Genomic DNA, 112731 nt, shown 5'->3' with positions numbered 1-112731 from the left:
TACAGCCAAGGCTACATAGACTGTCCCAAGTAACAAAATCAAACAAACAAAAAACCCAAAGAAATTCAAATCAAATCTAAGGATAATGACCAGGGCTTGTAATACAATCGTGCTGTGCTGTGTTTTCATTTCAGAGCCTTCCACAGGCTAGGCATGCACTCCTCCACTGAGCTCTGGCCCCTCTTCCTGCACAATTATGACTATGTTAAAGAGTTATTTTTGTGGTCAGTCAGATAGGCTGTGTAGCACTGGCTGGCCTGGAACTCAATCTGTAGACCAGACTGTCTTCAAATTCACAGAGATCCCCCTGCCTATGTTTTCTGAGTACTGGGACTAACGCCGGCCTTAAATGAGTGTTGCCTGAAGAAGACTGAAGCATGTGACCAGACAGAGATACCTAAAGATTCAGTCTATACCAGAACCAGTCCAGACAGCTGCAAACATCAGGGCCTAAGTATTTAGGCTTGGCATACCAAAAAAAGACATAGCAGAGGACATGCCTTTACATTCATATAAATCGTGTTCCCTGAATGTTCTCATGCTGTTTTGTGTCACTGCTGTTGCAGGACTACTGCTGCCAGGAGGACAGAACATTCTGGGCTCAGAGAGAATGAACACAGCCCCTGTTCCACTGAAGCCCATAGTGCTTGATTTTTTTTCCCCCTCTCAAACAACCTTACCTCTAACAAACATCTCCTTATGCAGAAACTGTAGTGGCAGGATGAGGGCCTGCCTTCAGTTGGGTAAGAAAGGAGATAACCATGCTGAAAGTTCCAGAACAGGAGTAAGAATTGCACCTGGCCCCTCACCCCATTCCCGGGAAGGCTTTGGGAACAAAGGGACAGGTTGAAGAGTCTCAAGGAAAGCAAAGAAGGAACACAAAGAGGCAAAGAGGACAGCAGAGGGGTGAGGAAGAAGCTGGAGCCTACGGGCAGAGAAGAGGACTCACCGCTATAAAGACAACCAGACCACAAAAGGTCATCGCCAAGACAGCTCTCCCACCCCCATAGCCAGTGGATAACCTTCCCTGAACATCTGTTTCTAGGCTCCAAGAGTGTCCTGCTGACGGGACAAGTCTTCCCTCCAGACGATGACTCTCTAGGAGGGTGCCCACTGAGTCCCCACCCGTCCTTTGACACCCCCCCCCAGCCCACTCACCCCAGCAATGTACAGGTTTGTCTCAGAAAGGCCCTCTTAGCCTGGGTAGCTCCCGGTCTCATAGATGCTGGCTCCACCCCACCACCTGCCTTTCCTCCCAGACCTCTCCTAGCCCAGTTTCCTCCTGTGTTCTTTTATTGGGGAGGAGGGGTGAAAGAGAAGGCATGAGGGTCAGGAAGAAAGAAGACAAGACAGGGAGAAGGAAACTTGGTGCTGAAATGCTTCCTTTCCTATCCCTTCCTTTCTGAGCCCTTATGTACTAGAATACCAGTCCTCTCCCCAGAGTGGAGCCACTTTCATTAGCTTCCACGTTTCCTGTGGGCATCCTTGAGGTAGCCTCTCAGATGGCAATGCACCTGGTATTTCCCCCCTAGGGTGCAAGAGCCTTAGTCTGCAATTGAACTTTGCAAGTTAGCTCTGAGACACAGCTTTATTAGGACAAGCAAGCCTTCCTTCTTCTTTGTAGTAAACATTTTAGCTGTGAAAATACAGCGTACATATAGGAGTACTTAAGATATACATACAAGCCGGGCATTGGTGGCTCACGCCTTTAATCCCAGCACTCGGGAGGCAGAGGCAGGCGGATCTCTGTGAGTTCGAGGCCAGCCTGGTCTCCAGAGCGAGTACCAGGACAGGCTCCAAAGCTACACAGACAAACCCTATCTCAAAAAAAAAAAAAAAAAAAAAAAAAAAAAAAAAAACACATACAAGCCGGCGGTGGTACACACCTTTAATCCGAGTACTCTCCAGGCAGAGGCAAGCAGTTCTCTGTGAGTTCAAGACCAGCCTGGTCTACAGAGTGAGTTAATTCCAGGACAGCCAGACCTACACAGAGAAACCGTGTCTTGAAAAACAAAACAAACAAACAAAGGACACAAGTGCAGATATGTACATGTTTATAGCAAGGCTGTCCATTACTGCCCTAGTAAAAGCAAGATTTCTAACAGACTGAGAAAGGAAACTTCCTCAGCACAGTGATCACGGAGCTGATTGACAAGAGACAGTCCTCCTCTTCTCAGGGGCCCTTCCATTTAGGATTTTGTATAGAGATTTTTGCTTGGTTTTTGTTTGTTTTCTGAGACAATGTCTCACTCACTCTGTAGCCCAGACTGGACTCTGTAGGGGTCATGCCTGCTTGGGGGCTGGCACAGGTGACGCAGACCACGAACACTTGGTCAGACTGACATAGCAAGACTTTAAATATGAGGGTCGCACACACGCATGCGGCTCTCTCTGTTCCATGACCCACCTGGTTGTACTCGAGTGAGTACTTTCCTAATAAATGATCTGCTCCTCAAACTAGCTCTGACTCCATTGCAATCTGCATTAACTGCGTTTCACATTAGGACTTAAACTTACTATGATCCCCCTGCCTCAGCCTCCTGAATGATTGAAGTTTTCTGTCACTTTGCCAGGCCCACTTAGAGTATTCCTAATTATTTGCTGCCACAAAATGTATTGCCTGAGAGAACTCTCATCCTTTGCACACACACGCTACCTTGTGGGGAGGATAAAGTCCAAACAGTATGATTACTTCTCCAAGGTCGCAGGTGTCACAGTGTCCAGGAACACAGTCCAGTTGCCCTTGAGCTATTGCTCTTGAGCAAGCACGAATTACCCAAAAATGGCCTGGATTTTGATACTATGATTCCATCCTGCTGTGATGAAGGGTCTGAGGCCCCAGCCAGGGATTCCTTTATAATGACTCACGTCCACACCATTCTCCCCGATTGCCTGTCCTTCCCAAGCCAATCAGTGCCCGGAGCTCCTCAGACTCTAAGTAGACTTATCTCTCATAGTGCTGTGCAGTCCAGGGTGTCTTCTGTGCCATCCCTGAGTGTGTATTCAAGGACCTATATGACTACTGCACACTGACATCCCAATGTTCTCATACCTGTGGGTCTTTCCTCCCTAAACCAAGGCAGACCTGCTGTTTTCCAAAGTGGGTCATTGTTTCATTCATACTCAGTGATTCCTCAATAGTGTGATGTGCCTTCTTGTGGCCTCATTTGTCTCTTTCTGGGACTGAAGTTTTGTTATAGAGAAGACAAACCGAGTGGAGAAGAAACCCATCCTGAAAGTGGGCAGCACCATCCCATAGACTGACAGCTTGGGTGAAATAAAAAGAAAAGTGGAGAATACCCACCATAGCAGGTAGTCAAGGCGAGCAGCCCCCACCCCATGTGTGTGTGCTCCTGTGTGTGTGTGCTCAAGTGTGTGTGTGTGCTCATGTGTGTGTGCTCGTGTGGTATGCATGTGTGTGTGCTCATGTGTGCATTGTGCACATGTGTGTCATGTATGTGTGCTCGTGTGTGTGCTTGTGTGTATTTGTGTTTTGTGTGTTTGTGTGTCTTGGCTGTCATAGTGTGAGCTGCCCTGTTCTCACACACCCAGTCACTATGATGGAATGAAATTCCTGATACTGCAAGCAAATCTTTCTTCTCTGGAGTTGTTTCTCTCAGGTATTTTGCCACAGCAGTGAAAAGTCCAATTAAAGGTCATTCCTGCTGGGAGTGGAGAGACCTGCCCTTCACTTGTAAGGAAGAGTCACGGCTTAGCAGTCCAGTGTCCCCAGCTTACCAGGGTCTTTCTGCATGTTCCGATCTCAGGACAGGACCCCATTTTTTCACTCAAAGGCTGAGACTCTGAGTTTCACTTTTAGCAATGTCTTCCCTTGGCTACAGGAGGTAAGAATCTGCTCACAGCATATCTAGAAGCTCATAGATCATTCCTACAACTCTCTCTCTTTAAACAGGGTTTTAGCTCAAGCATGATGGCACATGCCTTTAATCCCAGCACTTAGGGAACAGAGTAAAGAGCATCTCTGTGAGATCGATGTCAGCCTAGTCTACAAATTGAGCTCCAGAACAGCTAGGACATAGACTCTATGTCTATGTCAAACAAAACAGAAACTACACACCAGTGTCCTACTAGGTAACTCATGTTGGGTTTGTTGGTATGATCCTCTTGCCTCTGCTTCCCAGTGTACACCTCTCTGTCTCTTACTTTTGATATTTAATTAGGGCTGGAGAGATGGCTAAGAGGTTAAGAGTACTGCCTGTTCTTCCAGAGGACCTAATTTAATTCAGTGACCACATGGTGGCTCACAACCATCTATAATGAGATCTGATGTGTTCTTCTGGTGTGCAGGCATAACATGAAGGCAGAACACTGTATACATAATAAATAAATATTATGGGCGGTGGTTGTGCATGCCTTTAATCCAAGCACTCGAGAGGCAGAGGCAGTCGGATCTCTCTGAGTTCGAGGCCAGCCTGGTCTCCAGAGCGAGTGCAAGGCTCCAAAAGCTACACAGAGAAACCCTGTCTCAAAAAAACAAAACAAAGATAGAGAATAAACAAACAAGCAAATAAATACAGTAGTCCCATTATCCTTACTGCCTCCCAAAGGCCCAACTCCTGGTATTATCATATTGAGAATTAGGATTTCAGCATATGAATTTGGGGGTGGGATACAAATATTCATTCCATAATAGAAGTTATATGAATTACATCTTTTAAAAAAATCTTTAAAATTTATTTTAAATTCATCTGTATGAGTGTTTTGCCTGCATGTATGTATTTGTACAATGTGGGTGCAGTACCTTTGCTGGCCAGAAGAATGTCCTATCCATCGAAACCCCTGGAGCTGGAGTAACAGATAGTTGTGAGCCACAATGTGGGTGCTGGGGACTGAATAACTGAATCCAGGTCCTCTTCAAGAGTACAGTTAACTGCTGACTCATCTCTCTATTCCCCTAGCCTTTTTGAGACAGTGTCTCATGTAGCCCAGGCTGACCTCAAATTCACTATGTAGCTGATGACCTTAATTTTCTTTTTATTCTTTTCTACCTCCTGAGTACTGGAGATATATATATATCGCCAGGGACTGAATCTAGGGTTCATGAATGTTAGGCAAACACTCTTCCAAATGAGCTACATCTTCAGCCCATTATATGAATTAATCTCAACAAAGCTATTAAACTGGAAACAGGCCCAATGTCCATCCATACACAGTGAATGGGTGAACAAATATGTATACAGTGGAACACAGCACAGCCATGTAGAGTAAGTACCTGTACACACAATGACATGGATGAAAGTCATAAGCAAGACTGTAGCAGGAATATAAAAGAATGCTCATACATTAGCCCATTCATGGACAAAGGAAACAAGGGATGGTGATGATAGGCCTGTGTAACTCTTATCTGGGAAGGACACAGGTTTATTTTGAGAAGCTCAAAAGGAGTTTTTAGGAAGCTTGAACTGTTTGTTGTCTGTCCCAGTCACGCATATGGTAATCTCATGGTGTGTAAATTAGTGAAATCAGTTTAGCTGAACCTTTGGAGAATTTGGCTGTTATCTGTCTGGGTTTGAAATTGTGAGCTGATTTCTTCTTGGGAAAATCTGAAAAGAAGGACCAGGGGCTGGAGCTTCCCGTTAAAGGACAGGCAAGGATAAGCGGATGCAAAGGTCAGTGTGTGCTTCATGGGTTTGTGTAATAATGACTCACTTACCACCTGTAAGAGACAAAGAGAATGGAGCCCCGGTGTTCCCCTTCAGCATAACGGGTCAAAACAGAATAAAAACCCAAACCAACCAAACAAACAAAAAAAAACAAAAACAAATATTCTGAAAAAATGGAAGAAGTTTTTTTTTTTTTTTTTTTTTTTTTTTTTTGTATACAAATCTCCAGGGCATTGGTTGTTGCGAGTAGTATTGTATGTAGGTAGTAAGATACTTTTGGGCTTCTTGAAGCTGTGTAATGCAACGGTGAGGCCAGGGAAGCGGTGGCTGGTGGCTGGTGGCTGGCGGTGTCCGGAGTTGGAAAAGTCTTCCTGGACATACTTTGTTAGAGCACTGAATACTTTGTACTGTACTACTACTTACCACAAGTGTAAAACTTACATAAACAGCATAAAAATGATTTCTAGGGTGGCAGAGAAAGCTGCCCTCTTGCGTTGTCAAAATACAGAGAAAGGGATGCTGCACTGCCCGCTTCCTGGCCAGTGTCTCCTCAGGGGAGAATTTTTCAAACAGGAAAACTGTCATATCAGGTCACTGTTAAATTCTACCTTAGTCCGCTCAAGAATGGCTTCTGTCCTGAACATTATTTACTTACTGCTTGCCTATGGGGGCGCTCTTCCCAGCCCCTCCCCCAAATGGGTCTGGTTGGGGGCGGGGCACCCTGCAGTCTTTTGCCCCAGGGCCCTGCAGCTCTAGGGTGGAGCCTCTTTGGAACTGCCCAAGTAGAGCCTGAGCCACTTTTTCTAGGGCTGCGTACAGACAGCGAGGCACAGCTCGCCGAGAAGGACTTTGTGGGTGAGTGGGGATTCCGAGGGGACACGGGAGGTGGGGCTAATGTCAGGGGCTGCTCCAGGATTCAGCAGAAGCATTTTTGTCAGTCCAGACAGGGCAGCTGTGTGGGAAGTCTGAAGGGAGGGTGTGGATGGGAACTGTCTCTCTGGTAGATGGGGCTTTTGGACACAGTTCCCACTAGTGCTTTGGGGCTTCTGGGAATGAGATAAGCAGCTCTCAAATCCACGAAGATGTTCACAATATGTCAAAACCACACGTCTGCTGTTGAGTGGCAGCCCTGCATACAAGTGGCCAAGAACTAGGAGCCAAGGCAGAATTCTGCCAAGCAATGGGCTACAGTCTCAAGGCCAGACAGATGCCACCACCAGCCCAAAACCAAAGCACAGAGATCTGTATGCTCAGAGAGAGGATAGGGACCTCCTTGATCAGAAGACAGGCAAGTCTGACCAAGGTTCTGAGATGGTCCAGCAGCCACCTGATGTGGACCGATCTCAACTTCTTAATGATGGAATGGCAGACTGGCTTGCAGCTGCTGGAAAGAGCTTGGGCCCTGAGTAACAGACTCCCTCACCTACAGCCTCACTCCCGCCAGCACCAGCATGAGTGAACGCATGAACACCACTGAAATCTTCGATGGCATCCGCTTCCCAGGGTTCATGCACACTCTGGAGTCCCTTAAAGCGGCTTGTGCTTTCCAGTTCCAGGACACAGACATCCTCTTGGTGACATTCCCCAAGTCAGGTGAGAAGCTGGGACTGGGACAAGGAGCCTGGACAATCCAGGGATGTCAGTGTTCCTATTCATCACAGGGCCTCATTCCCTGTCTTGGCACTGTAAAGTAGACCCCTGGGCCCTCTCCCTGTCACCTGTGACTCTGGTGTGAGCTGTAGGGCTGCCTGCCTGCCCGGCCCGAGTCTATACCAGATGGTAACCTACCAGCTCCATGAGCCCTAGTAGCCTAGTTGGCCAGTCATTCTTCTACCTAGTGACACAGAAGCTGTAGCACGTCCTTACCCTGGGCACCGCAGCCTCCCACATACTTTTGTCGGGTTCCCACTAACTTCTCTAATCTTGCTGAGCTTGCGTGAACATGTTTCGGAGCCTGTGGGAAGAATGCTGGCGGTGATGTGGGTTGTGTGCTCAGAATCGGGCTCCATCTGGGGTGCTCTTAGGCATGTGGTCTTTTGGGGACAAGCTTTGCCTGGTCCTGAGCCATGCTGAGGTGAATGGTGTATATCACCTCAGTGAAGTGTGTTTGTGTGGGGACAGGGGCCCTCTAATCCCATAGCACTGTCTGCTTTCCCTTCCTGCAGTGTGGTTGGGGTGCCAGCGTGGCTCTGCAGGGTCCTGCATGGCCATTCTCTCCATCTTGAATCCATAAGGATAGGCACCCAAGGTGAGTGTCCCAGTCAGGGCTAGGGCTTGTCTTTGTCTCTTGGGGACCATTAACAGTAAGATCTGCCTCCTGTGACTTGGCCACCAGGGTCTCCTGGGCTATCAGTGACCTAGATGTGCGAACAGTTCAGCAGATAGAGCCAGGTGCCCTTTCTACACTTCAGATTCCTGTCTCCTCTTCCTCTTACACCAGACCTGCTTCCCCTCCACCCACATAACCGCCCTCCTTCCCAGTCACCCTGCTCCCCTCCCCTGATCCTTTCTCCCCTCCCCCTGCTCCCCTCCCCCCTACTCCCTTCACAACTCAGCACATCTATCCGGGAGCCTGATCTGTCGGCTAGGCTTCCCACCAGAAGGAATGCAGTGGGTGGGCCTGGGCCTGGACCCGGACCCCTTAGGCTGTGCCTACAGCTCTCTCTCTCCTCTCTCTCCTCTCTCTCTCTCTCCTATTACAGGATAGGACAGCAGAGTTATGGGCCCTAAGTGCTGCCTGGGTCCTGGATCTAGGAGGTCAGTGTCCCTGCATGAGGCGGGTGGGGGGGGGGATCATCCCTCAATAACTGTGTGAGCAAATCCAGACAGAGCAGGCCCCAGCCTGTAGTTAGCAAGATACACTACTGACTTCTGACTTTTGTTACCGCTCAGTGAACTAGGTAGAGCCAGGATGGGAGGAAAGGGCCATATCTGCTCTGAAGAGCCTTTTCTGGCTTGCATTTGCTTAGGCTGGTTCTGTCTGACTTAGAAAAGGTGGTAACTTCCCTCCCCATCCTGAAAGCTAGAGAAGCTAAGGGAGGGTCCAGTGATCTACCATTCCGAAGCATCTAGGGCCCTAGTATTTGAGATCTCTGAAGGGGACCCAGGAAAGGGTGATTGCTTGAGGGGAAAAGACCCTGTACAGTTCCCCAGAGCACCTTCCTCTTTGCTCATGGCCAAAGCTCCTTTCAAACATCTAAAATAGAGAAATGGGCTGTGGCACAGCCCTGTGGAGTGTTTGCTTGGTGTAGGTAAGGACCTGGGTTACAATTTTTGTTGTTGTTTTTCAAGACAGGGTTTCTCTGTAGCTTTGGAGGCTATCCTGGAACTCGCTCAGTAGACCAGGCAGGCCTCAAACTCACACAGATCCACCTGTCTCTGCCTCCTGAATGCTGGGATTAAAGGCATGTGCCAGATAGGCTTTCTGCAAAGACCATCACCAAGGCTAGAATAGACATTCAAAGCTGGGTCTTGCTTTGCCAGAGCACAACGGCCCCCGGGGTGTCTCTCTCTCCCTTCTCAGAAAACCTGCTTTTGTGTCTACTTCTTACCAACATAGCTGCCACTTGTGTCCCTACACGACAAGCTCCCAGACACTAATTGGCTTTAAAGAATGGGACAACACCTACACCCCAGTAACTCTCACCCCTTCCTGCTCCAGAGGGCACAGAGACAGCTGCACCATTCTGCTTGTATTCATAAAAGCAATGAATGATGACTCAGATGTCCATAAGGCAGGAAGGTGGAAAGCCCTAGCCTTCTCTGGAAGCAATTCCCGCTCAGTTTCTGTATGATTTCAGAACCTTTCAGTGACACCTTTTATATCCATGTCTCTTATCTCCTTGATATCGTCAGGTCATTTCCCTGTTATTTGTGATCTCAGTTACTCATAATCAGTAGTGGTCTAAACACATTAAAGGGAAAATTCTAGAAATCACTAACTACTGTCTTAAATTGTGTGATGAAAAACCTCACACTGTCTGCTTCATCCAACCTAGAATGTGAATTGTCCAGTGTATCTATGCTGCATACAGAACTGACCCCATTAATCTCATGGCAAAGTTCCCAGTTATCAAATACATGGCCAAAGAATCCAGTGCTTGTGTTCAAGTGACCCTCAATCCCCAAGCAATGATGCTGCTCAATGCAGACAAAGGGGCCAAAGAATGCTTCCTTCCCGAAAACGTGGACATTTCCAACTTAATAAGGAAAAGACAAAATCATCTCAGGATGCCAAGGTCTGTGGAGAAAAACAAATCTATGAAATTGTGAGGAAGGTAGAAGAAACTCAAGCTAATTTTGCCATTACCACAGAGTGAGGTCAGCCTTCAGGCAACATGGAAAAAGCACTAAAGCTTTATAGGCCCTGCACTTGGCAGTGAGTGTCCCATAGGGAAGGTGTCAGGACGGTCTGTGCCCCCTCAAACTTTGCCTGCCCCAGATCCACTGCTCCCAGAACAAAGGAATAAAGCAGTCCTTGTGGGCCTGGGGAACAAGCAGCAGTACCCAGCCTAGGATGAGACAGAGAGAAAAAAGGTTCTAAATTATAGGTGGAAGAAATGGTTGATGACCGGGTGTGGTGGTGCATGCCTTTAACCCAGCACTTGGGAGGCAGAGGCACCCAATTTCTGAGTTGGACTACAGATCAAGTTCCAGGAAGCCAGGACTGTTACACAGAGAAACCTGTCTCTAACCTCATCCCCCCAAAGAAGAAAAAAGAAATGGTTGATGGCAGCATGTTGTGATTAATCTTGGTGTATGATGTTTTTATTTATTTAAGGATTTATTTACTTGTTTGTTTGTTTTGACGCATAGTCTCTCTGTAGCTCTCCTGGAATTCACTATGTAGACCAGGCTAGCCTAGAACTGAAGGATATCCACTGATTCTGCTAGGATTAAAGGATGTGCCACCATGTCTCAGTCTAAGACATTTTTATAAAATGTTTATAAAAGAAAAAAGGTAAGGCTAGGAGAATGTGTTCCCATAACAGCTGTACATAGCATTTTTACAGTTGCCCTCCTTTATTGTTAACCCACACTGAGCCAGCACTACTGAGGAGTTACTGCTTTACACTTTGCAATGAAAATGTGTCTTGTGGGTACACTGAAACTGGTTCTTTTCTTTTCCTCCTCTGTCCCGACCTGCAGGACATTAACCTGAGGCAAGAGAGTCAGGGATGGGGAATGGGGACAAGTGACACAGAAAGAACGACCACAATACAGGATTCTGATCAAGTGGCAAACTTTATTTTTCTCAGGTTAGCTTATATAGTCAGCAGAGCAGGATATGGGGAGAGGTAGAATGGGTTGTTTGTGAGCCAGGTGTAGTGTAGGCAGGATATTAGGAAACCACAAAGAGAGGATGTTTGGCAAGGTAAAGAGTTCATGAGTAAGAAAGAGGTCCAGGAAGGGTTGCCTAGGTGACTGAGCCTATGGGTGGAAGGTAGGGTGTAGGACTGGGTTGTTTCTTTTCTTGAACTGAGGTTCTAGGGAGCTGCTATGTAAAGGTTAATATATAAGTATGTGGCCGGCCAAGAATGAAAGCCCTGAGACTTTGGCTCCCAACATCCTCCTTTTTTTGAAACAGGGTCTTTGTATGTAGCCATGGCTGGCCTGGAACTTGCTTTGTAGACCAAACTAGCCTCATGGAGATCCTCCTGCCTCTGCCTCTTCAACTGCTTGGATTAAAGTCCCACCAGTAGGGACTCTCTAATTCTTCCCTCTGCACTGATCAGCTGGCTATTGATGAATGTGGGTCAGCTTTCCCTCACTCTGAACCTTTTTTTGTTTGTTTGTTTTTTGTTTTTTTCAAGATAAGGCTTCTCTGTGTAGCTTTGGAGCCTATCCTGGCACTCACTCTGTAGACCAGGCTGGCCTCGAACTCACAGAGATCCTCCTGCCTCTGCCTCCCAAGTGCTGGGATTAAAGGCATGCGCCACCAACACCCGGCTCCTCACTCTGAAACTTACCCACAGTAATCATATTAGAAACAGTTTAAGTTGGCTCACCGTTTTGGGATCCCAGTTCATGACCCATGGGTACCATTGCTTTGGCCTTGTGGCACATCATGGTAGAGAGGTCTTGGCAGAGCAAATTCACCCTTTTTATGGCTGAGAAGTGAAAAGAAGGAAGAGGAAGGAACCCATGAGGTGATTTAGTGACACAACACTTAACATGCACAAAGCCCTGGAATCCATCCAAAAAAAAAAAAAAAAAAAACAAGAGAAAGACCCAAGAGATATGGGTAAGTTGGAAGGGTAATTCCTAGCATGGGCAATGTCTAGGGCTTGAAGCCCAGAAACAAATAAAGCAGACATGGAAGCATATGTCTGTAATCCCAGCATGCAAGTGCTCAGTTGTGGAGGCAGGAGAATCACAAGTTTAACATGAGAACCCATCTCAAAGAAGAGGAGGACTAGGAGGAGGGGAAGAAGAAGGGAGAAGGAAGAGAAGAGAAGAAACTGGGGTAGTACTATCTCAGAAAACACACCCCTCACCCAAAGCCCTCCCACCAGTCCCCATCTCATCAGTCTCCCCCCTCTTTCTAACACATAGGCCTTTTGGAGACATTCTGGATTCAAGCCTTAGTGCTGGCTAGCAAAGTATTGTCAGACTTACCCTTGCTTGCCTCTGAGTTTGAGTGGGCTCAATAATATTTTGTGTTATACTTAGGAACAGTCACTGTATGAATGTTATAAAGGAATTTGCTACTGAGTGTGGTGGTACACATGGATCTTGTGAGTTTGAGGCAAGCCTGGTCTACGTAGTGAGTTCTACAACAGCTAGAGCTACATAATGAGACCCTATCTCAAATAACAACATCAAAAATCAAAGGAGGAATTTGTTCATTTGTTTGCAATGTTCACACTTGGTTTACTCCTGTGTGGTGTGAAGTCCAGATCTCCTGTTGCGTTTTGCCAAAGAGCTACTCTGTGGACCCAGAGGGGTTGAACTGGACCATAGCTCTGAACTTAACTTTACTGACCACTATGACTATCACTGGGCTTCCAGCCAGAGCCACTGTTGTTCCCCACTGAGCTCCATTTGTGTTCTGAGGCCTAGCTGCCATGTGTTTCTTTTCAGTGTAATTTCAGCACCAATTTGTCTGACTCTGTAGAAACCTAAGGGTATTTTTATTGGAATTGTGTTTGATTTACAGATTAACATGGAAGAACTGGTCTGTTTATTTTGTCAAGACATCCTGTCTAAGGACAGAGGATTCTCCATCTGCCCAGTCCACCCCCATGTCTTCACAGAGGCGGGAACACTCTTCCCACATAGCTTTTACACATTCCTTCCTGTTGGTCTCTGTCACTACTATAGTAGGGTTTTCTCTGCTGTTTTACCTCTAAGTTGCTACTGTGGGGTACACGAGGACAAGTGATTTTCTTCGTTTTTTTTTTTTTTTATTAAAAAAGTTTTATTTATGTATATGGGTACTTTGTCTGCATGTTTGTCTTTATGATGAATGCATGCCTGGTGCCTGCAGAAGCCAGAGAGGTTGTCATGCCCTTGGAACTGGAATTACAAACAGTTGTGAGTTGCCATGTGGGTTCTGGGAATCAAATCCACATCCCCTGGAAGAGCAGCCAGTGCTCTTAGCTACTGGGCCATTTCTCCACTTCCTGACTCTGATTTTTTTCCTTTTTTTTTTTTTTTTTTTTGTTTCTATGGGACAAGGACTAAAACCTAAGGCTTCATGATGCTAGGTGAGTGATCTACTATTAAGCCTCTAACCCCAGCCCAAAACATGTTTTGTAGTAACAAGTTAGGGCTGTAAGGTAGAATGTGTGGAAGAGGGGCTGGAGAGATGGCTCAGTGGTTAACAGCACTAACTGCTCTTGCAGAGAACCAAGGTTCAAATTCCAGCACCTACATGGTGGCTCCCAACTACCTCCAACTCCAGTTTCTGGGTACCGATGCCCTCTTCTGACCTTCCCAGGCACCAGGCACACATTTGGCAAACAGATATATATGCAGGCAAAACATCATAAACAAAAAATTAAAAATTATTTTAAAAAAGTGGGGATGGGAGCTGGGTGTTGGTGGTGCACATCTTTAATCCCAGCACTCAGGAGGCAGAGGCAGGCGGATCTCTGTGAGTTTGAAGCCAGCCTGGTCTACTGAGCAAGTTCCAGGACAGCCTCCAAAACAATATAGAGAAACCCTGTCTCAAAAAAAAAAAAAAATACAAAACAAAAAAATTAAATAAATTAAAAAAAAAAGAATGCATGGAAGAGATTTTAGGTGCTAAAAAAGAAAAGCAATAAATAAATAAATAAATAAAAGAACAAAAACCAAATCTACATTGGCTCAAGTAGGCAATTTTGTGGTGAAAGCATAGAAAGAAAAGAGGAAGGATCGGGAGTTTGGTGGTGGTAGAGTACTTGCTTAATTCATACATAGCCCTGGGTTCCACCTGTTAGACCCCAAGAAATGGAGGGAGGGAGAAGACAGAAGGGGGAGAAAGCCCAAGCTCTTTAGAAAACCCCTAAATTGATTTTATCTAGTTATGGCTGAGGAGAGGGACTAGAAAACTCCTAAGCACTCATGTACAGAATGTTAGCAGAAATACAGATGATAAAAGCTATACTGAAGGCCAGGTGTGGTGCACGCCTTTAGTCCCAGCACTCAGGAGGCAGAGGCAGGCAGATCTGTGAGGTGAAAGCCAGCCTGGTCTACATATCGAGTACCAGGACAGCTAGGGCTACGTAGAGAGACACTGTCTCAAAAAAGCAAATAACATATTGGTTAAGGTCTTAAATAGCAGTAAGGAACATATTACAGAGTGGCAGAGCACTCAGCTGGCCAGATTTGGGGTCTGTGGTCTGTGGAAGGTAGAACAGTGAAAGTAGGGGACTAGGCTCACTTCAGAACCCTCGACATCCTGGTTACACTGTTAATAATGCACCTAATTAATCTGTTACTCTGAGGGGAAAAAAAGAAAAAGTGTGCAGTGTCTTAGGCAGAAGTAGTCACATCCCCATCACCTGCCCCACCCCCTACTCATACCCCTTGTCCTGCAGGTACCACGTGGATGCAGCAGGTACTGAGTCTTATCTTCTGTAAGGGCCACTTGTGGCCTATTCACCACCTCCCCAACTGGGCCCGAATGCCTTGGATAGAGCAAACCTCCTTTAGCAGCCTCCTTCCCAAGCTTAACAGCTCCTGGCCTCGTTTGCTCACCTCCCACCTGTGTGCCAAAGTCCTGGCCCCAGCTCTGATGAAGTCCAAAGCCAAGGTAGGAAACAGGTGCCTTCACACTCCTCAGCATTTCACAAGAGCCAAGATGGAGTCAGGCTTTGGGGGTCAAAAGGGTCCAAAGGATACGGCTTCACTTTCAAGTCCTGGGGTGAAGACCGTGGAACATAGGAGGATAGAACTGCAGCAGCATCAGACCTAGGCTGGAGTCGAGGCAAGGTCTATACAGCAGGAAGCCTCTGCCAGGCCAGCAGTGTAGCCAAGCCAGAGGGAGGAGGATGGATGAACCTGTCCAGGTGTAGTGAATGTCAGGGTCATCCATCTTGACCAGTGGTGGGCTCTGGGGAAGAGAGATCTCTTCCTACCTTGGTAGAGAGGTGCCGGAGAAACTCAAGTAGGTCTTGCAGACACAGGTCCATGCCAGTGTCCTCCCAGCAGAATCCAGGTGACCTGGAGATTGATGGAACTTTGCTAGGCAAGGCCCACTTACCCTGTGGGGTGACGGTGGCCATCAGCTGCCTGGAACCTTAGGGAATGAATAACAAAAAAAAAAAAAAAGGAAAGAAAAATTAATGTAACAATACAGACACCAAAACCTGCTCCCAGGGGGTACCCATTCACTAGCCATACAAGACCTTACCTCTGGCTGCTCAGTGACCAGGTCTGGCACCCACTCACCACTACAGTTTTAGGGGCTCCAGGCCAGCATTGTGCTACTCTTCCAACCCACACTTTTATAATGGTGCAGGGGACCAGGGCTCGGCCACTTCAGGTCACAGCAGCTGGGGAAGTCTTGAATCTCAGAGAACTAAGATTTGGGACTCTGTCCACCAGGTGGTGTACATGGCCCGGAACCCCAAGGACGCTGTTGTTTCGTTCTACCACTTTCACCGAATAGCTGGCTTCCTGCCTGACCCTGGCTCCTTTGAAGATTTTGTGGATGAGTTTCTCCAGGGCACAGGTGGGTCTCAGGGGCTGAGGTCTCACAGAGCCCCCTTTCATGTAGCTGGTGGGCAAATTTGCTTCTTTGTTCTAGCCACCTTTAAGGTCACCCTGCTCCTCCTGGGTCCCCGCCACATGCAGCTGGGACTGCAGCACCTTCTCTGTTTCTTCCTTCCCCAGGCTTCTTCGGGTCCTGGTTTGACCATGTGAAGGGGTGGCTGGGCCTCCAGAACGACCTAAATTTGCTTTTTGTCACCTATGAGGAGCTGCACCAGGTGGGCATCCCTTCCATGTATCTAACAGGCCACCTACAGCCAAGTCTTCCTCAGTCAAAGCCCTGGTGTCCCCAGCTCTTCCAGAACATTCTGTGAAGCTTGTTTTCTTAAGACAGGACTGCCAATGATATTGGTGCTTTCCGCATCTCTAGCTCCTCTTGGTTCAGACATAATCTCCTGCCTCTAGCTTTTTGAAAGTAGCTGCTATTGTGAGTCTTGTTGGTAGGAGATTCAAGTAATTCTTTTTAAGATTTTTTTATTTATTATGTATACAACATTCTGCTTCCATGTATATCTGCACACCAGAAGAGGGCACCAGATCTCATAACGGATGGTTGTGAGCCATGATGTGATTGATGGGAATTGAACTCAGGACCTCTGGAAGAGCAGTCAGTGCTCTTAACCTCTGAGCCATCTCTCCAGCTCCTCTTTCTTTCTTTCTTTCTTTCTTTCTTTCTTTCTTTCTTTCTTTCTTTCTTCCTTTTTTTTTTTTTTTTTTTTTTTTTTTTTTTTGTTTTTGTTGTTTTTCGAGACAGGGTTTCTCTGTGGCTTTGGAGGCTGTCCTGGAACTAGCTCTTGTAGACCAGGCTGGTCTCAAACTCACAGAGATCCACCTGCCTCTGCCTCCTGAGTGCTGGGATTAAAGGCATGTGCCACCAACGCCCAGCTTATTTTTTGTTTTTCTTTTTTTAAAGGTTTTTATTTATTTATTATGTATACAACATTCTGCTTCCATGTATATCTGCACACCAGAAGGGGGCACCAGATTTCATAACAGAAGATTGGTTGTTAACCCCTGAGCCATCTCTCCAGCCCTTATTTTTCGTTTTTCAAGACAGGGTTTCTCTGTGTAACAGTCCTAGCTGTCCTGGAACTAGCTCTATAGACCAGATTGGCCTCAAATTCACTGAGCTCCTCCTGCTTCTGCCTCCCAAGTGCTGGGATTAAAGGCATGTACCACCACGGCCCAGTTTTTATTTTTATTTTATCTTATGTGTATAAGTGTTTGTATTCATGTATGTCTGTGTGCCATGTGTGTGTCTGGTGCCCAATGAGGTCAGAAGAGGACACTGGATCCCCTGGAACTGGTGTTATGAACAGTTGTAGCCACCATGTGGGTGCTGGGAATTGAACCCAACTCCTCTACAAGAGTAATAAGTGTTCTTAACTGCAGAGCTATCTCTCCAGCCTGAGTTTCAGGAAGTTGTAATGTACATTACAATTGTAAGATTCTGGGTCTGGGTCTGGGCGGTGGTGGCACACACCTTTAATCCCAGCACTCAAGAGGCAGAAGCAGGCTCTGTGAGTTCCAGGACAGCCAGGGCCACACAGAGAAACCCTATCTCAAAAAAAAAAAAAAAAAAAAAAAAACCAGAAAGAAAGAAACAAACAAAAAAAACAATAGATTATGGGGCTGGGAATAGCTAAATTGGTAAAGTGCTCCTGGAATGTGTATGAGGACCTGAGTTTGATCCCAAGAAGCCACATCAAAAAGCCAGGCAGATCCCTGAGGCTTACTTACTGGCCAGCTGGTCTAGTCTGTTTGATGAGTTGAAAGCCAGTGATAGACATTTTCTCAAATAATATGATGGATTTCTCTAAGGAATGGTACCTGAGATTTTCCTCTTGCCTCTGCACGCGACACACACACACACACACACACACACACACACACACACACACACACTGAATAAAAAAGAAGTTAGGGGCCAAAGAGATGACTCAGTGGATAAAGGCATTTGTTGACTTGATCCCTGGAGCCCATATGGTGGAAGGGAGAACTGACTCCTCTTTGGTCTCCCCATGTGCCTTAAGTTATACATTCAGCCTATTGATGTTATTTTTGTGTTTATTCATCAAAGTCATCTTTGATTCATATTTGACTGCATTTGAAAATTTAGATAAGCTCCTATAAGCAGTTTTGATGCATGAATACATTCACTCCATTTGCTCTTCCTTTCAGCCCCTGCACTTTCTAATGGAACAGACAGGCTTTCTGATTACTCAGCCCACCCTGGCACAGCCAGCAATTCGATGCGTGATGCTGGAGAACCTTAAGTTCTCTGAGCTGTTCCAATATTATGTGTAAACAGCAAGATTTTAGCTCAGAATAACAAGATGAAATCCACTTCTTCACAGTATGTTTTAAATGATATCCACAGGGCTGACCTTTCAGATGCCTGCAGCTCTGGCTCCAGCTGTTGAGGCTATTGTGTGCTTAGGGATTTTTGGGAATCCAAGGTCTGGTGGGTCTTAGAAACTGTACACATTCGCCCCCAGCAGACAACGTTGGTTTGGCCTCAAGACATTAAAGCAAGGAGAACAAAGATGATCATGAATAGATTCACATCAGTAGAGGTTTAGGCCTTTCCAACCAAATGAGTTGTGTTACAAACATTAAGCTCAATTTTCAAAGCTTTTTTTTTTAATAAAAATTCTTTAAAGATATGACATCTCTGAGTGCCAAATACATGTCCTAAACACAAAAATATATTAATACTTGAGGTTTCGGTTTTCAAGATTTGTATAACTGCTTCCAGTCCTTGGCAATTGATGGTGTGGATCTGGTTGGCCACTGGCTGTGATCTACACAGCCACAGCATCTGACAGGGGCTGAGACCAGACATCCTGGAGTCCCTCGTTGTGTCTCTGAGCTTTAATTTCTGTGTCCTACAGTGGCCTAGGATCTCCCATATCAGTCATTAATCAAGAAAATGCTCCTCTGTTTTTTCCTGAAGGCCAATCTTACGAAGGTATTTCCTCAAGATTCTCTCTTCCCAGATTTGTCTAGTTTTGCATCAAGTTAGCAGAAGCCACAAGGACAATAGACCCCTAGTTGACTTGACACACTAATACAACACTATTAAACAATAGTCATTTTTTTCTTCTGTATCCAAAAATACCTCATATTAATAGCAATATCACAGTATAAAACATTCCATTTATTTGTTTGTTTTGTTTTTTAAGACAGGGTTTCTCTGTGTAGCCCTGGCTGTCTTAGAACTCACTCTGGCCGGGCGTTGGTGGTGCACGCTTCTAATCCCAGCACTCGGAAGGCAGAGGCAGGCAGATCTCTTTGAGTTCGAGGCCAGCCTGGTCTCCAGAGAGAGTGCCAGGATAGGCTCCAAAGCTACAGAGAAACCCTGTCCCAAAAAAACACACACACACACAAAAGAACTCACTCTGTAGACCAGGCTGGCCTCAAACTCAGAAATCTGTCTGCCTCTGCCTCCTAAGCGCTGGAATTAAAGGCACCACCACCATCTGGCCATTTTTTTTAGTTTTTAAAGAGTAAATTTTTATGCTTTGAGATTATAATTACAACATGTCTCCCTTCCTTTTCTTCTCTTCAAACCCCACTCCTCTATAGCCTTCCCTTTGTTCTCCTTAAAATTCATGGCCTTTTCTTTCATTGTTATTGTGTGCATATATACTCCTAGATACAACCTTCTCACTCCATATAATGCTACTTGTCTGTATTCTTTTTTGTTTGTTTTTGTTTTTGTTTCTCGAGACAGGGTTTCTCTGTGTAGCTTTGGAGCCTATCCTGGCACTCGCTCTGGTGTATTCTTCTTATACCCACTGATAAATGTATTCTTCACCCCTCATCAAGGAAATTTCTCTTTGCAACAGCTGGACACCACTACAGAAAACCACAGCCAATCGAAATGCAGAGTGTGGAGCCCAGTCCCAATGGGTACATATACATTCCATCTCAAAGGCCCTACAGTCTTTAAAAATTCACTTTACAAGTTCAGTCTCTTTAAAACATCCAAAATCTCTTTCAAAGTTCAAAGCATCTCTAAGAGGGAGGAACCAAACCATAGTCACAAATCAAAGCAAAACAAAAATTCAACAGTATAACAAGTTCAGAGTTCTGATGGTGGGGACCCACCCACAATCCTCTGGGCTCCAGAACGGCCTTAGCAACTCCACCTCTCTAGCTCTGCCTTCTAAAGCATGCGCTCCCCCGTGCTCTCCAGCCCCCCCATCCTTGCATTCTTAATGACTACAAAACAGTCTGTGGTGTAGACATAGCTAAAATAAATTCCCATCATGGTTGGCTTTTATGCTGTTTCCAGCTACTTCCTTTACCAGATAACATTGAACTGAGTATGGTTGTTCACACTTCTAATTACTTGTACAATTTTTAATATATTTCAGGGGGTGTTGAGACAGGGTCTCTGTATGTAGCCCTGGCTGTCCTGGAACTCTCTGTAAACCAAGGCCGGCATCAAACTTACAGAGATCCACCTGCCTCTACCTCCAGAGTGCTGGGGTTAAAGGTGTAAGCCACTATGCCAGGCTTGTTACTTTTACTGTTTATGTATGTGTGTCTGTGTGGATATGTGTGCATTGGATCCCTTGGAGGTACAGTTACAGGCGGCGGTGAGCTGCTCGATGTGGGTGCCGGAAACTGAACTTGGGCCCTTCGCAAGACCCTTATCCATTGAGCTATTTCTCTAGTCCCTACTTATATTATTTTAATGTCTTAAATATGTATCCACTCCTCTGGGTCTTTCTGGGTCCAGGAACCTCGCCGTACCATCCAGAAGTTATGTGAATTCCTGGGGCACTCCCTGAGACCAGAAGAGGAGGATGTCATACTGGAACACTGCAGCTTCTCCTTCATGAGTCAGAGCAGCATGGTCAACTACAGCCTTGTGTCCAAGGAGATTATAGACCAGAGCCAGGGCAAGTTCCTGAGGAAAGGTAGGCTTCCCTCCTGGCCTCCATCCAAATGCCCGGGGCCCATCCTGAGACCAGTCAACCCTCATCTTTTGTTTATTTTTGAGTCGTCCTGGCTGTCCTGGCGCTTGCTCTGTATCTGTATCTACTAAAATGCTCAGGGAGACCTTGAACTTCTTAGCCATAGGCATGTACTAATGTGGCTAGCCTGATACTAATTCCCATTTCTGAGTAGATTTTATCGGTTTGTTTGTTTTTGTTCATCAACAGAATTTGTACAAAAAGCATACAGGGCCAATTAATCTAGGGAAGTAACTTTTTAGGTCTCTAAATAGCCTTCAGTTTTATTGTGGGTTGTCCCTAACTAAGCTTTGAGATGTTTTATATCTGACCTCATTGATTATGTGCAGAAGGTAAACATCCCTGTAATTAATCTTCTTTTAGTGATGTTACCCTTTTCTGAGCCTCGAATTCACAGAGATCCTTATGCTTCTGCCTCTTGAGTGCTGGGATTAAAGGTGCACACCACTCGCTTGGCATCCCATCTTTTTGTATCTGGTTACAGCCCCTAAGCCTACCCTGTCTACTTGCATTCTATACCTTCCTCCCTGGCCTTCCTCGTTCCTCAGCAGCATCCATGCAGGGCTGAGGACAGTCCCTGTCCCATGCCATTCTCCTCTGGTGGTCTCCTTTTAGTCCCAGGCTACAGCTCTGTCTCAAACCTCTCCTCCCAGAGCCATCCAACTTTCCAAATACCTCTCAGAAAGTACCCTAACTCCATCTTTGGCAACTCTTCCAGAAGAAACTGACCTTCACCATTATCATGGGCAGTGTGTTCTAGGATTACCTGAGTCCAGCCCTGCCCAAACAATTCTGAAGAGTGGGTTGTGGAAAAGGTCTTTAATCTACCTGAGTGTCTGTGGAATGCTTGCTTGTAGAGAAGGAGAGGCCTGTGGGGTCCCCATGGCAACTAAAAGTATACTTTGCTGTTGTCCCTGATTAAAAAAAAAAAAAAAAAAAAAAAAAACCTCAGTGCACCAGGACCTCATGCCTGTGTTCTTAACAGTCAGAAGAATTAGAACTGTCCTCAAAGTCTCCAACAGGACAAATCCTCAGGACAGGTCTTAGGGGTATGTGAACCCAGGTGCTGGCCTCCAGCCCCCAGCGAAATGTGGCTTCAGGACGGGGCAGCCATGGGTGCTCATGTCCCTTGGCTGACATCCAAAGCTTACAGACTAAGGGACATTCTCACACAACCCTGGAAGCCAGAACAAGGCCTTCCTGGACTATGCTCCCTCTGGAGGCTCCTTCTGCCTCTTTTACTCCTGTACTGCAGTGTTCCCTGTCTCTGGTTGCATCACTTTAGACTACTCCCATGCTTGATGATGATGCCAGTCACTAGGTTAGACCACTCTTATCATCTCTTAACCTATTTCCAAATTAAGTCATATTCCTGGGTATCAGATGGGAGGTGCACATGCCTCCCACAGGACATAATTCAGAGTGTGGGGATGGAGAAAGAGTGGTCAGTCTCTTAAGGGTTGGCTGTCGTGTATCCTTTACGTCTTCTCTCCCTGTCTGACTCATGCCAATGCCATCTGCCCTTACTCCCCCAGGTGTTGTTGGGGACTGGAGGGAACACTTTACTCCTGAGCTGGATGAAAAGTTCAAGGCTGTCTACCAGTCCAAGATGGGTGACTCTGGCCTCCTCCTCCCATGGACCATGGACTGACCCATCTGACCTATTCACATGTGCTTGTCCTCCTGTCCTCCTTCTATGCTATGCCCCTGGTCCAGTAATAAAAGACCAGGTCCACATTGTACAGACTGTCCAAGCTCCTTGCTGGGCCTGTATGCTTCATATGCTCCACCTTGGGACTTGAGGGAAAAGAGGGATATACACCCCCAGGACTCATTTTATCTCTAGCGCTTGGCTCTTTACTGGGCTGCCATCCCAAAGTTTTCTTCAGAACCTTCAGACGTGACCTCCCTAGACCTTACATGCCAGGATCATTTTTTCAAAGGGCAAGGGAAAAGATGTAGAAAACAGGGAAGGACCTGTAGGGTCCCCTAAGAGACCAAATCTAGACCAGAGCAGTCAAAGTAAGTATTAGGAACAAACATCAACCAATCCAAGTAATGGGAAAGGTCCCTGCCCACTCGCTGGGGCTCCCAGAGTATGTGGGCTGCCTATCAGGACATCTGCTGTCCCAGCCACATGTCCACAGCAGCAAGCTTCTGCTCTGGGAAGAAGGGTTGGCAGCTCTGGACATAACGAGACGCAAGTGAAGCCAGCAAAATCCCTCCCAGTCCTCCCCATGCCTGTGTGCTGCCCATCTGCCTGCATTCCATGGAATACTCTGATGGCACTATGACAAAAAGCCAGTCCTGGCTTAAAGCCAAGAAGTGCCTTGATCCAAGTAGCTGGCTCTAGTACAGGTTGATTCAGAGCTCAGTCCTATTTTCATTTCCAGCCAGTTCTATCAGCTGTCTGCTCACACACTGCAGTGAGACCAACCCCCTCTAGACCCTTGGCCTTGGCTCAGCTATTGGAAAGTGTCCCTGTTTTCTCACAGGACAGGGCAACATGATGATGTTCTTTTCCTGCTGTGGGCCACAACTCAGCCCAGAGGAGCCACGAGACCACGTGAGACCTAGTCAGGATCTGAGTGCAGAGCCGGAAGCTGCACCTTCTTGCCTGTTCCAGTATAGAACACTAAGACATCCAGACACCAAAGAATCTGCATTCTGAACATTGTGGCCCTTGTGTCCAGTGCTCAACCCCAGCCACAGTCCACAAGCAGGGAGGTACCAGCTATGAGGCAGGCTGCTAGAATAATGTGACTGACCAACTGTCCCCCTCAGAGTCTTGGTGTCAAAAGCCAAGCCCAGCTTGCCTACCTCAGACCAGGAGCCGCCAAGAGAGTTGGGAAGGAGGGTACCCTGGAAATTGAAATGCAAAGGCAACACGAAGCCTGCCCTGGGAGAGGCAGGGAAGGTTCAAATCCTGCTTCTCTGTTTTCATAGGTGAAAACTTAAGACTCAGATCCTCACGAGGCTTGTCAGTCCAGCTAAGAATAACTACATTCCACTGTCCGTGGGCAAGAGGAGCCCGAGGGTGGGGCCATCAGACATACAGGCCTGGGGCTGCCTGCAGAGAGGAACAAGGCTGACCTGAAGTACTGGAGACTGAAGCCAGGGATTCATACATGCTAAGCAAGAATCCTACAATTTCTGTGTATGGTGGCTCATGCCTTTAGTCCTGGCATTCAGGAAGTAGAGGCAGATGGATCTGCTATGAGTTTAAGGCCAGCCTGGTCTACAAAGTGAGTTCCAGTCCAGACAAAGGCACATAATGATACCCTGTCTCAAAAAAACAGAACAAGGGGCTGGAGAGATGGCTCAGCACTTAAGAGCACTGGCTGGTCTTCTAAAGGACCTGGGTTCAATTCCCAGCACCCAAATGACACCTCACAACTGTAACTCCAGTTCCTGAGGATCTGATGCCTTCACACCAATGCACACAAAATACAGTTAAAAAAAAAAAAAAAAAAAAAAGCAGGGCTGGAGAGATGGCTCAGAGGTTAAGAACACTGACTGCTCTTCCAGAGATCCTGAGTTCAATTCCCAGCAACCACATGGAGGCTCACAACCATCCGTTATGAGATCTGGTGCCCTCTTCTGGTGTGCAGATATACATGGAAGCAGAATGTTGTACGCATAATAAATAAATAAATAAATAAATAAATAAATAAATAACAGTTAGCCAGAAGTGGAGCTACAGAAGCTAAAAAAGCAAGGTTAGTACACTTAGAGACTTTCCAAGATGGTCTTTGATGGATTAGGTCTTTGTTTTCATTTTGGCAGGCGGTCCTTTCTACATGCTGAGTTTTATGGCCTGAATGGTATTTCCATCATGGAACCAGTCGTGATAAGGTCTGGGAGCCTACTAATGTCTGGTTCCCTGTTATATCCGTGGCTTTCTCATGCTCCCATTATTTGGAGCTCCACATAACCTGAATCCCATAGGTCCACCCTACTCTTAATTTCTCTGATGCAACCCTGCATGTCACATACTAAAGAGCCCTTTGTGTATTTGTGTATACGTGTGCATGTAAGTGCATATGTATTATATGTTCATGCCTGTGGAAACCAGAGGTTAATATCAGGTGTCCTAATCAGTATCCACTTTTTTTTTTAAGGTAAGCTTTAAAAAAAATGTTTTATTATTTATGTGTATACATGTACGTGCCCGTGCTTGTGAAGGCCAAAAAAGGGTGTCAAATCCCCTGGAGTTGGAATTACAGGAAGTTATGAGCTGCCTAACTTGGGTGCCAGGAACTGAACGTGGGTCCTCTGGAAGAGCAGCAAGTGTTCTTAACTGCTAAGCCATGTCTTAGCTTCTCCACTTTATTTTTTGAGACAGAGTCTCTCACTGAACCTGGAGTTCCATGGTCAGGTTTTGTCTGTCTCTAGCAGTGCTGAAATTACAAATGCACCATGACTCCATCCACATAAGGTTCAAAGCCCAACAAAACATTTGATGCACCCTGTGATCAGTTAGGGAAGTTGCACCACCAGGAAGTGCTCCCAGACCACAAAAAGGCACAGGGGCCTGGGGCCACACCCAGAGCCAATGATCCAGGATGGACCTATGGCATTTTTGGATGGCTCCAGCAGGAACTTAGGATGATGCTGAGCCAGTAAGGGCAGATTGTCTTGGCAATATCAGCTGGCATTGGGAATGAGATGAGTCTCAAAGGACACACCGACCTTGTGTCAGACTCTCCTTTGGGTGCCAGGAGCCTGAACCACTCATGGTCTTAGGAGGGAAGAGAAATTGCATGAGCCAGAAAGAAGCCAGCACACTCCCCTCCCCTCTCACTGAGATCTTCTTGGCGTCTGTCGGCCTGAAGTCTCACCAAGGATTGCCTTGAGGTCCAGGCTGAGAGTGTGGCACTGGGAAGAGACTGGCTGGTTCTGGGGGTTTCTTAGAACCATGTCCCTGAGTCTCATCTTGGCTGGTGAAATAGATGTCCTCAAAGATAGAGCCCAGAGCAAGGGAGGTGGCACTTTTCCTCCCTTTCCCTATCCCAGGGATTTTTCTCAGGGATATTATGTTCAGCATAGTAACTCTAGGAGTATTTAGTCCATTAGCCCCTGGTCATCAGTTCCCCCATCCCACAGCATAGCCAGCCAGCCCAAAAGGTAATCTAACTCCTAGTGCCCCAAACAGCTGACTGCTTACCCTACCTTCCCCGGCTAAGAGTCTGTCATTAGTTGTAAAATGGAACCTTATGGAGTTGAGGCTACTGAGGGCAAACTTCACATACTTAACTGGCATCCCAGTTTTCATCCATGTGGTGAGGGATATAGCTCTCTTGCACTGGCCTTTGAGCCCCAGTGCCCATCTGCAAATTGGGCTCACTGACCTACCTAATCAAGAGTCATACAGACTTGGGAAATGGGATTATCATGTAAAACAATCCTGTTCCTAATTCAAATAAAAAAAGTTGGGAAAAAAAAAGATTCATACAGACTTTACCTAGACCCTGCAAATAACATGCTTCACTCTATTATCTGGATATTTTTGTTGGGATAAAACCTCACGGAGTAGACCAACCCAAGTGTGGCTGGGAGAGTCTTGCAAAGAGGCTTCATTAGTAAAGCACTGAAGACTGTGGCCCTTCCCAAATGCACACATGTGCACTCAGTCACATGGTAAAACAACACATGCATATGCATGTTTACATGCACATATACACATGCCTAAGCACACATAACCAAGACTCGGAGCTTTGCAGCCTGGGAGTCAGCATGAAAGGCTCAGCTCAAGACTCTGCTGTGTGTTCTTGGCTAAGTTGCTTCCCTTCTCTGAATTCAGCTCCCCCTCCCATGAAATGCACTCACGTGGGGCTGTTGTGAGAATTCAACACAGTGATGTTTCAGCAAAAGCTTAGAGAGTACTGAGAAGTGGGAATACTCCACAGTGTGCAGGCGGCTGAGATCTGGTGAAAGGAGGAGGGGGAAAGAGGAAGAAGGGAGAGGAGAGGAAGCAGGAGGACACACCCCCAGGGCCAGCTGATTGCCCACCAGTGAAGGGCGTCCACCAGCAGGCAGGGGCAGGTGGCAAAGGGAACAGCTTCACTCACAGCTCTTACGTGATTGGCCTCACTGGATGGTGCTTGTCTGACAGCTCTGCAGCCCCCACACCAATTACAGGCACTTAGTCACAGGTTCCTGCCTGCACTTCCTCTCAGCAGCAGGAGAAAGAACAGCCTTGATGGGGCTAGTCCTTCCCACCCCCTCCATCCCGCCTAGCCTAGCTCAGACAAGGAGGAGAATGGGCAGTAATCCAGCAAAGCAGAGCTTGGCCTCCAAGGCCCTGTGGGCTCTATAGGAGGGAACAGACTGGGGTGGGAACACATTTAGAACACAAAGGATGAAACTTTGGCTAGCCACTCCTTCAGAAGAAACTGGTACCCCAAACCAGACTGAATGTCACACATCCAGCCTCCTACTTCATATGTTATGTCAGAGTGCAGGACAAGTCACGCTGAAGCATGGTGCTCAGAGCATAAGCAAAGGGTATGGTAACAGGAACTCTGCAAAGCAAAGGTGTATCGGCCCGCTGTCACCAGTGTCTGACCCAGGCAAGTCCCTTCACTGATCTAACTCTTGATTTCCTGTTTCCTTTGTTTGTTTGTTTTGTTTTGTTTTTCAAGCCTGTCCTGGAACTCACTCTGTAGACTAGACTGGCCTCAAACTCAAAGAGATCCACCTACCTCTGCCTCCCAAGTGCTGGGATTAAAGGCGTGCGCTGCCATCGCCCTGCCAGCCTTGATTTCTTTGTGAAGCGAGAGCCTGGGACACGCTTCTGGACCAGGTTCCTCAAGTGTTCCTCCTCCTTGCTTTGGGATATGAGAGCTGATGCTTCTCTGAAAGGACGATCTCTTGGAAGGACCATCCCTTCCTCTCCTCTCCAGCCAGCAGCTATCCAAAGCCCACTACATTGACTTTCCTCCATGTGTAAATTACCCCCCACCCTTTTCTGCCACCTGCTGCTGCTAGGATCCCAGGCCCCCTAGCTTCACCAAAGAAGAACTCAGGCAAGATTTCTAGGAACCATTGGGCTCTTGCACTGGGGGGACTGGGTCAGACCTGGGATAACACCTGGGGCCCACAGTCTCCCACCCTGCTGGGGTTCTACTTCCCCATATATTCATGGATAGTATACTTCTCTGTTGTCCTCTCTGTCCCCAAAGAGACCAAAATCCACCGGCCCTTCCGGAATCGTAGCCAGGTTACCATGGTGATGCCTATTATCTGGGCTTAACGGGAGATGAATCAGTAGCTAAAAATAACCCTGGAGTGGATAGATAGATTGATAGGTGGGTGGGTCTGATTCAGGATTGGGACAATTTGTTTTTCTCAGACCAGATAATTGAGAGGAAATCTCAATTAGAAATCCACCTCCACCCAGACAGGTGGAAGCTGCCCTCAGCCGACAGCTTGTGGCACATGGTGAACCCTGAGTGCAAGCCAGAGTCACTCAGGGCTGCTGACACATCAGCAGATAATGACTGAGGGGACCTAAAGACCAGGATCACAATCCTTACTGTTGTGGGTGACCTGGTGAGCCTGGTTCTAGGGACATTCACACCAGATTCCTTGAAGCAAGAAAGGCACAAGGAGCCCGGCAGTGGTGAGCACACCTTTAATCCCAGCACTTGGGAGGCAGAGGCAGGTGGATCTCTGTGAGTTCAAGGTCAGCTGGTCTACAAATCAAGTTCCACGACTCCCAGAGCTATTACACACAGAAACCCTGTCTACAAAACAAAACAAAAGGCACAAGGAGGTGAGGATAATGGGTTACTTTATTATACCCAAAGCCACCTCCCACAGACCCTGCAGGCCCAGGGTCTCAGGAATGGGCACAAGTGGGAGTGACACCAGACAGGACAGAGAAACCTATGGGACAAGGTGCGTAGGCCTAGGTGTCCTCAAGGGTTGGGGCGCTGCCTCTCCCCATGGGGTCAAATGACAAGTATCTCCAGTTCCATCACCCTTCACTCAGGGAAGCACTCCATAGCTGAGCTGTCAAGGCCCCTTCAGTGCTCTCAGAATGCCTATTGGGTGCAGGGAGGTGCAGGCATGGGGAGCTGCTGATTTCTTTCATTCCATGAGGCCTGGATTTCTTCATCTTGGGGAGCAGGCCACTGACCCAGAGCAGCAGAATACAGGAGTAGGGCTGGGTCCTGGGCTAGGCGATAAGCTTCTGAGGGGTCTCTGGGGTTTCAGGAGGTGCAGTAGATGGATATGTTCCTCAGGGACCCCTTGCTTGGCATCCTCACGGTGCTGAGCTGGGACCGGCCCCTCCGGTTTGGGCACCAAGGCTGCGAGGAGGCAATTCCTTGTGGCTGTAGTACTCAACCACCTGCTTGGGCACTTCGGCCAACACACACTTAGCCAGGGCTGCAGGGGACGCCTGGGTTCAGAGATAGCATGGTTACATCTGAAGGCATTCTATATCCTCACTCCCCTATCTGGGTCATACTCCCAAGACGCAAATCTACTTAAGGGACATGTGACTTGGCAGGCAGTTGAGCTTCTACTAAAGATACAGACTGAAAATGCAACCACCAGGCCCCTAGACTATTCTAGCAATAGCTGATGGCGGTGCCCACACTGTTCCCAGTACGTGTGCTAGAGTCCCCACCCAGCCCTTTCATCTCTCCTAACACAACAAGAAATGGCACAAGCCGAAGGTGAGGTGGGACCAGGTATCAACCCTCATGAAAACGTGCAGTGTGCATGTGTGAGCGAATCCATGTGAGGTGTTTGCTGAGGAGAGGGCATGGGGAACTGTGTGCCAGGTCCAAGGAACACCCCCCCACCCACTGCTCTCTCTGTGTCATAGATTTTAGGGTCAGAAGCTCACAGTTCAGGCACTGGCCAGGGTAGAGAAAAAGACTGGCTAGGAAGCCATCCCCAGGGGCTGCTCTTCGTCGGGACACAGGGTGGGGCCATATCCTGAGCAGGGAAGCCATGTATGCATGGAGCAGTGGGTACCTAACCCTCAATGCTACCCCCCTTGCAGCCACTTACATTCTTGAGCTCACGGAAGGGCACAAACTGAACGATGTCACGGAGTGCAGGCTCACCCCGTGGGGAACGCAGGACTCCATCATCACCATCTAGGATCTGCATATCAGTGAAGTCAGCATTGCCCACTCCAACGATGATGACGGACATGGGCAGGTGGGAGGCGCGTACAATGGCCTCTCGAGTGTCTGCCATGTCAGTTACCACACCATCCGTGAGGATCAGCAGTATGTAGTATTGCTAGAGGCATGGGAAAGAAGTGGGGGTGCTGGTCTCTGGCTCTTTGCCAAGCCACACATGTCACATCCAGCTCCAGGCTCCACCAGGAGGAGCCCCTGCTGTGTGAAGCTCTGCAGTGCCCAGGTTTTTGAGGAACTGTTTTTGCTGAAGCACATCAGAGTATTCATCACAATCCTAAAAGGTAAATTCCAATTGACCACTATGCAGAGTAAAGCTCAATGTTCCACCCATCGTTGTCAAATGGCCAGTGACTCCTCTGAGAGGGGCACTGCAGAATCCACTTTACAGACAAGACCACCAAAGCAGGGCTTGAACCCAGGTCTGAAATCGGAGGACTCCTGGATAGAGAGGACACCAACACCCTAACACCAGGGTGCTCAGTCCATGCTGAATGAAATAGCAAGACTTTGTCTCAAACATACATGTGCGCGTGTACACACACACACACACACACACACACACACACACACACACACAAGGTATGTAAGTAGAACTGAGATTTTAAAAAGCACCATTCAGTATTTAACACAGGAAATTAGCATAGATTAAAACACAAAAACAAGCAGGCATAGCGTTTCCTTGTGAAGTTAAGGTAATTGCTCAGTGGTTCTCAACCTCCCTAGCGCCTGCACCCTTTAATACAGTTCCTCAAGTCATGGTGACCCCAACTATAAATTTTCATTGCTATTTCATAACTAATTTTGCTACTGTTATGAATCACAATGTAAATATCTTGTTTTCTGATGGTCTTAGGTGACTCCTGTGAAAGGGCCATTGCACCTCTGTTGGGGTCACAACCTACAGGTTGAGAACCACCATCTTAACTGGCCAGTTAAAATGGTTATAATCATAAATTTTCAGTTGTGTGTATTTTATCACAACAAAATAGTTAAACCAATTTTTTTTCTGTGTATCTTTGTAGACCAGGCTGGCCTGGAACTCATAGAGATCCTCCTGCCTCTGCCTCCCGAGTGCTGGGATTAAAGGCATGTGCCACCACCGCCCGGTTTAAACCAAATTTCTACACAACACAAGCAAAATGAAGCAAAACACCTATGACACAAAGTGGCCCTGGAAAAGGGTTTAACAGAGTTCTTTGCAGTGTTGTTATGACTTTGCTCTAAATCATAACAATTAACTCAAGAATGAAAATGTTTAAATTCAGGAAAGGGACAGATGGGGCATCTGTTGAGCAGGAGATGGATCTATAGGAGTCATTTTGTGATTTCTTATTTTTAAAATTAAAAAGAATTGATTACCACTGTATGTGATGCACACATGGAAGTCAGGGGACAATGCCTTTAGCTTGCCCCTCCCCCTCTATGTGGATTCTGGGGACCAAGCTCAGGTCAGTCCCACTTTGAGATTTCCTTACTTTTGGAAAACATTATGAGACCTCAACTCTTTATTGTTGTTTTGTTTGGGCTTGGTTTGGTTTGGTTTTTCCAGATAGGATTTCTCTGTGTAGTCCTGGCTGTATTGGAACTTACTCTGAAGACCAGGCTGGCCTGGAACTCACAGAATCCACCTGCCTCTGCCTCCCAAATGCTGGGATTAAAGGTGTACACCACCACTGCCTGGCAAGACCTCAACTTTTAAAAAAAGTATTTTCCAAAGAAAACAAAAAGCATAAAAGTTACTGTAAAAGAAGGGGAACTCTAATCAGAAGACATTCAGGCCAGGTTTACCACAGCCACTCTGGACAGCCCCTGATGAACCCTGGATGATATCTGTTTGAGCCCCTCCTTCCTGGAGCAGAGAGGAAGCCCAAGAGCCAGCCCTAGAGAGAGACCCCCTGACTGTAGTGTGGAACAATCCCTACACAAAGATTAGGCTTCTGGCCCCTACACCCTCCCTCAGCTCAGAATGCAGTTGGGTAGCATGACTACTCATGACCAGAATGTGGGGGTTCATGGTGGAGTCTGAAGGGTCACGATCTATGGAGGTCAAGATGAGGGGAACAAGCAAAACTGAGGAAGATCCCAAGTCAGACCACCCCTGGGGAGGATCTGGAGACAAGTAAGAAAGTGGACCTAGAAGGATTACATAGCTGGAGGGGCTGCCTTCTTTGACCTGCCAGACACACATGTGATATGCACAGGACCCACCCTGCAGACACGGGCAACGTGAATATTTAAGGAAGAAGTGACATTAGGCTATAGCCTCTCAAATGGTTCAGAAGGACACTTAGAGCATACATACACAGAAGGGATGGAGGCAGGAGGGGGTGGCAAGGAGGAAAGGATAAAAGGGATGGGGGGGACAAACTGGTAAATACTATGGCCAAGTGGAGGACCAGAAGTCACACACTAATCTGGTCACTTGTAAATATGACTTTCTTTTTCAAAATGAGAAATTAAAAGGAAGCAGTAAGCCAGCTGAGTCTCAACAAAACACACAAGGCTATGAAGAGCAGAATGTAATCCTAAGGAAAATGCTACAAATGTGCTTTGAGACTGCCTAAAAGAAAACAGATATGTGATACCTGACAAAGGCACAGGAGGCAGAGGAAACTGAGGTAAACCAGTGTCTGTTCCGACAGCTGAGGGCTGACTTTGAAATGATTAATTCAGTCCTCTGCCCAAAATAAAAGCTGACTGCCTGGGGCTTTGAGAACCACAGCTGACAAACTGAGCTCTTCCCTCAGCCCACCCCATACTGCCTGGCTGCCTTTGCACTGGATTCTACCCAGATAACTGCTTCCCTGGCTCCTAGCCACTACTACACACATAGCTAACTGGTTCCACAGCTGGATGCACACAGCCCCTGTCCCCAGTCACCTACAGAGGCCTCCCCTGTGAGCTCCTCAGCTGCTGCCATGCGGGCCACCTTGGAGATGATGGGTGCCACGTTGGTGGGACCGTAGAGCTGGACCTTAGGCAAGCAGTTCTGGTAAGCCTCCACCACGCCCTGGATTCCTGTAGGGGAAAGAGGAGTGAGCCTGGCCCAAGGTACCTCTATGCCAAACCCACCACCTGCTCCTACCTTCACATTCATCATCCTCAGGGTTGAAATTGATGGCAAAGTCATGGGACACCTGGGTGGGGACAAGAGTCAGCCAGGACCTTCCCAGAGCCCACTTGATTCCCACTTACTGGGAGAAGTTGGTTTGTAGCTCTTGGGGCCCATGTGAGAAGATCTCCATGGAGAGAAGAAGCCAAGAAGGAGGCAGAAGATAAACAGACTAATGTTGGGCAATTACTTTGGCCCCTGAACCCAACAGTAACTACATATTCTAAGGTACATTAACCAATAAACCCCCTTTCCTACCATCTTTTTACATGGCAGTTGAATTGTTTCTGAGTCTTTCTGATAGGAGCATAGATTGTTCCTATAGCTCCGTCAGTCATCTCTCTGGCCCATAGGCCAGAGTCTCCCCTCCCTCCATCCCCATCCCAAAGGGGAATGGTGGCAACCAGGGTCTGTGTACCCAGGACACTCCTGCCTGGGGAGGTGAAGGCACCAGAGGCCTAGGCAGATGTGTGGGAGTAGGGATAGGGCCCCAGCCCAGGGTCTCCTACCTCATACTTGGGAGGGATCCGGGCTCCAAATCCCAAAGCAGAAAATCGCTTGTCACTGTAAAAGAAGCAAAGTTGATAACTCCAGGAACCTGGTCCTCACAGCTGAGTCCAGGTAGACCCTGGACAGAGACTAGGAGGCCTGGGCCTTGCTGGGCCAGGAATATGGATCATAGGCATGCCACGAAGGGGAAACTGAGGCACTGAGCTGAAAAGTTGACAGTAGAAGTTGACAGTAGAGTTGACAGTAGAAGGCTGGGAACTGCTCTCCAGTTCTTCCCTCCAGGCCTGAAGACCCTGCTTAGGGCCTGAGGCGGTGTGGTGTCTCCCACTGTATTCCTCTGCTCTCTCCCATAGAGAGGGAGGGCTCCTTGGACAGGGGACTCCGAGTAAGGATCTCAGAGCCCAGGCCACCTGGGTTTGCACTTAGCCTCTGCCTAGCCAGCCATCCTAACCTCCGTGTGTTTTCTGTTCTATAAAACAGCCTCCAATCCATCCCTAGGTTTGTGTCACTGTGAAGGGGTGTGTGGCCATGTTAGAGACATAACACATGCCCAATCCCCTGAAGGTTCTATACCCACTGCCAGATGTCTGTCTGATGGGTATACTGTCTGCCTCCCCTGGATTGCAGCAAAGATGTCCCCACTCTTGCTTGAGCTGACCTCTCGGGCACATCATGTGTCAATCACAGCACCACTTCAGAAAAGCCTCAAGCCCAAATTGGCCCAAAGAGATGGATGGGGCCACACCTGTCATAATCCTGGCAGACCTCGCCCACCGCCACCAGTGCCCTCAGGTACTCGTTGGGTTGGTAAGGGTTGATGTGGTGGAGGGAGCAGCTGTTCCTTGGGTCACCATTGGAGGCTGTGAAGTCGATGGCTACCTGCAAGGGCCAGGATGATGAACTTCATTATACAACTGCACTCCTCTCCTCTCCTGGACAGGCAAAGGGTACCCAAGCCCTGCTTGATGTCAAGAGCCTAGCATCTCAGTTTCATCAGCTTTTTGCAAGCTTGACTGTTCACAGGAATTACTCACTATCTCCCAGGAGATGAGGGGGCCACCCAGACCCTGAAAACCCCAAGTCTTACTCTTGGAATCCCAGGATGACATTGACCCTATTCTCGGGAGAATCTCTGAGCTAAGGACAAGGCCCACGGAAACACTCAATTCTCAACTACTATGGTCATTTCTTGGCCTAGTCCCCTCTGTGTCTTGCATCTCATCATCCTCAAGTCCACCTTGGGTGTGGCTCTGTTCATCAGCATAGCTGTGCATAAACACAGGCAACAGTCTATGATGGCTTCCCCTAGACCTTCTGTCTAGCCTACTGCTGTCTGTGGTCTGTCCAAGGCTAATCCAGCTGGACTCTGCAGCCCTTGTTAGCCAAATGCTCACTCCTATTTTCCTCTTTAAGGTTTTTTGTTGGTTTTTCTCCCGTCCCTGTAATTTTGTAGATGGTAAGCCCTGGATGCTGCTGTGGGAGGGTGGCCCAGGGCTGGTCCTCAACTCCTACATGCTATTTCTCGTCAGCATAAAGAGAAAGACACAGGGAAATGTAGATGAAAATTAATAGCAATCACCTAGGAACCTGCCACTCTCTGTACATGGACTGGGGTTTGAGGGCTTGACAGTGGTCTTGCCCCATTGTCAGGGGGCAGCATGGAGGGCAGGACCCATGGACTCACCGTGCAGTGGATCTGGCAGCCACCCATGATGTAATCCAGGAAGGAGTGGACCCTGTGGAGCTTCCAGGCAATGCCGTTGGCAAAACCACTCATGACCCACTCACCCCACCCTACTCCACCCAGAAAAGCAGGCCTATGTCAGTGGGGGAGGGAGCCTACTAGGCATCTCTCCCCTAGGCACTATAGTCTGTGGGAGCATCTTCCATGCTCTCCTCCCTCACCCTTCCCAGATATTTCAAGACCCCACAGTGAAGCTCAACAGACCTCAGAACTGTACCTTTGAGACAGTGAAGCTCAACAGACCTCAGAACTGTACCTTTGAGAACCATTTGACAACATGGAGAAGCTAATCCCACCAACCCATCTCCTTAGGGGCTTTGGGAAAAAGACTGAGGCTCACCTTCAGGTCTGCAAGGACCACCACCCCAGAATTCTTGTAATTACGCTTCTTCTGTTTGTACTTGGCATTCACACAGTCCCACTGGGCCTAGGACAGGGACAGGAACAGGCAGAAACTCCACCCAGAACAGCAGTATCCAAGCCCCTCCCACAGAGGGGCCAGGAGCCCCTGAAAGTCCCAGCTCTGCTGGTGACCTCACACTCTACAAGACTGTCTCCAATGTTGAGTGCAAGGCCCATGCTGCCCATGGGGGTCAGGAATGGCCTCTGTGGGGACATACCCATTCCACAAAGGGAGGAGTCAAGCACATAAGGGAACAGAAAGGAGCCAGGTAGATGAGACTATGAGACCCTGTACACACTGCCATCTTGGCACCACAGTCAGCCATATTCTGAGCCTTCCTGAGGGACACCAGGGCCCAAGAAGGAACCCAAGGCAGCTCTCCCACCACACCCACCTAGCTGCAGAGGGCTAGGCAGGTCCCAGGAAGAGTGCCCCTCCCACCTTGACACACAAATGGACATGGTTGCTCACTTGGCCACTTGCTTGCAGGTCCCTTTTCTGGTCACGTGGTGACACCCGTCACTGCTCTTTGTCACCATCATGTCTTCTTTGGGGTGAAGTAGAATAACTAGACTCCCAGAGACCCACTAGAATTAGTCAGAACCTGTGGCCGAGGATGGAGCAGCAACTCACCTGCTCCTCCTCAAAGGCCTTCTGCATCTCCGCGAAGGTGGTGGTAAACTCTCCGATGAAGTCATGTTTTCCTCGGGAGTCATAGTCCCAGACCAGGCACTGTGAAGCCCAGGCCTCTCAGTGGACTGTTCCTCCGAAGACCTGGGGCCCTTCTAGGCCTGGCCAGGCCTCTCAGTAGACTGTTCCTCAGAGGATCTGGGACCCTTCCAGTCCTGGCCATGCTGTCATTTATCACTTCCCTCCTCGGTCTCCCCTTGTCCTAATTCTCCAAGCCTTTAGTGGCTCTGGAAGAACTGGGCATCTGTCCATGGGCCCTGACCCTGACCCTATGGCTATGTCCCTACTCCCCCACCCACCCTAACTCTGACCCCACCTTCAGTCCTGTCCCCTGCTTCATTCCCACCTTCAGGGGCCGTGTCTCTTCACAGCTGCAGAGTGAATTCAGTGACACCTTGAAGGGTTCCCACACTGGGTTCAGGTTATTCTTCACTACCTGTGGGCCAGAAAGGACTGACTTGGGTGGTAACCCCTAGGGAGCTAGGGCCCAGAGAGTCCTGGGGTCCTTAGATCATAGGTCCCTTAGCCAGGGTACAGGGCTCTCGGAGTCCTAGGCTAAACAGCTGTTAAGGGGCACTTGGGTGGCAGCCTGTACCCTGCCCGGTGGAAAGTATGTGTTCCAGGAGACTAGGCTCAATTCAGGATCCAAAAAGGACTGGGTGTGGCCCAGACCCTTCCCACTTTCCACTCCCACCACCCCTGACCCTAATAGCTTCTGCCTCACTCCAGCCACCCGGGCTGTTTTCTCCCTAAATAGATTCTCTTCACTCAAATTAATTTCTCTCAAAAGGAAACTCTCTCTCTTTGCTGTAACTAAAATCCTGTTTCCCGGCAGGAGGAAGCAGGTATGCCTAAAAATAGGAACGGTAACAACAAAGCTGCCACGCTAAATTTGGGCGGACAGAGAGCCAAGTCCACCCAGCTGTTCCATCCATGGAAAGAGAGTAAAGGGTCTTGGAAGTAAAGACTCCACAGCCACGTTGTCAGGATATTCCTCTGTCCCTGCTCTGAGAGGATGCTGGGCTCTTTTCCAGTCACTCATTTGACCCAGAAGCCCCTCTGTCATCAGGCAGTGGGATCCTTACCTCTGTCCTATACACCAGCTGCTCACTTCCGTCGTCATTGGCCCGATACAACTCTAGGAAGGGGTCCGACTTGCTGAAGAGATCCTGGAGCAACAGAGGATGTGCTGGCAAGGGGGCTAGCCACCTTTGGGCTTGAGGATGGCTCTGTCCCTTACAGCTGGATGCTGGCTCCATCCCTTGCAGTTTGGTGTTTCATCCCTTCCCCAAAGACTTAATTTCCCCAGGCATAATGTAAGTTGCAAATGAGAGTCCACAGTGATAAGAACTCACCATTTGGAGTCTTCTCTGGCATCTGATGTGCCCACAATGGCCTCAGGTGTGTTTCCACAGCCCCCGCCCTGCTATTCCTCACTCCTGCTGCCTGGTGTCTAAACAACTGTTCACACCCCGTCCTCCCACCCTTGCTTGTCCTGGCTTCAGTATCTCAAAGGAGACAGGTACCTATTCGGGGTCAGTTCCCACACCATGAGAAGAACCTAGGAACCAGGCTCAGTTCCAATTCAAAACAGTGACCCTCACTGTCCTCCCTAGGCCTCTCTTCCCATCATTAAACATGTACTCTGCCAGAGATAGCTTGGTGATCACGTGCCACAAAGTGAGCAGAAGAGTGCTTTCTACCCACATAGCAGAGTGTCTGTGTATGTAGCTGGGGGGTGATAGTGATGACAGTGATGACTCTAAAATGTAACAGTTAGCAATGAACATAGTGACTAGGCCAAGACTGTGACAGCAGCGTGCCATGGGCTCCGCACACAGCCATCATGTAACTTGTTTCTGAAGCTTAGAGGCCAGTGCTGAGCAGGAACTAGTTTTTTACAATGAGCCAGCCTTCAGGAGGCTCAGGCCCAACATGCAGCAAATCCCAGAGCCTCACCTTGTCATCCAGTTTCCTGGCTTGGAAGGAGAGCTCCACGTAGCCATTGTTCCCAGAGATGTCCTCTGCTATAACCTGAGTGTGTCACATGAGATCCATGGGCTCCAGGTCACCAGTCTCAACCTCTTGCTTCAGCTGCCACTGACCCTGAGGAGGCTCTGGTCTCTCCTAACAGCTCTACAACTACAGTTCATCTGAGGCCTCCCTACTCACCTCCTCCCAAGACACCCCTCCCCCAGGCCATGTAGGAAGGGAAGATCTCAGCCCTGGGTCTCACCGTGATAGTGGATTTGCCAGCATTTCTGCCAAATCTCAACAGCAATGGGCGTATCATTTTCTTCTGGGCCACAATCTGGAAACCAACGGAGTCGGCAAAGGATGAAGAGGATGGTTCTCAGCCCCACTAGGGTCTTACTTCTGCTCTCACTGGATCCCCACCATCCCCTGGACTCTGGTGGCCTTCCTGCTGTTGCCAGAATACGCTACTTGACACCACTCCTGGGCCAACCTATCACTTGCCTGTGGGGTACACACATCACACAGTTAGCATATGTGCAGAGCACCAAAAGCAGATTCATTAGGACATTAACCCTCAGTCAGGACCTCACTGTACAGCTGTCCTGATTCTATTCTTTGGCCTGGGAATGAGAACCCTTGTAGGGTGGCTGGTTGAATAGTTCTGAGCACCACACTGGGTCCCTACTGTCCCATCCAAGTCAGGGTGGCCCTGAGGTGGCAGAAGGAGAACACTGACTTTTCCACACAGGTGCCTGTTTAGAGAGAGCCATTCAGATACGAGTCCCAATGCTCAGGTCCTAGAGAATTCATCTCCCAGCTTGGCCTCTCCTCCTTGCCTGTCCCACCGGGTAGATAACTCACCCATGGAGCGATGCCCTGCTAACTTAAGGAAGGAGATGACTTCACATAGGCCCAGGCTGCACATGGCATATCATCTGTCCAGTAGGGAACAGAGTCTAAGAGGCAAGATTGTGGAAACCCTATTGGGCAGCATGGCCTGATCTAAATAACAACCCTTCACATCTCCCTGGAGAAATCAGTGGCTCTGTGTGTGAAGGCCTGGGGTGGCTCTGTTTACAGGATAGTTATCACCTTGGCACCCCGAAGTGCTGTCTGCCTCACATTTGCTGCCTGATGGTAGACACCAGGGGGTGATGGTAAAAAGAGGGAGATATTTCGGTACCTGACAACAAACCAAGTTGACTTCGGTGCAGACCGTGCACTAAGATATGTTCAAGCACAGAATTTGTATGTGTCCATCCGCATGTAGCCATGTATGTCTATATATGTTCCTGTTGCTCAGTCCCACCTGGACTGTGGTGCATGGGTACATGTGTGTGGAGGTATCTATGACTGTGCCGTCTTCTGTAGAAACCTGGAAGGAATTGTACCCCATTTCATCTCAGTCTTTGTTATGTAAAATGGGGATGACAGAAAGATCTAAAGAGAATGAGCCCTGACCAGGCAGTGATGGGGATAAGTCACACACATGATGTTGGAATGGAGAGTCAGACACCCCAGAACATGCCATGTGGTTAACACACAGGAAACTCAAGAACAGAAACAGCCAGGAGACTGGCAGGAAAGGGCAGCCTGCAGGGTGACAGAAATGGTCATCTAGTCAGTAGACAGTCACATGAAACTGTCCATCTCAGTGCCCTCATTTTGTTGTCTATAAACTATTTCTTAATGTAAGTGACATCCTGCGGCAACTAGAGAAGGGTATAGCACACAGCCCAATGCATATGCAAAGTAATTAGTAGCAGTAAAGTACTTTTCTCATGGGCAACAGAGGAGAAAAGGCAAGGATAGTGGCTTCGGGCTACCAGCAGAGTCCCCTAGGCAGGATAGCATCACTACCCTCAATCCCGGCTGTAAGGAAAAATATTAAGACTTCCCCCTACCTTGTATGGAATAGAACCCAGAACCTTAAACATTAGTTACAAGTACCACCACCGAGATGTGCATCAGGCTCAGGAAAATTTACATGCTTATATGGAAAGACTTATGAAGAGAAAAAAATAAACAAGTCTCAGAACAGTGTGCAGGGTGAGTGTGATTTGGGGAGGCAGGAGATAAGGAAGGAGGGAGGGAAAGAGAGGGAGAAGGGGGAGACGAAGAGATTTTTTTTTTTTCCCGAGGAAGAGATTTTTAAGACGGGATCTTACTATGCTGCCCAGGTTGATGTGGAAATAGTGATAATCCTCCTTTCTCAGCCAGCTGAGGGCTGGGATTATAGGTGGGAACCACTACAACTTCTTTTTCTTTCTTTCTTTCTTTCTTTCTTTCTTTCTTTCTTTCTTTCTTTCTTCCTTTCTTTCTTTTTTCTTGTGTTGAGACAGGGTCTCAAACAGCTCAGACTGTCTCTTTTGATCTTTGTCTGATGATGGCCTTGAACCCCTGACCTTCCTGCCTTCAACTCCCAAATGTTGAAATCACAGGCATGTACCACCCCATACCTGTTTTGTGGGATGGGGTGTATGTGTGTGCACGTATGTGTAGGTGTGCATTTCTGTGTGTGACATCAGGTGTTCTGTCTACCACTTTCTACCTTCGTTTCTTTTCTTTTTTGGGGGGGGGTTGTTTTGTTGTTGTTGTTTTGTTTGGGTTTTTTGTTTGTTTGTTTGTCTTTTTGAGACAGGGTTTCTCTGTGGCTTTGGAGGCTGACCTGGAACTAGCTCTTGTAGACCAGGCTGGTCTCGAACTCACAGAGATCCACCTGCCTCTGCCTCCCAAGTGCTGGGATTAAAGGCGTGTGCCACCACTGCCAGGCTTCTACCTTATTTTCTTGAGACAGTGTCTTTCTCAGAACCTGGAACTAGATTGGTGGCCAACAAGCTCCAATAATTTTCCTGTCTCCACCCCTCAACGCTTGTGTGTGCTAGAAATTTGAACTCAGGTCCTTCAGGTTTATGCAACCAGGTGAGGCCTTTTCCCAGGTCGTCCTCCTGCCCCACCTCCCACCAGTCTCATGTAATCTAAGTTGGTATTATGTCTTCCTGTTTACACACACACACACATACACACACACACACACACACACACACTCCTTTAAAAAAACAAACAAAAATTCTAGGAGAGATAGCTTAGCAATTGAGAATATTGCTGCTCTTACAGAGGACCCAGGTTGGCTCCCAGCATCAACATAGAGGCAGAGTCTGTAACTCTGCTTCTAGGGTCACAGAAGGAACATGGTACACACACATAGCTGCATATAAAACACCAATACACATGAAATAAATAAATTGTTAAAAATTGATAAGAGCCAGGGTTGGTAGCGCATGTCTTAATGCTGGTACTTGGGAGGCAGAGACAGGAGGATCTCCATGGGTGTCCCAGGAGCAGCCAGGGCTACATAATGAGACGGTTTAAAACAACGCAATAAGAAAAGGTGGATGTGCCGGTGCACTCCTGCAACAGCAAGACTCAGGAGGCTGAGGCAGGAGGATCCCAACTTCAGACAGACTGGGCTGTCTCAAGCAAACAAGTGGTTTTAAAGAGGAGCAGAGGTAGGCAGGGCCAGACGCTCATCCTTGCAGAATCCCTGAGTTGAGGGCATCACTGCTCTAGAAGCTACTCTTACCCTCCTCCCTTCAGAGATAATGGGTACTTACTTGCCCCAAGGTACACTCCATGCCCCCTAGGAAGTCGTCATCCTGGCAACTCATCCCACTAGGCCCATGGGTGTCATAGACCTCAAATCGTAGTTTCTGCACCTCCTCGAAGTAATAGTCGATAGTGAAGACCTTGGAGAACACGGGATGCAGGCTGCTCTTCACCACCTCCGTTCTGTCCACCTGCAACAAGCCTTGTCCTGTGAGCCAACCCCACAGATGGGACCTCCCCACAGATCTACCTGGGTTCCTGCAACCTCTCCTCCCCACTCATCTGTGCCATCCCAAGCCTGTTTTCTGTTGAAGGGACCCATCTCCCACCTGTGTATATAGGACTGCAGGCCCAGAAGGGTCACTCTATAGATCAGAGGCACTTCTACACCTAGGATAAAGGAACAGCTAGCCAGCCACAGGCTACTGTTTCTCTGTATCCTCTCATCTCATGGCCGCTACTGCCTGCCTATCCCACGTTACAGATGGCAAAACTGAGGCTCAGAGACCAGCAGGGAGAATTCTGCCCAAGGACCAAGATGTCAAGGACAGCATCAGATTCCAGCCCTGGGCAGCATAAGCCCAATGTGGAAACCTTTCCCCAGGACTCAGCTGAGTGGCAAAGAAATTTCCCTGTTGGAGGGACTTGGGTTCACTAGCCTCCCCCACTGAGTTCAGCACCTTCCTCTAGTACATATACCAATGAAAAACTTTAGCTAATACACTATCAAATCCCCTCACCATAGAGAGTTCTACATACAAAATGAGGGTCTGCATGGGCCCTTCCCAGAAATATATGCAACAGGCAGCAATCAGACCAAGCAATACAATGTTATGGGAGAACCTGGGTCACAGGATGGTCCTTAAATACCCTGAAGTAGCAGAAGTCATCCCCCATTACCCTGGAGTAGCAGAAGCGCCCCCTCAATACATTCTAGGGACATGGTTTGGGGCAGGCCCTTCATCTTCAAGGTCAGTGAACCGCAAGATTTCTCAGCCCCAGAGCCTAAGAAATACCCTGAGATGCCAGAGTGAATATTCAGAGCAGATGTTAAGTGAGGTACCACCCCATTATATGTCTCCCCCTTCACTGTCTGGATCCTCTGTACGCCCTAGGTTCCATGGATACCCCATGATAATCACAGGGTCTTTCTAAGCCTTTTTCCTGGCTCTTCTCCCCCTGCTTCCTGCACAGCCAAGGGGTACCCACAGCTGCTATTACAGGGATGCTCTTGCTTGGGTAGGAATGCAAGCTCAAGTCTTTTATGCTTGTTAGGCCTCCTAACTAAAGTGTGCCCGTTTCTCACACCTAAGATGAAGATAGTACCCCATGGGAGATGGTGAGTGAAAAAGGGTTTGTACAGCACAGACCATGGGCAATATCCCTGACATTGGCCCAGCACTAAGATCTGAAGGCTTATGAAAGCTAGTGACTACAGGCAAGCACACTTCCTTGAAGATGCTGGCTACCCTGCGTTTATGGGTGTCCAATGGAAAAACCCTATGCTGGAGGTAGGCACTCAGATCTGGGTCAGCAGGGGGCATTAAGGAGTGGGGAGGGGCTTGCTGTCCTCAACCCGGTAGCCACATGCATATAATTTGTGATTTCTCCTAAACAGCGAGGAAGGGTAGTCGACAGGCTGGGTAGTCCTCTTGCTAGTGCGACTTGAATCTGAAGGATGGAGTCTCTGTCCAGCCCTGCCCAGCTGCATTCTACCCAACCAGCGAGGTCTAGCTAGCAACCCCAACGCTGGCCACCCTACTTTAGGTGCCTCTGCTTCATGGGTGAGAAGCTCATAGCTATGGCAACCAATAGAATGGGGACCCTGTGACCTTAGACAGCCCCTGTACCTGCCTCAGGCGTTGTCCTCTCATTCCTGAGCCGCACTCCCTTCTGAGCTCGTTAGTCTAGCCTGGGCGCTTCACTCTATGTAGCTCTACTGTCCCAGCCTGAGACCCTCGGCTGCACTTCTGGGCACTTTTCACCAGGGTCCCTTTCAGCTGATGCTCCCTTATTGCCCCGCCCTTCTCACAGCAGGTGGACACCTCCTCTTTTGCCCTCGTAGCCCCAGTTTCGGGACACCCTTGCCAACACCCCACATCTCAACTCACACTTAGATCTTCAAGTGCCCCAGCTCCAGGACGCTGGCCGCCCTACCTGTAGCCACTGGCCCTGTGCCTGCTGCAGCAGCACCACGCTGGGGTCGGACTTGGTCAGCGGGTCCCGGTCCAGCAGGTGCCGACAGCTCAACCGCAGCTCCACCTTCGAGGCGCAAGGTGCAGGCACCACCCCCGGGGCCACCGCGCGCTCCGAGTCCCCACTCATGCTTCAGGCTCCGCACTCGAACCGGTGGGCGCCAGAGAAATGGTGGCCGGGCCAGGCGTGGCCGCGCTCCCCCGCACGCCCGCCGGGCGCGGGCACACGTGTCTGGGGCGGCCGCCACAGCGCGGGGGCTGTAGGGCGGCGATGCAGCGGGGAAGGGATAGAGGGGACCGCGAAGGGGCGGGGCAGGGGTGGGGCCATAGGAGAAAAGCACAGGGACTAAGCGAGGGTCAGATCGCCCGGAGAGCCGCCCCTTGGAGCTGAGTTTCGATCCCTGCAGTGGAGCTGAGAGATAGGGGTCTGGGTGCCATGAAAGCTCTGGGATTGTGGTGTCTCTATAGGGTTCATTCGGTGCTGAAGGCTCCGCACTGTTGGAACCTAGGCACCGGGTTTGCGTCCAGACGGCTTCCAAGAGAGGCACAACCCACCCCAGGGTCACACTAAAGCCCTGCTCCGCTCTTAGGATTGTCATCTGAATCAACAAGCAACTCAGTGGGAGCTCACTGTTTTCCCGGTGCAAGCTGGGGGCAGGAACGATGTCCCTCTCTCAGAATTTGTAAGCCTGGGCTAGGCAAGGAGAGCTCTTGCCAATCTCTGGTCTATGGCTGAGGGTCAGAGAGGGACCAGGAGCGTTATCGCCCAGCAGCTCTTACCTGGCAAGTCTACAACCAACCCCCAGGTGGAAGGGAAGCTTCATTACCACTCCCTCTAGTACTCTCCCTCTTTTCCCCAGAGAAAGGCACTCGGAAGAGGAGGTGTTGGGTACGACAGCAATCACCTCCCAGACCATTCATTCTTTTTACTAATTTCTGTCTAAATATAGGACAGAGACCTGACCAAAAGCCATGGGTGTAAGAGGGTAAGGGTAACCATGAGGCCCAGGGTGGGGACTGAGGTGAAGATGGCAGGAGAGCTGTAGTGCAGGGCAGGGCAGGGCAGGGCGTGTGTGTGTGTGTGTGTGTGTGTGTGTGTGTGTGTGTGTGTGTGTGTGTAAGAGTGGAGTGAGGCATGTTGAACAACAACAAATAGGACTCCAGAAGATTCTGCCGTCAAAAGAGTCAATACCGAGACAGGGATACATAGGTGGTTCGGAGGTGGGTGTGGGAGGAAGCACTAGTAGCCTCCAGTGAGGTAGAAAATCGACAAGATATGGTGGGGGACAATGTCTCCTCTACCAGCTTGGCACCAGGGACATACCCATCTCATTAGCCAAGGGTCTTCTTGTAGGCTGTGGTACCTACCCTCCACTTCCTGAGGCAGCAGAAAGATGCCTGGAAGCTCACCTATTACCTTCCAGCCTCCCCAGCTGCTCTGCATCCCTCTTCTCCAAGGCTGGCCCCACACAGGACTCTTCCTTCTGTTGAGTCCAGCCTGGGTGGCTCTGGGCATCTCAGCCCTGTGTCTTCCAGGACTGGAAGACCACCTTTAGCCCACCAATTGCTTGTGGGATTGTGGGTGGTGGCTTTCCGTTCACAGAGAACTGTGGTCCTCCCAGAGCCTGGTTCCCTGAGATTCCACCACTCTGGGCCAGACCCTTAACCTTTTGGCCTCTTAGCCTTGAACATGAGCAAAAGGAATGAGAAATTCAAGCAAAGGACCACACTTCAAGTAGATAGCCAGATCTCTCAATGGACCAGCAGTGCCAGCAGGGACCCTGGTCTCTCCAACAGGAATTGAGGGTCACTGGTCTTTGGGAAGTTCCCAGGTCCCCAGCTAGACTTGTTGCCTTGGCATCACTGAGTGTCCACCCCAATGTTGAGGAAGCTGCTCTGTAATTCCTCCCACACTGAGCCCTACACTGTCTAGGAAGACTGCTGGACAGCACTAAACTGTGGACATGTCCAACCAGCCCATTTTAAAGGAGGAGGCATCAAAGAGTTTAGCACAATGAGATGGCTCAGTGCAGGCCAAAGTGCTTGCTACAAAGTCTGACAATCTCCTGGAACCCACATGGTAGAAGGAGAGACCTGATCTCTATGTGTACATGCACAGACAGAATCATAGACACACACAGGAGGGGGGATTAGTTTACAAAGAAAAAGTTCATTTATAAAAGGAGCCAGAAGGGCTGGGCAGTGGTGGCGCACACCTTTAGTCCCGGCACTCAGGAGGCAGAGGCAGGTGGATCTTTGTGAGTTTGAGACCAACCTGGTCTACAAGAGCGAGTTCCAGGACAGCCTCCAAAGCCACAGAGAAACCCTGTGTTGAAAAACCAAATAAATAAATAAATAAATAAATAAATAAATAAAGAGCCAGCAGGGAGGTGGTGTTGCACACCTTCAATCCCAGCACCTGGGAAGCAGAGGCAAGAGGATCTTTGTAAATTCGAGGCCAGCCTGGTCTACATAGTGAGTCTCAAGACAACCAAGTCTTCATAAGACCTTGTTTCAAAACAAACAAAAAAAGTTCAAGGAGCTGGAGAAATGACTCTACAGGTAAAACCACATACTGAGCCGGGCAGTGGTGGCGCATGCCTTTAGTCCCAGCACTCGGGAGGCAGAGGCAGGCAGATCTCTGTGAGTTCGAGACCAGCCTGGTCTATAAGAGCTGGTTCCAGGACAGCCTCCAAAGCAATACAGAGAAACCCTGTCTCAGGCTCCAAAGTCACCTGCCTGTCTGAGGGGTTCAGTGTTTCACCTGGAGTCCAATATTTCCATCACAAAAGCCCAGCTGTAGGGCAAGTGACAGATGGTCAGCCAGAGAAGGAGAGGAAAGAAAACTCAAGGAGCTTGGTAGCTGAAATTTCAGACTAAAGGTTTTAATCAACCTCTCAGAAGCTAGCTTGGCGTTTGCTGGCCCCTGGTGGCCCTGACTGTGCTAATAGACAAACAGAAACTATGGGGGACAAACTAGTGTCCCTTCAGCCCTGCTCTACTTGATGTCTGGGACAATGCCCCTACCTCAGTGCCAGTTCCATAGCCCAAGGGCCAGGGAAGGTGAGGCATGCCCCTCCTCCCTGCACTAGGTAGCAATGAATTCCTTCTGTTCTCAGCTTCTGTTGCCTCGGATTTTTCTGCTAGCCAGACACAGGAAATGAGTTCTTGCTTCAACCATATTTTGTTATTACCATACAGGAAATAACACATCAGTTCTGAAATGTTAAAATACTGATAAGTGAGCAAAAACAAATTTTAAATTGAGCACCCAGACATAAAACCATTATCGTCTTATACCTATTCCTCTAGCTTTTTAAATGCAAAAAATGTTTTCATTAGTTGATGGGGGCTTTGTTTGTTTGTTTGGTTTTTCGAGACAGGGTTTCTTTTCTCTGTGGATATGGAGACTGTCCTGGAACTAGCTCTTGTAGACCAGGCTGGTCTCGAACTCATAGAGATGCTCCTGCCACTGCCTCCCAAGTGCATATACATTCAATGTGTGCCTTCTGCCCTTGGAGGCCAAGGGAAGGTGCCAGATATCATGAACTAAGTTATAGGCAGTTCAAACACACATATATAGCCAAATACACACATATATTTATATATATAATACATATATATATAGCCATATACACACATATATATTGATATACATATATACATACACACACAACCTACTGAGTCCATTTAGTGTTGCTTTTTTTTAAAGATTTTATTTATTTATTATGTATACAGCATTCTGCTTCCATGTATATCTGCACACCAGAAGAGAGCACCAGATCTCATTATAGATGGTTGTGAGCCACCATGTGGTTGCTGGGAATTGAACTCAGGACCTCTGGAAGAGCAGTCAGTGCTCTTAACCTCTGAGCCATCTCTCCAGCCCCATTTAGTGTTACTTATATGTGTGTGTGTTTAGGGCTGACTGGTTTGGATTGGGTAATCTATCTGGGATCTTGTTTCTGGACAAAACTGGCACAATCTGGCATGTCAACTGGTGTTGTCACTGTACATATCTTGTTTAGGTGACCATGCTGCAGCTCTCTGTCATGTGTAGAAGACACTATCTCACAGCAAATGTCTGCTTCTCTGACTGTTACAATCTCTCTGTCCCCTGCTCCATGATGTTTCCCTAACCTATAATGTCCTGCACAAGATCCAAAGACTAACAAAACCTCCAGTGGCAGCCATGGGGAGCCTCCCTTTGAGTTGTTACTCAGAGCCGTCAAAAAGATTCCCCAGATAATACAGGAGATTGCCATTGCCCTAGGTTGCCTCCCAGAACTGAAGGTAAGACCCTATCAATGAGGTCACCAGGTGCTTCAGACAATGGACTTGGAGGAGTTGAACTGACCTGCAAGACTCCTCCCCGAGGCCTAGCTCTCATAGTATCCAAAGGTACTATGCAAGTGTCATCGGAGAAAAGCAATCAACAGTTCCCCCAGCCAGAGTCTACTATCCATAACAATGACCAACACCAAACAATGTCTCCAGGGGGACAGTAGTGACACATATTTTGTAGGTAACCAGCAGCTGTTTAATTGGACTAAAGGCTCACTCAGTAGGAGGGAATTCGTGTCTGGTACTGTAAAACCAGAGAATTGTCTTTGGCTGATGAGGTCAGGCACCCTAGAGATGAGACTTCTGCTGCCACTTTCCTAAACTAGTATAGTTTCTAACTGCAGTCTAAATTCGTATCCTTGTACCCACAGATCGTGTTAAGAAGACACTTTTTTTTTCTTTTTTTTTTTAGTTGAGACCACTATAGGAATCGCGCAACTAGTCAAAATACAGAGAAGAATAAAAATTGTATTTGTTATTGATGGAGTCTGGTCCTTCTCTGAGAGATGTGCCAGCAGCAACTCATGGTCTCATATTGTGACTTGTCCCTCCTGCCCTAGGGGACTGCTGCATTCTGTTGCAAACTGTTGCACTCTGACTCAAACTGTTGGAGCTGGATATCCCAGCAGGTGACACAATCCATCCTGTGGCTCAGGGAGAGCTCTAGGGTGCTGGAGCTCACACAGCAGGAGGTAACTGACACCCCACATGGATCCCACTGAACAGCTCAGATCCTATACTTTTGCCTTCTTTGACCTACAGAGTCCCCAAATGTGTCCTTTTTTTTTTTAAGATTTTATTTATTTATTATGTATACAACATTCTGCTTCCATGTATATCTGCACACCAGAAGAGGGCACCAGATCTTGTAACGGATGGTTGTGAGCCACCATGTGGTTGCTGGGAATTGAACTTAGGTCCTCTGGAAGAGCAGTCAGTGCTCTTAACCTCTGAGCCATCTCTCCAGGCCCCAAATGTGTCTTAATAGCCTTATTGCCCCCTACTCAGGCTACCCAAGCCTGACTAGAGGGGACACTTGCTATGGATGGGGGCCCAGTCCTTATGGTCTCTGTGGAGTTGGTTCCAGTGTCAGGAACTTGCCTAAGCCAGAACCAGCTCCTGGCCCAGACTCTAGCACCCCAGGGCACACCCCAAGAAACACCCCAGGACACTTCTGACTTCATTCTGTGTCTTCTTTTGTATTCTAGCTTCACATACTCATAAGACAGTTGGAGTCCGTGCTCAGCCAAACCTCAGAAGTCACTAGGCCTTGGAAGGTCAAACACACTAATCAGCAGGGTCTTAAGCTGTGCTAGGGGCCTCTGACCAACCATCAGAAGCAGCCATCAGCTCCTGACCTCACCCAGGGTCCATTAAATGTGCTCTCCGCAAGCTTGTACCACTCAGCACCTGTTTCTCCTGAGGTTTGTCCTAGGAGTCAAGGGCATTCTCTGCAAAATACCCTTCTACGTGGCTCTCCCAGTATCCCCCATTCCACTGATAATTTTACACCTTCTGGGGACCACATAGGTACACAAACTAAAGCAGTTGCCATTTTCTGGGGCCTTTATCTCACACAGGGCAGGGTAGGGTCAAGAGTAAGCGTTACAAACAGTAGAAGGAACATGATTTCACACAGTGACCATGAGGAGATCCAGAAACAGGCTTAGGAGAAGAGAGTGTTTGCTAAGTTTATTTGTCTTCAGGCTGCTGTGGTGAGCATATGGGTTAAGGCCATTGTGAAATAAGATCTCACTCACATTTTAGTCTCTACCATGCTGAGAAGAAACTAGACATATTACTTAGCTACTGGTTGCACTAAATAAATTGCACCAAAACACAGCAGCCAACACAATGTTTACTATATATTTTGTTGTTCCTGTGCAAGAAGACCCTTGGCTTGAGATACCAAGGTAGGCCTCTGTCACCCTGAGGTGCAATGGGAGAGGTCTGCTTCCAGGATTCCTATGGTGGCCAGGCTGACTTCCCTAGGTATGTAATCTAAGATGAAAAGGGGAGGTTTAGAGAGGGGTAGAGAAGGGCTAGCACTTGAGGAAGAAGAGGAGAAAAAGTACTAGGTGTTGGTGGCACACACCTTTAATCCCAGCACTTGGGAGGCAGAGGCAGGTGGATCTCTGTGAGTTCGAGGCCAGCCTGGTCTCCAGAGCGAGTGCCAGGATAGGCTCCAAAGCTACAGAGAGAAACCCTGTCTAAAAAAAAAAAAAAAAAGAGAGAGAAAAAGGACAGAAGAGGGAGAAGACAAGAGAGGCTAGAGAAGGGAGGGGAGAAGGGAGAAGGAGGAAAAGGAGAGGAAGGAACCCTAGATAGCATCCAATCATTGGTATGTCCACCAGAAGCCACTGGGCAGGAGTGCTCTGCAGGAGGGAGGAATAATCACAGAGCAGAGACCACTGGGCAAAAGCAGGGAGACAGGAGAGACCGGTGCTGTGATGGCAATGGCAGTGTGGGCCAAAGTGGCAGGCAGGAGCAGAGTCCATGGAGCTGCACACTCAGGCGGGGTCTAGGTAATGGACATGCTGGTTTTAGTCTCTCTTGACTTATCTGTAGCTTTGATGATATTCTTAGCAAGAGCTGTCCTGGAGTGATGTCTAGATGTTTCTTTCCTCTCTTTTGGGTCCTTTTCATCAATAACCTAGTTTTTTTCTCCTCTTTGCAGATTTTTGTAGTGGAATGTTTTACATGAACCCATTTCAGGAAGACAGAAGCAATTTCCAGGGTTTGGAACGCAGTGTTGCCCACTTTACACCCTTCACTTAGACACTAAATATACATTTTTTTTTTTAAATTTGAGACAAAAGTCTCACTATATAGCTATGTCTGGCCTGGAACTCACTATATAGACCAGGCTTGTCTCAAATTCAGAGATCTGCCTACCTCTGCTTCCTGAGTCTTGGTATTAAAGGTATGTGCCACCACACCCAGCTAGACTTGTGTGTGTGTGTGTGTGTGTGTGTGTGTGTTTTCTCTCATGCTCTACAACCCAACTGCTGTTTCCTCTCCTTCCTCTTCTCCCAGTCCCTCCCCTTTACACTCCCCCCATATGATTTAGTTTTTAAATTAAGAGATCACTTAAATTTTGTTTCTGTGCCTACACATATCTATGTGCACCGTGTACCTGTCTCATGCCTGCATTGGCCAGAAGTAGACTTCAGAACTTCTGGGAGTGAAGACAGGGCTTTTGTGAGCTTCCGTGAGGGTGCTGGATGCTAACCCTGAGCCCCCCATGGGAACCCGTATGTACTCTTAACCACTGAGCCATCTCTGCTGCTCCTAGACATATATTTCTTCTTCTCCTCCTCCTCCTCCTCCTCCTCCTCCTCCTCCTCCTCCTCCTCCTCCTCCTCCTTCTAAGATTTATTTATGTATGCCTGCATGTCAGAAGAGGGCACCAGCTCTCATTATAGATGGTTGTGAGCCACCATGTGGTTTCTAGGAATTGAACTCAGGACCTCTGGAAGAGCAGTCAGTATTCTTAACCTCTGAGCCATCTCTCCAGCCTGACATATATTTAATTTTTCTTTTATGTGTGTGATGCTGGAGCTCAAACCCAGGCTCTTGAAAATGTTAGGACAATTGCTCTACCATTGAACTACATCCCTAGTCCTTTTCTGTAAGTTACAAAGGAAAAAGGACTTAATATCCAAAATCCATTTTAAAAAACAAAAACAACCAGGCGGTGGTGGCACATGCCTTTAATCCCAGCACTTGGGAGGCAGAGGCAGGCGGATGTCTGTGAGTTCCTGGTCTACCGAGCAAGTTCCAGGACAGCCTTCAAAGCCACAGAGAAATCCTGTCTCTAAAAGCAAAACAAAACAAAGCTATTTCTTTGTCCTCCGGGTCTCTGGCAGAGTGGGGCTCCTGCTAGATTCCTGCTGTCGTGAAGACCAACTTGGCACAGCAGTGGATGCTGCCAGGTGCTCTGCTCTTCACTGGTATCATGGTGTTGGAACTAAGGTGTTACGGCATATCCACTCCTTGTACTGCTGTGTTAATGCCCAGCAAGAATTTGCAGCTGACATTTTCTCTAATCCTGAGGTTCAAAATGCTGCAGCCAACAAAGCAGTGGGAAGTGTTGAAGATACCTTCTGGGCACCAGGCTTCCTCCTCAGAGGCTCTGGCCCCGCCTCTAAGGGAGAGAACCCTTTAGTCTCTGGGATTTGGGAAAATGTTACCATTTGATGGTTTCTCTGTAGGGCTCTTAATTCCACAATCACTATCTATTGCTGATCCTGACTTGAAGGAGTGGGAGCCCACAGAGATCCCGTCATGGCCGTGTTAACCCCCTATCTAACCACACTGTCGTCTTTCATATACCCCATATGTCTTTCATATTCCGTTTGCTGCCACTTTGGTTAAATTTTAAAAAAAGTGCTTAAAAATGCTACTTATAGGGGCTGGAGAGATGGCTCAGGGGTTAAGAGCACTGACTTTTCTTCCAGAGGTTCTGAGTTCAATCCCCAGCAACCACATGGTGTCTCACAATCATCTGTAATGTGATCTGGTGCCCTCTTCTGGCACGCACTGTATACGATAAATAAAAAAATAAATAAATACATCTTTAAAAAATGCTACTTATAAACTGTAGAGACACACACAAAAGAAAAACTCAGAATCAGCCTTCTGCTTATGGGACCTATTTTACACACTAGGATCAATTTAAATCTGTGACCACCCAAATTCTTTTTTTTTTTTTCCTGGATTTTTTTTTATTAAATTATTAATATTTTCACATGTACTTTCCCTCTCCCTCTCCCTCCCCCTACCCCCATTCCTTCTCCCCCACCTCCAACCTACCCCCCACCCCATCCACCCGCCACTCCCCAGGCAGGGTAGGGCCCCCAACCAGGGCTCCACCAAGTCCACCAAATCTTCCTGTGCTGGGCCTAGGCCCCTCCCCATGTGTTCAGAGACAGAGCGAATCCCTTCAAGTGGGATGGGCTCTCGAAGTCCCTCCCACCCACCAGGGCAAAACACCAGTCCACCTCCAGAGGCTCCCAGGAGTGCAGGGGCCTCCCCATTGGCATCCATGATCAGGGGGCTGGATTAGTCCTGTACTGTCCTCCCAAAGAGCATCTGGGGTCGATATGCTTTCCCTTTTTCAGGCCAACTGTTTCTGTGGGTTTCTCCAACCAGGTACAGACCCCTTCGTTCTTCATTCCTCCCTCTCTTCAACTGAGTTCCAGATTTCAGCTCAGTGGACCACCCAAATTCTAAGGAATTTGGAATACTAATTTCTTTCCTTTGAACAAGTCTATGACATCATACCTGGGCCTTACTTTTTCTTTCTTTCCTTTTCTTTTTTTTCTTCAAGACAGGGTTTCTCTGTGTAGCTTTGGAGGCTGTCCTGGAACTTGCTCAGTAGATCAGGCTGACCTTGAACTCACAGAAATCTGCCTGCCTCTGCTTCCTGAATGCTGGAATCAAAGGCGTGTGCCACCACCACCCAGCACTTTGTGTGTGTGTGTTTCTGTGTGTGTGTGGGGGGGGGGGGTCTTAGTAGCCTTAGCTGCTTTGGGACTTGTTATGTAGACCAGGGTGGCAGTGAACTCCAATTGAGACCTCTGGAGTGCTGAAATTAAAGGCATTCACTACCACACTTACCTATTTGTATGTGTGGGGACAATTTATAAGAGCCAGCTGTTCCCCTCCATCATGCGAGACCTAGAATCAAGCTCAGGTCATCAGTTACAAGCCTGTATCATACTCTGGCTTTCTGTGTGGGTTCTAGGAAATGATACTCTTACAGGCACTTTACCAACAGAGCTCTCTCTAGCCTCCTCAAGCTTGAAATTACTGCATAAGAGCCAAAGGGGAGAGTACATGCCTGCACTCCCAGTACTGAGGAGGCTGAGGCAGCTGGGTTCAAGGCCAACCTAGACTACACAATGAACTTCAGACCAGTCTTCACAGGTTACATGATAAAATAAAACCCCGTATCAAAGCAAGGAAAGGGGTAGAGGAATGGCCCAGAGGTTAAAAGCACTTCCTTTTATAGAGGACCTGTGTTTAGTTCCCAATATCCAAGTCTGAGAGCTCATAGTATCTTTTTTTATTATTTTTTATTTTTAATTTTTTTGGGGGGTTTTTTGAGACAGGGATTCTCTGTGTAGCTTTGGAGCCTATCCTGGCACTGGCTCTGGAGACCAGGCTGGCCTCAAACTCACAGAGATTCACCTGCCTCTGCCTTCCGAGTGCTGGGATTAAAGGCGGGATCCACCAATGCCCGGTTTATTTTATTTTTTTTTATTATGTATGCAGTCTTCTGACTGCAGGCCAGAAGAGGGCACCAGATCTCATTATAGATGGTTGTGAACTACCATGTGGTTGCTGGGAATTGAACTCAGGACCTCTGGAAGAACAATCAGTGCTCTTAACCGCTGAGCCATCTCTCTAGTCACCACTCCTAAGTATCTTTAAAAGATTTTTTAAAAATTGTGTGTGTTGTGTATTTTGCATCTATCTCTGTGCACATGAGATCATCCTGCTTCCATAGGCGAGAAGGCAGCTTCACATCCCCTAGAACTAGAGTTATAGATGGTTGTGAACAACTATGTGGGTGCTAAAAATTGAATCCTGGTCCTGGTAGCTATCGCTCTCAGCCACTGAGCGAATATCTCCAGCACCTTGACAAAAGCCTTTACCTGAAGTTCCAGCGGGATCTGATGCACCTCCACTACAACTCACCCAACAGTCTATTACATCCCTCAACATGTCTATCCATTCAAACAGGTCCTCTTACAGAGGATCCAATGTTCCCAGCACCCACGTGGTAGCTTATAGCCAGCACCTGCAGGTCCACAGTGCACATAAACTCACGAAGGCGCACACACACATGTATGTAAAAGAATGCAAGGAATCGTGGCAAACACCTATTCCAGAACTTGGGAGGCAGTGGTTAGCCTGGGTTTCACGCTATCCAGGGCTACCTACGGGATCCTCTTGACTCTGCCTCCTAAGGGGAATTAAAAGAATGCACCACCACAGCCTGGTGGGATTAAAAACGTTTTTTTTTTTTCGAGACAGGGTTTTTCTGTGGCTTTTGGAGGCTGTCCAGGAACTAGCTCTTGTAGACCGAGTTGGTGTCGAACTCACCAGCCTCTGCCTCCCGAGGGCTGGGACTAAAGGCGTGCGCCACCACGCCCAGCATTAAAGACATTTTTAAAACCAAAGGAAGCCAGAGGTAGGTGGACCTTAGTTTTGAGGCCAGACTAATCTACGTATCAAGTTACAAGTTTTCCACACACAAAAGAGGGACCTATGCCCCCTTGTGGCCACTCAGAATATTGAACCTGCCACTGGCATTAAAACACTGCTAAAAACCAGTCTCCAGTCTGATAGTTTAATTAGTAGGGACCATGTTACTTTCCACTTAGGGTTCACAAATGACCAAATCTAATGTTTAGTGTCACCCACATATCTTGTTTCCAGTGCCCAACAAGGTGGGCTCAAAGGTAAGCCTGTGCTACCAGGGACCCATCAGACTACCTCTATTCACTGAAGGCCTATTCACAGCCAAATGCCACCAGCATTTGATTAACCGCTTCACTAGGCCAACTTTTTGAGTGCAAGAAAAAAAAAAAAAACTACCCCAGGCCTCCAAATCCGTCTCTGGGGCTCTCCCTGGTGTTTGTAATGCAGAGTGCCTACACAAAGCAGGGCAGAATAGAGCCAAGAATCCAAGCCAATGTCAGGATGGCAAGCACCTCAAATCAGAAAAAGGGCAAATTTCTACAATATCCAAATGCCAGTCTTTCACAAGGTTAATGAGCACACTGCATCTATTGATATAGTAGACTGTGGCCACCCGAAGACTTGGCATGCTAATGGAAACTGCTTTGGGTAAAAAAACAAACTTTTAGGGCCAGGGCTGCAGTGTTTACTATGTGTGCAATACACTGAGCTCAGCACCTGGCATTAATAGGCACCCTTCCAAAGCTCACACTGAAATAAATACAAGACTCAATGATGCAATGGAAACTATCTCTTGGGAGTGCTTTCTAAAACAGAAGAGCTGACAAAACACAGGCTACTCTACTGCTCCCAAGAAAAAAGATGCAGAGACTGGAGAAATGGCTTAGTGATTAAGAACATTGGCTGCTCTTCCAGAGGACACAGGATCAATTAGCTGCCTAACTCCAGTTCCAGTGGACCCAGCACTCTCACACAGGCATATACATAGACAAAGCACAACATCCAGCTTTTGCTTTATGGAAAGTTTTATTGCAGTACTCCAATAGCACATCACTTTTTCTTTTCAACATCTTGCTCTGCAGCTTCCTTTGCCCTTTTTGCTCGGATGCCAAAGAGCCGGGCATTGGCCCGGGCCATACGAAGACTGGCAAAAGCCTTGAAGTTCTTCTCTTCTTCTGTGATAACTCTGGCTTTCTCCTTTTTGTAGACCTGGAAAAAGACGTAAGTCAAGGTGGTTTGAATTGCAACCTGTCCACAGAACTGTAACTCTGTCTCAACTCTCAGGAGTGACAGAGACAGGATTCTTCCAGGATCATGTAAGTTACCACAGTACTTGGAAGTTTGAGGTAGGAGGATCCTGGGTAGACTACAAAGCAAGCTTTGGCTTACACACAGAGACCCCGTTCAGAAAATAACTAGTCATGACTTCAGTTAAGAACATGTGTTGGCTAATTTTACGAGTCTCAATGGGAAAATGCATCCAGCAAAAAGACAGGGCAGTAAAGCTGGGCCATAGTGGCACACACCTTTAATCCCAGCACTAAGGAAGCAGAACTTTCTGGTCTACACAGGGAATATGACTGTGAAATGGTAGTGCTGGATTCTACAGCAGCACCAGTCTCCACGGCCTCTGTATCAGCTCTTACCTACAATGATGGACCTCTTTCTTTCTTCAATGAAGGACCATAATGTGAAAGTGTAAACCAAACTTGGTTTCGACCATGGCATTTTATCACAGCAACAGACACATGCCACGCCCCCTTCAGGCTGGGAAAAAAGTCCCCCACCCCAACTAGCAAAACAATGCCACCCGTTAAAAAGATGAAGGTTAGCCAGGTGGCGGCACACACCTCTAACCCTGGCACTCAGGAGGCAAGTAAATCTCAGAGTTCAAGGCCAGCATGGCCTACAGCACAGGATGGCTAGGGATAGAAACCCCCCCCCCAAAACAAAATCTAAAAGATTTAAATCTACATGTCCATCACAACACTTTCCTCCTGCCAATCTTAACTTCAAGCAGTAACTTACATTCCGTATGCGCATCACAGGTCCTGTTAGCTGGGTGGCCAGTTTCAGTTCTTCAGCCTGTTTAAGAAGAAAAGTTGAGTCCAGCTCCCTTTTTGTCTTTCACACTCATCGCCCTGGGTGCAGTTTGTTCCTAATGAGCAGGCTGCCTAGGCCTGTAGCCCTCAGCATTTCATGGCCCCCATGTGCTGGCTTACTAGGCATAGGGGAGGGTCCTGTTCGATTGAGGGGACAGAACAAATCCACCTTCTTCTAATCCCACTCTGAGGAAGCCCATAACGACAGATACCCCTGATGCTTGTTAAATGTCTATGTTCTTTGCATTCCTGAATACTAAAATACTAGACGTCCAAAAATGTTCCTAGATAACCTTGTAGGGGGCAAACCATCAAATAGCAAGTCAGGCCCCAAGCCAATAACCTTCCATTAGGACAGAAAACCACAGGGATTTCAGTGGCCCACACATGACTTGTACCGCCGCAGTGTCACCTCAGCAGAGCGGGACCCAGGCAGACTCATCTACACTGAACCAAACCCAACACCACGAAGACCCGCTGTACTCACAGAACTGTCTCCCTTCTTGGGAGCAGAAGGCTTCCTGGGGAAAAGTATGAGCTTGGAGCGGTACTCCTTCAGGCGCTGCACATTGGCCTGTAGTGATTCAGTGGATTTGTTTCGTCTCCTTGGGTCCACAGAGATGCCGATGGTTCGAGCCACTTTCTTATGGATACCAGCCACCTAGCCAGAAACAGTAATGGATGAAACACCTCCAAGTCCCTCCCCTGCTGCCCCCGCCGAGAAAGCTCGGCGTTATCAGATGGAAAAGGGTTCAAAAGTACTTTCATCAAGACAGTACAGCGATTCCGGAGAATTGTCATCATTCCACCGAGACCAAGAGTACTCAGCGCAGAGACCCTGCCGAACTCACCCTGAGTTCTTCCAGGCTGAAGCCCCTGCCAGCTCGGACCTTGGTGTGGTATCTCACTGTAGGGCACCTCACTATCGGCCTGATGGGACCGGACGCGGGGCGAGGGGCGATGCGGCGCGCTTTCGCCTGCCGGGCCTTGCGTCTGCGGTAAAAACACAACAGTCACCTCCGGCCCACACGCGTCCATTCCGGCACCCCGCCCCGGGCACCCCGCCCCGGGCACCCCGCCGGGCCCGCGCGCCACACCTGCGGATCTTGCGTGCCGGCTGGTTGAACCAAGTGTCCACTCGCCGCTGCCAATCCTTGTGGAAGTGGGGCTTCAGGATCATGCCATTCCGGCTGGGCGCCATGGCTGCCTAAGGCCGTGAGGGAGAGGAGGGCGGCGGGTGAAGGCCAGAGTCCCGAGCTCCCGCCCCAAGTCCTCCCGCCCTGCCCTGGCTCCGGCCCCATGCCGTCGGCGCCTGGGCTCCTCCATAGTTGCGCAGGCTGCCTCTCCTCGCCGATGGCGGCGGATGGAGCGCGATGGAGCCCGATGCAACACGATGGTGGCGGCTGACGGTAGGGACTCACCTCCGGTACAGGAGAACGGCCGAGCGGAAAAGACCGAGCGCCGCAAAGCACCCTGGGGTTGTAGACAGTCCGGCCAATCCAAAACACCCGAGCCCTTTAGCCAATCAAAACAGGGAAAAGAGGAAATGGCGTCATACGAACCCGTCCACCGGCGGACCATCGCCTCTCTAGCCGTAAGACTCGTTTCTCGCTGGTTCCCAGCCTGGCACGCGACAAGGTGACTATGTCTTTGTGGGGGCTGCTGAGTCGGAGGAGCACAGATCGGAAAACTCAAAAGACTTGCGAGTTAAAGTCCTAAAAATCCTTCTCCTTCCCCGGTTCAGTGTTTTTTTTTTTCCCCCACCCACTCAGGAACATTGTGTTTTTTTTTTCCTTCGAGACAAGAGTTTCTCTGTGTAGCTCTGGTTGTTCTGGAACTCATCCTGTAGCCCAGGCTGGTCTCGAATTCACAGAGATCCTCCTGCCTCTGACTCCCGAGTGCTGGGATTAAAGGCGTGCGACACCACCGCCCAGCTCTTCATTCTTTTAAGAGCTGTGGTCTCTCTGTGTTGCCCACACTTGCCTAGAACTCAGGCTTCTCTTCCTCGGAGCTGAAATTACAGGCACGCACCACCATCCCCGACTTTTTTTTGTTGATTTTCTAGTTTATTTATGTAAGTCCGTGACTCATGTCTGCACCATGTGCATGCAATGATCATGGAGGCCGGTAGAGTGCATCGGATTCCCTGGGGCTGGAGTTATTGACAGTTGTGAACTGCTGGGAATTGAACTTCTGGAAGAGCAAGCAGCCAGTGCTTCAAACTACTGAGCCATCTCTCCAGCCCCAAACTCCCCATTTATTTCGATAAATCCTTAAGTCCCAGACTTAACTCCTCAGGATTGGGTGTGGCCAAATGCATATATTGAATTCTTACCCACAATGGCAGCATCAACAACAAACCATTAAGCAGCCAAGGCATAATCTGTCCTACATCTGTAAGACAATAACCCTGTTTTTCTTTTTCACTCCCCACCCTAATTACCAGGTTTCATTCTGATGAAAATTCCATTGTAAGAACTGTAGAAATGGCTCGGCATTTAAGAGATCTATAATTTTTTTTTAGAAATCTACAAGATGTCACTACAATCCACATTATAGTTGGGACTAGTGTCACAGACATGCAATCCCAGCTGTTCTAGAAACTGAAGCAGGGCAACAGCAATTCTAATACTTTTTTGGGCAACTTAGACCATCTTTCAAAGTTAAAAAAAAAAAAAAAAAGGTCTTGCAGGATGGTTATCAGGTTAAAGGTGCTTGCTGCCACGTTTGACCATTTGAGTTTGATTCCTGGGACCCACATGGTGGAAGGAGGGAACTGAATTCTCCAAGTTGTCTACTGAGCTAGCTCCCCATGAGTACCATGGTATGCTCGCCCTCGCGCACGCGCACACACAGAGTCATCTTTTCATTATATTTTCTGAGGATGTAAGTCAGTGCAGAGAGCTTGCCTATTGTATCACACCCTAGGTTCAATCCTCAGTATGGAAAAAAAAGCCATTTTTTGTGTGTGGGGGGTATGGAGATCGGAAGTTGATGTTGGAGATGTTCTATGCATTTTTGTTTTTTCAGACAGGGTTTCTCTGTGTAGACTTGGCTGTCCTGGAACTCACTCTGTAGACCAGGCTGGCCTTGAACTCACAGAGATCTGCTTGCCTATGCCTCCTGAGTGCTGCAATTAAAAGCATGTGCTACCACTGCCAAGCTTGCTTTCCACCTTATTGTTTGGACAGGTTCTCTTGAAAGGCCCGCTGCCTCTCTGTCTCCCCCCCCCCCCCCCCCCCCCCCCCCCCCCGCCTATGCTGATGCTGGGTGTTCTCTCTGGAGCAGCCGGGATGGGCTGAGAAGAGCAGTTGACCTAGGGCAGCGCGTCGGGGACTGAGCAGGGCAGAGCCAGGATACGGCCAGGGGCTGGAGAGTGCAGCGCGGGCGAGCTGCCGCAGAGCCGCCCTGCTTCACCTTCATCCCGCTGTCCCTGCCCCCGCCGGCCTCCACTTCCCCCGGCTGCCGTTTTCCCTCCCAAGCCGGTTCACCCAGGCGGGGCTGCCCTGGCACCGCGCCCCGGGGCTGGGGCCGAGCGGGAAAAGGGCACCCCTCGCCCCCACGCCCCCCCCCGTTGGGGAACCTTCGTCCCAAGGTCGGCGCGGAGGGAGGAATTTGTACCAGACACTTGAGAATATGCTGATCTGGAATGGCTCTGTGCCTCATTTGAACCATCCAATAGAATCCCTGTTCCTCGCTTGTGTTTTTTTCTATAAAAAGGCACCTCTCCCTTGGCTCGGCGCGCTTAGCCACACTGAAGCTAAGTCGCCCTGGGTACCCGCGTCTCCAATAAAGCCTCTTGTTTTTACATCCAGTTCGTGGCCTCGCTGATTCCTGGGTGTGGGTCTCCCTCTACGAAAGTACCTCTTTGGGGGTCTTTCACTCTCACTCAGCAAATTGAGTGGCTGGCCAGTGACCTCCAGAGATCAAACTCTCTCTGCCCTCTCTCACTCTTTCCCAGGATTATAGGCAGGGGCTACTCAGACCTTCAAGGTTGGCAGCAAGTCTCTTTACTGACTGAGCCATCTTCCCAGCCCAGAGAAAATATTTGTTGAATACACTGATCCAAGGTATTAATTTCTTTGGAATGAAAGTCATCTAGCATGTGCTTTCTCAAATTCGTTTCTATGTTCCTACCAAGTACCTGGCTTTCTCTAATCTCAGATATTTTCATCTCCACCACCAACTTTTCTTTCTGGACAGACACAGACTCAGGTTAACTACTACTAATCTAGATCTGCACCTGAGTCCCAGAGCTCTAGCTGCAGTGCTGCCTGGGACATTGGGTGGGCGTTAGAGGTCGGCTTAGAATCAAGTTAGCTGAAAGAAGTACAGCTGTGATCTTAAGTTTCTTTTACTGCATAAAACCAGGATGGACATAGAAGTGAGGAGTTATGCAAAGACTTGGCTGATGCAGTTTTTCAAGTTCTAGCTATAGGTACAGTTCCTGTTCTGCTGGGCAGAGAATTCTACAGAAGCAGTTCTACCCAAGAGCTTGTTGGATGGCACCCTTGCAAAGAGAGGCATGCTCTACACAGGATTGTAATCTCTTGCATGATTAGCGCCTGCTTCCCATGGCTGTGACATGCTCATTTCCAGGCAAGCTGTTCCTGAAGTAGTTCCTCCCTTCTCTTCCAGTGTTTACTGAAACTTAGATGTCTGGGAGCATCAGAAAATTCCAGCCTAATTCAATGATAAGCTTTCTGATCATTCATGATCTGGGACCCCTTTAGACAGATAACCTTAATTTTTTGAGTTTAAAGATTAATTTAATATTTATGTGTTTGAGCTTGTGTGAGTTATGTGCACCACATGTGTTCAGGAGCCCAGAGACCAGAAGAGGGCATTGGATCCCTCAGAACTAGAGTTAAAGCGGTTGTGAGGTGCCATATAGGTGCCAGGAATCAAATCCTGGGTCCTTCTGCAAAAGTAGTAAACACGACAAGCAGTGGTGGTGCAGGCCTTTGATCCCAGCACTCAGGAGGCACAGGCCACTGAGTTTGAGGCCAGTCTGGCCTACAGAGCAAGTTCCAAGATAGCAAGGTCTTGACAGAGAAACTGTCTCAAAAAAAACAAAAACAAGCCGCCTTTAGTGTGGTGTTGCACGCCTTTAGTCCCAGTACTTGGGAGGCAGAGGCAGGCAGATCTCTCTGAATTCAAGACCAACCTGGTGTACAGACTGAGTTCTAGGACAGGCTCCAAAGCTACAGAGAAACTGTGTCTCAAAAAACAAAACAGCAACAACAACAAAAAACAAACAAAAGACATAGAAAATGAACAACAAAAGGAGAGTAAACTCTTAACCATTGAGCCATTCCTCTCCAGCCCCCAATTCTGATTGTTAAAAAAAAAAAAAAAAAAAAATCGTATCAGAGTCGCATAGTGTTTTTTGCTGGATTTGGTGGTACACACCCATAATCCAAGCAATCAGAAGGCAGAAAGAAACATTTTGATGTAGGCCAGGGCCGAGACCTGGTCTCAAAAAAACAAAAATTAGGGTTGGAGAGATGGCTCAGTGGTTCTTGCAGAGGCCTGGGTTTGATTACCAGTACCCACATGGTGGTCACAACTATTCTTGACTGCAGTCCAGGAGATCTAGTGCTCTTGTCTGACACCCATGGGCACCAAGTACTGCATGTGGTACATATATACACATTCAGACGAAATATTTATACACATAAAATTTCAAAATCTAAAAAGAAAAAAAAAGGTAGGCAGCTGGGACTGTTTCAATGGGTGACAGTTTTACGTTGGCTTGTTGTTATTCACTTTATTTTAGAGATAGGGTCTCACTATGTAGCTCTGGCTGGTGTGGAACTCTGTAAGTCAACCAGACTGGGCTCAAAACTCATCAGCGTCTGTTTCTGTGTCCCAAGTGCTGGGACTAAAGGGTTGTGCCACCAAGCCTGGCACAATTATTTTGTGTGTATGGATCGGGTATATTTGTGCCTTGGCATGGACTGGTCAGAGGACAACTATAGGAGTCCAGCAATTGAAGTCGGGTTAACAGGTTTGCAGAGTCATCATGCTTGCTTAAGACACCGCTTTAGAGAAATGTAAAACCTAATTATGTGCTAAACTTTGGTAAGAACTAGAACTCAGATCGAATGTAAAATGTTCTTAAGCCCCTTGAATCACTCCAGCTGCTCTTGGTGGTCCTGCTACTGCTTCCTACTGCCCAGAAGCTTCCTCAGGTGCAGAGTGCTGGGCAATAACAACAATTTGCTCTGACAGGAAGTCACTGTAACCCATGCTCCAAATGCCACTGCACAGGAAGAGTGGAGGCACCGCAGGCAGGAACTATGAACCAGCAAGTGCCTGTGGCTCACCCTACATGGTTTGAGTTCAGATGTCTACACAAAGAGCTCAAGGTATAAAGTGAAAACAAGACCCATGGCTGCATAGCTCAAATGTGGATTCTCTATCACAAAATGTGCGAGGAATCAATTTTGGTGGTGGAAGTCAAGGCACTCTCTACATAAGAACAAGGCAGGGGAAATTCTCCACTTGCACAACTTGCACATAGCAGTAGGTGGCAGTATTTGCATCTTCCAACAGTGCCTGTTCCCAACTTAATGAGTGAGCACGGTGATGAGGACAGTCAGCTCAGAGGGTCTTTCATCTTGGATCCTATTAGCATTCTGAGGGAGTCCAAGACACAAACAGGGGATCATTTAGTCCAACTGATGGGCTACCTTCAGACCTACAGAGCCACACATGGAGGCAGCATCTGAAGCCCCAGGGACTAGACTCAAGCATGCACACTCCTCACAAGGAAAGCACTACATATGGAAAGGTCAGTTGTCTCTGCAAATGATTTACTAATCCTGAACCAATAAATAGACATCAGAAGTTTTTGTCAGAAACCAGAGAGAGCTAACAGAGGTTGAGGTTCAAGTTCAGGTGAAAATACTCTTGGAGGCTGACGGCAGCTTGCCAACAAGTTCTGAGATAACTGCAGGTGCAGTCGAGGAAGTAGTTGTCTGGGTCTTGGAGGTGGGGGCTAGGGAGCCGGAGCTTCCTCCTCTGCTAAGGCTTGTTTTTCCTTTTCAGCGTCAATCCATTTCTGTGGTGCAATCATTTTCTTTGGCCCATGGGGCGGTGGGCCAATGAGGGCCTCAATGTCCTCATAGTTTATCACTTCCTTTTCCAGAAGCGCATTCGCCAGCTAGAAAGAACAAACACGGCAGTGTGTGAGTGCCCTGGAAAAAACAAGAGCTTTGGAGGGCAGAGCATCAGAGATGGAAACCCATCCCACAGAATGTCTCTGTGTCCCAGGAAAGTAGGAGGGCTAGTCTGTGAGCAGGATGCCTCAGAAAGGCCACCTTCCCAGAGAGACACAGGCGCAAAGGCAGTTCAGGCAAAGAATTGCTCCCTGTCTTTACCCTAAAAGTGATCTGTCAGCTGCCAGCCTCATTAATTTTTCTATTTCCTTTCAAAACCTCTGCTTATTTCTGGCAACTGCAATTTCCTTCACCAAACAAGGTATGTGTGTCTGGGAGAGACAGGCGGGATGCTAAATACAGAGCCTCGTGCTTGGAATCTGTGGAAATAGGCACTGACACAACTGGGGAGGGATTTCTGCTACTTTGGATACAGTTCTGAACATTAACATCATCATCATCTTCATCCCTATTATTATATTCCCATATTCCCAGACAGGAATGTGTATGTGTGTGATCTCTGGCTGACCTCAACGTTGCTATGCTCCTGCCTCAACTTTTTTTTTTTTTTTTTTTTGGTTTTTCGAGATAGGGTTTCTCTGTGGCTTTGGAAGCTCTTGTAGATCAGGCTGGTCTCAAACTCAGAGATCAACCTGCCTCTGCTTCCTGAGTGCTGGGATTAAATTTTTTTTAAATATTTATTAATGTATTTTATATACATGAGTGCTCTGTCTTCATGCACAGTAGAAGAAGGTACCTAATCTCATTACAGATGGTTGTAAGCCACCATGTCATTGCTGGGAATTGAACTCAGGACCTCTGGAAGAGCTGACAAGTACTCTTAACCTCTGAGCCATCTCTCCAGCCCCTGTCTCAACTTCTTGAATGCCAGGATTACAAGCATATGCTATCATGTCTGGCCCAGAAAATATTTTTATCCTAAAGGTCCTGTGTCTGTGGCCACATCCTGCTATGTCTTGCTGGTTAAGAAAACACTTCCAAGAGCTGGGTATGGTGGAACACATCTTTAACCCCAGCACACCAGAGACAGAGAAAAAGGCAGGTTCATGAGATTGAGGGCACCCTAGTTCCAGGCTAGCTAGGGTTACATAGTGAGACCCTATTTCAAAACAACAAAAAAACCAAAACTCTTCCAACTCAGAGGTTAAGGGTGGTCCTTGCTACTCATACAGAAGACCTGGGTTTGGTTCCCAGCACCTGCATGGCAGCTTTCAATTGCCTGTAACTCCAATTCTAAGGGAATACATCCTCTTCTGACCTCGGAAGGTTCCTGCACACTCAAGTACATGCAAAACATTAATAAATAAATAAATAAACCTAAAAACAATATTTAAAAGAAAACTCTTCCAGCCGGGCGTTGGTGGTACACACCTTTAATCCCAGCACTCGGAGGCAGAGGCAGGTGGATCTTTGTGAGTTCGAGGCCAGCCTGGTCTCCAGAGCGAGTGCCATGATAGGCTCCAAAGCTTATACAGAGAAACCCTGTCTCGAAAAACCAAAAAATAAATAAATAAAATAAATTAAAAAAAAAGGAAAACTCTCCCACATTTTCTTTTTCTTTTACATGCTAGGCACTAGGGTGATGTCTATAGCCATACTGAAAGAGGTATAGTTCCCCCTTTGCCCTAATCTGTCACTAGACTAAAACCTATTCATTGCAGTTCAGCCCAAATAGAGGCAGCTCCATTCTGCAGTCAGTGTGATACCCATGGGTGATCTTGCCAAACTCCCACCCTCTTTCCAACACAGTAACACTGGCTCCTTACTAGGCAGAGGCTACTTACTTACTTCTTATGGCAGACACTGTACTGCCATAAGATCTAGTAAGGCAGATCTGGTCCAGGACCAATACTCTGAGGGCCTGAAACAAGATTCCAACCTAACATAGCAGCTGCCTCTTTTCTCTGTAATAGCCTTGGCTGTCCTGGAACTTGCTTTGCACACCAGGCTGAACTCGAACTTGGAGAGATCTGCCTGTCTCTGACTCCTGAGTGCTGGGATTAAAGGTATGTGCCACCATGCCTTTTTTTTTTTTTAATTTAAGATATTTTTTCCTTTTGGAAGCAAGATTTACTTTGTAGGCTAAGCTGGCCATGAACTCAACTATCCTTCTGCTTCTACCTTCAGAGAGCTGGGATGACAGGTCTGTGCCAACAATGCCTGGCTCAACTGCCTCATTTTAAGAAAGCAAAGAAAGCTGTCCTCCAAAAAGCTGGCTGCCCACGTTAATATACTAGACATCCTGTAGGTATGTGCTATCCTTAGGATACCTGTTGTTACTGAAACCAAGGAAGTCTGAGATATGGTCACAGGCAAGAGGAGTATAAGGAGATATAATGCCTGCATGTCCCGTGGGATCCAGGTGAGCAGGTGCGAATCCACTAATGGCTCAGTTGATATGTGTCTGTGTGAGGCTGCTGGGGTGAGGAATCCTATACTAAGGGAGATGGTAACTGTAGGGCATATATATGTATAGCTTTTCTGAATCTAAAACTATTATAAAATGAAAAAAGATTTTTAAAAAAGTTTGAGGGAGGTCTGGAGAGACATCTCTGTGGTTAAGAGCATATACTTACTGGGTAGAGTGTAACACACCTTAATTCTAGCACTTGGGAGGCAGAGTCAAGAAAATCCCTGTGAGTTTGAGGCCAGCTTGGTTCACAGTGAGTTAGGACAGCCAGGACTATGTATAGAGACCCTGTCTCAAAAAAACAAACAAAGAACCCACAAAAGAAGAAGGTAGTGAAAGAGAAGAAAAGCAATTATTACTCTTGCAGAGGAATCAAATTCCTTTCTCAGTACTCCAGTCAGTGGCTCACAATTGCTTGAATTCCAGCTCCAAGACAACCAATGCCTTCCTCTGGCCTCTGTGGTCACTTGCACTCAAGTGCAGATACTTATACATATATACAAAATTAAGAATATTTTTTGCTGGGAATAAAGGCATGTGCTACCAAAGCCCGGCAAACAAATTACCTTTTTTGTTGTTGTTTTTCGAGACATGGTTTCTCTGTATTGCTTTGGAGCCTGTCCTGGAACTCGCTCTGTAGACCAGGTTAGCTTCAAACTCACACAGATCTACCTGCCTCTGCCTCCCAAGTGCTGGGACTAAAGGTGTGTGCCACCAACGCTGGCCTAAACAAATTATCTTAAGAATAAACTTTAAAAGTAGCTATTTTTTTTCCAAGAGAAAAAGGTTAAGTGCTGGAAAACTCCTAAAATTCAATGTTGATTGCTGCTAGTGCTACATAACATGTGCATAAGGGTAGAGAAAATTCTCCTCAGAATGAACAGGCTTGATATGATTATAACAAGAAAACAGAAAACACATTCTAGATGAATAGGGGTATCAGTGTTGACCATGCTGTCCCCTACACTTCTAGGGGCTCCTGAGATGCATTGGGGATGCTTGGGCCCACATGCCCTCACCGCCTGCAGTTTGTCCAGGTTGTCTAGTAGCACCTTCTCAGTGTGTCTGTAGGCTTTGGCCACCAGCAGTTTTGCTTCCTGTAAAGAAAGAGGTAAGTCTGTCACGAGAAAGGTCTAAAACATAGTTTACAGACTCACTGACAGCCAGCTCTAAAACAAAGGTGCAAAAAACACAGTTCAGGAGCAGGCCCATCTTCACAATACACAGCAGCAATGTATTCTGCTCTTATTCTGTCTAAAGGATGCACACCCACCAGCTACCCTCACCCTGGAGAGAGCAACTGGGCAACTCACAGCTGCTTCATTGCACAAGCCACTGCAAGTGACCCTGAAGAGACCCAGGTGCCACACTGGCCCAGCTTGTGGGCTATCGGGATCATGTGCACTGCTCGACCACTTGGCATCCTTATTGGACATTCTTCCCGGTTCTACATCTAGCTTTATTTGGAACCATCTAGGTCCTCACCCAAGAGAACACACTGAACAGGTCAGAGTCCAGAACAAAACACCAGCCACATTAGGCCTTCAATACATGCTCATCTGAGGGTGCTAGCAGGCCGCTGCAGGAGGCCCAGATGTTTCTTCTCCATGGGCAGTAAGGCCTGTGTCCACTCACATGGTCCATCAGCTGCTGGAGGCCCTGGCTGAAGGGACGTCGTCCAATGCCCACGAGGCCCTCTTGTGCCTCAGGGAAGGAAACAGGCCCAATGCTAGGTGCCATCCCAAACTGTTTCACCATGGAGTAGGCAATGCGGGTAACCTTCCTCAAGTCATCCTGGGCCCCTGGAGCCAAGAAAAGGAGGTATTCTGAAGAGCACATGCAGATAGGAGCACCAGACTTCAGGCTGGCCAGACCAAGCAGCACCCAAACATCCCAGAATATTATGCTTACAACTTCCATTGCAAGACACTGACCGGGACATAGAACCTTGTTATTCTTTCTCTCTCTCTCTTTAAAATATAATTGATTTTCATTTTATGTACATTAGTGTTTTTCCTGCATGTATGTCTATGTGAGGGTGTTGGGTCCCTTAGAACTAGAGTTACAGATAGTATTGAGCTGCCATGTAGGTGCTGGGTATTGAACCCAGGTCCTCTGGAAGAGCAATCAGTACTCTTAACTGTTGAGACATCTTGCCAACCCCAATATACTTTTTTTTTATTATATTTATTTTTGTTCTATGTGTGCTTGTCCACACACAGGCAAATGTTAGAAGAGCTTGCAGGAGTTGGTTCCCTTACTTCACAACATGGGTTCCAGGAGCTGACCTCCAGTCAGCAGACTTGACAGCAAGCCCCTTTATCTGCTGAGCCATTACTGCTGCTTTTTTTTTTTTTTTTTTGCAGATGTTTTTTATTTGAATTAGAAACAGGATTGTTTTACATGACAATCCCAGTTACCTCCCCCATCCCTCCTCCCCCCCAACTGAAACCCTACCTATCACATACCCTTTCTGCTCCCCCTGGATGGTTGAGGCCTTCCATAGGGTGTCATCAGAGTCTATCTTATCCTTTGGGATAGGGCCTAGGCCCACCCCCGTGTGTCTTGGCTCAGGGAGTATTCCTCTATGTCGAATGGGCTCCCAAAGTCCACACCTATGCTAGGGATAAGTACTGAACTTCTATAGGAGGTCCCGTAGATTTCTAAGGTTTCCTCACTGACACCCATGTTCCTGGGGTCTGGATCAGTCCCATGCTGGTATTCCAGCTATCAGTCTGGGGAGCAAGAGTTCCCTGATGTTCAGGTCAGCTGTTTCTGTGGGTTTCACCAGCCTGGTCTGGACCGCTTTGCTCATCAGTCCTTCTCTGCATCTGTATTCCAGTTCAGTCGCCATTACTGCTTCTTAAAGGAAAACTTACGTGCTCAGGACACCGACTTGCCTTACATCAGCGACACACTCGAGCATATGGCCAGGTCTATACTTGGGAACCCTGTCACTTTTGGGGCATAATGTCTCTGAGACCCCTCTGACTTTTCTGGATATCTAGTGAATGCTCTAATATCCAGTTCTATGTAGTTATATGTCTACATCCAGTCGTTATCCAAGCAAATGTATTTATAGTCCATCTATATGAAAGTTTTAAAATAAGTATCTTAAACTAAAGTTTTTGTGGCCAGGCAGTGGTGGCACACACCTTCAATCCCAGCACTCAGGAAGCAGGTGGCTCTCTGTGAGTTCGAGGCCAGCCTGGTCTCCAGAGCGAGTGCCAGGATAGGCTCCAAAGCTACACAGAGAAACCCTGTTTCGAAAAATCAAAAAAAAACCCAACAACAACAACAAAAAACAACCAAAAAAAAAAACAAAAACAACCAAACAAAAAAACAAATGAAAACCAAAACCAAAATAAACAAAAAAGCAATGCTTTTGCTTAGTTCCAAGTCCCCTCTGGCTCAAACTACATCTGCAGTGCACACATCTTCTGCCAGTCTCACCCTACCAAGCACACTGAGCAGAAGGAAACGGGCATTAGAGTACTTTGACAAAGCCACACCCCAACGCCCGTCTCCTCACCAGATGTAACCCTGCTGAACGAGATGGCCTCAGCTGCGCGACCGCCTAGTGCCATGCACATCCGCTCAAACAGCTGCTCCTTGGTGAAGAGGTACTGGTCCCGAGGGAGCATCTGAGCAAAGCCCAGAGCAGCATTTGTTCGAGGTGCTATGGAGACCTGAGGAAGAACAATAGAGCAGGGAGCAAGTGATCTCAAAGTGAGGCAGGAGCCTCCTAAAACCATCACCACAGGTTGCCAAGTAGCTAGTCAGACTCACTGGCACATTCAATTCTTAGAGAATCCTCACAGTGCAGAAGGCAGCTCATCGAAACAGGAATTTCTGTATGGTACGTTCCTCAGTAGCACTGTGTGACTAGGAAGTCAGACTGACAGGTCTCTTAGAAGCAATCACCTCACATGCCAGTTAGCACTGACCCATGGGAAACTCCAGAATGTACCCAAGGAAGGGAGGCCACCTGACCCTCCTTATTCCCCTACAATCCAATGTCAGACATCTGAGGAAGAGGCAGGCCAAGGAGAAGCTGCTGTATTACAAAGAAAAGTGGTTGGGGGAAGTCTATGCAGGCCCCATATAGAAGCTAGTATTAATATTCAAAGTTCAGGGCATGTCTACAATTCAGTGGTAAAGAGCTTGCTTAGCATGTGCAAGGCTCTGGGCTGGATCCCCAGAACTGCCAGAAAGAAAAAAAGATGGGGGTTGGAGAGATGGTTTAGTAGTTCACAACCATCTGTAATTCTGGTTCAAGAGAATCCAATGCATTAGGCATGTATGTGGTACACTGACATACATGTAGCCAAAATACCCACACATAACAAAATAATAAAAAGAAAAAAAATTGGGCTGGAGAGATGGCTCAGAGGTTAAGAGCACTGTCTGCTCTTCCAGAGATCCTGAGTTCAATTCCCAGCAACCACATGGTGGCTCACAACCATCTGTAATAAGCCCTCTTCTGGCCTGCAGGCATACATGCAGGCCGAACACTTTATACATAATAAATAAATAAATCTTTAAAAAAAAATAAAAGAAAAAAATTTTGTTTTGTTTTTTTTTTTGAGTCAGGATTTAAAGGTGTGAACCACCACCACCCAGCAAAAAGAAAATTTGGTCTTGTTTTTGAGACAGAGATTCTCTGTGTTGCCCTTGGCTGTTCTGGAACTACTTCTGTAGACCAGGCTGGTCTCAAGCTCACAGAGATCTGCCTGCCTGTGCACCTGAGTGCTGAGATTAACCTCCTGCCAACCCCAGGAACACAGAAGGGACTGCTCCACTCTGCTTCAAAGAGACCAGCCAATATGTTGTTAGCTCTGAAAATAGCAGCTGAAACTGAGCAAGAGTGTACATACGGGCAGTTGGCTGCCTGCTGCATTGTCTTATCCTGCATGGCTGGGGTGGAAACAGTGGAGCCACAAAGCCCTTATGGGACACTTGCTACTTGTCAGAGCTCCTCAGACCTCCCTAGAGGATAAACCAGATGCCACATTTCTTGTCCCATATCCCTGGGTTCCTCAAGGGTCTCTATGCACAGTCTACATGATTTCTGGAAACTATCTCAAATAACCATTTGCCATCTGAGCAGAAACAAGTTCAGCTCTCCGCCATGAGGCTCAAGTGGGCAAGGACAGAGGCCTTGGACATAGGAAACTTTCCCCTCATGCCTGGTAACTGAGGCTTAGGACCCACTCCAGTCAGAATCATGCAAAGTTGGTGATAAAATTTCTTGCATAACACAAACACATGTGGTGTGTTTTCCAGACCAGATGTGCAAAGGTCTGTATGCACAATGCCTATCACCATTTTCATCACAACCCACCTTCATTACAGCTTCTGTGTGTTCTAGCAGCCAACCAACCAAGGCATGGCCAGACTCATGGAAGGCAACCACTCTCTGCTCCTCCTTGGAAAGGATCTTACTCTTTTTAGCAGTTCCTGAAAGAAGTCAAGAACCAAGTTCAGGAACAGTGTGCTCTGGTACCTCCTGGGCGCTCTTTTCTTGAGAGGCCCTTCTGTGGCTCTGCTGACTTTTCACACAGACTGTTAACACCCAATCTCAAGGGAGTTCTAGGGGAGAGATGGAGAGTTTCTTGGGAACCATCAAAACAGTTCTTTTGCTTGTTTGTTTTCTGTTTTTTGAGATAGGGTTTCTCTGTGTAGGCCTGGCCGTCTTAGAATTTGATCTGTAGATCAGGCTAGCCTCGAACTCAGAGATTCACCTGCTTTTGCTTCCCGAGTGCTAGGATTAAAGGCATGCATTACCACCCCCAGTTATAAAAACAGTCTTTAGGAGCTACTGATAGTCTTCAGCTTCAGCGAGTCTCTCCCTATCCCATGAGTGACTTCTGACTTTGTGACTGACGGGATGAAGAGGGGTCCCTTCAGAATTCCAGCAGCAGCTGCCTCTGCTACAGTGTTCTGCTTCCATTCTTCTCTCTATGAGATAAAGACCTCACACCTCAGGGCAAGTCTACTTAAACTTTCCTACTCAGCTTCTGGTCATTTACCATCACAAACTTTGCAAACATTAAGTTCCCATTCTATGCATCTTTTTCCTGTTGTTGCTGTTTTTTGAGAAAGTGTCTCACTATGTAGTCCAGGCCATCAGGTGCCACCACACCTGACCTCGAGTTAATGTTTAGGACATGTGGTGGTTTGAAAAGAAAATGGCCCCCAAAGGGATGGTACTATTAGGAGGTGTTGCCTTGTTAGAGTTGGTGTGGTCTTGCCGGAGGAAGTATGTCTTTATGAAGGTGGGCTTTGAGGTCTCATATTTGCTCAAGATACTGTCTAGAATGACAGTCCACTTCCTATTGCCTTCTGATCAAGATGTAGCCAGCACCATGTCTGCCTGTACACTGCCATGCTCCCTACTATGATGACATGGGACTGAACCTCTGAACTGTAAGCTGCCACATCAATTAAATGTTTTTCCTTTATACTCATAGCTGTGCTCCTACTTTGCTAATCACCAGAGTCATTAGTTTCAGGAAGATGAGAGTCAGTGGCAGATTTATACTTTTCCCACAAACACTGCAGGTGCCCTTTGGGGACAGCAGCCTCTACCGACACCAAACTTGGCTAGCTGTGCCTCATCTGGTCCAAGGTGGGCTTTCAGCCACCTCATGGTGCCTAGGATAATCTATGCCACAGATGGGAGTACAGGGAACTTTTTTGGGGGGTAGGGAGTGAGATAGGTTCTCTCTCTCTATTGACTTTCCTGGAACTCACTCACAGAGATCCTCCTGCTTCTGCCTCCTGAATGCTTGGATTAAAGTGTGTAGCACTGTGCCTGGCCTTTTTATTTTATTGTTTTCCTTTTTTTTTTTTTTTTTTTTTTGAGATAGTGTCTCTTGTAGTCCAGGCTGGCCTGGTACTTACTATGTAGACTTGGATGACCTTGAACTCCTGATCTTCTACTGCCCGAGTGCTGGTATTACAAATACATATATCAGTATACTGGACTTGAAGATGTTTTTTATATTTGCTTGAAGAGTAGTTCTGTTCTGAGGTAAGTTTACAATATCTCAAGTGCTACTTATGATAGAACAATAGAACCTGGGTCAAGTTCCACCTACTCCACCCCTCGCTAGTCTGGCATAGACAAATTTGGACTGGTCGTCTGAAAGCTTCAACCCTAACAACGCCTTAACAAGGGGTGTGGTGCTCATACCAGCAATGACACGCTCCACGGCATACTCAAAGTTGAACGTGTGGACAGATGTGTGCCCCTCCCGTGCAGCATGCAGTGCTGCCTCATTGCAGATGTTGGCGATGTCGGCGCCTGTCAACACAAACCACAGGCAGGGATGGGGGGTGGTGCTGGCTCTTCCCTGTCAGCGTTTAGGAAAAGGGGAGAGAAGGAAGGAGGGAGACTCAGCTTTTAGTGATGAAAAACAAAAAGGAAAGAGAGCCAGAAGTAAGAGCATAGGCCTATGATTCCATTACTGGGGAGGCTGAGGCAAGAAGACTACAAGTTCTAGGCAAGCATAATGGAGCTTTGTCTCAAAATAACAAAGGAACAAAAAAGGAAAGGAGGAAGGGAGGGTAGAATAAAAGGAAAGGAAGGGAGAAGGGAGCGGAGAGAAGGGGAAGAGGGAGGGAGGAGGAAGAGGAGAGGAAGGAAATGAAAAGCGGCCAGTGGTGAACTGTAGTAGGAGGCAGGGCAGGAGGCAGACAATTAGTGCTGTCCCGGAAGCCCTCTCCAGGGGCAGCTGGCTCAAGTACTGCAATGTCACACTACTCTGGATCTTGCAGTCCCTTTCCTGTCTGCTCTGTGCTGTTTTATGTCACCTGACACTTATGTGTATAAAAGAGCAAGAACAAAGGGCTCTCATCTATACAAATTCTATTAAAGACTGAAGGGTAATCAAAAAGGAAAAGCAGTCCAAGAGTAATTTTGTTTTTATTTTCAGAGACAGGGTCTCATGCTATAGCCTAGCCTGCCCTTAAACTCACAGCAGTCCTTGTGTCTCAGCCTCTCAAGTGATTAAGATTATAGGCATAGATGCCAATGCACATGAAATAAAAAATAAACAAACAAAAAAAAGATTACAGGTATAACCCACCAGCCTGGCTTTCAGGGTAATTTTTTTTTTTTTTTTTTTTTTTTTTTGGTTTGTTTGTTTTGGTTTTGGTTTTTCAAGACAGGGTTTCTCTGCATTGCTTAGGAGCCTGTTCTGGAACTCACTCTGTAGACCAGGCTTGCCTCCGCCCTGCCTGTCTGGGAACTCACAGAGATCACCTGCCCCTGCTTCCTGAGAGCTGAGATTAAAGGTGAGCACCACCACTGCAGGCACCTAATTGTGATTTCTACTTCACTGGCAATCACTTTGTGTAGGAAGCCTGGTGGGGCAGTCTAAACTGGAAGGTATACCCTATGCAAACACAACACAGGCACACTGCCAGACTGTCTCACAGTCCCCTAAGGCAGAAGCTCTGGGACCATGATGATGTTGACTGATACTTTGGTAGAGACATCACAGCTGCTACCTGTGAAGTAGGCAAGCTACAATACTTCTTGCAATTGCTTCCAATATCTGGGAGGAAGAAAGTCCCTCTTTTCTGTCCCTTTGCTGCTTGCATTTGAACTTGATCTCAGCCCGACGTGGGCTGATTAGTGACTCAGAACAGGGACAGCACTCGCACGGGGAGATGGGGGCTCTCCATCATGAATACATGTACTAGGTAGAGGTCATACCACTGAATCCTGGTGTTAGCTCTGCCAGCCGCTGGGAGTAAAAACTGCTGGGCTGGGTCAACTTCAGGCCTTTCAGGTGCTGCTCAAAAATCTCCCGTCTCTCCTGTCACAAATAAGGAAGACACAGCTGAATTCACACTTGGCTAATAAGACAAAACCTTCTCCCACAAGCTCCATGAATGAAACTTGTGGCGATTACAGGAAACACTGGCTTCTGCATTGTTGACACTCTCAGTCATTACCCATGCTTTCGGAAACCAATTTAGAAAACTCCAAACAGCAATTTAAACATGAAAAGAAAATAAATGTAACAGAATATAAGTAAAGCATATCACTCATAGCAAAGATTTATTCCACAAAAATCGGCAAGTTACACATTCTGGATCCTGACATAAAATTTCTGGACACTGTCAGGTGACCACTGGCTTATGTTATATAAAGTGGTTACCCCACACATCTCTGTTCAGGGTATTAACCAACTACCCAGTCCTTAGGTTTGCTCTCCTTCCTTCCACACAGACCTTCTATCTACCCAATTCCTGCTCTCTCAAGGCTGTAACGCAGGCTCTTTGACCATGCAGCAGGACCAAACAGAAGCTTGTGAGAAAGAGGCCACCAGGGCAGAAAACCCTGGTTTCGGGGCTTTCAATGGACTCCGCTCCAAGACAAAGTCAAGTGTAGTTACGAGAGGCAAGGTGGTTAGAGGCTGAAAACATGGTGCAGAGCTTAGGAACACGTTGCTCTTTCAGAGCACCTGGGTTCAGTTCCCAGTATCCACATGGTGGTTTCACAACTATCTGTAACTCTAGTTGCAGGAGACCTAGGGGATCTTATACTCTCTTTCATCCTCCTCTGGCACTAGGCACACACATGGTATAGATGCATTCATGCAGACAAACTTTCATATAAATAGAAATGCATAAATAAATCTAAGAGGGAGGGATGAAAACCCCAAGACCTCTCACAAAATTCAAGATGGAAAGGAGAGGTGCCTTCATTTTGATTTCAAAAGAATTTACTAAAAAACTCAACCTAAGTCAGGCAGTGATGGCTCACACCTTTAATCCTAGCACTTGGGAGGCAGAGGCAAGTGGATCTCTGAGATTGAGGTCACCCTGGTTTGCAAAAGAGTTCCAGGACAGCCAGGGCTACACAGAGAACCCTTTTCTCAAAAACCAAACCAAACCAAAACTAAAAAGAAAGAAAGAAAGAAAGAAAGAAAGAAAGAAAGAAAGAAAGAAAGAAAGAAAGAAAAAGCCACCTCAACCAGTGCAGTCAACTTCACACACTCAAGGAAGAGACAACACACTGGGCAAACGAGCTCACTGTGAAACTAAGAAAGAGCAGTGAGCAAATACTGAGCAAACCCTATTACCAGGACCCTATAATCCCAGCAGCAAAGAAGCTGAAGCTGGAAAATCATAAGTTCAAGGCCAGCCTGGGCTACATAGCAAGACTCTATCTCAAAAACCAAAACAAAACTACAAAAGGACACTGGGTATCATGGTGCCCAGAGGGGTCATGGACACTTACTTGAGCACCAAGGATCATAGTAGTATCATACCAAGCCTAGGACCTAGAGAAAAGAACTTTGACAACTATAAAACTAGAGCTTCTTGTCTCAGACAGGGAAGGAAGGCTGTGGCCTAGGCCACAAGAACGGTGCTATGGAAAAGTGGCTGCCCCATCCTTCCCAGCAGTTCTGACCTGAAGAGTGGGAAGATCAATGAAGACATGCCTATCGAGTCGACCTGGCCTCATCAGAGCATTGTCCAAAACATCAGCTCGATTTGTGGATGCCAAGACGATGACATGGTCTGTGGTGCCCATTCCTGAGAGAACAGAGCAGACAGTGGCCTTTGGAGTGGGGAATTTCAACAAAATGGCTTTTCCTAGTGACTACCCCCTTCAGGATATAGCAGGGTAAAAGTAAAGGCCCAGGGAAAAAAAGAACTATAGATTCCTTCTGGACAGGATGATGAGGTGGAGGCACCTTTCCAATGGTTTCCAATCAAAGTCATGCCAAAGTATGAAGCTGCTTGTTCTCCAACAACAGCAGTTTCCTTTGGCCATATGTGGAAGCAGTACTGCTCAAAGCCCCCTGGAGATGCAGGTGGCATCCCTGGCAAGAGAGCAGTAAATGTTCATCCCAAGGACCTATTGTTCTTGCTGAGCTGCAGATACTACGTGGTATCTAAACACTTTAATACCTGGGTTTAGGTATGAGGTTTCTTGTGCAAGATATTAAAAGTGGGGCTGGAGAGATGACTCAGTGGTTAAAAACAGTTCTACTCTTGCAAAGGACCCAGGTTTTGTTTCCAGCACCTAATCAGTTGGCTCACAACCATCTATCTGTACGTCTAGTTCCAGGAGGTCTGCCCTCTTTTGACATCCATGGGCACAAGACACACATGTAGCACGCGCGCGCACGCGCGCGCACACACACACACACACACACACACACACACACACACACACACACAAACACACAATAGGCAAAACATTTATACACCTATAGTTTTTTAAAAAGTGGTTCAGAAACCACCCCAGATCCTTGATTAGATTTGATTGGGGAAAAAAAAAAATCAACTACACAAAAAGGTTTATAGCTAGGTGTAGGGTTGCATACCACCTTGCTCCCATCATTTGGGAGGTAGAGGCAAGAGGATACCTGTGAGTTCTAGGTCAGCCTGGTCTACATGGCAATTTTCAGGAAAGCCAAGACATAGAGAACTCCTCCCAAAACAAAACAACAACTTTAAAAACTTTCTAGGGCTGGAAGTTGGTGGCGCACGCCTTAAATCCCAGCACTCGGGAGGCAGAGGCAGGCAGATCTCTGTGAGTTCAAGGCCAGCCTGGTGTTCAGAGCAAGTGCCAGGATAGGCTCCAAAGCTACACAGAGAAACCCTGTCTCGAAAAACCAAACAAACAAACAACAAAAAAACAAAAAACCCAAAAAACAAAAACAAACTTTCTTTCTAAAGAAGTTGGGGAGGGGGCTGAGAACGTAGGTCAATTGCTAGAGTGTTTGTCTACTCTACAGGAAGCCCTGGGTTCAATCCTCAGCATCACATAAACCAGGCATGGTGGCACATACCTGTAAATACTAGCACTCTGGAGGTAGGATGATCTGAAGTTCAAGGTAATCCTCAGCCACATACTGCATTCAAGACTAGCCTAGGATACATGAGACTCTCAGAAGGAAGGAAGAAAGGAAGGAAAGGAAGGGAGGAAGGGAGGAAGGGAGGAAGGGAGGGAGAGGGAGGGAGGGAGGGAGGGAGGGAGGGAGGGAGGGAGGGAGGGAGGGAAGGAAATCATCCTTCTTTTCACACTTTAGACAAGCCACAACAGTGACAGTAATCCACTGAGCCTTCAAGGGCAGAGCAAGGCAGAAGGTCACCTTGCCAAAGCCAAGCAAAAGCTTAAAATCAGTGCTGATTGTTTAAAATGAGATCAGACTCAAAGAGGCACCACAGACACTACCTTCCACCATAGCCCCAAGGTTCCTCTGGACACCTGAGCCATTGGTAGAATGATAATGACACAAAAGGCAAGAAGATGAGAGGCTACAGATAGGGTAGCTAAGGGAGATCCATGCAAAACATTCTGCCCAAAGACCTTCCTGGTTTCCCGCTCAGACTTCTTTTGCTTGTTTTAATGAGATACTATCAATCTCAGTAGTCCTGGCTGGCTTGAAACCTGCTGTACAGATCAAACTGGCCTCTGCCTGCCTTTGCCTTCTCAGTATGCTCCATCATCACACCCAGCATACTCATGCTTCTTAAATGTCTTCTGTCCAGGTGCCTTGGAAATCTGAAATTACACAGATTATATGCAAAAGTGTGCCAGGCCGGTACCCAGATATTTGGAAGGCTGAGAGAGGAGGATGGCAAGTCCAAGGCCATGCTGGGCAACTAGTGAGAGTTTATCTCAAAATAAAAACACTGTCTCAGCTCCCCTTCCCCCCCCCAAAAAAAAATAAGAAAGCATTACCACAGCCATGTTTGCTTATTGTTTGTTTTTATCTACACCTGACTTTGCAGGTTGTTTTTTGATTATTTTTGAGCCAGGACTGATGGCACACATCTGCATCCCCATCACTTTAGAGAGTGATATAAGAGGATCAAAAGTTCAAAATCACCCTGAATTACAAGAGAGGTTCAAAGCTAGCCTAGACTACATGAGACCCTGTATCAAAACACAAGCTGAGCATATTGACATATGCCTTTAATCCCTGTATTTGGAGGCAGAGGCAAATGGAGCTCTGTAAGTTCCAGGCCAGCCAAAGCTACACAGTAAGACCTTGTTCTTCCCTCACCAAAACAAACAAAAAATTACAACATGCTGGAGAGATGGTTCATTTAGAAAGAAAAACAAAACAAAAAAAACTTGCTATGCAAGCATGAGGACCTGAGTTTGAATTTTCAACTCATGTAAAAGCCAGATGATCAGGATATCTTGTCCCTTTCCCCTTCTTGGGGGTCCATGTATGTCTCTCTTAGGGTCCTCCTTGTTCCCTAGCTTCTCTGGGGTTGTGGGTTGTAGGCTGGTTATCCTTTGTTCTAAGCCTAAAATCCACTTATTAGTGAGTAGATACCATGTTTGGCTTTCTGTGTCTGGGTTACCTCACTCAGGATGGTTTCTCCCAGTTATATCCATTAGCCTGTGAATTTCAGGACTGGAGCCCATTCCCTATGGAGGGATACTCTTCTCAGCCTAGATACAGGGGGGAGGGCCTCAGTCCCGCCCCAAACGATGGGACACTTTGATGATTCCCCATGGGAGGCATCACCCCTCTATGAGGAGTGGATGGGGAGGATAGGATGGAAGATGGTGGGGGGAGTGGGATGACAGGAGGGAGAGAGAACTGGGATTGGTATGTAAAATAAGATTGCTTTTAATTTAAATAAAAAATTTAAATAAGTCATATACATAGCACAAGCTTCTGTAATCCCAGCACTGCTAGGTAACATGGGGAGTGGAGGCAGAAGAGCTCTCAAGCCAGTTGGGCTGGGTAGGGGGCTTGTGTGGTGGAAGGATGGGAACATACCCAAGAGCTGGGAAGCTGGCTAATGTCACAAGAGGGATGTGGGAAGTGGACCCCAGTATTTACCTGTTCTACATTAGAGAAGCTGGCCACACTCTGACAAAATCAACACAGAGTAACAGGCCATTTATTAGCACATAGCACCAATACAACAGCCACGCCCCAGACAGAGCAGATTTCCTCACGCAGGTGTTCACTTCTAACCTTCACTCTGGGGATAGGAGAGGTCCAGAAACTGTAGCTATGTGTGGAAATGGCTCTTAGCAAGGCCAATACTAATATCTGGGGCACACACAAAGGGCCACCAGTGGTGTCCATGTGCTCTCAAGCCTGACATCACCCAGGCCTTGGACCATAGTCTGACCTGAAGTGTTAATGACTCCATTGAAGAGTGATGAGCAGTCTGAATGGTTAGACAAATAGCTATTTGCTAGTAGGGTATGACCTAACAGTCGAGTCCCAGGCTGTGTCTGTTCTGTTAGTCACTTACCTGACATGGTTATGAGGATATGTATCCTGCAAACTATGCAAAATACACTCACTTCTACGGTAAGCACTGGGCTACCTAGATGCCTAAAAGCCATGGCAAGGCCAACAAGATAGTTCAGTGGGTAAGAGAGCTTTCTGCCAAGTCTGACAATTTGAGTTCAACACCCAAGATCCCAAATGAAAGAGAGAACATACTCCTACAGATTGGCCTCTTTCTTCTATGTATACATTGTGGGGTATATGCATATACTCTACCCTTAAATGTAAATAAAATACAATTTTTAAATAATTGTAAGGTCAAGCTGGGCAATGGTGGCACACGCCTTTAATCCCAACACTTAAGAGGCAGAGGCAGTCAGATCTGTGAGTTTGAGGCCAGTCTGATCTACAGAGTGAGTTCTAGGACAGCCAAGGCTACATACATAGAGACAGCCTGTCTCAAAAAAACAAAAAACAACCCGCAAAGTCAGGTGTAGATAAAAACAAACAATAAGCAAACATGGCTGTGATAATGCTTTCTTAATTTTCTTTTTTTGGGGGGGAGGGGAGCTGAGACAGTGTTTCTCTATGTAGCTTTGGCTATCCTGGTACTATCTAACGAGACCAGGCTGACATTGCACTCACAGAAATTCACCTTTCTCATTCTCCCAAGTGCTGGAATGTTTATTTTTGAGGTAAGGTCTCACTATAGAGCCTAGGCTGACTTCAGATTCCAGATCCTCCTGCCTCAGCCTCTTGAATGCTCAAATGCAAGTATGTACCACCTCATCTGTCTTCTTCCTTCCTTTTTAATTACTATTTTAAAAATTTTAAATAGATTCACATTATGTTGTTTATGTGTATGAGTGTTTTGTCTGCATGCATGTATGTGCACAGTTGTGTATGCCTGGTCAGTGTAGAGATCAGAAGAGGGTGTCCCAGCCTTTGGAACTGAAGTTGCAGATGTTTGCTCTGCAAGGTCAACAAGTATTCTTTTTGTTTGTTGTTGTTGTTGTTGAGACATGATCTCACCATGTGGCCCCCAGAATTTCCTCTGTAGATGAGGTTAGCCTTGAACTCACAGAGATCTGACTGCTTCTGCTGCCTCCTGAGTGTTGGGATTAAAGGAGTGTGCTCCACCATGACTGGTTACAAGTGCTCTTAACCTCGGAGCCATATTTCCAGCCTGCTTCCTTCCTTTCAGTTTTTTTTTTTTTTTCCCCTGGAACCCCCCTTTGTAGACCAAGCTGGTCTGGAACTTACAGAGATCTGCCGTCCTCTGCCTCTTAAGTGCTAGGATTAAAAGCATGTGTGTGCCACCACTCACAGTTTTTTTTTTTTTTTTTTTTTTTTTTTGGTTTTTTGAGACAGGGTTTCTCTGTGTAGCTTTGGAGCCTATCCCGGCACTCACTCTGGAGACCAGGCTGGCCTCGAACTCACAGAGATCTGCCTGCCTCTGCCTCCTGAGTGTTGGGATTAAAGGCGTGCACCACCAACGCCTGGCCAACAGTTTTTTAAAATATAAACCAGCATCTTATGCAAGAGCTCTGCCACTGAGCCACTCCCCAAGCCCCATTAAAATTTTTTTCTTTTCCCTTGAAGTTTTGACTAGCCTGGAACTTGCTATTACCAGGCTGCCCTCAAACTCACAGAGATCCACCTGCCTCTGCCTCCCAAGAACTAGGATTAAGGGTGTGAACCATCATGCTTGTGCCTATTAGGATTTTCAAATGACTCCCATGTGGAATCAGCATTCACACTCTCCATTTGTGTTTTCCCAAACAAAAACTTGTACAACATATATATATATACTACAGCAGAACACTCCATGTTAAAACACCCTTTCTCTAAAAATACAGCTGTGGCCAAGTGATTGTGTGGTAACCAAGTGGGCAGCTGGTGCTCTTGCCTTAGGCTTTCTTGTATATCTTTATAGTCCCAGAAATGCCCATAGCACCTGTGCTTAGGCCTCTGTGACTAGGATTTCTCATTCCCTTGGGGAGTTTTTCCCACGACCAGCACAACATCCGCTCAACTCCCTCCTCTGCACTTCAATGAACAGAAATTGCTCTTCCTGAGGAGACAACAAAGACTAGTCTCAGAGCATCTGAAGGAATCAGTGTACACAGCTGTGAGAGCACAAAGAGACTTGTTAGTGCTGGGCCAACTTGACAAGCAACCAGTTCCTCAGCCAACCCTGGGGGACAAACAGCTATTTTTACAGTAGTTCAGAGAAATTCAGTTCAGAAAAATGTCATGCTTTCTAGTAGACTCAAAGCTCTAGAGAAAGATGGCCTCTGTCCTTGTTAAGCTGTATGAAGTAACAAACTGGTTAACAGATTTTCTTTTCTAGTTCAATAGTAATGTTATAAAATTTATTTAAGCCCCTATTTAAATAAAATATATCTTTGAGGGGGAAAAAGAGCCACAGGAGAAGGGTTCATTGGAGTTTTCTTTATGATCAAGGATGCCTGGTTCAGAAAGATGAAGGATATGTGTTCAATCTCACTTCACGAATCATAGAGCCATAGCTGAGACAGAATGGACCCTCATACCAGGTTCCTGGGCTTGGTCTGACAGTTTCCATGAGTTTCTAGCAGCCCTCGGCTCTCCACAGGGAACTACTCCACCCTTATCTCCCAAGGCATTTGGTGCTCTGTAAACTTGACACTGAACATTTGCTGTTGGTATGCAAAGCAGCTGCTGAGGTCTTTGTTGCTCCTGCCACTGACTCTGAACTTATATGCTGATAGACAACTGGACAACAAAAGGGACAGGAAATAGAAGGGTCATGTGACAGCTCTATATGTAACCATTCTCGTATCTTAACAATATATCTTTTCCTCTTCATTGTTAGAATCATCCTTTGATTATTTATTTATTTATTTTGGTTTTTTTGAGACAGGATTTCTCTGTGTAGTCCTAGCTGTCCTAGAACTTGCTCTGTAAACCACGCTGGCCTTGAACTCACAGAGATCCATCTACCTCTGCTGGGATTAACAGTGGCTGGGATTAACACTGCCCAGTCTGTGCTTTGATTTTTAAACCTGTAGCAACTTTATAGATCATGAAATAACTTCCTATGTGCACCAACTCATCTGATATCATAATAGCTAGGAGTTGAATTCCCATGTGCATGTGTGGGTAGGAGTGCAAACACATGTGTGTGTATATAGGTGTATGTATGTATGTGTGTATGAAGGCCAAAGGAAGACAACATGTGTCCTCTTTTATCACTCTCCACTTTATAGTCTCCCACCAAGGATAAGGAGCAGGATAACTTTGAAGAGACTGACAAAGCTCTGTTTAAACTCTTTCATATCAATGTAAAGTTTCTCCTTAGAGCTGTTACACAGAGAAACCCTGACTTGAAAAACCAAACCAAAGAAGTGCCTCTCATCAATACCAAAAACAGCTTGGGAAGAGTGTCTCCATAAGATATAAACCTAAAACCTATAACTGAAGAGTATTTAAGGATCAACCTCAAGATGGGTATGGAGTCACATACTAGTAATTCCAGCCCTTGGAAGGCTGAGGCAGGAGGATCAGGAGTTTGATGCCAGCCCTAGAGTCACATTTAAAATCTTATCTCAAACACAAAAACCAAAAGGCTAAAGGGGTTGGTTCAGAGCAAGAACACTTGCTGCTCTTCCAGAGGACCTGATTCAATACCAGAACGCATGTCAGCAGCTCACAAGCACCCTAACTCCGGCCCCAGGGGAGCCAATACTTCTGACCTTTTCATGCTCATACATATGCATAAAATAAAACAAAAATAAACAAGCCAGTCATGATGGTACATGGCTTTAACCCCAGCATTTAGGAGGCAGAGGCAATTGATTCCCTGTGAATTTGAGCTTAGACTGGTCTGCATAAGAAGTTCTAAGCCAGCTGGGATTACATAGTGAGACCATGTCTCAAAACAAAAACAAAAAACATGAGGTTAAAATTGTCAATTTTATGGTGTTTGTTTTTTGTTTTTTTTTTGTTTGAGACAGGGTTTTTCTGTGTGTCAATTTTATGTTTTAACTACAAAAATGCTCACATCAAATAAAACCAAACATACCACACACACACACACACACACACACACACACACACACACACACACACAGAGAGAGAGAGAGAGAGAGAGGGGGGGGGAGGGAGAGGACAGAACAGCTAATAAATGCTCTCATGGCCAAGCCTGATGATTTAAGTTTGATTCCAAAGACCTATACAATGAGAGAACCAACTCATTAAAAGTGGTCTTCTGGTTATATACCTGCCATGGCATGTACTCCTTTCCACACACAAACAAACTATATTAATGTAATTTTCAGAAAATCTTTTAAGGGATGAGTCTTCTAGAAATGGTTCAAAAGAAAATAAAGTCCACATCTCCCTCACTGGGTTTCTTCATTACAAAGAAAAGCAGTGCCATGCACGCCTTTAATCCCAGCACTCAGGAGGCAGAGGCAGGTGGATCTCTGTGAGTTCGAGGCCAGCCTGGTCTACAGAGCGAGTTCCAGGACAACTTCCAAAGCAATACAGAGAAACCCTGTCTTGAAAAACAAAAAAAAAAAAAAAAAAAAAAAAAAAAAGCAATGCCACTGTGGTCAGTTCAAAAGTCTCCTTCACAGAGTCAGTCACACATGGGCACCCTGTGTTGTATCATAAGAATCCCAACACCCAGCTCAATCCTCTCACTCCAGGAGCACAGAGACACACAACAGAAATCGAGGGGACTCAACTGCTCAGAGGCCTCACTATTAGCTGTCACCACTCACAGTCCTGGCTTCCCTTTGCCCAAGCTTGACTACTGGATTTCACTGGGATGAAGCTAGTGGTCAGTAATCACCAAACATGGTGAAGCCCTCGATTTACTTCTCAGTATGAAAGAAATGAAAAAGCAAAGCTGGCTGGGAGGTAGTAGAGCACGCCTTTAGTCCCAGCACTCAGGAGGCAGAGGCAGGTGAAACTCTGTGAGTTCGAGACCAGCCTGGTCTACAAGAGCTAGTTCCAGGACAGCTTCCAAAGCCACAGAGAAACCCTGTCTTGAACCCCCCCCCCCCCCCCCCCGCCAAAAAAAAGAAAAAGAAAAGTTGTATTTCCTTTATATTTACTAATTTTACCTGTATGAATGTTTTGCCTGCAAGTATATGTACCATATGTGTGCCTGATGCCTGCAGGTTAGAAGGGCATTTGATGCCAACGAACTGGAATTATAGATGGTTGAGAGCTACCACGTTGATGGTGGAAACCAAACCCAGGTCCTCTGTAATAGCAACAAGTACTCTTAACCTCTGAGCCCTCTCTCCAGCCCCAAGTGGAGGCTCTTTTTTATGTTTTGTTTTTGAGACAGGGTTTCCCTGTGGCTCTGGAGGCTGTCCTGTCCTGGGTCAGAGTCCCCTCCTGGTATACAGTGCATGGTGAGGCAGGCTGGGCACTGACCGTCCATCTCAACCAGCAGCTGGTTAAGGGTCTGTTCTTCTTCGGTGTTGGAGAAGCCGGACATGGAGGTGGAGCGCTTCTTTCCCACAGCGTCAATCTCATCAATGTAAACTATGCAAGGAGCCCGTGCTCGGGCTTCCTTGAAGAGGCTTCGCACACGGGCAGCTCCCAGTCCTGAAGAGACACAGGTGTCAAAAGATAGGCAGATAAAGGAAATCAAATCCTGTTTTTGGGTCACAGCCAGGCAAAATTTTCCACCAAAGATGCCTATATCTAATAGGCCACTCTCTGCAGATGAATGTCATCTTGCCATCTGGACTTCCCATGCCACAAATCAGAACAGAAACAAAGCACATAATTACCAAGTGGATGTGGACCAAAGCTTTTGTTTTTTTGAGAAAGGTTTTCTTTGTGTAGCTCTGGATATCCTGGAACTTGCTCTGTAGACCAGGCTGACCTCAAATTCAAGAGATCCACCTGCCTCTCCCTCCCAAATGCTACAATTAGAGGCATGAGCCACCTCTGCCTAGCTTGTACCAAAGCTTATTTTAACTTGGGTTATGTTTGTTCTTCTCTGTTCCACTCAGCTCCCCATCCATGTTAGGGAGGGTTATGTGGAAAGCCATCCCAGGTACTAGGCCAATAAACTTGCCCATACTTCCAGTTCATACCTACCTCCAATTACCTCGACAAACTCCGGGCCAGCCATTGCTAAAAAGGGCACCTGAGCCTCCGTGGCTACTGCCTTGGCCAACAGTGTCTTCCCACAACCAGGGGGTCCCAGTAACAGGGCACCCTTTGGAACCTTGGCACCAAGCTGAAGGAAACGCTCTGGGCTCTAGGCAAGAATAGATATGTGACACTAAGCACTCAGCATTTCACAGAGAATGTTTAAGTGACTCATAAGAAGAGTAACTTACTATAGTCATGAATCAGATATAGTTTCAGTGGTTCCAGAAAAAGTAAAGAGCTTCCTAGAGTCTCAACTCCAAAAAGACAGATGGTCTGCTTGAAGTGGACTATTACATTCTTCTCCTCTGATGGGCAACTGTTGGTTTACCAAGTGCAGATACATCCTTTTTTTGATTTTTCAAGATAGGGTTTCTCAGGGCTGGAGAGATGGCTCAGAGGTTAAAAGCACTGGCTGCTCTTCCAGAGGTCCTGAGTTCAATTCCCAGCAACCACATGGTGTCTCACAACCATCTGTTATGAGATCTGGTGCCTTCTTCTGGTGTGCAGATTCACATGGAAGCAGAATGTTGTATATACACGTAATAAATGAAATATTAAAAAAAGATTTTGTTTTTTTGGTTTTTCGAGACAGGGTTTCTCTGTGGCTTTGGAGGCTGTCCTGGAACTAGCTCTTGTAGACCAGGCTGGTCTCGAACTCACAGAGATCCACCTGCCTCTGCCTCCCGAGTGCTGGGATTAAAGGCGTGAGCCACCAACGCCTGGCCTAAAAAAAGATTTAAGACACTAGAAGACTTGAAGTCTTAAAGATACTATGAAATTCTCAAGAACTAATAAAAATACTTTAAAAAAAAAAAAAAAAGATAGGGTTTCTCTAGGGTAGCTTTGGAGCCTGTCCTGACACTTGTTCTGTAGATCAGACTAGCCTTGAATTCATAGAGCTCTGACAGCCTCTGCCTCCCATTTTATCGTGCCCATGAGGTGATAATGTTACCTTTAACATGTAACATCTAAGTCATGGAACAAACTCCAGTCTCAAAGCTTGTTTTGAGAGCCTTTTTTCTTGGAGAGAAGACATGTCATCACCTACTCAAATCTTTCATTGGCCTAACACATGATTCTCACCTTCAGATAATCCACAAACTCTCGGACTTCCAGTTTGGCTTCATGCATTCCTGCCACATCTTGGAAGCTGACTCCTTTCCCTGTCTTCCCATCCACAATGGTGAAACGTGCCATTTTAAGCTGATTCTGTAAGAAAGAGTCAGGGCAGGAAGCTGAGCATCCCTAGCAAAACAGGAAGCAGTAGCTGCAATCTGCCTGAGCTAACACAAACCTGTACGTCCATCTGCAGCGGAGCCACTTCCTCTTACAGCCTATCAGCCTATCCCCTCCATTACAATGGAGGTCACAGACCACTTCAAGGGGAATCTTTGGACTGGATTGTTTATATTAAGAAGAAAGTAATCTAACAATTTACCTTTAAAAAAAAAAAAAAAAAACAGAACTGGAGAAATGTTTCACTGGTTAGGAGCACTTGTTCTTACAGAGGTTCAATTACTAGCTCCCACAGAGAGACAACCTTCTATAACTTGAGATTCAGCAGATTCAACACTCTCTTCTGGTCTCTGTAGGCACTGCATGTACATGGTGCAAATACATGCAGGCAAAACACTCATATACATAAAATAAAAATGAAAAAGTTAAGTATGAGCCAGGCAATGGTGGAGCACGCCTGTAATCCCAGCAGAGGCAGAGGCAGGTGGATCTCTGTGAGTTGGAGACCAGCCTGGTCTACAAGAGCTAGTTCCAGGACAGCCTCCAAAGCCACAGAGAAGCCCTGTCTTGAAAAAAAAAAAAAAAAAAAAAAAAAGATGTAGCTGGGTGGTGATGGCTCAAGCACTTGAAGGCAGAGACAGGCAGATCTCCGTGAGTTAGATGCCACCCTGATCTACAGAGTGAATACCAGGACAGCCAGAGCCATAACAGAAACCTTGTCTTAAAAAAACAAAAACAAAAGAGAGAGAGAGAGAGAGAGAGAGAGAGAGAGAGAGAGAGAGAGAGAGGTTTAAAAAAATACAAACAAAAAATAAAAAAACAAAAAAACTCTCCTTGGAGCCAGGTGATGATGACCTGGTATACCTTTAATCCCAGCACTAAGGAGGCAGAGGCAGAGGCAGAGGCAGAGGCAGAGGCAGAGGCAGAGGCAGAGGCAGAGGCAGAGGCAGAGGCAGAGGCAGAGGCAGGTAGATCTCTGAGTTCAAGGTCAACCTGGTCTACAGAGCGAGTTCCAGGACAGCCAGGGCTACACAGAGAAACACTGTCTTGAAAAACAAAAACAAAAACAACACTTTTTGCACATGGTGACTCATATCCTATATCCCAGCTTTCAGGACAGAGGCAGATAGACCTCTGTAAATTCCATGCTAGTCTGTCTACATAGAGTATCAGGACTGCATAGTAAAAACCCAACTCAGAAAAAAAGAAAGAAAAAGGAAGAGAAAGACAAACTTCTCAGGGTATAGCTCAGTGGTAGAGAACTAGCATGAACAAGGCACTAGGGTTAATCACCAACAGCACACCAGAAGAAAAAGTCTCCTTTAGCTAAGGGGACAGAAATAACACTTGCATTCTCAGTGAAAACAGAGTGGCACTACCAGGGGTAGAAAAGGAGCTGCCTACATCTCCTGCCTAAGCCTGAGGGACGGAGAAGCAATAGAAGGGAGAGTATACTTCCTAAGGTATACTCCTAGAGAAGAAGGGGAGTTTTCCTATATTATGCCTATTCTTTAAGGTAGTTTTTTATTTATTTATTTTTTAAATTTTTGTGTTTGCGTTTTGAGACAGGGTTTCTCTGTGTAGCTTTGGAGCCTGTAGACCACTCTGTAGACCAGGCTAGCTTCGAACTCACAGAGATCCACCTGCCTCTGCCTCCTGAGTGCTGGGACTAAAGGCGTGTGCCACCAATGCCTGGCATCTTTAAAGTATTTTTAATGTTTCTTTATTAGCCAATAAGAGAGGAAAAAAAATAAAAAAAGAAGAGCACCACTCCCAGCTGATATGGGACTTTGCAAAAAAGGACACTCAGAACATAGTTCCCTATACACAGTGGGCTCAGTGGCCCCCATGTCAGGAAATGGGCTTTCGACAACACTGGCTATCCCATATTCCTCAGTCAGCCAAGCAGGCAAGCAGGCTGATGATCATGGCCACTATAAAAAGTCCTTTCCTCTGAGGACTTTTCTATAGGCTATAGAGTATTCACATTCTTACACACAAACATCCAGCAGTCCAACTTACAAAAGCACTGAATCCGCCTTCCCTTCCTGTCATCCCAGTCAGTCTGAAAACATACCACAGGATGGCCAAGCCCACTGCCGTCATCCCCAGGGCATAGAGGGCACTGAGTAAAAAGGAAAGACAGTTATTGGGGTGGAAGTTATTGTCAAGGCAACTGATGAATAAACCTTAGAAGCTGGGACCTCTAAATCTGAGGCCAAGGCAGAAAGCAAATGGTTGTGCAGACATGTTCTCTGTCCCATGTTACCAAATTTCCTCTTCCACACAGGTTTTTCAAGTATTTAGACTAAATGAACAAAGGTTACCTACCCTGCTAAGTGACAAAGCTCAACAAAAGCAGGTTCTTCTATGGCTAACATGTTATATTTTGTCATTTCGATTAGTAAACAAAACAAAAAAAAAGGGCTCAACAAAATTAAACTGTGATTACGCACTCTATATGAGAAGGAAAAAGATGAGCACCTGCTCCACACCTCCCTGTCACTTCACAATAAAACCAGTTAAGTCTCAGGTTAGGAGGTTTCAGCATCTGGGCTGTGCAGATTACAAGTCATTTTCAAAGCTAGATACTGGCTTGCTGCATCTCAGGTCACAAACTCACAGTAAACTACTCTTTAAACACTGGCTTCTATGACTATTGGCCTAGCAATGCCTATGGGCTCCATGGTCCCTTACAATATATTAACAGTACTAAGATGTCTCTGAAAGAATTTCTACTTACTATGACCCTTTCTATTCCATCTGTTCCATTTTCCTTTATAGAAAACAGCAACCCTAGTGTGTTTAATTAAGAAGTACCACAGGGGCCTGGCAGTGGTGGTGCAAGCCTTTGATCTCAGCACCTGGGAGGGAGAGGCAGGCAAATCTCTGTGAGTCTGAGGCCAGTCTGGTCTACAGAGCAAGTTCCAGGACAGGCTCTCAAAGCTACAGAGAAATCCTATCTTGCAAAACCAAGCCAAACCAAAAAAAAAAAAAAAAAAAAAAAAAGAAGAAGACTAAAAGACTAAAAGACGAGCACAGACGCTTAAAGAGAGTGACAGCTCTAGGGATTTGCACTTCCACATCTACAGCTTCTGTACTTTCACATTCATGGAACCTTCCCACTGGGACCCAGCAAAGTCAGCTCAAGATGTGATGTCTGGCTAGGCGTTGGTGGTGCACGCCTTTAATCCCAGCACTAGGGAGGCAGAGGCAGGCAGATCTCTGTGAGTTCGAGGCCAGCCTGGTCTACAGAGCGAGTGCCAGGATAGGCTCCCAAGTTACACAGAGAAACCCTGTCTTGAAAAAACAAAACAAAACAAAACAAAACAAAGATTTGTTTTCTGTTCTGTGTGCCAGACTAGGTCAAGTCCATAGGACAACTAACATACTTTCCAAAGAATCCTGTCCGCTTGTAGGAAACGGGAATCCTGTCCTTGCTCTCGATGTTCAGCTCATCTTCAGCTGCTCGAAGCTTTTCTTCAAATTTGTCTATATTTGCAACCTGCATCCGGTACATCAAGGCCAGCCGCTGGGGGCAAAATGTAGAGTAGGCAAAGAGAGAGTGAAAGGTCAACACACAAAGCTGGCAAAGAAAACACTTCCATGCCTAAAAAGTTCTAGTTTTTTCAAGTCCAATCCAGAGAGATGGTCTCAGGGGATACCCTTTCTGATGGAAATTCTTTGCACTAAGTAAAATATTACCCTGGCATGTGGGACTCACCATAGGGACAGGCACCTGCAGGAAGTCACAATTATCCCCATGGCCAGTCTGGGCCAGTCTGGGTCACCAGTTTCCGGTTTTATTATTTTTGCTTTTGTTTTGTGATAGCAATCTTGTTATATAATTCAGGTTAAATTCAAACTTCCCCTGAATGAACCACCTTTTCATGTCACTTCTGTCATATCCCACATCACCACATATTACCAGATTAGGTTATTGGGAGCTCAAATTTTAATATATTCCTGAATTTAACTTGAGCCAATGATGGAAGATGGATGGCCCAGCCCTACAGTTTCAGAGAAGTCTTCAACAATGTGTCATGGCTCAATGTATATTGGTAGAGGTGACAGTAAGGAGGTTAAAATTAAATATTTTAACCACAATTTACATTTCCTCTCTCTGCACATTAGCTAAAGCACCCCATAAGTTATACTTTCAGGATTACCTTAACTGATCCTAGATGTCTGATCTGGGCTTTCCAAATACATCAAGACATTCTAACACCCAAATAGCTTCACCAACCTACATAAGGGGAAAAGGGTTGAAATGACCCTCTTTACTATACCAAACTCAGAAGCCAACTCAAACCCTGCAGTGCCTGGGACTTTCTGTACCAGCCTCAATCAGAGAGCGCTCTGTGCACCTTTGCTGAGGCAGGTAGGTGTTTTGGGCTAGGTGCTTCTTGTGTCATCCCTTCATTTTTGTGGTTAGATGGATTTAGCTTTTGTTGTTTGATAGTGGGTGTTGATTTCATGGTCCTAGTTCTTACAAATTATCAGCACAGAGCTGATTTAATAGAACTTGTTGGACCAGATGACACTCATGCCACCCACATCCAGGTAAGAGGAAACTCAAGGTGTCCTCTTGGGGTGCAGAACAGGTCTGATGAAAGAAAGCATACTACACACTGGAAGAATAGGGTCATTCCAGTCAGTAGAGCCTGCAAGTAGAGACTGTGCCTACAGCCTGGTGAAGCAGGGGAGAGCAGTCAGGTGGCCTCTCACCGTTATACTCTGCTGCTACCTAACTTGAAATAAAACATGAGAAGGAGATGAAAGAAAGAATTCAGAATCTGCTGGCCCAATGTGGTAGCATACACCTTTAATACCAGAATTTGGGAGACAGAGACAGGGGAATCTCTAGGAATTTGAGGTGAGCCTAGTCTACATAGTAAGGCCCAGACTGGCCAGGGCTACATAATAAGCTCTGCCTTTAAAAAAAAAAAGAAAAAAAAAAAGAAAAGGATGTGAAAAAAAATAAATTAATACTAAAAAAAAAAAAAAAATCAGACCAGGTGGTGGTGGTGGCACACACCTTTCATCCCAGCACTTGGGAGGCAGAGGCTGGCGAATCTCTGTGAGTTCGAGGCCAGCCTGGTCTCCAGAGTGAGTGCCAGGATAGGCTCCAAAGCTACACAGAGAAACCCTGTCTCAAAAAACCAAAAAAAAAAAAAAAAAAAAAAAACCCAAAAAACAAAAAAACTAGCACTTGGGAGGCATTGGCAGGTGGATTCTCTGTGAGTTTGAGGCCAGCCTAGTCTACAAAGCTACACAGAGAAACCCTGACTTGAAAAAAAAAAAAAATCATTGTCCTAATTAATCCTATACTCAAGTAGTTTTAAGGCTCACATAGAAACAATCTGGAAATATGGAGTTGTGTTCTTGACAATATCTTTGCTGGAATGCTTTTAGGACTCAGTAATGGTATATGACACTGGTGGAGAAATAAGAGAGACACTCTAAAAACTGAAGCAAAGTAGGATGGCACTTAACCTCATATTGGTTGTCCTCTGAGGCCAACCTCAGCTTTAACTGTTAGGCCCTGAGTACTCTCACCTTAGGGGTGGGGGATGTCCCTGGTCTCTGACATAAGGTGAGCTTCCTACCTTATCTGAACCCCCATCCCCTGACCCACCATGTGTATTCTTCCAAGACTCCCAAGCTGGGATCTTGGTGTGAGCACAATCCCTCACTGTCCTCTCTGAGTTCCAGTCCTTCACTAACTTGCATTTATTTTATATCCCTCAAAGGGCAGACTCATCTGTGGTGTCAGCAGGGCTCAGACTAATAGCCCATCATCTATTTCTGCATCCATCCCTGCCAACCTTTCACTTAAGGGCTATGTTACAAACTGTTTACAGCAGTAACTCCTTGTCACCTTAGCTCTCCCAGACCTTCCTGACCTGAGACAAAGCCCCTCCCCATGACTTCACAACCAGCCCTGAACAGACCCAGATTGGCTCAGCACAATTTCTCCTTATCCTTTCATACCAGGGATATACTGTTTAGAATCAATTGCCACTTATTTTCACCTCTTCCACTCTGACATCCCATCAGAGCTGTCTTTCCTGTCAAGAGCTTCTCTTACTATTTTCCTTAAGCTCCGCCTGAAGAAGCACTGCTCAACCCCTGTAGCAAGCCCTCCTCTGTACACATCTTGTTAAAGGCAACCATACAAGCCCAGGATCAAAAGGCTAACTGAAAAAGGGATACTCCCAACTTTCCCAGTCGCCCCAATACCTTCACCATGACTCACAGGTCGGCCAAACACCACGGCTCCAGGATGCAGATAGACTTCTACCACATCACTTTCGGGTACCACCTGCACACGCTGCACCTCGCCTTTAGCCAGCATCTCATTGACAAAGTCGGTCCAAGAAATACTGCCCCCACTGGTACTGAGGGAATTCAGCAGGCTCATTACAACAGCAATGATGAACAAGGTGCGCAGCCTCTCACGATACATCTGGTCTTCCCGCTCTTTTCGTCTCCTTTCTTCTGAACAGAACACAGGGAGAATCAGGCACATCAAGAGTAGCCCAAGCTGGGCAGTGGTGGCACATACCTTTAATCTATTTATTTTACATCTGGCTGCAGCCCCACTCCCCTTCCCAACCCCAAATTCTCTTCTCCCAGTTCCTCTCTCTGTATCCCCACTCCTGTCTTGATCCAGGAAAGGGCAATCTGGCACGAGTATCAATAAAACATGGAATATCAAGTTGCAGTAGGACTAAGAACCTCCACATGCATCCCAGCACTTGGAAGGCAAAGGCAGGAGGATCTCTGTGAGTTCAAGGCCATCCTGGTCTACACAGAGAGCTCCAGGACAGCCAGGACTACATAGAGAGACTCTGTTTCAATACCACTACCACCCTCCCATCTCCCACACCTGAGAAAAAGAAGAGATACACTCGACAAATGCTATCCATATGCTGCCTGCAGTCACTGGAACTTGATTCACTGAAGTCACTTCAGAGGCAGTAGCAGTTACCACTGTGAAAGGCATGTAGCAACTTTTAAGAGTAAAAGCCATCCTAGGAGCCTCATAAAAAGTCTTCCACTACAAGTCCAGAAACAAACACAGGCACTGAAATGCATACTGTAGCATACGAAAACTATCAAGCATAGCGAGTGGCTGCTCCTACCTGTCCCAGAATATAAGGACTTCCTTATCCATGGCAGAGATGAATTCTCCCTCTACCCAAACTTATTTATTGAAATGTAATATTTAAAAGCAAGTTGATGCCAAGCGGGCAGTGGTAGTGGTGCATGCCTTTAATCCCAGCACTCGGGAGGCAGAGGCAGGCGGATTTCTGTGAGTTTGAGACCAGCCTGGTCTACAAGAGCTAGTTCTAGGACAGGCTCCAAAGTCACAGAGAAACCCTGTATCAAACAACCCAAAAAACAAACAAACAAACAAACAAACAAAAACAAGTTGATGCTAAGTAATGCAGGCCTTTAATCCCAGCACTTGAGAGGCAGAGGCAGGCGGATCTGAGTCCGAGGCCAATCTGGTTTACAAAGTGATTTCCAGGACAGCCAGGACTATACTGAGAAACCCTGTCTCGAAAAACAAAACAAAACAAAAAAGAGACAAGTGTATCTCTTTGAGTTACAGCACAACCATGGCTACATAATGAGATCCTGTCTCTAAAAATCACAATCATAAATGTTTAGGAGCACACTCACACATACATACAGAAGACTCCAAAGCTGGCAAAATCGCTGAGCAAGTAAAGGCACTTGCTACCAAGCTTCATGACCTAGACCCACATGGTGAACAGACAGAACTGACTTCCATAATTTGTTTTCCAATTTCCACAAGCACACTCTGTATGCATGACCCTCCCCCACAATACACAAATGTATAGATAAAATAAAAATTAAAACATAGGGCTAGAGAGATGGCTCAATGGTTAGCATCTGGCTACTCTTCCAAAGGTCACTGTACCCAAACTGCAGCTCACTGCCATGTAACTCCAGTTCTAGTTCCATATCTTCTTCTGGCATGCATATGGTACACAGACATATACAATAATTAAAACAAAATATATAATAGTAATACCTGCCTGTAATACTAGTAATTAGGAGGTGGTGGCAGGAAAATCAAGAGTTCAAAGTCACCTGTAGTTACATAGTAAGTTTAAGGCCAGCCTAGGAATACATGAGACTTTTTTTTTTTAAATAATTTATTTATTTTATTTTATGTTCATTGGTGTTTTGCCTGAATATCAGTCAGATCTCCAGGATCTATAGTTATAGACAAGTGTGAGTGGCTATGTGGGTGCTGGGAATTGAAGCCAGGTCCTTTGGAAGAGGACCATCTCTCTAGTCAATGACACCCTGTCTTAAAAATACCAAACATTTTTAATCCCAGCTCTCTGGAATGCTGATGCAGGTGTATCTCTGTAAGTTTGAGGGTCAGCCTGATCTACATCATGATTTCCAGAACAACCAGAAATACACAGTGAAACCCTGTCTTAAATAGTAATAATAAAGCCTAGCACTTAGGAGGTAGAAATAGAGGGCTCAGATGTTCAAGGTCATCCTCTGCTACATATTGAGTTCAAAAAGTGCCTAGGATTGGCTGGAAAGATAGCCCAACCGTTAAGAGCACTGACTACTCTTCCAGAGGACCTGGGTTCAATTCCTAGCACCCACTGATGTCTCACAGCTATCTAGAACTCCAGTCCCAGGGCAGTAGGCACACATGTGATGCACAGACACACATGTGGACAAAACATCCATACCCAAAACACCCTGAGCACATACAACCCTTGTTTTGTGTTAGGTGTGGGGGTGGAGCAAGCATGATGTTGTATACCTATAATAACCGTAATCCCAGAATTTGGAAGGCTGAGGCAAGAGAGTTGAATGTTCAAGTTCATCCTGGGTTACAAAATTGAGACCATTCTTCTCTCAATTTCAGAAAGTCAAAAAAATTAATAAATATAGTTCATATGCTAGGCCTTATGACTATATCATATTGCCCCTTACTTCTATTCCCACGATCCTGTCACAAGAGACAGTGAATGAACCCTGATCCTGAGATTTACTAGAAACTGGCATTCCATGCTCAGTGCTCAACTCCTATCTCAAGGACTCTCCTAAGACATCCAACCCTGCCTGTCCCTCATTGATCTGTGCCATGTTTGTGTCTATGATCTCAAAACTTCAGATTTTTCTTAAATGTTTTTAATTATACATATGTTTAAATGTGGGTTTGTACCTTTAAGTACAGTGTCTGCAGAGCCAAAAAAGGGTAATAGATCCTCTGGAAGTAGAATTTCAGACAATTTGTGCTGGGAATTGAACTCATATCTTCTGCAAGAGTAGTAAACACTCTTCAACCACTGAGCCATCTCTCTAGCCCCCTAAATACCTCTTCCCACATATTTCTTGCCTATCTCTGGGCTCAATAATGTACCAGCTCAGAAAGTTCACAGCAGTTTTGTTTTTCTGATATCTCACTGTCTCCAAAGTGCTTAAGGCAATGAACCTCCATTAAAGCTAACACATGGTAGGTACATCCACCAATCAGCAGCATAAAAGACTATTTAACAAGCTTTGTTGCCAAAATTATTCTGGGGGGTGGGGGCAACAAAGACAAAATGAATTTCAAGGGAAGAGTCACCAGGTTTTCATGCTCAGAAATCCTTCCTGCTCTGAGCACCGTGTAGATAGTTCTAGACCCATACCATTCATTCTGACTATTGATGACCTGTAGAGAAACCTGGAAGGTAAGGACAAGTCTCATCTTGCAGAAACAATGGAGAAATTCTCCTTAGGAAACTGCCTGAAAAGTTTTAAAATGTATTTTGTGTATGTATGCGCACAAGTGTACCTGCATGAACTTATTTATTTATTTATTTATTTATTTCTGGGTTTTTTGAGACAGGGTTTATCTGTGGCTTTGGATGCTGACCTGGAACTAACTCTTGTAGACCAGGCTGGTCTCGAACTCACAGAAATCTATCTGCCTCTGCCTCTGCCTCTGCCTCCCAAGTGCTGGGACTAAAGGTGTGCGCCACTACGCCTGGTGCCTATGTGAATTTATGTGCACCTCATGTATTCAGGGGCCCATGGAGGCCAGAAGAGGATATGAGAGCTCCTAGAACTAGAACACAACATAGATGGTTATGAGCTATCATGTGAGTGCTAGGAAATGACCAGGGTCCTCTCTCTGCAAGAGCACTAAGTACTTTTAACCACTGGGCTATCTCTCCAACCCCTGCCTGAAAATCTTATCAAAAGTTTATTTCCTAGCCAGGTGGTGGCTAGGAATGCCTTTAATTCCAGCACTCAGGAGGCAGAGACAGGCAGATCTCTTGAATTCAAAGCCAATCTGGTCTACAGAACTAGTTCCAGGACAGCCAGGCGGTGTTATACAGAAAAACACTATCTTTAGAAATAAATAAATAAAAAACCATGCATGAAGACTTATAATCCTCTTGAGAACCTGAGGCAATGGCCAGCCAGAGCTACAGAGTAAGACCCTGTCTCAAAACAAAAACAAGCAAGCAAAACAATAATAAAAAAACAAAACAAAACAAAGCCAGGGGCAGAGGCACACATTTATAAACCCAGTACTTGGGAAGCTGAGGTAAGGTCAGTTCAAGGAAGCCTCAGCTACACAGTGAGCTGAAGGCCAACCTGGACTACATGATACTTCATGTCAGAGAGTGTGAGAGAGAGAGAGAGAGAGAGAGAGAGAGAGAGAGAGAAAAGCCTTTTCCACTTCTCCACTTCAAGATGTGAAATAATCACCTATATGTTCTAATTCTTTGTAGTTTTGTTTAAAAACAAACAAAAAACTGTGTGTGGTCTGAGTGTGTATGTGTTCCTATCTGTGAGTATAAGTGTGTGGGTAGGTGTGCATGTGGAGTTCATCAGGTGACTTCCTTGATTGTTCTCCATCTTATTTTTTTAAATGTATTTATTTATTATGTATACAGTGTATCCCTGCAGGCCAGAAGATGGCACCAGATCTCATTACAGATGGTTGTGAGCCACCATGTGGTTCCTGGGAATTGAACTCAGGACCTCTGGAAGACCAACTAGTATTCTTAACCATTGAGCCATCTCTCTAGCCCGTTTTTCATCTTATGTACTGAAACAAGGTCTTTTACTTGAACTAGTGATTCAACCGGTCTAGCCAGTCAGCTTGTGCCAGGGATTCCCTAGTTCTGTTCCTCAGTGATGAAATTTACAGGCTGCCAGACTGTTGGCATTTACATGGGTGCTGTGGATCCAAACTCCTCACACTTGCATGACACTGACCCATCTCCTAGACCCAGCTTTGCCTTTTAGATTTACTAACTTGGATAAGCATGTATAGTGCATGCCTGTAATACCAGCATTCACTCGGGAGAGAGAGGCAGGAGAGAGAATCAGCCTGGTCCAAGAGAGACTGTCTCAAACAAATAAAATAAGTAAGGAAATAAATAAACTTAATCTGTTTAGAATTTGCTCTATCTTTTTTTTCCGAGACAGGGTTTCTCTGGACTTTGGAGGCTGTCCTGGAACTAGCTCTTGTAGACCAGGCTGGTCTCTAACTCATAGAGATCTGCCTGACTTTGTCTCCCGAGTGCTGGGACTAAAGGCGTGCGCCACCACTATCCAGCTGAATTTGCTCTAGTTTGAGAACAGAATTAAATGAGACAAAGTATGAAAATCACTTAGTACAATGCACATACTTTCTCTAAGGGGAGAGAACCTTCAAAAAGCTTGCAGAAAAACAAAAACAAAACCAGCTTCTAGCTAGGAAACTAAAGAAACTCTAGCAGGGTGGTGGTGGTGGCAGTGGCAGTGGTGCACGCCTTTGATCCCAGCACTTCAGAGGCAGAGGCCAGCCTTCCAGGACAGGCTCCAAAGCAACACAGAGAAACCCTGTCTCGAGAAAAAAAAAAAAAAAAAAAAAAAAAAAAAAAAGAAAGAAAGAAAGAAAGAAAGGAAAGGAAAAGAAGCAGCAGCAGTAGCAGCAACTCTAGAAGTTCAGTTCAAACTTTAATTTTCTACATGCTTTACACTCTTGAATGAGTCCTAATTCCAGCAAGGTGAAACCTAAGATATGAGGGCATTCTTAGTTTCCCCAAGTGTGGCTATAAACTGGAACAGGGCAGTATTAGCCTATAAATGGTGGTGATCCTTCTACTGCAAACCTGTCCCATTCATTTGTCCCCTCCTCACTGATCTGCTAGCTGACTTCACACACTCAGGAATGTGCATGGGGCTGGGTTCACCACAGTTCCCACTCCCAGGATTTAGGATTTGCCCTTTCTGTGCAGAAACACAGAAACTCTGTCTACCTTCAGACATTCCTGAATGTGACAGAGGAACATAGGTGTCCACAGAGGCATCTCTGACAGAACAAAGGACTCAGCAATCACAGAAGTAGGGCAGTTCACACAGGGACAGGCAATCAACTGTGCCTTTCTTAATAGTCTCACCCTATTAAGAGGAGAGTACACAGGGAGGCACAAGAGGGGCAGGTACTTCAAAACATTAGACAGGTGTACCTTCATCATCTTCAGGGGCCTTGCCTTTTGGTTTATTATTGTCTTTATTCTTCTGCTTCATCCGTGAGGTATTAAAATAGTAAGTACTACCTATAATAAATAAGAAAAGAATTAAGTTTGCAGCTACAAGAGACATACAAGAAAGCAGTATGTCCACAAATAACCACATCACAATAGAAACCATCTGGAACCTATGCCTTGAGAATTGCTGCATTGGAGGCATTACAGCATTTCCTTTTATACATACTACTACAGTATCTGCTGGTGATAGAATAATGGACTGTTGCCTGGCAGAGGTGGTGATTGCCTTTAATCCCAGCACTCAGAAGGCAGAGGCAAGCAGATCTCTGTGAAGCCAGTCTGGTCTACAAAGTGAGTTCCAGGACAGGCTCCAAAGCTATACAGAGAAACCCTATCTCGAAAAACCAAAATAATAATAATAATAATAATAATAATAATAATAATAATAATAATAAACAACAACAACAACAATAATAAGCTATTAATGTAGAAAGACAAATCTTTGCTATTTAAACTGGATAGCTAGTGGCTGGAACATATTTCTCTTGCAAGAGGATCTCAAATTTGGTAGTTCACAACCACCTGTAAGTCCAGCTCCAGAAAATCCAACACCAACACCCTCTTCCAGCCTCTGTGGGCATCTGGATTCATGCACACACACACACACACACACACACACTGAAAAATTATTTTTTCATTTCTAAAAAAGTAAAATGGGGTTGGAGAGAGCTCAGCAGTTAAGAGCACTTCTTGCTCTTGCAGAAGACCTGAGTTCAGTTCCCAGCACCCACATAGCTGCTCACAATCATCCATAATTTCAGTTTCAGGGGATCCAACACCCTTTTCTGACTGCTCAGGCAGCAGACATTCATATATATAACAATCACACTCATATACATAAAATAAATAAACAAATCTAAAAATTATTTTTAAATAAAGCAACAAATTGGCTAGCCAGGTACAGCAGCTCATGCCTGTAATACTAGCACTCACAAGGCAGAAGGATCACCTTGAATTCAGTGCTACCTGGGCTACAAAGTATTGTACACAAGCCTGAGCTGCATGAGACTATCTACCAAAAAAAAAAAAAAATTGTCTAATGTGAGAGAATACAGAAATAGAGGATATAGCTCAGTGGCACAACAAATGCTAGGTTTAATACCTAAATCCACCCCCCACTCCCCCCAAAAAAAGGCCAGGCGGTGGTGGCATACACCTTTAGTCCCAGCATTCAAGAGGCAGAGGCAGAGGCAGATGGATCTCTGTGAGTTCAAGACCAACCTGGTCTACAAGAGCTAGTTCCAGGACAGGACAGCCTCCAAAGCCACACAGAGAAACCCTGTCTCGAAAACCAAGAAAAAAAAAAAAGTGTTACAAGCATAAGTTTGAAAATGATACAATCTTAACAGATGAATGACTCAAATGGTTTGGTACCTGTGGTAACAGCAGCAACCCAGCTGCCAATGCCAGGGACAGGCTGGCATAAGGCTGCATGGGAAAGGCTTGGCCTTCCCCAAAGTCTCAACAGATGGGGGAGAAAATCACTATGACATTAAGTCTTTACATACATACATACATACATACATACATACATACATAGTGGCACACACTTGTAACACTCAGGAGGCAGAGGCAGAACTAGGAGTTTGAGGCTAGCCTGGTTTACAAAGCAAGTTCCAGGACAGCCAGAGATGTACAGAGAAACCCTGACTCAAAATAAATAAACAAATGAACAAGAAAAATTTAAAAATTAATTTAAAAAACATGTATTTTTTATCTATGTGAGTATTTTGCCTACCTGTTTGTATGTGTATCATGTGCATGCCTAAGAAAACCAGGTGCCAGGTCCTATGGAATACTGAGTTACAGATGGTTGTGAATTGCCTGATGTGGATGTTGGGAACTGAACTCAAGTCCTTTGGAAGAGTGGTGTTTTCAACCTATGAGCCACAGCTCCAGGCCCCAATCTAACTTTCTTCATAAAAATACTAACAGACCGGGCTGGAGAGATGGCTCAGAGGTAAAGAGCACTGACTGTCCTTCCAGAGGTCCTGAGTTCAATTCCCAGCAACCACATGGTGGTTCACAACCATCTGTAATAAGATCTGGTGCCCTCTTCTGGTCTGCAGGCATACATGAAGACCGAACATGGTATATATAATAAAAAATAAATATTAAAAAAAAAATATTAACAGACCACAAAAGCAAAACTATCTTTATTTCCATTAGAACTCAACATTGAGTTTTTGGATGGCTGGGGGATTTTCATGAATACCTCAGAGTCACTGAACAAGGGAAAAAATTCAAATGAAACTCAGAGCAGATGAGCCCAGTGCCAGTACAGGTTGTTTCCTTCAAATTAGGATCCAACCATTCCACCGTTCCTATTCCAACTATGCAAAAAAGGAGTAAAATTATGGCACTTACCCTGAATGTCCTTTGAGTTAAAGCAGTGACATGGTAGAATTTTAATTGAGCACTTGAGAGGCAGAGGCAGGATCTGAGTTTGAGCACAAGCTGTTTTACAAAGTGAGTTCGAGGATAGCCAGGGTCACAACAGAGAAACCTCACCTCAAAAAATATTAATAAATAAAAAAAACAACAATGATATACAACTTCAACTTAATGCTTCACTTATTTAGTTTTTTTGTTTGTTTTTTGAGACAGGGTTTCTCTGTGTAGCTTTGGAGCCTGTCCCTATAGACCAGGCTGGCCTTGAACTCACAGAGATCCATCTGCCTCTGCCTCCTGAGTGCTGGGATTAAAGGTATGTGCCACTACCACCTGGCACTTTATTAATTTTTATTTCATGTGTGTGGGTGTTTTGCCTGCATGTACATCTTTACACAAATGGTGCAAACTAACAAATGTTAGTTATGTGAGTTCTGGGAACCAAACCTAGGTCCTCTGAAAAAGTACCTAATGTTCTTAACTACTGAGCCATCACAGTCCTGAGCCAGTCCTTGTCACTTAAATTCTTTAAATGAGGGTTAAGATGGCTCAATAGGTGCTGGGTGTTGGTGGCACATGCCTTTAATCCCAGCACTCGGGAGGCAGAGGCAGGTGGATCTCAGTGAGTTCAAGGCCAGCCTGGTATCCAGAGCGAGTGCCAGGATAGACTCCAAAGTTACACAGAGAAACCCTGTCTCGAAAAACCAAAAAAAAAAAAAAAAAGATGGCTCAATAGGTAAAGGTATGTGCTGCCACACACACATACACACACACACCTGCTAAACAAAACACTTAATGTGAGTCTGGGCCTGATGGTGCATACCTGTAATCCCAACACTTGGAAGGTGAAGACAGGAGAATTGTGAGTTCAAAGCAGTCTGGATTATAAATTACCTTGTCTCAAAAAGACAAAAGCAAAACAAAACAACCAAAACCAAAACAAACCAAAACCAAACCCAGAAGAGTAGTAGCAGTAGTAGCATATTTCTACATTCTACCACTGGGAAGGTAAAGGCAGGATGATCAAGAAGTATTCAGACTCCATTTTAGATTATCCAAAGACTAACAGGCTCACAACAGAAAGAACCAAAGCTTGGAATGAAAATATAGCTTAGTTGGTGGAGTATTTGCCTACCATGCACAAAGTTCTGAGTCCAATCCCTATCATCATATAAAACTAGACACATGGTACACATCATACCTATAATCTCAGAAGAGGTCAGAAGTTCAGGGTTTTTATGGTGGCTGATCTTAGTTTTCTGGTCAATGTCAAACTAGCAACATTCTAATGGCCACCTGACACTTGCCAAGGAGACTCTGTTCTTAGATTTGATCACAGTGTATGTGTACTGTGTATGTATGAAATGGCAGATTTTGCTGCACTCCTAGGCCAGGAGAATAGCCTTTTTTTTTTTTTTTTTTTTTTTTTTTTTTTTTTTTTTTTGAGACAGGGTTTCCCTGTGTAGTTTTGTAGCCCATCCTAGAACTAGCTCGTGTAGATTTCAAAACAGGCTGGTTTTGAAATCACAGAAATCCACCTGTCTCTGCCTCTGTGCAGAGATTAAAGGCGTGTGCCACCACTGCCCCAAAGAGACAGCAATGGGTGCTGGAAACTGAACTCTTTTTTTGTTTTGTTTTTGTTTTTTTGAGACAGGGTTTCCCTGTGGCTTTGGAGGCTGTCCTGGCTAGCTCTTGTAGACCAGGCTGGTCTCGAACTCACAGAGATCCGCCTGTCTCTGCCTCCCGAGTGCTGGGATTAAAGACGTACGCCACCACCGCCTGGCGGAAACTGAACTCTTATATTTTTGGTTGTGAGCCTTGCCTTTAACTGCTGAGCCATCTCTCCAGCCCTAGAGTAGCTGTTTGCTCCTAGGCTACTCTACTGAACAGAACATGCTCTCACTACAATAGTACTGTGTTTTCCGGCAACCGGAACTCTTTTTTTTTTTTTCTCTCGGAGACAAGGTTTCATTTTAGCTGGTCTCCAACCGGTAGACCCCTGTTTCAGTGCTGGGATTACAAGCATACTAGACCATGCTCCTCTTCCATTATACTCTTATAGGACTACAGTAAAATCTGTGTCCATCACTTTGGGAACATGCAATGCATAGATACACACCTGAAAGCTGCCACAGTCTGATTGCATTTGGAACTATATGCTGTTTCAGTAACAATCCGCTAATACCTCCAAAGCTAGGGGTCAGTATTCGAAATATCAAGTTCTGTAAAAAAGAAAAAGACTGAGGTAACACTAATACCACATACCAAAACAACCCAGGGGTGGGGATATGGATTAGTTGGTAGAGTCCTTGCCTAGAATACAGGAAGCTATGAGTTTGATCCTCAGTACTCCATAAAACTAGATATAGGGGTAGATGCCTATAATCCCAGCACTGTGACAGAGTCTGGCCTCAAACTCAGTGACCCTCTTGTATCAGCCTCCTGAGTGCTGGGATTATAAGCATACGCCACTAACCCATTGAGCTTGTTTTAATTTTGGTTTTGTTGTTTAGACCTGCCTCATGTAGTTCAAGCTGGCCCCAAATTTACTACATAGCTGAGGATGGCTTTGAAATCCTCATCTTCCATCTCTACCTCCCAAATACAGCATTACAGGTGTGCTCTACAATTGGCTTAAACTTTAATGCTCTTTTCCCCCACAAGATGGGGGACTTACATGTAGCCCTGGTTGGCCTAGAATGGAACCTGATATGTAGATCAAGCTGGCCTTGAACACACAGATATCTACCTGCTTCTGCTCCTGAGTGCTGTGATGAAAGGTGTACACTACCATGATCCACCAACCTTTAAATGTTAACATCAATAATTCAATTTAACATTTTTCTGATTCATGGTACAGTGAAGGCAAGACTCGGAACTTGTTATCAATGGAAAGGCTATCTCCATCTTCTAGTAGCAACATTCCCACCGAATGGGGTCATACTGGTGAAAGCTGGCAAACATATTGGCATCAAGAAGGTGGTGAAGCAGCTATCAGAGGGACCCCTACAGGGCATCCTGGGCTACACTGAAGATCCAGTTGTCTTCTGAGACCTTAACAGTGACACCCATTTTCCACCTTTAATGTTGGGGCAATCATTACACTCAACTTATTTACTGGTACAGTAAATTTGGCTACAGAAACAAGGTGGTGGACAATAGTCTACATTGCATTCAGGGAGTGAGAACCCTGGACCACCCATCCAGCAAAAGCGCAAAAGGAAAAGGGAGGCCCTCCAGTGCTGAGGAGTCAGATGCTCTACTAACATATTGAGAATCTCCCCCTTCTCAGTGTTTCCATCCTAGGAGGGGCCTGGGAGCTCTGCTGTCAATTCCATCAATAAATGTCACCATATACAGCCAAAAATCAAACCAAAACAAAAAAGAAGCAACAAAAGCCAATAACTTTCAACCATCAACTGGGGATCACAAGAGTAGTTTCAGTGCTAATTCACAATCTTCCTGGCCTCAACCTCCCAGTAAATGCTGAAATTGCAGGTGTGCACCACCTTGTTCTGCTTTAAAGAAAAAAAAAGTTCAAGTGCATATGTATCTGTAATATTTATATTGCCTGAAAAGTGACCATTTGGAAGTTTTAAGATAATATCAAAACCTCACCAGGCTGAGATGAGGGGCCTGAATGAAGCACAGCCTTCCTATTAGGAACTCAAGAAATTACTATCAATAACAAAACTACTCTACATCTGTAGCTACCTGGTTTTCATTCAGGCAAACAGCTTCCTACCGCTCTAAGCAATTACTTTTCCTTAAGCGCTGAAAGTCATTCTAATGGAATTGGTCCAGTTGAGCCAATTGTACCACTAACGTCAGACCCTGGTGAGATCATCCTGGTATGGTGGCCTACACCTATAACCCCAGCGCTTCCGAAGGTGCGGGCAAAAGGTTCATGAATTCAAGAGCTGCTTTGACTACACACTGAGTCCCAGGCTACATGAAATCCTGCCTCAAAAACAAAGGAAGGAAAGAAACAGGTAAATAAGACTCAATTTTAAACTGCCAGGGACTGAGGTACAACACAAACACACTAGGGCTAGAAAAACCACCCGAGGCTCTGCCTCACGCCATCAGCCCTCCTCCCGCACACGCAGCCTGGTAGGCCTAGACGATGCCAAGCCAAAGAGGAAGGTGCAGGCGCACATCCGGTCCGCGGAGACCCGCGATATCCGCCGCCACTGCTAGGTTCGCAGCGGGTTACCTGAGGCGCTTGGCCTCCAGCCGCAGAGAGGCCAACCGGAGTCCCACGGACCATGTATGGCCGCCTGCTCCCAGACCCAGACGGGAGGCCTGGGTGTCTGCTCCAGGGCTGGCCCCATAAGCGCCTGGGCCCAGGCTCCGGGATTTGGCGGAGTGCGCGCAATAGGAGTAACGCGGCCGCCATGGTGCCGAGGGCGGCGCCTGCGCAGGGGAGCTCCGACCGCCCCAACGGTCAGGTTTTTGAGGAGGCCTCCTCCAGCGCTTGCGCCGTGGCGAAAGTTGTGGACTCCAGCGCCTGCGCTGTCAGAACTTCCTGGTCTCCGCAAGGTTAGCGGCTAAACCTACAGTGTCCGCAGGGAGCGCAACATGTACACTAAGCGACCTGGAGCCTGCGGGTTCCGGAGGAGACAAGCTACAGTTACCCGGTATTTTTCTCCCCTGTTTTATTTCCAGTTCAAGCTGCTGTTTCCAGTGCTTGTCAAGTGAATACAGGATTCTGTTTTCCCGTTGCCTTTTTTTGGGGGTGTGATTTGGTTCCTGCTGGCCACTTTCCATATTTATATTTGAAATACAATATTCACTGTGCAACACAGTCTGGCCTCAAATTCCACATCCCTCAAGCTCAGCCTCCTGAGTGCTGGCCTGACAAGCCTGAGCCATTAGATCCAGGTGTTGTTGTTGTTGTTTCTGCTAAACACCAGAGGTCCTGAGGATGTTCGTGACTAGCTACAGAAAACGTTGCAGAGGTCTAAGGTGTGTGAGACCACAGAGCAGCAGCTACAGAGTAGGAAAGCTGTGCTCCCCATCTTAAGGAAGAAGGGGCGCTCTTAAAGTCAAAAGTGGACTAACAAATGCAGAATAGTCGGTCACTAGCCTGGAGAGGGCTAAAGAACAGGATTAATGGCCATAGGGAGGTGATTGTTGTTTTCTTTCATCTCAGGAACCTACTAACGACTACGGCAGGAAGGGCAGACGAGAAGGAAGATGTTTTTGAAAGGAAAGTACTTAGCGCTTTGTGGCTCAAGCAGAGTGGAATATCTGTTCTATTTACATCTTTAATGTAGATGGTACTGGAAAGTTAGCTCAGCTGTTAAGAGCACTGGTTCTTCCAGAGGGCTCCAGATTGATTCCCAGCACCTACATGGTGGCACAGAATTATCTGAAACACCAGTCCTTGGAGAACCCTTTTTCCGACCTCACTAAATACCAGGTACTTAGACATACATGTAGACAAAATACGCATCCACAATAAAAAAATAACTTGTAAGTTGATAAACTTATGTAGATAACTATCTCCTCATACTAGCTTATTTGTTTTCTCCTGGAGGAGGGCTGACTCACTTCTGGAAGTAATTTCCAACCCTAGTTATTGACCATGGCTCTCAGCCAGGCTTATATAAGACCAAGTAGCACAGAAGTCCATATTGCTACTCATGGGAAATGAGAGTGAATTAAAAGTGAAACTGGAGACTGGGCAGTGGTGGCCCAGCACTCGGGAGGAAGAGGCAGACAGATCTCTGTGAGTTCAAGACCAGCCTGGTCTACAGATCGAGTTCCAGGACAGCCTCCAAAGCCACAGAGAAACCCTGTCTTGAAAAACAAAAAAAACAAAACAAAATACACTAAAATATTTTTAAACAATTTAAAAACAATCACAGATTAAGGGAATGGCTCAGTGAGTAAATTGCTTGATGGGCAGGACTTACATCCTAAAGTCAATCTCCACAATGTAAAATTACACATTCAGTGGTACACATCTGTCACTCTAGCATTCCACCCCAAGACAGGAGGTGGAGACGGGAATCACCTGGAAATAAGGCTTCCTGGAAGTCTAGAAGTCCATATGTTTGTGGGCCAGCTAGCCTGGAGTAAGCACCTCAGTGGCAGAAACAAGAGAGATCCTGCCTCAAAAACTAGGTGGAAGACATGGCACTGGAGAGATGGTCCATGGGTTAAGAGCACTGGCTCTTCTTCCAGATGTCCAGGGTTCAATTGTCAGCACTCATATGGCAGCTCTTAACTGTAACTCCAGTTTCAGGACATATAACACCCAGGCATACATGTGGTACACAGACATATATACAGGGAAAATACCAGCACTAATAAAATAATTTAAGAACAAGAACAACAATAAAAGAAACATACAGGTACATAAGTCACTGTGTGACTGCCTGGCCTGCATTCCAATCTGTGTAGTACAATCTACAAGGTCAAAGGTGTGATTTCATGTTCCTTTCTTCACTCCTGGGGAAGTATTAAATGTCTTACAAACTAGCCTGCAGCTCTGTAGTAGCTAATGCTTATCAGCAGCGTTTCTTAAGGTTAGAGAAATGTGCTATTGGTTGTGCAGAGAGTAGCCTGTAGGCTAAAAACTATCACTTACTTTTACTACTGATTGTTGTTTCTCTTGTTCTTAAACAATTTTCCTTCACAATCATTTCTTCCTGTTTTTCTTCCTCTACTATATATGTGATTTTTATTATTTATTTATTTGGTTTTTCAAGACAGGGTTTCTCTGTGTGGCCTTGACTGTCCCAGAACTCATTCTGTAGACCAGGCTGGCCTTGAACTTACAGAGGCCCATCTACCTCTATCTCCTAAGTGCTTGGCACCATCACTGCCCAGTTTTTGGGGGGGTTGTTATTGTTTTTTTTTTGAGGCAGGGTCTCTTTCTCTATGTCCTAGAATTGCTAAGTAGACCCAGATATCATCAAACTTTAATCCTAGCACTCTGTCTCCTGAGCGCTAAGATTAAAGGTGTGCAACACCACACTCAGTAATACATGGTTTTATTACATTTACATTGTATATGTGCCACAGTGCCTGTGAAGAGGTCAGAAAACAACTTTTGAGAGTCACTTCTCTCCTTTCACCATGTGGTCCCAGGGATCAAACTTAAGTAAACAGCTTTCACCAGCTGAGCCGTCTTGCTGTTCTTCTTCTGCTAAACTTTGTTAAAATACCAGATAGAGGGCCTGGAGAGATAGCTCAGCAGTTAAGATCACTTTCTGCTTTTGCAGACTACCCAGGTTGCTGCTTGGCCTCTGCCAGACTATTGAGTCATAACCACCACCAGAAGATGGCAAGGAAGCAGGCCCTGGAACCTGTCAGTCAATAGCCCTGAGCAAGTATTTAACTTCTAAGTCTCAATTTTCTCATCAGTAAATGGGCATAATAATTATCTGCAAAGCCAGGCTAATGCCAACCTTGGTTTTCCCACACAGTAGTTATAAAGATAAAATGCAATAAATGCATGTGAAAGCAACTTGTGAACCAGAAAGCCATTTACACCAGTAGTTATTACTAAGATGTTGTGAGAAATAAGTGCCTGGGAAAAAGATTATTGACTCTCCTTTTTTTGGGGGGTGGGGTTTCGAGACAGGATTTTTCTGTGACTTTGGAGGCTGTCCTGGCAATTGCTCTGTAGACCAGGCTGGTCTCCAACTCACAGAGATCCACCTGCCTCTGCCTCCCGAGTGCTGGGACTAAAGGTGTGTGCCACCACTGCCCAGTGACTCTCCTTTTGAAAATTATGTTTTACTTATTATTGTGTGTGTGCATATGGTGTGTGTGTGTGTGTGTGTGTGTGTGTGTGTGTGTATGTGTGAGCTCTTTTGGGAGTTGATTTGACAGTATCTCTCTCCACAGTTTCCTCCATTCTCAAGCTGTACTTCAGACCAGTCCACCTCCTATATGAATGTTGGCTTTACCATCCAAGATCATTTCCTTCATCTTTATTATATCTGTGTTTCTTAACTTCTGTTTACTCATTTGGACTTCCTGGTGACCTGCCTGAGCCTGTACACTAGGACACTTTGGCATGGCTTCTCTTTACTGTTTTGTTCTTCAATGTCTGAGAGAGGCAGTGTCATGGTGAACTCCTGCTTGAGTCAAGTGTGTCTTTTTTTTGTTGATTTTTTTTTTGGTTTTTCGAGACAGGGTTTCTCTGTGTAGCTTTGGAGCCTATCCTGGCACTCACTCTGGAGACCAGGCTGGCCTCGAACTCACAGAGATCCGCCTGCCTCTGCCTCTGGGATTAAAGGCATATGCCACCACCGCCTGGCCTCTTCTTTACACTTATTCCAAGTTGACACAGCAGGCTCCTGGTCTCTGGCTCCTCCCTTCACTAATCACTAGGGGCATCAGACAAGCTACTTTTGAATCCTTCATTGCCTTATCTGCAAAACAGCAATAACTTTAACCCTCTGGAAACAAAAGATGAACTTTGAATCTTTTGGGTTTTCCAATCTAGATTTTCTTGGGCTTGGTGATGTGCATCTGTAATTCCGGTATTTGGGAGGTAGAGGCAGTAAGATGAGGAGTTTAAGTCAAGAAGTAGTGGCTCATGCTTTTAATCCCAGCACTCTTGTGACAGAGACAGGTGGATCTCTGTGAGTTCCAGGCCAATCTGGACAAC

At 46.5% G+C, this 112731-nt stretch overlaps 4 protein-coding genes, 1 long non-coding RNA gene and 1 other non-coding gene across 10 annotated transcripts; 2 read left to right on the top strand and 4 right to left on the bottom strand.

Annotated features, from left to right (window-relative positions):
• The first annotated feature begins 6388 nt into the window (after window positions 1-6388).
• LOC100753375 (sulfotransferase 2B1) lies at window positions 6389-22554 on the top strand. Its single transcript, XM_027410623.2, has 7 exons — window positions 6389-6479; window positions 7054-7217; window positions 14651-14865; window positions 15660-15786; window positions 15948-16042; window positions 20575-20755; window positions 22348-22554. The coding sequence occupies exons 2-7, from the start codon at window positions 7076-7078 to the stop codon at window positions 22461-22463; spliced, it is 876 nt and encodes a 291-aa protein (XP_027266424.1). The 5' UTR covers window positions 6389-6479; window positions 7054-7075; the 3' UTR covers window positions 22464-22554.
• Window positions 22555-29081: 6527 nt separating this feature from the next.
• Cpne7 (copine 7) lies at window positions 29082-44343 on the bottom strand. Of its 2 annotated transcripts, XM_035441467.1 has the most exons (16): window positions 44176-44343; window positions 42027-42209; window positions 38672-38746; window positions 38395-38469; window positions 37521-37604; window positions 36782-36871; window positions 36379-36477; window positions 36225-36227; window positions 35683-35769; window positions 35283-35342; window positions 34344-34477; window positions 33598-33652; window positions 33062-33113; window positions 32861-32994; window positions 29840-30076; window positions 29082-29219 (listed from the first exon to the last, which is right to left on the bottom strand). In XM_035441467.1, the coding sequence occupies exons 1-16, from the start codon at window positions 44341-44343 to the stop codon at window positions 29082-29084; spliced, it is 1674 nt and encodes a 557-aa protein (XP_035297358.1). The 2 variants fall into 2 exon arrangements, with proteins under 2 accessions (XP_035297358.1, XP_027266431.1); XM_027410630.2 differs by lacking the exon at window positions 36225-36227.
• A 12437-nt stretch (window positions 44344-56780) lies between these two features.
• On the bottom strand, window positions 56781-59079 carry Rpl13 (ribosomal protein L13). The gene is given in 5 exon segments (NM_001246803.2): window positions 56781-56978; window positions 57798-57854; window positions 58359-58532; window positions 58723-58864; window positions 58969-59079. Coding segments are annotated over 5 exon segments (636 nt in total). The 5' UTR covers window positions 59073-59079; the 3' UTR covers window positions 56781-56819.
• Window positions 58588-58674, bottom strand: LOC113832994. The gene has a single exon (XR_003484448.1). It is a non-coding gene; the product is annotated as a small nucleolar RNA MBII-202 (small nucleolar RNA).
• A 349-nt stretch (window positions 59080-59428) lies between the features above and the next one.
• On the top strand, window positions 59429-69463 carry LOC113831194. Of its 3 annotated transcripts, none has more exons than XR_004769303.1 (4): window positions 59429-59509; window positions 66969-67061; window positions 67183-67303; window positions 68726-69463. It is a non-coding gene; the product is annotated as an uncharacterized LOC113831194 (long non-coding RNA). The 3 variants fall into 3 exon arrangements; XR_004769304.1 differs by having other exon boundaries at window positions 68439-69463; XR_004769302.1 differs by having other exon boundaries at window positions 67183-67425; window positions 68439-69463.
• On the bottom strand, window positions 64668-108536 carry Spg7 (SPG7 matrix AAA peptidase subunit, paraplegin). Of its 2 annotated transcripts, none has more exons than XM_027410636.2 (17): window positions 108316-108536; window positions 106219-106321; window positions 101628-101717; window positions 95366-95604; window positions 92499-92638; window positions 91129-91231; window positions 88954-89079; window positions 87814-87976; window positions 87139-87312; window positions 77898-78022; window positions 76191-76293; window positions 74664-74774; window positions 72810-72925; window positions 70998-71154; window positions 69101-69267; window positions 68485-68562; window positions 64668-65039 (listed from the first exon to the last, which is right to left on the bottom strand). In XM_027410636.2, exons 1-17 carry the CDS (start codon window positions 108496-108498, stop codon window positions 64875-64877), a joined length of 2343 nt encoding a protein of 780 aa, XP_027266437.1. In that variant the 5' UTR covers window positions 108499-108536; the 3' UTR covers window positions 64668-64874. The 2 variants fall into 2 exon arrangements, with proteins under 2 accessions (XP_027266437.1, XP_027266436.1); XM_027410635.2 differs by having other exon boundaries at window positions 95366-95607; window positions 108316-108498.
• Window positions 108537-112731: the final 4195 nt, after the last annotated feature.

The sequence above is a fragment of the Cricetulus griseus genome, chromosome 3 (assembly GCF_003668045.3).
Source record: "Cricetulus griseus strain 17A/GY chromosome 3, alternate assembly CriGri-PICRH-1.0, whole genome shotgun sequence".
Taxonomy (NCBI): Eukaryota; Metazoa; Chordata; class Mammalia; order Rodentia; family Cricetidae; genus Cricetulus; species Cricetulus griseus.
The sequence above is the reverse complement of the archived record's forward strand: the minus strand, read 5'-3'. Positions and strand labels throughout refer to the sequence as shown.

Bases quoted from the DNA above. Each gene is read 5' to 3' on its own strand.
- LOC100753375 (XM_027410623.2), top strand. From the start codon at position 7,076: ATGAGTGAACGCATGAACACCACTGAAATCTTCGATGGCATCCGCTTC. The intron at 7,218-14,650 runs GTGAGAAGCTGG...CTTGTCCTGCAG, and splicing joins GGTGACATTCCCCAAGTCAG to GTACCACGTGGATGCAGCAG. The intron at 16,043-20,574 runs GTGGGCATCCCT...TTCTGGGTCCAG, and splicing joins CCTATGAGGAGCTGCACCAG to GAACCTCGCCGTACCATCCA.
- Cpne7 (XM_035441467.1), bottom strand. From the start codon at position 44,343: ATGAGTGGGGACTCGGAGCGCGCGGTGGCCCCGGGGGTGGTGCCTGCA. The intron at 38,470-38,671 runs GTGAGACCCAGG...TGACACACTCAG, and splicing joins CTGGCAAATCCACTATCACG to GTTATAGCAGAGGACATCTC. The intron at 33,114-33,597 runs GTAGGAGACCCT...GTCCCCACCCAG, and splicing joins GGATCCCTCCCAAGTATGAG to GTGTCCCATGACTTTGCCAT.
- Spg7 (XM_027410635.2), bottom strand. From the start codon at position 108,498: ATGGCGGCCGCGTTACTCCTATTGCGCGCACTCCGCCAAATCCCGGAG. The intron at 78,023-87,138 runs GTCAGTGCCCAG...CTGTTCTCTCAG, and splicing joins GCTGCTGGTTGAGATGGACG to GAATGGGCACCACAGACCAT. The intron at 69,268-70,997 runs GTGAGGAGACGG...TCTTGGCTCCAG, and splicing joins GTTCAGCAGGGTTACATCTG to GGGCCCAGGATGACTTGAGG.